At 42.7% G+C, this 144,179-nt stretch overlaps 5 protein-coding genes and 1 pseudogene across 12 annotated transcripts; 3 read left to right on the top strand and 3 right to left on the bottom strand.

Annotated features, from left to right (window-relative positions):
- The first annotated feature begins 3,800 nt into the window (after nucleotides 1-3,800).
- LOC120057471 (olfactory receptor 5AC2-like) lies at nucleotides 3,801-4,739 on the top strand. Its single transcript, XM_039006080.1, has one exon. The coding sequence runs from the start codon at nucleotides 3,801-3,803 to the stop codon at nucleotides 4,737-4,739; it is 939 nt and encodes a 312-aa protein (XP_038862008.1).
- An 11,177-nt stretch (nucleotides 4,740-15,916) lies between these two features.
- Nucleotides 15,917-21,020, top strand: LOC120057470 (putative olfactory receptor 13C6). The gene is made up of 2 exons (XM_039006079.1): nucleotides 15,917-16,591; nucleotides 20,937-21,020. The coding sequence occupies exons 1-2, from the start codon at nucleotides 15,923-15,925 to the stop codon at nucleotides 21,018-21,020; spliced, it is 753 nt and encodes a 250-aa protein (XP_038862007.1). The 5' UTR covers nucleotides 15,917-15,922.
- A 2,113-nt stretch (nucleotides 21,021-23,133) lies between these two features.
- Nucleotides 23,134-27,173, top strand: LOC120057469 (annotated as a pseudogene).
- Nucleotides 27,174-28,115: 942 nt separating this feature from the next.
- LOC120057468 (olfactory receptor 1052-like) lies at nucleotides 28,116-30,068 on the bottom strand. Its single transcript, XM_039006078.1, has 3 exons — nucleotides 29,925-30,068; nucleotides 28,949-29,611; nucleotides 28,116-28,280 (listed from the first exon to the last, which is right to left on the bottom strand). The coding sequence occupies exons 1-3, from the start codon at nucleotides 30,066-30,068 to the stop codon at nucleotides 28,116-28,118; spliced, it is 972 nt and encodes a 323-aa protein (XP_038862006.1).
- Nucleotides 30,069-57,044: 26,976 nt separating this feature from the next.
- Nucleotides 57,045-73,357, bottom strand: LOC120057467 (neuronal acetylcholine receptor subunit alpha-10-like). Its single transcript, XM_039006077.1, has 6 exons — nucleotides 73,308-73,357; nucleotides 62,951-63,143; nucleotides 62,681-62,835; nucleotides 60,830-61,076; nucleotides 58,797-59,082; nucleotides 57,045-57,913 (listed from the first exon to the last, which is right to left on the bottom strand). The coding sequence occupies exons 1-6, from the start codon at nucleotides 73,355-73,357 to the stop codon at nucleotides 57,045-57,047; spliced, it is 1,800 nt and encodes a 599-aa protein (XP_038862005.1).
- Nucleotides 73,358-77,606: 4,249 nt separating this feature from the next.
- Nucleotides 77,607-108,468, bottom strand: LOC120057095 (nuclear pore complex protein Nup98-Nup96-like). Of its 8 annotated transcripts, XM_039005507.1 has the most exons (33): nucleotides 108,249-108,461; nucleotides 107,054-107,160; nucleotides 106,782-106,880; nucleotides 105,805-105,852; nucleotides 103,435-103,620; nucleotides 102,809-102,951; nucleotides 99,685-99,792; nucleotides 99,342-99,528; nucleotides 99,074-99,249; nucleotides 98,853-98,996; nucleotides 98,619-98,754; nucleotides 91,123-91,215; nucleotides 90,733-90,870; nucleotides 89,895-90,216; nucleotides 89,507-89,626; nucleotides 89,225-89,381; nucleotides 88,866-89,058; nucleotides 88,639-88,777; nucleotides 88,167-88,344; nucleotides 87,930-88,085; nucleotides 86,234-86,461; nucleotides 85,999-86,128; nucleotides 85,554-85,801; nucleotides 84,976-85,157; nucleotides 84,066-84,298; nucleotides 83,609-83,869; nucleotides 83,236-83,393; nucleotides 82,794-83,077; nucleotides 82,352-82,573; nucleotides 79,919-80,160; nucleotides 79,677-79,831; nucleotides 79,002-79,113; nucleotides 77,607-78,922 (listed from the first exon to the last, which is right to left on the bottom strand). In XM_039005507.1, the coding sequence occupies exons 2-33, from the start codon at nucleotides 107,130-107,132 to the stop codon at nucleotides 78,744-78,746; spliced, it is 5,436 nt and encodes a 1,811-aa protein (XP_038861435.1). In that variant the 5' UTR covers nucleotides 107,133-107,160; nucleotides 108,249-108,461; the 3' UTR covers nucleotides 77,607-78,743. The 8 variants fall into 8 exon arrangements, with proteins under 8 accessions (XP_038861435.1, XP_038861432.1, XP_038861430.1 ...); XM_039005504.1 differs by having other exon boundaries at nucleotides 79,677-80,160; nucleotides 98,619-98,751; nucleotides 108,249-108,468; XM_039005502.1 differs by having other exon boundaries at nucleotides 79,677-80,160; nucleotides 108,249-108,465.
- Between the last annotated feature and the right edge of the window lie 35,711 nt (nucleotides 108,469-144,179).

Here is a 144,179-nt window from a genome sequence, read left to right as displayed (position 1 = left end):
AATCGTGAATAATGATCAGTGTCTCCTGAAGTCCACAATCAGCTCCTTCATTCTTTTGACGTTGAGGGAGAGGTTATTTTCCTGGCACCACTCCACTAAGCAAGTTTAAGCGGTCCGGTTCAAAGCCTATGAAAGTCCTGTTTTCTACAGTGTGTGTAGTTTGGGAGTGTATATGAATGGTTGTCATCGTGAGCAGAATTCGTGTCTGGCAGTGGATGAGGGAGATTACCCTTGTACCGTCACAACAGAACTCTCCAATGGGTTTTAAAGTTAAGGTTAAATGGCTTTTCTAATTCATTCACAAAGCCCTAAGGATGTTAATTAAAGGGTTATTGGATTACATTACTACATGTCCTAATGTACCGTCCCCCTCATTCTCTTCCATGTATCCTGTCCTATTCCTCACAACTGGAAGGGATGAGTGTATAACAGTATTCCTTTCCCTTTCATGACTCACTCTGAAATGTTTGCCTGGGGTTAAAAAGTTAAAAAAAGTCAGAGGGATTTGGATATTGTGAAATATTTAATACATGTAATGGCGTACTTGTACATATGCAATATTCTTTATGGTACAAGACAAGTGATAAGCATTGGATACATTATTCTTCTTAAGCATGGACCATTACTATTATTTTAGCATTGTCATTCTATACTATATCTACACATCAAATCTTCAACAGCATCAAGTGCACTCAAAGAAAGTGTGCACTTCTCAGGTGTGCACTCATAAAGTACTGTGGTTCTCATGTAGTGACTGGCAGGCCTGAGAAGTACACTTAAAAATACAATTGTCTAATGGATTATTCACATACAGTAAATCGGTAAAAGGACGAAGAGTGGTAAAAGTTATAGTGATATAAAAATGTGGACTTGTTAAACTGTGTGTGTGTGTTTTTATAATAGTCGCCAGGTGGCAGAAGAATTGCTTGGCTCCATTTCACAGATTAAGTTTGTTCCTGTCTCCCCTACAAACACTTTAGACTCACAGAAAACGACTTCTGTATGAAATGAGATCAATTAAGTCTACCTTACAGTGCTGAATATAAACAGCTAGTATACGTACAAAAACCCACACACAGTATCTCCTGTGGTAAACTCTGAATGGTTTAGTTGGGGTAGGATAAAGTTACCATTAGACACTGATCTAAGGTCAGTTTGGGATCCCCCTTAATGGTTAAAGTCAGCATTTGGGAAGGGTAGGATCTGATCTTAGATCTGTGCCTGAGGGTCACTTGTACCTGGAGACTTCTCCCTCTTCTCTCTGCACGTGCTCAGACGGCCTTGCCCATAATGAGGAGGCTCATGAGGAAGACCATGATAAAGAAGAGCCACATGAAGAGTCGGTCCATGACCTTGGCCACCTTCCTCCACTCACCCGTACGTCTCTGAGTGGAACGCTGGTCATGATAGCAGCTGGCGATGTACTCGATGTTCCTGCGGAGCGCCTGGTGCTGACACACACACTGGACGCTCACCATCACCTCCCTCCTACCCCTAGCCTCTGCGCCTCCTAATGATCCTTTCCTTCCTTCTCCTCCTCCTTCCACACAGCCTCTCTCTCCTCCTCCTCTTGCACCTCCTCTCTCTCCTCCTCCACCTTTGCCTCTTTTTTCCTCTGCCCCTCCCATGCACCCAATTTTCCCTCTGAAACGTTTCTCTCTTTCTGCCTCTCCTCCTGCTGCTCCCTCCTCCTCCTCTTCTGCATCTATACTTACAAACAGGTCGTCTTTCCACCTACTGGGCTCAAACATTTGGTATGACCCTTTTTTCACATCCAGTCTATTCCCCTCCTCTTTCTCTTCCGGTGTCTTTACGCCCACCCATCCCACTTCCTCTTCACCCCTCTCTTCCATGCCTCCCCAGGCCTGCCCGTTCACATCCCAGTTAGTACCTCTAGTTTGGGGGTTGCTATTGTGGTCGGGTGGGGGCTCAGGCGGGGCCTGTTTCTTGGGGGTGCCAGTGAAGCAGTTCTCTCCCACCTCGAAGACGAAGCAGATCCGTGCCAGGTAGTGCAGGATGAAGCGGCGGGCCCACTCAGGGACAGGACGCGCCTCCGGACCACAGTGATGGATATTCATGATGAAGATAGTCAGGGCGGTCGATGCGGTGATCATCGTCATGGTAGCAATGTAGTACTTCCCTGTGGAGAAATAGTGATCCGCAATACAGTCTATTCCATGTATAACAACTCAACATTCAAACATAATCATTCAATGTAATGGTGTACATTGGCTAACATAACATCACTGCCTTGCAGGATTCTAGACTGTTAAATAGACAGACACGCATAATTTCTCCAGAGAGAGAAGGCAGGGTATAGGTTATCAAGCTGTGATTGCAGCACATTAAATTAACTGGACAGCCAATATCGACTTGCCTGGCCTCTGTACCATTACATCAACATTATCCTACATACACCAACACAATTTAGTACAGCAGCTCTCTAAGCCAAGCACACACAAATGCTACAACTCAAATCATTCCTGTATTGAAATACAACTGCAAAAATGCCTACACTCTTGTTTAACTCTGCATGCATTTCAAAGTTGATTCAAATGTAATAAGTGCTTTTTGCTCATCCCAATACTATCACAATAAAATATGGAATAATATAGTGAATGTACATAGAAAATATGCTTATTCAGTATTCATAAAGGTCTCCCTGCTGTGTATCACATCTCTACGATTCCAGGCAGTTAAATGGAGCAGCAGAGAGAGGCTGTATGAGGACATTGTGCTGAGCAAGACCCATTCAATATTCACTAAACATTTCTGCCCGAGTTTATGGGAGAAGAAGATCGATAAAAGTCTCTGAGGCGAGCTGGTCAGTCTCTGTTAGTGTTGGAGAAGGAGATAAAATGACCTCAAAAGCAAAGAGAAAACCATATATTCTAATGTGTCTCTTTCTCTCTGATTGCTGTACTCATGGCAAGCTGTTTCTTTCTCCCTTTCTCGTTCTCTTTTTTGTTACTTATAAAACTTTTATCCAAAGCGACTTACAGTCAAGTGTGCATAAATTGTTAAGTATGGTACCACCTCCCATACATTACAATAGCTTCATCCTTGACCCGCCTTTTCTTAGCAAGATAACAACACATTGATTGTCTTTCAACCTGCCCTTAATAATGTCATAGCTTTTCTGTTGGTTATAGATTCAGTCAACACCATAAAACCCACATTGGACTGACTGTAATGGGAGGTACCGTAAACAGACAACAGATGAGTTACAGTACCTGAGAGATGAGACAAACTGAGAGCTTGTTGCTTGGAAACGGTTTGCCTCACAGAGTGCACAGGATGTGCCCCAATGTTAGAGATTCAACACCTAACCTAATAAAAGGTGGTGATGTTATTTGACTGGCCTCAGTTGTGGGGTTGTGTGTCAGACCGGGTGAACAGGACACACAGACAGTCCAACTGTCTCTTTCTTTGTCAATGGTAAGAGATGTTAAAATAGTATTACAGTATGATCAAATAAGGATATTTGATTTATTGGTGCTGTATCTGGTGTGTTGTTGACTGTGTGGTTGACGGATTCATATTGTCGTATTTTCTCTAGGCTCTCCATAGCCTGGAATACACGCTAAATATTGCTACTGTTCACTACTGTTCCTGCTCCAATTGAGAAGGACTTGGAATCAGCAAAAGAATTGCAGGTCCAATTAGCATTACTTCAGAAACAAGCACAAAACCCCAACTGTTTCAGTGAAGGTATGCATGGACGGAATCATTGAGGTGAAACCATAGTGTAACGGAGCACATTTCAGTTGGTATTTCAGTCTCGGCTCTCCGCCCCACAGATGGAGAACCACACATTCAGCATGGACCTTCTCAAGCTAGAGGGGGTTAAAGTCATTTATCAGTCCACCTACCCTGCCTTCATCCTCCTCCTTATCATCTACATCTTCACAATGTTGGCCAACATCGGCCTCACAGTGCTCATCTGCATGGAGAGGAGCCTGCACCAGCCCATGTACATCCTCCTTTGCAACATGTCTTTCAACGATGCTCTCAGTATCACAACCATCATACCTCGAGTGCTGTTCGACATTTTAACACCTAGATCAGACAGATATATTACCTACAATGAGTGTTTCACCCAAGCATTCTTGGGTCACTGGTTTGGTTCAAACTTTCATACGATACTGATGATCATGGCTTTTGACAGGTATGTGGCCATCTGTAATCCTCTGCGATACGCCACCATCATGAACAACAAAATGCTGGTTAAGCTGTGTGTGTTTGCCTGGGTGGTGTCCCTTGTCTTTGTGGCTGTCCTCCTGGACCTCACCCTTCGCTTGTCACGCTGCAGGACGGAAATCATCAACCTTTGGTGTGAACATGCTTCATTATTCAAGCTCTCCTGTGAGAGTGTGCTTATAAACAACATTTATGGACTATTTTTCACCACTATCTTCTTCATCACCTCCATGGGGAGTGTGGCTCTGACATACATTAGAATCACCATGGTGTGTGTGAGGAGTAAGAGCAAGTCACTGAACAGCAAAGCTCTACACACCTGTTTCACACACCTGGCTGTATACCTCATTATGCTGATGACAGGTTTCATCATTGTCTTTCTTCATCGGTACCCACAGTGGTCAGACCACAGGAAACTTGCATCAATTATGTTTTATGTGGTTCCTCCTGCACTGAACCCCATTATCTATGGGCTGCAGTCCAAAGACATTCACAAACTAGTTGTAAATATCTCCCATTGCAAGAAAGTTTCTCCATGAGTTTAACACATTATATTGTTCACATACATACAAACATACGTATTTGTATATATGTACTGTATGTATAAATTAAATCATATGCCAAGAGGAGAGAAACATTTACATTATTACTCATAATTTGTCATTTTCATCCTCAATCCTCGACCTTGGTGGTAGTCAAGCACCAGTGTGGTTTACTGAGGCTAAGGGTGAATAGGAGGAACTGTTCCCTTTGCGTCCTTGACACCAAGTAGGTGAGCTCATACAGGTATCCTGGGTTTCACATTGACAGCATGCTGTGTTGGTGCACCATGTGGAGAACATGTGCTCACGCATCCAACAGCGCCTGTACTTCCTGTATCGACTCAGGGTCTATGGAGTAAACGAGAACATAATGCTTCTCTTCTATAGAACAACCATTGGAGTCGATCCTACGCTACAGCATTTTTACTTGGTTTGGCATCCTGAAAGTGCAGCTCAAAGCCCAAATCCTGAGACTGACCTAGACAGCAGGGAAGCTCATAGGCATGACATATATCTGGCTAGCAGGCTTTAATAATGTAGAACTGCCAACAAGTGACAACCTTTCCATGGCATAACATTTTTTTGTGTGGGTGGGGAGGGGGGTGTATGATGATGTATTCTATGTAGTATGATTATGTATTCTATGTAGAAGCAGCAGCACTTTTTAATTGTCCACAACAAAGTATCTATCCTCTCCTAATCTCCCTATCCTCAACCCCACATCTATATATAAATATATATACAGTGTATGTATAATCGATGTCAGTATAGCAATAATTGAATGTAATATATGAATTATAGCATATCATTTATATTTTTATATTAAAATAAAGGGTCTTTCCAAAATCTGAATGAGTTATTTATTCTATCCCAGCATTGTCACTATTTAGGTTGAGTTGCCCTCTGCTGTTGACTATTGAACAACGCAAAAGTATTCAGGGGTATTCTGTGAATCATTTAGTACCCCATCATCTAATCTTTTCAAATAAACACATGTCAAATATGGGTGTACATGTGAAAGCCACATCGATAGTAATTTCAGGACCAAATCTTGCATGGGATAGCTAGCTGGCTAATTGATGAATGTTGACACATCACACACATGATCATTGTGTAAAGCTATGGCAAGTGGCTCGACGATTATGCTGAAGAGAGGAGTGGACAGTGGTCAGCCCTTCCTAGTGCCACGCTGTAAATGAAAATATTGAGAAAGTATTTGACCCAACTGAATCCAGAAAACACGAGTGGACAGTGGTCAGTCCTGCCTCGCGCCATGAGGTTTATGAAATATTATTGAATTTATAACTGAATCTACATCATCTGAAATTACCACTTTTGATTTGGTAGATGGTAGAAGTAAATAATAGGCAGAATCTATAATATTGAGACCTTGGGACTATAAGGTTCTATCTGGCATTTTGGTCAAAAATTCTATTCACGTAGAATTGCTCTTTAGGTGGTCCTTCACATGTGAGATACTGTATGTCAGATTTTTTTTTCCATCTGCGCAAACATCTTTGAACTTGCTTCTATAAGGTTCTAATACTATAATATAAGGTGATGTACTTATTGAGTCATGAAAGAGGAAGACATCACAAAATAGTTCAGAGATCTGGGACTTGAAAAGTACTAAATATCTCAAAACTATACATTTTCCAGATAGAACCTTATAGTCCCAAGTCCTTGATTATTCATAGCATTGGTTCTGGTCCTCATTTGCAATTGCTCCAATTTTTTCCACCACTTTTTCATAAGAATGGCCATAACTTAAGCTTTTTCTGGTAAAAACAAATAAATACAGGTGTCTTAGAACATATTAAATGAAAGGCCCATTGGAGAGGCATTGCTATTTTTTTTATATCAATATGAAAACCTCCATGGAAGGGGTATTTTCCTAAAATTACAAACTTACAACATGTTACATCCTATAACATCCTATAATGGCGCTGGAGGAGGTGGTTGTTGTTTTACGGGCTTATAACAAATTGTGCTATTGTGGGAGTTTTTTTGCATTATTTGTAGCTTATTTTGTACATAATGTTTCTGCCACCGTCTCTTATGACCCGAAAAGAGCTTCTGGATATCAGAACAGCTATTACTCACCTCGTACAGGACAAAGATTTTTTCTTTAACGAGTCGGGCGCAAAGGATTTACTTCAGACACCGGACAAGGCCCAAATCCCCGCCATTCGCATGAAGAAGAGACAGAGATATAGGGGTCGTAGGTCGGGGTGCCATGTAAGAATCCAACGGCGAGTGGGTAACCCGCCTCTACCATCAATCCTATTAGCCAACGTGCAATCATTGGATAATAAACTGGCTGAGCTCCGATCAAGACTATCGTACCAATGGGACATTAAAAAGTGTAATATCTTATGTTTCACCAAGTCGTAGCTGAACAACGACATGGATAACATACAGCTGGCTGGGTTTTCCGTACATCGACAAGATAGAACAGCTGCCTCCGGTAAGACAATGGGTGGCGGTCTGTGTCTATTTGTTAATAACTGTGCACGAAATCTAACATTAATGAAGACTCAAGGTTTTGCTCACCTGAGGTAGAGTATCTCATGATAAGCTGTAGACCACACTATCTACACTATCGAGCAGCTCACAGATTACTGCACCTGTACATAGCCCATCTATAATTTAGCCCAAACAACTACCTCTAACCCCTACTGTATTTATTTATTTTGCTCCTTTGCACCCCATTATTTCTATCTCTACTTTGCACATTCTTCCACTGCAAGGGAACCATATCAGGCCACCATAGACATACAAATCCCCTAGACCTACAAAAACCCTAGACATACAAAAAAACCTAAACAATACAAAAACTAACGTACCCACCCTAGTCACACCCTGACCTAACCAAAAATGAAAGAAAACAGAGATATCTCAGGTCAGGGCGTGACACTACCATTCCAGTGTTTTACTTGCTATATTGTATTTACTTCGCCACCATGGCCTTTTTTTTGCCTTTTACCTCGCTTATCTCACCTCATTTGCTCACATTGTATATAGACTTATTTTTCTACTGTATTATTGACTGTATGTTTGTTTTACTCCATGTGTAACTCTGTGTTGTTGTATGTGTTGAACTGCTTTGCTTTATCTTGGCCAGGTTGCAACTGTAAATGTGAACTTGTTCTCAACTTGCCTACCTGGTTAAATAAAGGTGAAATATATATTTTTTTAATCTACCAAGAGAGATTTCATCTATATTTTTCATAGCTGTCTATTTACTACCACAAACCGATGCTGGCACTAAGACCGCACACAACTAGCTGTATAAGGCCATAAGCAAACAAGAAATTGTACCAGTGAATCACTCAATAAGGAAGTGGTCAGATGACGCAAATGCTAAGCTACAGGACTCTTTTGCTAGCACAGACTGGAATATGTTCCGGGATTCTTCCGATGGCATTGAGGAGTACAGTCACTGGCTTCATCAATAAGTGCATCGATGACGTCGTCTCCACAGTGACCGCACGTACATACCCAAACCAGAAGCCATGGAATAGAGGCAACTTCCACACTAAGCTAAAGTGTAGAGCTGCCACTTTCAAGGAGCAGGACTCTAACCCGGACGCTTATAAGAAATCCCGCTATGCCCTCCGACAAACCATCAAACAGGCAAAGCGTCAATACAGGACTAAGATTGAATCCTACTATACCGGTTCCAACGCTCGTCGGATATTGCAGGGCTTGCAAACTATTATGGACTACAAAAGGAAGCACAGCTGTGAGCTGCCCGGTGACATGAGCCTACCAAACAAACTAAATTACTTCTCTGCGCGCTTCAAGGTAAGCAACACTGAAGCATGCATGAGAGCACCAGCTGTTCCGGACGACTGTGTGATCATGCTCTCCGTAGCCGATGTGAGTTTTTAAACAGGTCAACATTCACAAGGCGCAGGGCCAGACAGATTACCAGGACGTGTACTCCGAGCATGCGCCGACCAACTGGCAAGTGTCTTCACTGACATTTTCAACCTGTCCCTGACCGAGTCTGTAATACCAACATGTTCCAAGCAGACCCAAGAACACCAAGGTAACCTGCCTAAATGACTACCGACCCGTAGCACTAACGTCTGTAGTCATGAAGTGCTTTGAAAGGCTGGTCATGGCATACATCAACACCATTATCCTAGAAACCCTAGACCAACTCCAATTTGCATACAGCCCCAACAGATCCACAGATTATGTCATCTCTATTGCACTCCACACTGCCTTTTCCCACCTGGACAAAATGAACACCTATGTGAGAATGCTATTCATTGATTACAGGTCAGCGTTCAACACCATAGTGCCCTCCAAGCTCATCACTAAGCTAAGGACCCTGGGACTGAACACCTCTCTCTGCAACTGAATCCTGGACTTCCTGATGGGCCGCCCCCAGGTGGTAAGGGTAGGTAACAACACATCTGCCACGTTGATCCTCAACACGGAGGCCCCTCAGGGGTGCATGCTCAGTCCCCTCCTGTACGTCCTGTTCACTCATGACTGCATGGCCAAGCACGACTCCAACACCATCGTTAACTTTACCGACGTCAAGACAGTTGTAGGCCTGAGCACCGACAATGATGAGACAGCCTATAGGGAGGAGGTCAGAGACCTGGCCGTGTGGTGCCAGGATAACAACCTCTCCCTCAACGTGATCAAGCCACCGTGCTTCCTAGCCACTGTGCTTCTACACCTGCATTGCTTGCTGTTTGGAGTTTTAGGCTGGGTTTCTGTACAGCACTTTGAGATATCAGCTGATATGAGAAGAGATATATAAATACATTTGATTTGATTTGATCAAGACAAAAGGAGATGATCGTGGACTACAGGAAAAGGAGGGCCGAGCACGCCCCCATTCTCATCGACGGGGCCGTAGTGGAGCAGGTTGAGAGCTTCAAGTTCCTTGGTGTCCACATCACCAACGAACTGTCATGGTCCAAATACACCAAGACAGTCGTAAAGAGGGCACAACAAAACCTATTCCCCTTCAGGAGACTGAAAAGATTTGGCATGGGTCCTCAGATCCTCAAAACGTTCTACAGCTGCACCATCGAGAGCATCCTGACTGGTTGCATCACTGCCTGGTATGGCAACTGCTCAGCCACCAACTGCAAGGCACTACAGAGGGTAGTGCGTACGGCCCAGTACATCACAGGGGCCAAGCTTCCTGCCATCCAAGACCTCTATAACAGGCGGTGTCAGAGGAAAGCCCTAAAAATCGCCAAAGACTCCAGCCACCCTAGTCATAGACTGTTCTCTCTGCTACTGTACGGCAAGCGGTACCGGACCGCCAAGTCTAGGTCCATAAGGCTTCTTAACAGCTTCAACCCCCAAGCCATAAGACTCCGGAACAGCTAACCAAATGGCTACCCGGACTATTTGCATTGACCCCTCCTCCCCATTTTTACGCTGCTGCTACTGTCTGTTTATTATCTATGCACAGTCACTTTACCTCAACCTACATGTACATATTACTTTAATTACCTCTACTAACCTGTGCACCCGCACACTGACACTGTACTGATACCCCCTGTATATAGCCTCATTACTGTTATTTTATTGTTGCTCTTTAATTATTAATTATTTTTATATTTTCTTCTCTTTTAATTTGTATTTATTGTTTACTTAATTTTATTTAGTAAATACTTTCTTAACAGTTAACAGTTTTTCTTAAAAATGCATTGTTGGTTAAGGGCTTGTAAGTAAGTATTTCACTGTAAGGTCTACACCTGTTGTAATCCGTGCATGTGACAAATAACATTTTATTTTATGTTATTCATAACTAGGAAGTAGTTTACTGACTTTAGGTATCAGAGACCAGAAAAATATATCAGTTTACTCATCCAGAGGATCAGGGGTGAAAGTAAGGCAGTACTTTCTCGTATGGAGTACATGTCACATGGAATGAAGCTGGAGAGACGAAGCAGGTACGGGGAGTCAAACATTTAATAAAGAACGGACATGGAACGAGACAGGAACAGCGTCAGCATACAAGAAAAGAAAGACACAAAACAATGCATCAGCAGGGAACAGAGCAGGGAAACTGACAAATATAGGTGAGGTAATAAACAGATGATAAGTGAGTCCAGGTGAGTAGAAATATCGCTGAAGCGCGTGACGAGGTGTGCGTAATTGATGGCAGGAGTGCGTGATGCAGGGCAGAGGGCGCCAGGGGAGGGAAGAGCGGGAGCAGATGTGACAGTACAAGCCAAATAAATAGTGCTGGTACCTGTAAAACGTCAGCTTATCACAATAATTAAAACAAAGATGAATAGAAAACTGTAGGCTATTACACCATCATTTATCATTTACGCCTGACAGACGCATGAAACATTAGCAAATGCACTTAAAAACAGGTGGTATAAGCGGTGTGGTTCTACATGAACACAACATTCTTGCCAATGCAAAGATGACTGGCTGGGGTTGAGACGCGTGCGGACAGCATTGGACACGCATCAAACAATTCAGGCTAAAAGTGTGCCTAATGCCAGTCAGCAAATGTCATAAAAAATGTTGGTGTTTTAATTGACGTCTCTTTCCGTTCATCAAATGGCAGGTGCCATGATTTGAATTATTTTAGATTGAACAAATGTGCACAGGTAGCCTACTTTTTGAAGTGATTTGTTTAACAATCATATGAAAACAAAAATTCCTGGTTACAGTTAAATTCTGTCTTTACTATTCAGCTCATTAAAAAAAATCCACATAGGAGGTCCCATACAGGGAAGAAAAGGATATAGTGTACTTGTCATTTTAGTGATCTATTGCTTCAAAAATATGTGATGAACATGAATGAATATATTTGATGATATGATTAGAAAGAATGAAGGGTATTTTCTTTTAATAGTCATTAAATGTCTAACTTTCTATTGAAATAATTGTAACATTCTGTACCAGATAGAACCTTTTTACTAAACCCAGATTGACATTACAGAACTACAAGGTTCAATTTGCAACTCCCTAAAAAATTGGTTTTAAGAATGTCTCAGGATTTGCGCTTTAACTGGCTCACCAAGAAACAAATATAAAAATGATGTTTTTAGACTTAAATGCCTACTTAAAACGTGATATATAAAGCATTGCAAACATCTCAACCAGACGGTTGAGTTGCCCAATTAGGAATTAGTATTAGAATTTGCATAGACTTTTAAAATCATCAAAAATTGACTTAACATTATGTCTGCTTCAGTTACTCATAATGGAAGATACATTTGTGTGCCAAAACATGAAAATTAAAATATACAGTACCAGTCAAAAGTTTGGACACACCTATTCATTCAAGGGTTTTTCTTTATTTTTACTATTTTCTACATTGTAGAATAATAGTGAAGACATCAAAACTATGAAATAACACATATGGTATCATGTAGCAACCAAAAAAAGTGTTAAAGAAATCAAAATATATTTCAGATTTTAGATTCTTCAAAGTAGCCAGCCTTTGCCTTGATGACAGCTTTGCACACTCTTGGCATTCTCTCAACCAGCATCATGAGGTAGTCACCTGGAATGCATTTCAATTAACAGGTGTGCCTTGGTAAAAGTTAATTGTGGAATTTCTTTCCTTTCCTAATGCATTTGATCCAATCAGTTGTGTTGTGACAAGTTAGGGGTGGTATACAGAGATAGCTCTATTTGGTGAAAGACCAAGTTCATATTATGGCAAGAATAAGCAAAGAGAAATGACAGTCCATCATTACTTTAAGACATGAAGGTCAGTCAAGAACTCTGAAAGTTTCTTCTAGTGCAGTCGCAAAAACCATCAAGCGCTATGATGAAATTGGCTCTCATGAGGACCACCACAGGAAAGGAAGAACCAGAGTTACCTCTGCTGCAGAGGATAAGTTCATTAGAGTTACCAGCCTCAGAAATCTGCAATTAACTGCACTTCAGATTGCAGTCCCAGTAACAGACACATCTCAACATTAACTGTTCAGAGGAGACTGCGTGAATCAGGCCAAACTTTTGTCCAAACTTTTGACTGGTATGTATGTAAATGAATGCATTAACTGTTAATAATGGTGCCCATAATACCTGTAAAATTAAATGTACTGAATAATATTGAAGATAACAGGCAAACAGTAAATACTGAAATGAATATGAAAATATTATTCTATTTACACAGACCAAAAAATTCCATAACAATATTTCTCCATTGTCCAAATAACATTCATTTAATGGGCATCTCAACCACCTGGTAGACAACATTTTTCTAGAGTTCCTAAAATGATAAAACAACATTTGAATAATTTCATCATTCCAAAATGATGTTTTAGAGGTCAACAACATTTTACAGTCAAAATTTCCAATTTTATATACAGTGCATTCGGAAAGTATTCAGATCCTTCGATTTTTTCCCACATTTTGTTACGTTACAGCCTTATTCTAAAATTGATTAAATATTTCCCCCCCCTGCATCAATATTAACACAATACCACATAATGACAAAGCAAAAACTGTTTTTTAGAAAGGTTACTAATTTATAAAAATCTAAAATACTGAAATATCACATTTACATAAGTATTCAGACCCTTTACTCAGTACTTTGTTGTAACATCTTTGGCAGCGAATACAACCTCAAATCTTCCTGGGTATGATGCTACAAGCTTGGCACACCTGTATTTGGGGAGTTTCTCCCATTCTTCTCTGCAGATCCTCTCAAGCTCTGTCAGGTTGGATGGGGAGAATTGCTGCACAGTTATTTTCAGGTCTTTCCAGAGATGTTCGATCGAGTTCAAGTCCGGGCTCTGGCTGGGCCACTCAATGACATTCAGAGACTTGTCCCGAAGCCACTCCTGCATTGTCTTGGCTGTCTGCTTAGTGTCGCTCTCCTGTTGGAAGGTGAACCTTCACCCCAGTCTGAGATCCTGAGCACTCTGGAGCAGGTGTTCATCAAGGATCTCTCTGTACTTTGCTCTGTTCATCTTTGCCTCAAACCTGACTAGTCTCCCAGTCCCTGCCACTGAAATACATCCTCACAGCATGAGGCTGCCACCACCATGCTTCACCGTAGGGATGGTGCCATGTTGCCGCCAGAACTGACACTTGGCATTCAGGCCAAAGAGTTCAATCTTGGTTTCATCTGACCAAAGAATCTTGTTTCTCATGTTCTGAGAGTCCTTTAGGTGACTTTTGGCAAACTCCAAGCGGGCTGTCATGTGCCTTTTACTGAGGAGTGGCTTCCGTCTGGCCACTCTACCATATAGGTCTAATTGGTGTAGTGCTGCAGAGAGGTTGTCCTTCTGGAAGGTTCTCCCATCTCCACAGAGGAAGTCTGGAGCGCTGTCAGGGCCCTTCTCCCCTGATTGCTCAGTTTGGCCGGACAGCCAGCTCTAGGAACTGCTTCCAAACTTCATACATTTAAGAATGATGGAGGCCACTGTGTTCTTGGGGACATTCAATGCTGCAGAACATTTTTGGTACCCTTCCCCAGATCTGTGCCTCAACACAATCCTGTCTCTGAGCTCTACGTACAATTCCTTCGACCTCATGGCTTGGCTTTTGCTCTGACTTGCACTGTCAACTGTGGGACTTTATATAGACAGGTGTGTGCCTTTCCAAATCATGTCAAATCAATTGAATTTACCACAGGTGGACTCCAATCAAGGATGATCAATGGAAACAGGATGCACTTGAGCTCAATTTCGAGTCTCATTGCAAAGGGTCCGAATACCTATGTAAATAAGGTATTCCTGTTTTCTGTTTTTAATACATTTGCAGAAAATTCTGAAAACCTGTTTTCGCTTTGTTATTATGGGGTATTGTGTGTAGATTGATGAGGAAATTTATTATTTTATTTTATTTAGTCATTAATATAAACAACATGTGGAAAATGTCAAGGGGTCTGAATACTTTCCGAAGGCACCGTATAATTAATACTGAAAATGTGTGATTAATGAGGTTTGGTTTGCTACGCGTTCACATCCTGCCAGCATGCTCAGCACAACAACAGTTTATGACTGAGGGCTGGCCTCCCCGACCACCATCCACGCCAAAACACTCAAACAAAACTCTAACAACTACCACCCCTGCCAACATGTTTGTCAAATGGTGGAAAGCTGAACCTCGTGAATTTAGTAATAGTGCAAACTTTGGAGAGGTGTGTGACCACTTGGAGACGCCAGTTAGTCCTTTTACGCAAACCTTGTCATTTTTTTGTCTTATGTTGCACCTACCTGACATTTTCCATAAATATTGTTATTATGTTACTGAATGTACAGTATGTCACGCCCTGACCTTAGAGAGCCGTTTTATTTCTCTATTTGGTTAGGTCAGGGTGTGATTTGGGTGGGCATTCTATGTTTTCTATTTCTTTGTTTTTGGCCGAGTGTGGTTCCCAATCAGAGGCAGCTGTCTATCGTTGTCTCTGATTGGGAATCATACTTAGGCAGCCTTTTTCCCACCTATGTTGTGGGTAATTATTTATTTTCTCTGTGTGTTTGTGTGCGCCACGTTTGTTTCTGTTTACCTGTTCTTTTTGTGAAGGTTTCACTACAATTAAAAGAAATGTGGAATTACATGCACGCTGCGCCTTGGCTCATCTATGACAGGGAGTTTGAAGACAGTGAACGTGACAATCCAAAGTATTTTCAGTAAACCTTGTAACCAACCTTGTAACCATGTTTGGGAGTTTGGGTTGGGAGTATTACCATGTTCAGAGTTTTGGATAAAAGGCTGTGATGCTGTTTCAGTCTTGAGGGGTGGAAGATCATCTGACCCTTTTTGTTAGTGTTATACTTCAACAATTTATGTCAGGTACAATCCTTCTTATGTTATCTAATGTGCTTGTTATGATGCTGATGTTTTATATCTGTTAGAGTTGAAAGTGTTATTGTGTCCATTGTATCTACATCTATTCAATTATACAACATTGAATTATAGTCAGTTGTTGTTCTCTTTTGTGAAATATATTATGTTGGTTTGTTTTTGGTCACTTTTTTCACTTTTTCATGAAATCATTTGGTTAAATATATTGACAGTAATTGTTCTAAAACAGTAAATATTTAATGAGAGATATTAATGAGAGGCAAGGTAATAAACAAGGATTATCAAATTGTATTTGTTGCTTGGTAGACCTTTTTTTAAAGTCATAATACCACTGCTATTTATTTGGTATTTATTATTAAATAACTTTATTGCATTCTCCTCCAGGTTGTGACATTCACTCTGGGTGGCAAATGGAGAACCACACCTACCCTAAGAACATGTTCCTCCTGGAGGGGTTAAAGGTCACTCAACAGTCCTCCTACCCTGCCTTCATCCTTCTCCTTATCATCTACATCTTCACGATGGTGTCCAACATCGGCCTCATACTACTGATCTCCATGGAGAGGAGCCTGCACCAGCCCATGTACATCCTCTTCTGCAACCTACCTCTCAATAACGCTCTTGGAGCCACGGTTATCGTCCCTCGTTTGCTGAGTGACATATTCGTGGCAAGCACAGACCGCTACATTAACGACGTTGCGTGTGCCGTCCAAGCATTTTGCGACCACATGTTTGGCACAACATCACATACAATACTGATTATCATGGCCTTTGATAGATATGTGGCCATCTGCAACCCCCTGCGATACGCCACCATCATGACCAAAAGGATGATTGCAAAACTGACTGCTTTTGCCTGGGGGTCTGCCTTTCTGCTTGTGGGGGTCCTCCTGGGCCTCACACTCAGCCTGTCACGATGCAGATCTGAAATCTTCAACCCCTTCTGTGACAATGCCTCGTTATTCAAGCTCTCCTGTGAAAGCATTATTATTAACAATATCTATGGACTCACTTTTACCGTCCTACTCCTGGGGTCCTCCATAGGGAGTGTGACACTAACATACCTTAAAACCTCTACCGCTTCTCTCTCCCGGATACGGGATCCTCCTCATCAAAAAAGCTGACTAGCATAGCCTAGCCTAACGCGACAGGGATATCATATAATATAATTTTCATGAAATCACAAGTCCAATACAGCAAATGAAAGATAAACATCTTGTGAATCCAGCCATCATTTCTGATTTTTAAAATGTTTTACAGCGAAAACATAATATGTATTTCTATTAGCTAACCACAATAGCAAAAGACTCAACCGCATATTTTCACCATTTTTCTACCGCATAGGTAGCTATCACAAAACCGACCAAATAGAGATATAATTAGTCACTAACCAAGAAACAACTTCATCAGATGACAGTCTTATAACATGTTATACAATAAATTTATGTTTTGTTCGAAAATGTGCATATTTGAGGTATAAATCATAGTTTTACATTGCAGCTACCATCAAAAATATCACCAAAGCAGCCAGAATAATTACAGAGAGCAACGTGAAATAACTAAATACTTATCATAAAACATTTATGAAAAATACATGGTGTACAGCAAATGGAAGATAAACATCTTGTGAATCCAGCCAATATTTCAGTTTTTTTAAGTGTTTTACAGCGAAAACACAATATAGCATTATATTAGCTTACCACAATAGCCAAACACACAACCGCATTTATTCATAGATAGCATTCGCAAAAACCAGCAAAATATATAAAATTAATCACTAACCTTGACCAACTTCATCAGATGACAGTCTTATAACATCAGGTTATACAATACACTTATGTTTTGTTCGAAAATGTGCATATTTAGAGCTGCAAACCGTGGTTATACATTGTGAATATGTAGCATCGATTCACCAAATTGCCCGGAGATATTTTGGACACTCACCTAATCTGACCAAAGAACTCATCATAAACTTTACTAAAAAATACATGTTGGACAGCAAATGAAAGATACACTAGTTCTTAATGCAACCGCCGTGTTAGATTTTTTAAATAACTTTACCATAACAAACAGCTTACGTTATAGCGAGACAGCGCCCGCAAAAAGGGCGGATAATAGGACTAAACATTTTCCACAGAAATACGAAATAACATCATAAATTGTTCTTACTTTTGTTGAGCTTCCATCAGAATCTTGTACAAGGAGTCCTTTCTCCAGAATAAATCGTTGTTTGGTTTTAGAATGTCCTTCTCTCCTGTCGAATTCGCTCCACAAGGCTAGCCAATGTTGATGACGTTCCCAATTTCTCTCGACGCAGAGAACGGAAAACTCCAAAAGTCCCATTAAACGTTGAATAAACTGATGAAACTCGGTTGAAAAAACCTACGTTATGATGTTTTTCTAATATCTATCAAATAAAAACAGAGCCGGAGATATTAGCCATGTATACCGAACGCTTATCATAAGACAACATGGAGGCACTTCCCGCACCTAGGTAGAGAAAATAAATTCTGGTCACGTCATTCCAAGAGCTCTTGTTCGACCTCAGATCAAGCTAGACACCCCATTCCACCTTCCACTGCCTGTTTAAATCTAGTGGAAGGCGTATGCAGTGCATGCATATCCATAAATATTAGGCAATTGAATAGGCAGGCCCTGGAACAGAGCATCGTTTTCAGATTTTTCACTTCCTGTCTGGAAGTTTGCTGCAAAATGAGTTCTGTTTTACTCACAGATATAATTCAAACAGTTTTAGGCTACCAGTTGCATTGTTTCGGATATGAAAAGGAGGCCACTGCTGTCTGCTGAATGATCAATATGCCAGATGGGAATGGTCTGAAAGCTTGATTCTAATCAACCATCTGAATAAAATAAAGAACTTATCATCAAAGATATCACATTTATTTTGGGAGATTGCAAAATATAACTTCTACATTCAAGACAGGAGAATTGATTCAGAAGATAATGATCTGGCTCAGAAGATAAAACATTTACTTTAGTTACTTTTTTTCTCAACTTGTTTCTATTATTTTTTAGCATGTCAAGCTAGTTTACAGAGTAGTCATGGATTGTGCAACTTCCATTGTTTAGTTAAAGTGGAACTGGCAGCATTTTATCAACATGAAATCTTTTTATTTTTTTTCTCTGACAAGCGAGCACTTAGATATGGTAATTTTCATGTTTTCATAAATTCGTAGAATGTTTGGGAATTACGTATACTAAAGCATTTGTGAAAATTCTATTCGCCTCATTTTCAATGGAAATATGGGCAGGATCTCTAGTTTTTTTTGTGGGGGCCTTACCGTTAAAACACTTCCGGACAATAGTTTGCATTTAGCTAACTAACTCGCTATCGCTATCACAACTTCCCAAACATGGATTCACGCAAAATGTGCCTTTTATGTTCAGTAAGGGATGCCACAATAACTGACAGAAAAGGAAGCTGTTCATGGAGCAGGAGTGTTTTGACCACCAAACTTTTTAGAGGAGGGAGTGCTGTTGCGGTAAAGCAAGAGGTAGCGGAGCGCCAAGTCTAGGTCCAAAAGGATTCTTAACTTCTTAAAGCATTGTTGGTTAAGGGCTTGCAAGTAAGCATTTCACTGTAAGGTTTATACCTGTTGTATTCAGCGCATGTGACAAATAAAATTTGATTTGATTTATGTTGGTCATATACCACACCCCCACGGGCCTTATTGCTTAAATATATACTGTATTATAGTTTCCTGTTTAATCTGATTCATTTTAATGCTCCTATGTACTGTACCTTTGCCTGTTCCTGATCATTACAGGGATCCACTAGGATCAGGGGTGGGCAAATTCCAGTCCTCGAGGGCCTGATTGGTGTCACAATTTTGCCCCAGCCCCAGCTAACACACCTGACTCCAATAATCACCTAATTATGATCTTCAGTTTAGAATGCAATTTGATTAATCAGCTGTGTTTGCTAGGGATGGAGAAAAAGTCTGACACCAATCAGGCCCTCGAGGAGTGGAGTTGCCCACCCCTGCATGGTGCTGCAATCATACCAAAATGTCTCTAACAGACCAAGAGGGAAGACAACTGTTTATCAAGTGCCACATTGTTTTTCATCATTTGTGCCACTTGAAAACCAAACCCAGAATCAAACTGAAAACACATTTGAAACTCTCCTATTCCTTCATTTCAAAATGTTAAGTATTAAAGAAAATGTCAACAAAGTGGAATTTCATAGTGTTTTTATTAACACCATAATTTGCCAAGTGCAAGATGAGTTACGGTATGCTTAGTTCATGAAGTGCCATATGAAAAGAGCTAAACAATAAAAATATTCATAAATCATAAGGAGTTATCCTTAGGCATTAGATAAACATGTATGAAGAGAGCTGTACAAGGCAAGCCATAAAACAATTATGCAAATATAATCATGTAAATATGCATATGAAGAGAACTGTGCAAGACAAAAAAATCAAGTGTTATGCTTAGATAATAAGGTAGAGCTGACAGAGAGAGCTGTAGAAGGCACAAAATATGAGAACTATTTAAAAACACAAAGTATTAGGCCCTGTGTCACGAATACCACTGAAGGTGGCTCCCCTTCCTGTTCGAGTGGCGCTCGGCGGTCGTCGTCGCCGGTCTACTAGCTGCCACCGATCCCTTTTTCCTTTTCGTTTGTTTTGGTCTAATTGTTTTCACCTGTTCCTTGTTGGGGTTTTGGGATGGGTGTTATTTAAGTTCATTTAGCCCGCTGGTATTTGTGCGGGCTTGTGGTTATTTTTGACGTTTGTGGTGTTTACTGACTTTTGGGTTTTCGCTGTCCGGTATTTTGGTATCAGTTGTTTTGGGTTTGTTGCGCCTGTGTTTTGTGCTTCACCCATGTTTGTACCTGTTACTGTGCTTGAGGACATTAAAGTGTTTTTTCCCGTCTACCTTCCGCTCTCTGCGTCTGACTCCACACCCATCACTCTCCCGGCGTTACACCCTGAGCCTAAATACCACATAGTTTAACATATTTGGAGCACAGAGTTAGTCTGCCTGACTGGAACTCATATACTGTCCTTGGCAGCATATGTATGAAATAGAATGTCTTCAGTTCAGGGATAACATCAGCACTGACATTCACATCAACAATAACAACCTGCCCAGATGGAGCCCAGACAGTAGTCTGCATCTCTCCAGTCCTGTGCAGAACATGCCCATCCGCCTCTGCATGTAGTACCCACAGGCTCCATTAGGTTGCAGCTGAGGAACCCCATCCACCAGCTTCACATCGGTGAGTTTGCCAGAAAACAGTTCAGTCAGAGACTTACTCAGAACAGGACATTTGATTTCTAGAAGTTCTTGAGAGTTTAACACTCCATCTGGGCTTGCAGAAAGCCATGGCTCCTTGACACACTACTGTGCCTCTACTCTCCAGACTAAACCCACAGCTCTCCCATCCATGTGTAGGCCACCTGCTCGTTTTCTTTGCCATATGTGGTTGCTGAGTTCCCATGGAACCTGGGGAAGAGATGCTCCTGCACAAAGTTGTAAGGATTTGTTGAGGTGCGCACAGGAACTTTCTTTGCTGAGCTAGCAGTGATGCAAAGTTTACATGCATACTCACGGGAGGAACTCTGTCCTTTAGTGACCTCCTCCAAGCTGGCACGTTTACACTCCTTCAGCTTAGCAAAAACATAATAAAATGACAAGCATTTCTGACACTGCATGTTGATGATATGTAAACCATTAGGCTGCTGTAGCTATGTGGCTGCTGCTGGAACTTGATGACTGGTTTAGCTTTGATGCACTCGTGCAGAACATTGGCCCCTTCCAAACTCTTCCTAAGTGCGTTGTGGGAGTGGTACACAGGAGTTGAAGGTAGAGATGGAGAAGCAGCTGGGGTGCTGTCAGAGAACTCGTCATTTGGTTTGTGAACTTTAAAACAGATCCCGCTCAACCTTTTGTGAGTGAAATTCCGCTGCGTCCCCGAGTTCCACTGGCATTGCTCATCTGTACAGGACACCCCTGTCAATCATCCATACCCAGCATTGCACCTATTGTTAGAATAGTAAATTACAGTATGGAACACTCGTTAACATGGTGTTCACAGTTGACTAGTTTACACAGTTCCCTTTTAACTAGTAAGTTTAGGTTATGTTGGCCTCCTGGGTGGCGCAGTGGTCTAAGGCACTGTATTGCAGTGCTATCTGTGCCACCAGAGATTCTGGGTTTGATTCCAGGCTCTGTCGCAGCCGGCCGTGACCGGGAGGCACATGGGGTGGCTCACAATTGGCCCAGCGTCGTCCGGGTTAGGGAGGGTTTGGCCGGCAGGGATATCCTTGTCTCATCGTGCACTAGTGACTCCTGTGGCGGGCTGGTGCACGCTGACCAGGTGTATGGTGTTTCCATTGGTGCTTCTGGGTTCGATGGGCATTGTGTCAGGAATCAGTGCTGGTTGTGTTTTGGAGGACGCATGGCTCTCGACCTTTGTCTCTCCCGAGTCCGTATGGGAGTTGCAGCGATGAGACAAGATTGTAACTATTACCAATTGGATACCACGAAATAGGGGGTAAAAAGTTTAGGTTTTATGTTGGTAATTTCCTATTTAATTGTAAAACTCACCTTGATTCTGTACATACCTCATTGCCATTCGAGATTAGACTGATATACTTACCAATGAGCCATTGAAACCAAGAACCATGTCTGCATGTTGTAATAGTTAACGTTGTCAGTTCTGGTCAGTGATATGGTATCATCACAATCAGCTAGCTAGCTAAGTAACGTATCAGTCATAGAAAGGCAAGTTAGGCAAGTTATGATAAATAAAAAGCCAGTGAGCTAGCTACCTTCCATAGTATTGCAGCTGCATGACTGCAAGTCTTCGACCTGCCCTGCAACAGAAGAACATCCTGCAGTCTCCACCATGCCGACAGATGATACAAGAATCCAGGCAGAATGATGGTGTGTTTAGCTCAGACTGGGCTGGACATCTGCTTTGAGGTATACCAGATTGTCATCCTCAAGACAGTGAATAAGCCCGCACCCAACTTTGCCACTGTGGAGGTATTAATATTTATCTGTGCTTTTGTAGCTCCTCATCTCTGTCCCATCCACACTGAGAGACAAGAATAAATCATTAAAGATGTCTTCGTTGGTGATATGTGGCCATTTTTTCATATCGTCCTCCCACTCTTGAATAATCTGAGGATGTGGCATAGACTTGCCATTTGACTTTAAGAGGTTTTTCTTGGTATGATCCCACAACATTTTGACCTAAAAGCAGCCGTGCGTTTGGACAATTAATAGACACTGCAGTAAATAAAACCTGTCTTGTCCAGGAACGGAGTCTACGCAGACCGGTGCACCATAGCCAATCAGAGCTACAGTAGGCCTTCATGCCAACAAGAAATTTGCCACACAGGCCTGCCATTCACTTTGAATTGGAAGGTGTGTTTACAGGAAGTTGCAACAGCACAACTTTAGATCATTCGAATGCATTTGCAAAAAGCGAGATGAGCAAGCAGGGGTAAGGATAAATCCAGAACTTTTACTTTTTTTGAATTGGAAGGTGTGTTTACAGGAAGTTGCAACAGCACAACTTTAGATCATTCGAATGCATTTGCAAAAAGCGAGATGAGAGGAGTCTTTGAAGAACCTGGCGAACATGTTGGATGTGTTCAACCATGGACCTGGAGAAGATGAGGATGTCATCCAGGTACACAATCACAACTGGTGAAGTAAGTCGCGCAGCACATCATTAACCAGGGCCTGGAAAATGGCCGGAGCATTTGTAAATCCAAACGGCATGACACGGTACTCATAATGTCCATTTGGAGTGTTGAACGCTGTCTTCCACTCGTATCCCTGTCTGATGCGCACCACATTGTATGCGTTCCGTAAATCAAATTTTGAAGAAAACGTAGCTCCCTGGAGTCTCTCAAAGGCTGACGACATAAGAGGAAGAAGGTAACGGTTCTTGATGGTAATGTTATTTAAACCCCGGTAATTGATACAGGGACGGAATCCCACATCCCTCTTTCCAACAAAGAAAAAACCCGCTCCTGCAGGTGAAGTGGACAGCCGAATAAAACCAGCCGCCAGCGCCTCCTTAATTTAACTGTTTATGGCTGCAGTCTCTGGACCTGAGAGAGAATACAGCCCTCCTCTCAGAGGAGTGGTGCCGTGCAGGAGGTCGATGGCACAATCGTAGGACCTGTGAGGAGGCAGTTCGCTGGCCCTTCATTTACTGAAGACCTGACCCAGAATCCAGTAATCCCGAGGTACGCGGGAAAGATCAGGCTTGTCATCCCTAGCCGGGGGAACAGGAGAATCATAAGCCTCCAGACGAGCAGGCTGGAAAGATGTAGAGAGAGTTGCTGGTAGGTGGACTGGCATGAAGGATTCTATCACAGAACTCTTCCCAAGGGCCAGTCAATTTGAGGATTATGGATAGAAAGCCACGGATGTCCAAGAACCAGGGGAAGCTCAGGAGAGTCCAACAAATGTAACTGGATAAACTCCACATGGTAATCCAGAACTTGTAGCTGAATAGGCATGGTGAGTTGCTTCACCTTCCCAGACCCAAGGGGTTGAACTTCCAGCTTAGTGAGAGGCAGCCCCTGTTGGCGAGCTAATGTGTGATCCAGAAAACAGGTAGCCCCAGAGTCTATGAAAGCAGGAATGTCCAACTGCCCATTGTCTCACCACAGGTTGGAAGGAAGCAAGGTGCGTACCGTGTCGGCAGCTGAAGACTGTATTTGACTCGCCAGTATTCTCCCGTCTACTGACGAGTCATCCCGTTTCCCGTCAGCTCGGGACAGGAGGCATGGACATGTCCAGACTGACCACAGTAAAGACAACGTTGCTTGTTAATCCTGCACCATCTCTCCAGAGCGGAAACCTGGTGCGTCCCAATTGCATTGGCTCTTCTGAAGTATATGAAGGAGAACCAGAGCCGAATTGAGGACTCTGACGGGGTACAGGACAAGCAGACGCAGCATAAGGCAGTGGAACAAACAAAGAATCGACTCCCTCAGCGGAACCTAAAACAACTCTGATCCCCTCCGTCCTCTCACGACGACGTTCCCGAAGCCGGTTGTCAATCTGGATGGCCAGAATGATAAGCTCATCCAGAGTGTCAGGGTTGTCCCGGGAAGCCGGTTCATCCTTGAGAACCTCGCTGAGTCCGTTCAGAAAGGCTGAGTGAAGTGCCTCTGTATCCAACCGCTTTCAACGGCAAGCGTCCGAAAGTCAATGGTGTAATCTGCTACCCTCCGGCTTCCGTGTCGAAGCATAATGAGTCTTTGAGCAGCGTTCCTGCCACTGATGGGGTGATCAAAAACCCTCTTCATCTCCTGGGTGAAGCTTTGCCAATTAAAACAAATGTCTGATTGCTTCTCTCATATGGCCGTACCCCAGGCCAGAGCCTGTCCTGAGAGCAAGGAGATAACGTATGCCACTCTGGAACGCTCGGTAGGAAACGTTGTTGTCAGCAGCTCGAAGGCCAGTGAGCATTGGAGCAGTAACCCACGACACCTCCCAGGATGCCCCTCATAGCGCTCCTGTGCCGGGAGATGAGGCTCCCAAAGGGAGGAAGACGCTGAGCTGGTAGGGAGAGGAGGATTAGGAACAGCCACAGGTGCAGCAGCCGTTGCTACCGACTGTCCTGTCTGCAGAGCGGACACAAGAGTTCTAAAATCATCCGACAATGTCTGCAGCCGCGCCTCATTGCGACCACTGTTTTTTATTTTTTTATTTAACCTTTATTTAACTAGGCATGTACATGCACATCCAATCACAGTTCCATAGGTGGGTGTGAGCCGACCATAAATGGTGGAATTCAGAGTGTTCCTCGGACGACTGAAAAATCTCTGCTGGGTCCATTGTAGGCTTAGGACTACTGTACCAATAATGCTAGTACAAACTCGAATCCAGGCACAGAGAAACACAGCAAGCAGGGGTAAGGATAAATCCAGAACTTTTACTTAGTCTTTACAGAAACAAGGCAACCGCACAAGAGCACACTAATAAAACATGAGACCTAAGCAAAGATACAGACCAACTGAGGAACCTAAATAACAAGGCAACCAGGTGAACAGAGAAGGCAATTAAACACAGGAAAATCCAATAAGTAATAATCAGGGTAACCTGACAACTAGAAAACAGGGTAAGGGTGCCCTCTAGCAGTAACCTAAGGAAACAACAATCAAATAACACAGAAACTGTGACATTTCTGGCTTGTACCATTGGTTTTGTCTATTTCTTCTGCATCCGTTGGTACCATTAGTCTGTGTGTTTAATGGGGCTGAGCTAGAAACGTGTTTGTGAGACAAGGGCGGATCCTGAAGGGGCCAAGTCTTTTAACAAAAATGTCTGTAGAGTCCGAATGGTTTGAGCTGCAAACAATCAAAAGCTATCTATGAAAAGCTGAGACTCTCATGTGACATGTTGTGCTCTATATGACGTTCACAAGCTACACAATAGTCGTTAGAAGGTAAGGGTGGGGTTCTTCATAGAAGATCATAGGAAATCCCAGGACGTAGTGTCTATAATACTGTAATAAGCTCACATAGTTGCTGTCACAAACTTCACACAGTTGTCACTGACTAGTTGGATATTTATTTCCCACTGAGCAAACAATTTCTGTACTTACAGCATTCATATAAATTCCTTTTTATCAGGTTTTTTAATAATAAAAACATATAAACATGCAGATAAATGAAAGTCAGATGGGTCTCGGGACTGATAAGGTTATGGATTACAAATCATGGATTACAGTTCTTCTATCAAGTTATAAAATCCTGAACTTCCCTTCAATCACTTAAAGGTCACTCAACAGACCTCCTACCCTGACCTAATCCTCTTCCTTATTATCTACATCTTCACCTCGTGGCCAACATCAGCCTCATAGTACTGATTTCCATGGAGAGGAGCCTGCATCATCTCATGTACATCCTTTTCTGAAACTTGTCTCTTAATAACATAGTCGGGGCTACAGCAATGATACCTCGTCTGTTAGGGGACATTTTGACCGCAGCTCCTGAGTGATATATCACCTACATAGAGTGTGTCATTCAGGCTTTCTGTGCTCATGTTTATGCTACGACATCACACACCGTTCTCATGATCATTGCCTTTGACAGGTATGTGGCCATCTGCAACCCACTGCCGTACGCTACCATCATGAACAGCAAAATGGTAATCAGGTTGTCAGTGTCTGCCTGGGGGGTGGCCATAGTCTTAGTGGGGATTCTGCTGGGCATCATATCCGCCTATCACTGTAGGTAGGTCTAACATATTTAACCCGTACTGCGACAGCACCTCCTTTTTCAAGCTCTCCTGCGAGACCGGGTTTATAAATAACATATATGTCTTAACATTTACTGTTATGCTGTTTGTCTCGTCCATAGGCTGCATCAGTCTCGCCTATCTGAAGATTGCCATTGTTTGTCTGAGTAGTAGAACAGCTCTTTAAACAGCAAGGTCCTGACAACCTGTAGCACACGCTTACTGGTCTACCATATTGTGCTGGGATGTGGGTTTACCATTATCATCCTCCATCGCTTCCTAGCCTATGCAGACCTGCGCAAACTGAATAGTGTGCTGGGTAGTGTGGTCCCTACCTGTGTCAACCACATAATATATGGTTTACAGACTAAAGAGATTAAACAGAGGATATTTAGGGTGTTCAAAGAGCCAAGGTAGACGCAGGATTTTGTGTTAAATCTGATGGGAAAATAATATATAATATAATGAGAACTGCAGTGTATGTGTGTGGCGTTCATAAAACAAGGGTGGAGTTTCTTCTCAACCACCACCTGAGGGACCTGTAAGGGTTCTGTTGAATTGGACCCTAACATTAGCTGAGAGCCATTATTTCATTGATGCTATGCATATTCAAAGCATGTTGTAACAATTCAAATATACAGCTGCCCCGGTTTGGGTTAGTACTGATGGAAAAAAATCTTAATTCCTGGCATAATGCAAATCTACTGTAAAATACATAACTAGGAAGAACACTACTGTATGTTTTCAAACTGACATTTATTTTAGGTGGTGCAACGTTTTGGGGGGTGTTCCATTAGTCATTTATAGATTTAATTTCCACGTGCAAACCATCATAGAATATTTTATTGTGCAAAGTTTTATTTTAATTTGTGATGCTTACAGAGAAGGCAGAGGCACAAAACCAAAATCTGTTGGTACACTTTATTTGACAGTGTGCTATTTCCCTGATATTTAGAAATAATATTGCGAGATTGTAATTACACAATAATCACCTAACAATTACTGTTGTTTCTTTGGTATTGATTTAAAAACAAGTATAATCGCATACCATTTAGTACTGTATCTGGTAGTTGTACAATGCGATTGAACAGGACTGTATAGTTGTTATTTCATTTTTGTGGTTCTTATCAATAAACTTAAAACTATTAAACAGTTGTATACAGTTGTGTAACCTACACCATGAACCAAATGGTTAACACGAATATTGTTCGGTTTCGTTTATAAGTACATGATAATGAAACATTTAGCTGTTCTGCCTTACAAACAATAATTGGAATTATTTTGGAATCTCTGAAAATTATTACTCTTTTTAGCCCATACTAATCTATTTTAAAGGAGATTGTATTGAATGTTTTGCTGTCAGGACAGTGTGTTGAGTGTTTTGCGGCCCCGCGGTGAGACGTCTCTGTGTCGGCAGAAGGCCCTCTTGATGGCCGCTCTCAGCTCCTTGTTCCTCAGGCTGTAGATCATCGGGTTCAGGAAAGGAGTCAGAGCCGAGTACAGCACCGACACGATGATACGCACCTACAACAATAACACAACATTAAGACAACCGCAATGCAACAATGATACCCACAACTACAATATAATAAACGAAAAGTTACACATTATTATACAACAATGATACGCACTAACAACATCAACACAACGTTATCTAACCTTATCACAACGTTATTAACAGTATGACCTTGATCATATTCAACCATAAACATATACATAAGATTATTAGGGATGGTTGGATTCCATTTAAATTCCAATCAATTCAGGAAGTACTCTGAAATTCCAATTATCCTCAATGCTTTTCAATTAGGAAAATGGAATTACAATTGGAATTTCGTATACTTTCTTAGTTGACTGAAATTTAAATGGAATTAGACCCCAACTTTGTTATTAGGATTTTCACAGTACTGCCACCATGACACAAATCTACAATGACTGAAGAGCATCAGTATGTTACACACAATTAATACAACAGTGCCATCTCCTGGTGGGAATGCCTTTTGCGTACCATTAGACATCAACAGTGAATGACAAATCAGAGAGGACATGGGTAACCAGAGTAATGGCACAAATATCAGTCAAACTTCAACTGGTGAATGTAAGATTCACAGTGTTGACTGAAGGTGACTGATGGTAGAGTTAAACAGTCAATAGAACAGAGAAAGGGGGAGAAGGAGGATGAAGAGGGTCACCTCTGGAGAGAAGTTTCCCACACGGTAGGAGATGTAGACAAATGAGGCAGAGCTGTAAGAAATGGACACAACCGTCAGGTGGGCGGCACAGGTGCTAAACGCCTTCAGTCGCTCTGCGGCGCCCATTTTAGCTATCTTCACACCGATGAGGATGTAGGAAGTGAGGATGAGCACACCCGTGGTGAGCAGCGCTACGAGGGCAAAAGACAGTGACACGATGCTGTCCACCTGAGTGTCCCCACACACCAGCAGCCTCACTGAGGACGGGTCGCACCAGCAGTGGCGCACCACATTGGGTCCACAGTATGAACGCTGCAATGCCATGCTAGTGTTTGGGAAGGTGCAGATGGCGCCGAAGGTCCACGCCCCAATGATGAGTAGCAGGCAGATGGGGCGGGTCATCACAGCGGCATAGCGGAGAGGATTACAGATGGCCACATAGCGGTCATAGGCCATAGTGGTCAGCAGGGCGCGGCCAGTAACAGACATGTGGATGAAACAGTACATCTGGAGGAAGCAGCCGGGGACGGACACAGTCTTGACCTCAGTCAGGAAGCCTGACAACATGTTGGGGATGGTGACCGTTGTGTAAATCATGTCCACGATGGACAGGTTGTGGAGGAAGAAGTACATGGGGGAGCCCAGCTTCGGGTCGGTCCGGACCTTTAGGACGAGATAAAGAAAGCAGTTAGACAGTGATGTCATAGATAGGCCCAGCAGAGAGTTTTTCCTGACAACATGTCTCGACCAGGGGAAACTCTGGGCCCAAGCCATAAATCTCAAGAGTACAAAACTCCTGACTCCTGAGGAGTATAGTGTAGTCTACGGGCACTTAGAGCAAATTCTAAGTGAGAGGACCTGAACAAAACATTTTGATTACTTACACTAACTACACCTCATGGTCTCTCTTATAACATAATCTCTATCTAATGTTATTGTGATCTGGTTCTGGCTGTGCGTGTACAATGTACAGTACCAGGTAGATGATCATGATGTTTCCACCTAGGATGATGATGTAGGCCAGCAGGAAGATGATAAACAGGACCATCTTCTTCTCCCCCATACTGGCCAGGCCCTGGATGATGAAGAAGGTGACAGGGGTGGACTGGGTGCTGTTCATACCTCTGGGCCAGTGGGCCTGATAGGATCTCAGACAAACCTGGTGCAGACAGAGAGATACATTGATACCTTGTAGCCTACAGATAGAAGAAGCTCATTCTTAACAAACATGGCTTAGTACAGTTATATTCATGTTTCGAAAGTATCTACAATAATCCATGGTGTAACTATAATTTCTATGAAAAGTGTTGCCTATAGAAGCAAAAAATATAACTCTTATTATTTCAGATTCTCAACCTGGGTGGTGTCAGAGTGGGGAAATCTGTGATATATTCAATGTGATATAACACAAACATGTATAATAATTCAAAGCAAGTGGCTCTCAATTATGTTTCGTTACAGGCCCAATGCAGTCAAAATTCTGTTTTCCTGTGTTTTGTATCATATTGTACAACAGCTGATAAAACGCAGACTGTACAAGTGTGAAGAAATTTGATCAGTGTTATTTCCTGATAGTTGCTAGTTGAAAATACAATCTACACAAGACCTTCTAATCGGGAGGTTTTGTATGGGTGGAGATTTGTATGGATCGAGGCAGTATAATGCCTCGATCTATACAACTGGGAACTTGGAACTCCAACTTCCATCTTCAAGTTTGAAACCGGCATCTTTCTAGCCCTCTGACTTTGCCACCTGGAGATCACTGACATCATGATTTTACCTTGTTTTTGAGTTCCCAGTTGTCCTGAAAGTAACATTATTAAAGGTCAGCTTTAATATTGCAGATAGATTGTAACTTCCATCAATGTAATTGTCTGCATCATTTCTAATCCCCCAAATATATTTTTTTGTAAATATATATAATAATATATATAATATATATACACATACATACATAGCCACATATGCACAAATATATATATATATATATATATATATAGTAACATTTGTTAATATAGACCAATAACAAACTTTTTGCCAATAACAGATTACCGTTCAGATGACATATTCATCCCCCTCCCCACTCAGACCACTACCAGACAGTCCTAGAAAAATTATTGCTTGAGAAATTGTTTTTTGCTGAAAAGCTATTTTTGTTTCTTTTTGACCATTTTTATGGAAAAATATTACAGTAAGGTACTTATTTGTTAGCCAGAAATGATTTGATATTGAAATAAAAATGCCTGCATTCGGCCTTTAACAATTCCAGCCAAAAGATTGAACACTGAATTCAAAATGTGTTAGTGAATGCAAATATTGTGCACTAATCTGTTGAAATCTGATTACTATAGCATAAAAGTTTGTAAACAAAACACACATTTACACTTAACGCTCATTTATAAATAATATCTCTATGAGTTATCTATACAAATTCACATAGTGTGTTTCCTACGGACATATTTTCAGACAAATCCACAAATCCAACTGTTAAAAAACAAAATCTAAATGATAATTTTGCAGTATTGGAGGGTTAACCTCTTACCTGAGTGAGTGCAGGTCACACTCAGTGATCTTGAAGCTGAGCAGCTTCTTAAATACAATTATTTTACCAGCATCCCATAGTCCCTGTTTTTCCACAGGACGATGTGAGAGGCCGAAGGGACTTGTTATTTATCTAGTTTGTACGTCTACACTACATTCATTAAGAACTTTCCCTGGATTAATTAAACAAGAGAACTCCAATGCAATGTATGTTTACATTAAACTCCAGGTAAATTGCATCATTACAGAATATTAATCATAAAAAGTAATTTAGCTACTGTATTTAACTGTAATTGGTGGTGTTTGTGTGTATGTGTTTACTTCTCTTGTGAGTAATTATGTATGGCCTCATTAGCTGCAAACAGATGTTAAATTTGGATTTTGTTACTGGTGGAACTGTCCGTAAAATCATGTTTAACAACTCTTTTTGTGCACTGTCTTCTATTCCTACGGTGGATGAACAAAGGCCAGAATTCAACTGTAACACATGGCATTGTACTTGTGACTCTGAGAATATACATGTTTTACTTATGGAACAGAAACAGATAACTAAACAACTGGACATAAGCAGAAGAAAAAAAGGCCTCAAGGCAAATTTCAAATGACGTCCTCCACATTCAGTGTACACGTTTTGGGCCTCATTTGTTCTCTTGTCAAAAGTTAGGAATAAGGGCTCATTTGAGACACAGACCTTCAGATAAAACAACAGGTTTACCTCTCCCACAGCCTTGTACAATATCAACATTAGAATACCCTGCTGTAAGGTCCTCTTCCTTTATGTTCTCTGGTTTATCAGAGTTCTTAAATGTACAGTGCCTTTCGAAAGTATTCACCCCCTTGGCATTTTTACCAATTTTGTGGCCTTAAAATCTGTTTTAATTCCAGGTTGTTTGTATCATTTGATTCACACAACATGCCTATCACTTTGAAGATGCAAAATATTTTTTATTGTGAAACAAACAAGAAATAAGACAAAAAAACTGAAAACCTGAGCGTGCATAACTATTCACCCCCTTAAAGTCAATACTTTGTAGAGCCACCTTTTGCAGCGATTACAGCTGCAAGACTCTTGGGATATGCCTCTATAAGCTTGCACATCTATCCACTGGGATTTTTGCCCATTCTTGAAGGCAAAACTGCTCCAGCTCCATCAAGTTGGATGGGTTCCTGCTGGTGTACAGCAATCTTTAAGTCATACCACAGATTCTCAATTGGATTGAGGTCTGGGCTTTAACTAGGCCATTCAAAGACATTTAAATGTTTCCCCTTAAACCACTTGAGTGTTGCTTTAGCAGTATGCTTAAGGTCATTGTCCTGCTGGAAGGTGAACCTCCATCCCAGTCTCAAATCTCTGGAAGACAAACAGGTTTCCCTCAAGAATTTCCCTGTATTTAGTGCCATCCATCATTCCTTCAATTCTGAAGGATGGTGTTCTCGGGGTGATGAGAGGTGTTGGGTTTGTGCCAGACATAGTGTTTCCTTGATAGACAAAAAGCTCAATTTTAGTCTCATCTGACCAAAGTACCTTCTTCCATATGTTTGGGGAGTCTGAGTTTGCTTATTTATTTAAGCAATGGCTTTTTTTCTGGCCACTCTTCCATAAAGCCCAGCTCTGTGGAATGTACGGCTTAAAGTGGTCATATGGACAGATACTCCAATCTCCGCTGGGGAGCTTTGCAGGTCCTTCATGGTTATCTTTGGTCTCTTTGTTGCCTCTCTGATTAATGCCCTCCTTGTCTGGTCCGTGAGTTTTGGTTGGCGGCCCTCTCTTGGCAGGTTTGTTGTCGTGCGATATTCTTATCTCATGATGTCAAGAAAAGAGGCACTGAGTTTGAAGGTAGGCCTTGAAGGACATACACAGGTACACCTCCAATTGACTCAAATTATGTCAATTAGCCTATCAGAATCTTCTAGAGCCATGACATCATTTTCTGGAATGTTCCAAGCTGTTGGAAAAATGACTTGTGTCATGCATAAAGTAGATGTTCTAACTGACTTGCCAAACTATAGTTTGTTAACATGAAATTTGTGGAGTGGTTGAAAACGAGGTTTAATTACTCCAACCTGTGTATGTAAACTTCCGACTTCAACTGTATCACATATTCTTACCCACATTTTCTCTCTCAGTGGTGGTCACTGGCCTCCATGGCTGCTACTTGAGCTGGAAAACAAAATGAATGACATGGATCAGTATGTGAATCTTCATCATGACTAAATAGGTTGCAAAATTACTTCAAATCCCCAACAGGGTATTCATTGCCTGTTGTCTCTCTCTCTACAGCTCCCCAACCTGCTACTCCATGTTCCTCAGCTCCCCTCTCTGTTCAACCACCACGTCTCTCAGCACTCTCAGTTCAGCCCAGATGTCAGCAGAGGTCTGACCTTTCATCTGTTTGTTAGTTGTCTCCTCAGACTCCGTTACTTGACCCCACTCTCTGTCCGCTGTAGCCCTGTGGAGTGATGTCAGACCCCTCCACTCTCTCACTGAGCCCATGTCCCGAACAGACAGAACAGCAAAACTAGCAGACCTACAGCACCCATCATTGTGAAACTAATCCTGTTCAGAAATGTACTCTCTGTAGCTGCATCTGTGTCCTTATATTCATAGGTGACCAATACATGAGAATCTAACACTTGTCTTCATTGGAATACAGTGCCTTGCAATATTATTCACTCCCTTGGCGTTTTTCCTATGTTGTTGTATTGCAACCTGTAATTTACATAGATTTTTATTTGGATTTCATGTATTGGACATACACAAACCAGTCCAAATTGGTGAAGTGAAATTAGAAAAATTCCTTGCTTGAAAAAATTCAAAAAATATAAATATGGAAAAGTGGTAAGATCTGGTGCAACCAATTACCTTCAGAAGTCACATAATTCGTTAAATAAAGTCCACCTGTGTGCAATCTAAGTGTCACATGATCTGTCACATGATCTCAGTATATATACACCTGCTCCGAAAGGCCCCAGAGTCTGCAACACCACTATGCAAGGGGCACAGGGACAATGTTGTGGAGAAGTACAAATCAGGGTTGAGTTATAAAAAATATCTGACACTTTGAACATCCCATGGAGCACCATTAAATCCATTATTTAAAAATGGAAAGAATATGGCACCACAACAAACCTGCCAAGAGAGGGCCTCCCACCAAAACTCATGGACCAGGCAAGGACGGCATTAATCAGAGAGGCAACAAAGAGACCAAAGATAATCCTGAAGGACCTGCAAAGCACAGCGGAAATTGGAGTATCTGTTCACAGGACCACTTTAAGCCGTACACTCCACAGAGCTGGGCTTTATGGAAGAGTGGCCAGAAAAAACACACTGCTTAAATAAATAAATAAGCAAACACGTTTGCCGAAAGACATTTGGGAGACTCCCCAAACATTGTGAAGAAGGTACTCTGGTCAGATGAGACTAAAATTGAGCTTTTTGTCCATCAAGGAAAACGCTATGCCTGGCACAAACCCAACACCTCTCATCACCCTGAGTACACCATCCCCACAGTGAAGCATGGTGGTGGCAGCATCATGCTGTGGGGATGTTTTTCGTCAGCAGGGACTGGAAAACTGGTCAGAATTGAAGGAATGATGGATGGCACTAAATACAGGGAAATTCTTGAGGGAAACCTGTTTCAGTCTTCCAGACATTTGAGACTGGGACGGAGGTTCACCTTCCAGCAGGACAATGACCCTAAGCATACCGCTAAAGCAACACTCAAGTGGTTTAAGGGGAAGCATTTAACCTGTTTGGGCTACAGGGGCAGTATTGAGTAGCCGGATAAAAGGTGCCCATTTCAAACGGCCTCGTACTCAATTCCTGCTCGTACAATATGCATATTATTATTACTATTGGATAGAAAACACTCTCTAGTTTCTAAAACCGTTTGAATTATATCTGTGAGTAAAACAGAACTCATTTTGCAGCAAACATCCTGACATGAAGTGGAAAATCTGAAATCGATGCTCTGTTCTAGGGCCTGCCTATAAATGTCCTTGATATATATCAGTATACATGCACTTCATACGTCTTCCACTAGATGTCGACAGGCAGTGAGAGAAGAAATTGAGTGTATAACTTGATCTGGGGTCGAATAAATGCTCTTTGTATGACGTGTCACCAGTTTCCTGTTTTCTGGAGAGCGCGTGAAGGGACCTGGTTTTGCCTTCTGTACAGCTGTCGTTATAGACGACTAATATCTCCGGCTTTGATTTTATTTGATACATGTGACAATATCATCGTAAAGTATGTTTTTTCAATATAGTTTTATTAGATTATTGAAATTTTTCCGGGACGTTAGGCGTGTTGCGTTGTCTGCGTTTGTTCACGAAGGAGAGCTTAGCGCCACTTTGCTAGCTTTCCGTGCTAATTGACTGGAGAAGAGGACATTCTAAATCCAAACAACGATTGTTCCGAACAAAGGACCCCTTGTACAACATTCTGATGAAAGATCATCAAAAGTAGGACCCATTTTATGATGTTATTTCATATATCTGTCGAACATGTTGTACTAGTAGTTTGCGGCCAGGTTTTGGGCACGCTCTCGCCATAACGTAAACTGCATATCGTAATGAAGTTATTTTTAGAATTCTAACACGGCGATTGCATTAAGAACTAGTGTATCTATCATTTCCTATACAACATGTATTTTTTAGTTATGTTTATGAATAGTTATTTGGTCAGAATATGTGAGTGCCAGAAAAATATCCGGACGTTGTGGGAAAAAGATGCTACGTTAGCACAATGTATAACCACTGATTTCAGCTCTAAATATGCACATTTTCGAACAAAACATAAGTGTATGTATAACCTGATGTTATAGGACTGTCATCTGATGAAGCTTATCAAGGTTAGTCAAAAATTATATATCTTTTGCTGGTTTGTTACGATCGCTAACTTTTGTTTCTGGCTATTGTGGTAAGCTAATATAATGCTATATTGTGTTTTCGCTGTAAAACACTTAAGAAATCGGAAATATTGGCTAGAATCACAAGATGCCTGTCTTTCATTTGCTGTACACCATTTATTTTTCAGAAATGTTTTATGATGAGTATTTAGGTATTTGACGTTGGTGTCTAATTACTCTGGCTGCTTCGGTGCCATTTCTGACGGTAGCTGTGATGGTAGCTGCAATGTAAAACTGATTTATAGCTCAAATATGCAAATTTTACGAACAAAACAGATTTATTGAATAACATGTTATAAGACTGTCATCTGATGAAGTTGTTTCTTGGTTAGTTTGGTTGGTTCTTGGTTAGTTAGGTTGGTTTTGTGCATGCTACCTGTGCTGTGAAAAATGTCTGTCCTTTTTTGTATTTGGTGGTGAGCTAACATAAATATACGTGGTGTTTTCGCTGTAAAACATTTTAAAAATCGGACATGTTGGCTGGATTCACAAGATGTTTATCTTTCAAATGCTGTATTGGACTTGTTAATGTGTGAAAGTTAAATATTTCAAAAAAATATATTTTGAATTTCGCGCCCTGCACTTGAAGTGGCTGTTGTCATATTGTGCCCGGCTTCGGGCTTGCAGACAGAAGAAGTTAAATGTCTTGGAATGGCCTAGTCAAAGCTCAGACCTCAATCCAAGTGAGGATCTGTGGTATGACTTAAAGAATGCTGTACACCAGCGAAACCCATCCAACTTGAAGGAGCTGGAGCAGTTTTGCCTTGAAGAATGGGAAAAAATCCCAGTGGCTAGATGTGCCAAACTTATAGAGGCATACCCCAAGCGACTTGCAGCTGTAATTGCTGCAAGAAAGGTGGCTCTACAAAGTATTGACTTTGGGGGAGTGAATAGTTATGCACACTCAAGTTCAGTTTTTTGTCTGATTTCTTTTTTTTCTTTATTGAATATTCAAAACAATACAATATACCTGCAGTGAAAACGCTCAATAACTACATCATACCAGTCATCCAACAGATTGTCACATTCTGACCTTAGTTTATTTTTTATGTCTCTATTTTGGTTTGGTCAGGGCGTGAGTTGGGGTGGGCATTCTATGTTTTGTTCTAGGTTTTGTATTTTTGTGTTTGGCCTGGTATGGTTCCCAATCAGAGGCAGCTGTTAATCATTGTCTCTGATTGAGAACCATACTTAGGTAGCCTGTTTTCCCACTTTGAGTTGTGGGTGATTGTTTTCTGTTTTGTGTGTATACCTTACAGAACTGTTTCGCTTCGTTCTCTCTCTTTGTTGTTTTTGTCATTTCAGTGTTCAGTTTATTTTATAACATTAAAAATGAGCACTTACCACACTGCACCTTGGTCCTCTTCTCCTTCTCCCGATGACGTTCGTTACAGAATCACCCACCAAGAAAGGACCAAGCAGTGTGGTATAGAGAGGCAGCGATATCTGGAGAAATGGATATGGGAGGAGATATTGGACGGCAAGGGACCCTGGGCACAGGCTGGGGAATATCGCCGCCCCAAAGAAGAACTGGAGGCAGCTAAAGCTGAGCGGCGGCAATATGAGGTAAGGCAGCGCAACAGGCACGAGAGGCAGCCCCAAAACGGGGATATTGGTAGAGTCAGGCGATAGACCTGAGCCAACTCCCGTGCTTACCGAAAGCAGCGCGTTACTGGTCAGGCACCGTGTTATGCGGTGAAGCGCATGGTGTCGCCAGTACGCACCCATAGCCCGGAGCGCTATAGGCCAGCAAGTGCCATGCGAGAGTGGGCATCCAGCTAGGGCGTATTGTGCCAGCTCAGCGTGTTTGGTCTCCGGTACGCCGTTTCAGCCCAGGGTATCCTGCGCCGGCTCTGCGTGCTGTGTCTCCGGGGTGCTGGGAGGGTGCAGTGCGCCCTATGCCTGCGCTCAAACCGTGCCGGGCGAATGTGGGCATTGAGCCTAAGGGAGAGGTGCGAGTGGTATGCACCAGATCTCCAGTGCTCCCCCACAGCCCGGTTCAACCTGTGTCTGCACTCTGGAGGGTCCGGGCTAAAGTGGTCATCCAGCCTGGAGGAGTGATGCCAAGGCTGCGCACCAGAGCTCCAGTGCTCCCCCACAGCCCGGTCCATCCGGTGCCTCCTCCACGCACCAGGCCTCCTGTAGGTCTCCCCAGCCTGGTGGGTCCTGTGGCAGCCCCACGCACCAATTTCGATACCGACTCTGTCACATGTGCTTTTCGATACCTTCCTCCACGGATTATCAGAGGAAATAAAAGATGAGCTAGCTGCTCGGGAATAACCGGTTGACCTCGATTCCCTCATCACTCTCACTATTAGGATTGATGGACGTCTACAGGAATGCAGGAGTGAGAGGAGGTCTGGCCTAGGTCACACTCGTTCATCCGCTGTGGCTCGCTCACCTCGAGGGAATCCGGAAGTCCCTGAAGACTGTTTTTCCGAGACAATCCGAAGCCACCCGAGCTCCCTTGCGAATCATCGACAATGGGTGAGTCGGATACACCGGAACCTGTGCAACTGGGAAGAGCTAGATTATCGCCTAGGGAACGTTCACATAGGCTAAGCTCCAACAGTTGTCTATATTGTGGTGCTGCAGGCATTTCATAGCTACCTGCCCTGTGAAGATACCTAAACCATTAGTAGGTACAAGTACACTGGTGAGCCAGACTGGGAATCCTCTAATTCCTTATACCCACCCCCCTTTTGCTGTTATCCTGCTGTGGAGAGACCAGTCAGTCTTTCCGGGTGCTCATTGACTCTGGGGCTGATGAGAGTTTCATGGACACTACCCTGGTATTGGAACTAGGTATTCCCACTCAACTCCTCTCTGTTCCCATGGATGCCAGAGCACTGGATGGCCGTTCCATTGGTAGAGTCATACACAGCACACTTCCCATTAATCTGTGGATATCTGGTAATCATAATGAGTCAATACAGCTTCTCCTCATTGAGTCTCCTCACATCCCTGTTTTGGGATTTTCTTGGCTCCAGAAGCACAATCCCGTTATTGACTGGACCATGGATTCAATCCTGGCTTGAAGCCCATTCTGCCATTCACACTGTCTAAAGTTGGCCCAGCCTTCCCCGGAACGTCTGCCTCCAGGGTTAAGTACGGCCTCGGATCTCTCTGCCATTCCCGCAGAGTATCAGGACCTCCGGGAGGTTTTCAGTAAGCTCGTGCTATCTCCCTTCCTCCACATCGTCCTTACGATTGTGCTATTGAACTCCTCCCGGGCACCACAACCGCCTCGAGGCCGGCTATATTCCCTGTCTGGCCCTGAGACCAAGGCCATGGAGGAGTACATTAGGAACTCTCTGGCTGCTGGGAGCATTCACCCATCTGCCTCTCCTGCCGGCACAGGGTTCTTTGTGGGAAAGACGGACAAGACCCTGCGTCCTTGTATTGATTACCGGGGCCTCAATGACATCACGCTCAATAATTGGTACCCGCTACAACTCTTCTCGACGAACCTCTCCAGGGTTGCAACCATCTTTTCTAAACTGGACCTCTGGAATGCCTACCACCTTGTTCGGATACGCGAAGGAGATTAGTAGAAGACGGCTTTCAACACAGCAAGTGGATACTATGAGTAGCTGGTCATGCCGTTTGGACTCCCTAACGCTCCTGCTGTCTTCCAGGCCCTGGTCAACGATGTGCTCCGGCACATGTTGAACCGGTTGGTTTTTGTTTACCTCAATGACATCCTGCTTTTCTCCCGTTCCGCCCAGGAACACGTTCTCCATGTTTTACAAGTCCTTCAGCGCCTCCTGGAGAACCAGTTGTTTGTAAAAGCGGAGAAGTGCGAGTTCCACCGCTCCACAATCTCTTTTCTGGGATGCATCATCACTGAAGGGAATGTTCAGATGGATCCGGAAAAAATGAGAGCGGTGGTGGATTGGCCCAAACCCACATCTAGGGTGCAGCTATAACGGTTTCTGGGGTTTGCTCATTTTTGCCGCCATTTCATTTGGGGCTACAGCAACCTGGCGGCTACCCTCTCTGCACTCGCCTCTCCCAAGGTACTGTTCACATGGTCCCAGCAGTGAACAAGGCTTTTGTGGATCTGAAGCAACGATTCACCACTGCTCCCATCCTCATCCATCCAGATCTAACCCGTCAGTTTGTGGTGGAGGTTGACGCTGCCAACAAGGGAGTCGGGGCCGTGCTTTCCCAGCGATCCATCCAGGACCAAAGCTTCATACCTGTGCATTCATGTCCCATCGTCTCAACTTGGCAGAGAGGAACTATGACGTTGGCAACCGGGAACTCCTAGCGGTTAAGATGGCTCTGGAGGAGTGGAGGCATTGGCTGGAAGGGGTGGAACATCCATTTTTGGTTTGGACTGACCATAAGAATTTAGAATATCTCCGCACTGCCAAGCACCTTAAAACCTCTCTGGGATAGGCGGGACGCTTGCGTCCCACTTGGCCAATAGCCAGGGAAAATGCAGAGCGCCATTTTTTTTTTTAATTATATAAAATCAAACTTTCATTAAATCACACATGTAAGATACCAAATTAAAGCTTCACTCGTTATGAATCCAGCCAACATGTCAGATTTCAAAAAGGCTTTTCGGCGAAAGCATAAGATGCTATTATCTGATGATAGCACAACAGTAAACAAAGAGAGTGTAGCATATTTCAACCCTGCAGGCGCAACACAAAACGCAGAAATAAAATATAAATCATGCCTTACCTTTGATGAGCTTCTTTTGTTGGCACTCCAATATGTCCCATAAACATCACAAATGTTCCTTTTGTTCGATTAATTCCGTCCATATATATCCAAAATGTCCATTTATTTGGCGCGTTTGATCCAGAAAAAAACAGCTTCCAATTTGCGCAACGTCACTACAAGATATCTCAAAAATTACCTCTAAACTTTGCCAAAACATTTCAAACTACTTTTGTAATACAACTTTAGGTATTTTTAAACATTAATAATCGATCAAATTGAAGACGGGTCTCTGTTTTCAATACAGGAGGACAACAAACTAACGCTACTTTTCTAGTCTTGCGCAACTCTCAAACAGTACACATAACGATACACTGATTCCAGATGGCCGTACTTCTTCATTGCACAAAGGAATAACCTCAACCAATTTCCAAAGAATGGTGACATCCAGTGGAAGCGGTAGGAACTGCAAACAAGTTGATTAGAAATCTAGTATCCCAATGAAAACTCATTGAACAGACAGTGACCTCAAAAAAAAAATCAGAATGGTTAGTCCTCGGGGTTTTGCCTGCTACATAAGTTCTGTTATACACAGACACGATTCAAACAGTTTTAGAAACTTCAGAGTGTTTTCTATCCAAATCTACAAATAATATGCATATCTTATATTCTGGGGATGAGTAGAAGGAAGTTGAAATTGGGCATGCTATTTATCCAAAAGTGAAAATGCTTCCCCCTATCCTAGAGAAGTTAACTCAAGGCAAGCCCGTTGGGCCATGTTATTTGCAGGTTTATTTTCACCATCTCCTACCGCCCAGGGTCCAAAAATCTTTTCCCGCCTGTACAGTTCCTCTGCCACACCCTCAGAATCAGAGACCATCCTCCCTGCCTCATGTTTGGCAGCTTCGGTTGTCTGGGGTATTGAGGCTCTGGTCCGCAAAGCAAAACGTTCCCAGCCGGGGGGCCGGCTAACCAGATGTTCGTTCCTGATTCGGCCCAGCCTCAAGTCCTGGAATGGGCTTACTCCTCCAGGCTTACCTGTCATCCTGGTGCTCGTCATACCCTGGCATTCCTCCGACAACGCTTCTGGTGGCCCACCATGGCTCCTGATGTCTCGGCCTTCGTCGCCGCATGCATGGTGTGTGCTCAAAGCAAGACTCCTCAGCAAGCTCCGTCTGGCCTCCTTCAGCCACTTCCTTTTCCTCATCGCCCCGGATCCCATATTTCCCTGGATTTTGTCACTGTTTCCTCCGTCAGATGGCAACAACACCATCCTGACGGTGGTTGACAGGTTCTCCAAGGCCACCCATTTTGTCCCTCTTCCTAAGTTACCTTCAGCCAAGGAGACGGTCCAGCTCATGGTGCAGCACGTCTTCCGAATCCATGGACTCCCGGTCGACATTGTCTCAGATCGGGATCTTCAGTTTTCGTCCCAATTCTGGAAGGCGATCTGCACCCTTATCGGGTCATCGGCCAGCCTGTCCTCCGGTTTTCATCCCCAATCCAACGGCCAGTCGGAGTGAGCCAATCAAGACATGGAGACGGCACTCCGGTGTCTCGTTGCCAGTAACCCCACCATCTGGAGTCAGCATCTGGTCTGGGTGGAATATGCCAGGAACACTCTCCCCTGCTCGGCCAATGGACTCTCCCCTTTCGAATTTTCCATGGGGTATCAGCCTCTGCTCTTCCCAGAGCAAGAAGTTGAGGTCAACATACTTTCAGCCCAGATGTTCGTCTGCCAATGTCAGCGTACCTGGAACAGAGCTCGGGCGGCTCTTCTCAAGACCACTTCCAGGTATTGTCAAAAAGCGGATCACCACCGGACTCAGGCTCCCCGCTATCATATTGGGCAGAGGGTATGATTGGTCACTCGGGACCTACCCCTCCGGGTAGAATCCCGCGAACTTTCCCCCCCGTTTCATTGGTCCTTTCCCCATTTTTAGAGTCCTTAGTCACACTGCTGTCCGCCTTCTGATGCCCCGTACCCTCCGCGTTCACCCTACTTTTCATGTGTCCAGGATTAAGCCCTCTGTCTTCTGTTTCTAGGCCCATCCCTCCCCCCGTGTCAGATGGCCAGCCAGCGTATACGGTGAGACGCCTCCTGAGGGTTCGACCACGGGGCAGGGGTCGCTTATTTTCCCCGGTGTATTTATCACTGTGTTTCCCGTCTCTCTGTGCCAGTTCGTCTTGTAAAGTCAACCAGTGTGTTTTTCCCGTGCTCCTGCTTTTCTTATCTCTCTTTTGCTAGTCCTCCCGGTTTTGACCCTTGCCTGCCCTGACTGAACCCACCTGCCTGACCATACTGCCTGCCCTGACCTCGAGCCTGCCTGCCACTCTGTATCTCCTGGACTCTGACCTTGTTATGATCTTTCTGCCTGCCCACAACCATTCACTTGCCTGCCCCTTGGATACTAATAAATATCAGAGACTCGAACCATCTGCCTCCCATGTCTGCATCTGGGTCTCGCCCTGTACCCTTATAGTTTTAGTCAGTTTGTTATATACTGGAATTATAAGCTTAAGGCTTAATTTGCATTCTTGTCCAAAGATGTTTTATTTCCAAAAAATTTATTTCACCTTTATTTAGCCAGGTAGGCTAGTTGAGAACAAGTTCTCATTTGCAACTGCGACCTGGCCAAGATAAAGCATAGCAATTCGACACATACAACAACACAGAGTTACACATGGAATAAACAAAACATACAGTCAATAATACAGTAGAACAAAGAAAACAAAAAGTCTATATACAGTGAGTGCAAATGAGGTAAGATAAGGGAGTTAAGGCAATAAATAGGCCATGGTGGCGAAGTAATTACAATATAGCAATTAAACACTGGAATGGTAGATGTGCAGAAGATGAATGTGCAAGTAGAGATATTGGGGTGCAAAGGAACAAGATAAATAAATAAATACAGTATGGGGATGAGGTAGGTAGATGGATGGGCTGTTTACAGATTGGCTATGTACAGATGCAGTGATCTGTGAGCTGCTCTGACAGCTGGTGCTTAAAGCTAGTGAGGGAGATATGAGTCTCCAGCTTCAGAAATTTTTGCAGTTCGTTCCAGTCATTGGCAGCAGAGAACTGGAAGGAAAGACGACCAAAGGAGGAATTGGCTTTGGGGGTGACCAGTGAGATATACCTGCTGGAGCGCGTGCTACGAGTGGGTGCTGCTATGGTGACCAGTGAGCTGAGATAAGGCGAGGCTTTACCTAGCAGAGACTTGTAGATAACCTGTAGCCAGTGGATTTGGCGACGAGTATGAAGCGAGGGCCAACCAACGAGAGCATACAGGTCGCAATGGTGGGTAGTATATGGGGCTTTGGTGACAAAACGGATGGCACTCTGATAGACTGCATCCAGTTTGTTGAGTAGAGTGTTGGAGGCTATTTTATAGATGACATCACCGAAGTCGAGGATCGGTAGGATGGTCAGTTTTACGAGGGTATGTTTGGCAGCATGAGTGAAGGATGCTTTGTTGCGATATAAGAAGTCGATTCTAGATTTAATTTTGGATTGGAGATGCTTAATGTGAGTCTGGATGGAGAGTTACAATCTAACCAAACACCTACTGTAGGTATTTGTAGTTGTCCACGTATTCTAAGTCAGAGCCGTCCAGAGTAGTGATGTTGGACGGGCGAGCAGGTGTGGGCAGTGATCGGTTGAATAGCATGCATTTAGTTTTACTTGCGTTTAAGAGCAGTTGGAGGCCACGGAAGGAGAGGTGTATGGCATTGAAGCTCTTCTGGAGGTTAGTTAACTTTTTATGGCTGCAGGGGCAGTATTGAGTAGCTCTGGTTAAAGGTGCCCATTTCAAACGGCCTCGTACTCAATTCTTGCTCGTACAATATGCATATTATTATTACTATTGGATAGAAAACACTCTCTAGTTTCTATAACCGTTGGAATTATGTCTGAGTGAAACAGAACTCATTCTACAGCACTTTTCCTGACAGGGAGTGAGATTTCAGAAATCTTGGCCCCTGGTCCCAGGTCAGTTTTAAGGTCCCTGTAAATGCTATGAGGATACAAACACTGCCTACGCCTTCCTCTAGATATCAGTAAGAGGTGACAATTTGAATGGAGTCGATTGCGCAATCAGGGCCTGTATAAAAGAGCACAAGGCGGAAGTAGCTTTCTTTTCTTCCTGCGCCTGACGCACGATGGACGTCGGACTGGCTCTCTTTCCAAGCTTTGGTTTAGCCACTTCTAAATCGCCGGTCATGTTTTTACTCGTTATAGGTGTTAAAAACATCATAAGGTAGTTAATTTAAAACGTTTTATAGCAATTTATATCCGTTTAGTGCGATTTTGAGGCATTTCTTTGTGATGCACTTTGAACGGCTGGGCACGTTTCCAGTACATGCCGAACGTTAGTGGCCATTTCGACAGGGCAAGAGGACATCTTTCGACCAAAAGACGATTAGACCGGAGAAAGGATACATTGCCCAAGATTCTGATGGAAGATCAGCTCATAGTAAGAAATATTTAAGATGATAAATCGTTGTTCTGTAGAAAAATGTTAAACGCATATTCCGCCATTTTTTTTGGTATAGCTTCGCTTGGCGAACCCTGTATTGCACAGTAAGGATAATTTTAGAAATGTAATTCAGCGATTGCATTAAGAACTAATTTGTCTTTCGATAGCTGTCCAACTTATATTTTTTTAGTCAAGTTTATGAATAGTTATTCATTAGACAAGATCACTGTCAAAGATGGCGCCCGACATTTTCAGGCCAGTTTTGCTACTATTCTCATTGTATAACCACGTTTTTTTGTGGCTAAATATGCACATTTTCGAACAAACTCTATATGTATGTTGTAATATGATGTTACAGGAGTGTCATCGGAAGAATTCTGAGAAGGTTAGTGAAAAATTAATATATTTTGGCGATGATAACGTTATCGCTCTCTTTGGCTTGAATCAATGCTCGGGTAACGTTTGCACATGTGGTATGCTAATATAACGATGTATTGTGTTTTCGCTGTAAAACACTTAGAAAATCTGAAATGTTGTCTGAATTCACAAGATCTGTGTCTTTCCATTGCTATGCGCTGTGTATTTTTAAGAAATGTTTTATGATGAGTAAATTGGTAATACACGTTGCTCTCTGTAGTAATTCTAGTCGCTTTGGTGAGATTTGTGATGGTGGCTGCAATGGCAAACTATGATTTATACCTGAAATATGCACATTTTTCTAACAAAACCTATGCTATACAATAAATATGTTATCAGACTGGCATCTGATTAAGTTTTTTCTTGGTTAGTGGCTATTTATATCTTTATTTGGTCGAATTTGTGATAGCACCTGATGGAGTAAGAAACTGATGGAGTTAGAAAAGTGGTGTCTTTTGCTAACGTGGTTAGCTAATAGATTTACATATTTTGTCTTCCCTGTAAAACATTTTAAAAATCGGACATGTTGGCTTGATTCACAAGATGTGTACCTTTCATATGCTGTATTGGACTTGAAAGTTAAATATTTAAAAAAAATATTTTTTTGAATTTCGCGCCCTGCACTTTGAGCTGGATGTTGTCATAGGTGTACCGACCTCGGGCTTGCAGCCATAAGAAGTTAACACAGTGTCCAAAGATGGGCCAGAGTATACAGAATGGTGTCGTCTGCGTAGAGGTGTATCAGAGAATCACCAGCATCAAGAGCAACATCATTGATGTATACAGAGAAGAGAGTCGGCCCAAGGATTGAACCCTGTGGCACCCCCATAGAGACTGCCAGAGGTCCGGACAACGGGCCCTCCGATTTGACACACTGAACTCTATCAGAGAAGTAGTTGGTAAACCAGGCGAGGCAATCATTTGAGAAACCAAGGCTGTCGAGGCTGCCAATAAGAATGTAGTGATTGACAGAGTCGAAAGCCTTGGCCAGGTCGATGAATACGGCTGCACAGTAATGTCTCTCACAGATGCAGGTTTAGTGAGCGAGAGAAGGGGTGCCAGAGATACAGAGAGAGGGGAGTTTGCCATACCCCAATTAACCTGTGGCAGCATGCAGTGTGTGCGTTCATGTGTTTGCTTTGTGAATGTGATAGTGAGGTCATAAGGGTTCATGATAGTTAGTGGGGTTTTAATTAGTAGGAAAAGTGTGTTTGTTGACATTGCCCTATTAGTCTTCACTTCAGAGAATGTTCAATGCAGACACCTGGGGCCATCACCTCTCTTAATGAGCTATTACATCAAACAGACTCACGCACGTACACACACACACGTACACCCTAAGGACTCCACACGCTACATGCTGCCCCAGGTTAACTCTCAAACACTTGTGTGTAACACTTAAGCTCGATTCCTCCCTGACCTTTGGCAGCCACATCAAACAACTGTGTAAAGTGCCATTCAATACCTGAAGAACATTGCCAGACTTCGTCCAACCCTCACTCAGTCTGATGCAGAGAATCTTGTCCATGCTTTTATCTCCTCAAGGCTGGACTATTGCCTATTCCCGAAAGATTGGAAAGCTGCCACGGTCATCCCCCTCTTCAAAGGGGGAGACAGTCTATACCCAAACTGTTATAGACCTATATCTATCCTACCCTGCCTTTCTAAAGTCTTCGAAAGCCAAGTTAACAAACAGATCACCGACCATTTCGAATCCCACCGTACCTTCTCCACAATGCAATCTGGTTTCCGAGCGGGTCATGGGTGCACCTCAGCCACGCTCAAGGTCCTAAAAGATATCATAACTGCCATTGATAAAAGACAGTACTGTGCAGCCGTCTTCATCGACCTGGCCAAGGCTTTCGACTCTGTCAATCACCACATTCTTATCGGCAGACTCAACAGCCTTGGTTTCTCAAATGACTGCCTCGCCTGGTTCACCAACTACTTCTTAGAGTTGTCCGGACCTCTGGCAGTCTCTATGGGGGTGCCACAGGGTTCAATTCTCGGACCGACTCTTTTCTCTGTATACAACAATGATGTCACTCTTGCTGCTGGTGATTCTCTGATCCACCTCTACGCAGACGACACCATTCTGTATGCTTCTGGCCCTTCTCTGGACACCATGTTAACAAACCTCCAGACAAGCTTCAATGCCATACAACACTCCTTCCGTGGCCTCCAACTGCTCTTTAATGCAAGTAAAATTAAATGCATGCTCTTCAACCGATCGCTGCCCGCCCACTCTTCTAGCATCACTACTCTGGACGGTTCTGACTTAGAATATGTGGACAACTACAAATACCTAGGTGTCTGGTTAGACTGTAAACTCTCCTTCCAGACTCACATTAAGCATCTCCAACCCAAAATTAAATCTAGAATGGGCTTCCTATATCGCAACAAAGCATCCTTCACTCATGCTGCCAAACATACCCTCGTAAAACTGACCATCCTACCGATCCTCCACAATGTCATTTACAAAATAGCCTCCAACACTCTACTCAGCAAATTGGATGTAGTCTATCCCAGTGCCATCCGTTTTGTCACCAAAGCCCCATATACTACCCACCACTGCAACCTGTATACTCTTGTTGGCTGGCCCTCGCTTCATACTCGTCGCCAAACCCACTGGCTCCAGGTCATCTGTAAGTCTTTGCTAGGTAAAGCCCCGCCTTATCTCAGCTCACTGGTCACCATAGCAGCACACACCCGTAGCACGCGCTCCAGCAGGTATATTTCACTGGTCCTCCCCAAGCCAACTCCTCCTTTGGCCGCCTTTCCTTCCAGTTCTCTGCTGCCAATGGCTGGAACGAATTGCAAAAATCACTGAAGCTGGAGTCTTATATCCCTCACTAACTTTAAGCATCAGCTGTCAAAGCAGCTTACAGATCATTGCACCTGTACACAGCCCATCTGTAAATAGCCCACCCAACTACCTCATCCCCATATTGTTATCTTAAATTTTTGCTCCTTTGCACCCCAGGATCTCTACTTGCACATTCATATTCTGCCCATCTATCACTCCAGTGTTTAATTGCCAAATTTTTTATATTTTTCCACTATTGCCTATTTATCGCATTACCTCCCTAATATTACTACATTTGAACGCTGTCACGACTTCCGCCGAAGTCGGTCCATCTCCTTGTTCGTGCGGCGTTCGGCGGTTGACATCACCTGTTTTCTAGCTACTGCCGATCCACTTTTAATTTTCCATTTGTTTTGTCTTTGTTTCACACACCTGTTGTCAATCCCACAATAACTTGTTAATTATTTAACCCTCTGTTCCCCACATGGTTTTTGTGAGTGATTGTTTATTGTATTTCGGTCCGTTTGTGTGTGCTCAAGATGTTACTTTGTATAGTTGTCTTTTTTGAGTAAAGCACGTTTATTTACTCGTATCTGCTGTCCTGCGCCTGACTCTCTCACCAGCTACACACAGGACTCTTTACACACGCAATCTATATAGATTTTTATATTGTGCTATTGACTGTACGTTTGTTTATCCCATGTGTAACTGTTGTTTTTGTCGCACAGCTTTGCTTTATCTTGGCCAGGTCGGAGTTGGAAATGAGAACTTGTTCTCAAATGATCTACCTGGTTAAATAAAGGTGAAATAAAAAATTTAAAAATAATAAATTGCAACACACTCTTCCTAGGGATCCCTGGCAGGAGTCTCCAGAATCTCCAATACATCCAGAAGAGCCTTGCCAGGATCTTGATGAGAGTGCGGAAACACCATCACATCTCTGCACTGTCTCCCAATCTCATTCTGGATTGAATTCAAAAACCCTCCTGCTGACTTTCCAGTGTATTCATCGCAATGCCCTTCCTTATCTCAAAGAACTGCTATCCCTCCATAACTCCACCCTCAGATCAAGCGATAGCCTGCTCCTCCACGCCCCCAGGACCAAGCGCCGCTCCTTGGGGTATCGACTGCCCCCAGCCTCTGGAATGCCCTCCTGGACCACCTGAAGGCACCACAAACTCTGGGCTCCTTTAAAACGGCTTAAAGACATTTCTCTTTAGGAAGGTTGTCTGTTGTTATCTGTGCTCCTTGGTGTGCTTGTACTTTATAGTGTCAGCTGTGTTATTTGTGTCAGTTGCCCTATCTAGTTGTGTCCACAAATAAAATAAAATGCATTATGCACTTTTGAGATGATTCTGTATAATGAAAAGTGCTTTACAAATGTAATAAATCATTATAATTCACAGTACATCCACCGACACGAAGACAAACTGTATTTTGAAATAGGCAAACAAACACAAGCATGATGTTATTCTGTAATTCCCTGCTACAGAAGAGTGTGTTGTTGGTAACAAGGTTTATAATGACTGTTGATATGAGCTTGGAGGTGATGAGACACCCACAGGACTCATTAGGACTCTATCTGGAGGAGGGAGGGGGTGTCACGAGGGGGCAGTGTGTGTGTGTGTGGGGGGGGGGGGGGGGGGGGGGGGTCATTAAAGAGTGACTGCCCCTATAAACCAACTAATCCCTTTGTGGCATCGATATGAGTCAGAAACATTTATTCTAGTGTGAAAATTGACTACAAAGTGTAAATAGGATAATTTGCGTCATGAAGTCAGTCTTGTCTAAAACGGAGTTTGGAACCTCTGTGCTTCACAACGAGTAAATGAAAGTTGGGTTTGGATTACAATTATGTCAACAAATCAAGCCCCCTTTTGCCAGTAACAGTAATGGCAACATTGCCATCTCTGACAGAAGTTGTTTCCTACTAATTATTTGCTTACTTTAGTAATGTCATCGTATTTCCATGCCACTCTAAGTTAGTGGAATTCAGAACTAAACAGTCCATAGCCTCTGAGGTGCAACCCATGTCTAGGGCACAAATACAGAAGGTAACCCACTTCATTCATTTGATATCCCAATTGTGAAACTGACATTATTTGTTGCTTATTTTCTATTACCAGGGCGTAAACTGGCCTGGTGGATTCAGCCTGATCGCTGTGTTCTCCATTCTATTTCACTTCACATTTTATGATATCTGAAGTGAAATAGAAAGGTGAACACAGCGATCAAGTTGGTTCCATTATACAGCACCTCGCATGTGACTCGTAATAAGACAAAGCAATTAGCCTATTCAAAATGTTTATCTGACTACATAAAGATAATTTAAAAATACAAGCAAGCATTCGGAAACTAGTGACGTTGACTAGAAAATAATTGGTCTGAGATATAAAAGGTAGATATTTAATTAACATTGTACACAAACAAGACATACAGCTTACGCTACAAGCAATACAATATTCTGAGTATATTTATTTTACTAGGCAAGTCAGTTAAGAACAAATTCTTATTTTCAATGACAGCCTAGGAAGAGTGGGTTAACTGCCTTGTTCAGGGGCAGAATGACAGCCTTGTCGGCTCAGGGCTTTGAACTTGCAACCTTTCGGTTACTAGCCCAATGCTCTCACCACAGTCTACCCTGCCACCCCAAAGTGTAAATATAGATCCTAAAGTTAACTAACAGGACAAAGCATGAACAAAGAGATGATTACTAGGCCAGAGGCCTATAAGCATAGGAAATGAGAATTGATAATACAACCTTCCTCAATGGACTAGATACAGGATAACAGAGAGAACAAAGGCAGTTAATTCTAACATCTGAAGGTGTAACCTTTCAACCCAAAACCAACAGCCATTGGCCAATCAAACAATACCAAGTTTACAGTGTAATCTGACCACCAAGGCCCACTCTCCACAGGGTGTCACAGCATCTAAAAACGTGTGATGGGGATGACACCAATGTAAATAAGACATAATTCATGAGAAGATAATAAAACCCCTTTCCATAATGTAATTCAGAGTTCACCCTGTACAGATACAAGTAACCACAGAGATAATACATCCACATATATAGCATCAGAGTTATCCTCAGTGAACAACTTCAGATAGAATAATGCTATATTATCCATGTTTGGTATCTATCACTCATTCAATAGTTAGTCCTCTGAATACTGTAACAGAAATGTTTTGGGCCCCTCAGAGGGGGAAGGGCTTACTAGTCCTTGTGTTCCTGGACCATTTTCCATGCAACTCCAGGTGACAGATCACATAAATTACAGTCTACTGTTTGTCTGTGACCAACCAGTATCTTTGATGAGGGGCCGGGAGCTGATCTATGCCCATCAATGGGGCTCTGGCAAAGACCTCACCTCCAGCCTCACCACTTGCCTGCTCATCAACGGTTGTCGATGGGGAGAACAGAACTAGGTAGGTTTAAGTCTGACCTGTTCAAACTTCAACATTGTACCCGTTTGTGTGTCGGATATTAACTATTCTAACTGCCATTGGTATAGAAAAGTGACTATGTTTGTATGTGTTCACAGAAACATGTATGGAGACTTGCAAGATGATGTGATGAAGTCCAGACTGACAGACAGGCTTGATAGTGGTGTCTCTGAATGGAGAGAAACCCGGCATTACATTTTTACTAGACACAACTTTTCCCTGTATTGTCTTTTATAAATCATTGAATGGTATCAGTCAATATGGGGAGGGAGAAACCATTTGTATTCTGCACCAGGATCAGGGTATACCAAACATTACACTGAGTATACCAAAATATTAGGAAGGTGTTCCTAATTTATGTTGCACCCCCCCTTTGCCCTCAGAACAGCCTTAATTCGTCAAGGCATGGACTCTACAAGGTGCCGTAAGCATTCCACAGTGATGCTGGATCCATGTTGACTCTAATGCTTCCCACGTGTGTGTCATGTTGGCTGTCTGTCCTTTCGGTGGTGGACCATTGTTGATACACACGGGAAACTGAGCGTGAAAAACTCAGCAGTGTTGCAGTTATTTACACAAACTGGTGCGCCTGAACCCTACTGCCATACCGCGTTCAAAGGCTTGTAAATATTTTGTCTTGACCATTCACCCTCTGAATGGAACACATACACAATCCATGTCTCAATTGTCTCAATTCCTTCTTTAACCTGTCTCCGCCCATTCATCTAAACTGATTGAAGTTGATTTAATAACTGACATCAATAAGGGATCACAGCTTTCACCTGGATTCAGCTGGTCAGTCTGTCATAGAAAGAGCAGGTTTTCTTAATGTTTCGTATACTCAGTGTTTACGGGACACCACACAGAAATGTATGACCACTCTGACATGTTTGCCAAGGTAGCCCCATTACCACCAGACAAAATGTTGATAGGCACAGTATCTGTATCAGCTGGGAATGACAATGAAAGATGAAATGTGATGGGTAAAGGTGGTAAAACAGTTGCGTAGGGCTGGTTCATGATATACCACTATCTATTGGCCATGGCGTTTCTCTGTGCTCTGTAAACAACTGTTCCCTCTTATAAAACATATCACTGTAGTAAGTAGCTCAGTGTTTTTAAAGGTTATGGCCATAAAACTCACTAATCCAATGGATGGAATTTAAAAGCTGCCAAAACATCCACTCTCATTATTGTCCCAATGGTTATTTGACATCATCAGCTCAAATACCAGCAGAATCATTCAGGAGTTCAAAATGTTGAGGATACATACAGGTAACTGCCAAAATAATGAAAACACTTGAGTGACTGATGGATACAAAGTATATTGACAGCTGGTGTTTCTAAACAGGTGTGGTTTCAGAGTTAATTAAGCAATTAACATCCCATCATGTTTAAGCTCATATGTAAAAATGCTGGGCAGGCCGTTATTTTGGAAACCATGGCTATGCCCCTATAGAATAACAATGCCCCCATCCACAGGGCATGAGCGGTCACTGAATGGTTTGATGACTATGAAAATTATGTTAACCATATGCCATGGCCATCTCTGTCACCAGATCTAAACCCAATTGAACACTTACGGGAGATTCTGGAGTGTAACGTTCGTCGTCTGGAGGAGAAGAAGAGGACCAAGATGCAGCGTGGTATGTGTCCATAATGTTTTAATAATACAACTGAACACTGAAACAAAACAATAAACCGACAAACGAACAGTCCCGAAAGGTGAAACACAAAAACACTAAACAGGAAATAACCACCCACAAAACACAACAGAAAACAGGCTACCTAAATATGGTTCCCAATCAGAGACAATGACTAACACCTGCCTCTGATTGAGAACCATATCAGGCCAAACGAGAAACACAACATAGAAACACAAAACATAGATAACCCACCCAACTCACGTCCTGACCAACTAAAACAAAGAAATAACACAAGAACTAGGGTCAGAACGTGACATGGAGCGGTGCCTCAGACAGCGTTTTCCACCACCATCAACAAAACCCCCAAACTTATGACATTTCTTGTGGAACAATGGTGTTTCATTCCTCCAATAGAGTTTCAGACACTTGTAGAATCTACACCAAGGTGCATTGAAGCTGTTTTGGCTCGTGGTGACCCAAAGCCCTATTAAGACACTTTATGTTGGTGTTTCCTTTATTTTGGCAGTTACAGTGAGCTCCAAAATTATTGAGACAGTAACGTATACACCGGGAGTCAGGTGCAGAAGGTGAGTCAAATCAAATGTTATTGGTCACATACGCATGGTTAGCAGATGTTAATGCGTGTGTAGTGAAATGCTTGTGCTTCTAGTTCCGACCATGCAATAATATCTAACAAGTAATCTAACAATTTCACAACAACTACCTTATACACACAAGTGTAAAGGAATGAATAAGAATATGTACATATAAATATATGGATGAGCGATGGCCGAACGGTATAGGCAGGATGCAGTAGATGGTATAGAGTACAGTATGTACATATGAGAAGAGTAATGTAGGGTATGTAAACATTATATAAAGTGGCATTGTTTAAAGTGACTAGTGATACATTTATTACATACCATTTTTAATTATTAACTTCTTTGATATAGGGAAAAGCATTTTCACTTTTGGATGAATTGCATGCCCATAGTGAACTGCCTCCTACTCTGTCCCAGATGCTAATATATGCATATTATTATTACTATTGGATAGAAAACTGTTTGAGTGATATCTGTGAGTATAATAAAAATACAATTCTGAGACTGGTCGATGTTAAAGTCATCGCCTATTCAATTCCCTGTAATATATGGATCTGTTTGCACTTCCTACGCCTTCCACTAGATGTCAACAGTCTGTAGAACGCTGAATGAAGCCTCTAGTGTGATGTGGGGCCGGATGGGAGGTGTTTGAGTCATTGGTCTGGCAGATTGCCAGTTCTTTGTCATGCGCTTTCCTCATGATATCGCCATGCGTTCCATTACTTATAGAGAATGAAAAGAATTCTCCGGTTGGAACCTTATTGGGTATAAATGATAACAACATCCTGAAGATTGATTCTCTACTAAATTTGACCAGTTTATTCGACTTGTAATATAACTTTTTTAAGTTTTCGTCCGACGTTTGCCTGCATCTGCGCGAGCGTTTGGACACGTTTACTACACATGCTAGCAAAAGTAGCTAATTGGACATAAGTAATGGACATTATCGAACAAAACAACGATTTATTGTGGAACTGGGATTCCTGGGAGTGCATTCTGATGAAGATCATCAAAGGTAAGTGAATATTTATAATACTATTTCTGGCTTCTATTGACTCCACAACATGGCGGATGTTTGGGCTCTGAGCGCTGTACTCAGATTATAGCATGGTGTGCTTTTTCCGTAAAGTTTTTTGAAATCTGACACAGCGGTTGCATTAAGGAGAAGTTTATCTAAAGTTCCATGTATAATACTTGTTTCTTTTATCAATGTTTATTATGAGTATTTCTGTAAATTGATGTGGCTCTCTGCAAAATCACAGGATGTTTTGGAGGCAAAACATTACTCAACATAACGCGCCAATGTAACCTAAGATTTTTGGATATAAATATGAACTTTATCGAACAAAACATACATCTATTGTGTAACATGAAGTCCTATGAGTGTCATCTGATGAAGATCATCAAAGGTTAGTGATAAAATTCTATCTCTATTTCTGTTTTTTGTGACTCCTCTCTTTGGCTGTAAAAATGGCTGTGTTTTTCTGTGACTAGGTACTGACCTAAAATAATTGTTTGGTGTGCTTATGTCGTAAAGCCTTTCTGAATTCGGACACTGTGGCTGGATTACAAACAAGTTTATCTTTAAAATGGTGTGAAATACTTGTATGTTTGAGGAATTTAAAATATGAGATTTCTGTTGTTTGAATTTGGCGCCCTGCACTTTCACTGGCTGTTGTCAAGTCGATCCCGTTAACGGGATCTCAGCCATAAGAAGATAACAGTATTCCTTTCCCTTTCATGACTCACTCTGAAACATTTGCCTGGGGTTACAAAGTGAAAATAGTCAGAGGGATTTGGATATTATTAAATATTTAATACATTTAATGGCGTACTTGTACATATGCAATATTCTTTATGGTACAAGACAAGTAATAAGCATTGGATACATTATTCTTCTTAAGCATGGACCATTACTATTATTTTAGTATTGTCATTCTATACTATATCTACACATCAAATCTTCAACAGTGTCAAGTGCACTCAAAGAAAGTGTGCACTTCTCAGGTGTGCACTCAAAGTACTGTGGTTCTCATGTAGTGACTGGCAGGCCTGAGAAGTACACTTAAAAATACAATTGTCTAATGGATTATTCACATACAGTAAATCGGTAAAAGGACGAAGAGTGGTAAAAGTTATAGTGATATAAAAATGTGCACTTGTTAAACTGTGTGTGTGTGTGTGTGTTTATAACAGTTGCCAGGTGGCAGAAGAATTGCTTTGCTTTCACAGATTAAGTTTGTTCCTGTCTCCCCTACAAACACTTTAGACTCACAGAAAACGACTTCTGTATGAAATGAGATCAATTAAGTCTACCTCACAGTGCTGAATATAAACAGCTAGTATACGTACAAAAACCCACACACAGTATCTCCCGTGGTAAACTCTGAATGGTTTAGTTGGCCTACTGCCCCTCGGAGTAGGATAAAGTTACCATTAGACACTGATCTAAGGTCAGTTTGGGATCCCCCTTAATGGTTAAGGTCAGCATTTGGGAAGGGTAGGATCTGATCTTAGATCTGTGCCTGAGGGTCACTTGTACCTGGAGTCTTCTCCCTCTTCTCTCTGCAAGTACTCAGACGGCCTTGCCTATAATGAGGAAGCTCATGAGGAAGACCATGATAAAGAAGAGCCACATGAAGAGTCGGTCCATGACCTTGGCCACCTTCCTCCACTCACCCGTACGTCTCTGAGTGGAACGCTGGTCATGATAGCAGCTGGCGATGTACTCGATGTTCCTGCGGAGCGCCTGGTGCTGACACACACACTGGACGCTCACCATCACCTCCCTCCTACCCCTAGCCTCTGCGCCTCCTAATGATCCTTTCCTTCTTTCTCCTCCTCCTTCCACACAGCCTCTCTCTCCTCCTCCTCTTGCACCTCCTCTCTCTCCTCCTCCACCTTTGCCTCTTTTTTCCTCTGCCCCTCCCATGCACCCAATTTTCCCTCTGAAATGTTTCTCTCTTTCTGCCTCTCCTCCTGCTGCTCCCTCCTCCTCCTCTTCTGCATCTATACTTACAAACAGGTCGTCTTTCCACCTACTGGGCTCAAACATTTGGTATGACCCTTTTTTCACATCCAGTCTATTCCCCTCCTCTTTCTCTTCCGGTGTCTTTACGCCCACCCATCCCACTTCCTCTTCACCCCTCTCTTCCATGCCTCCCCAGGCCTGCCCGTTCACATCCCAGTTAGTACCTCTAGTTTGGGGGTTGCTATTGTGGTCGGGTGGGGGCTCAGGCGGGGCCTGTTTCTTGGGGGTGCCAGTGAAGCAGTTCTCTCCCACCTCGAAGACGAAGCAGATCCGTGCCAGGTAGTGCAGGATGAAGCGGCGGGCCCACTCAGGGACAGGACGCGCCTCCGGACCACAGTGATGGATATTCATGATGAAGATAGTCAGGGCGGTCGATGCGGTGATCATCGTCATGGTAGCAATGTAGTACTTCCCTGTGGAGAAATAGTGATCCGCAATACAGTCTATTCCATGTATAACAACTCAACATTCAAACATAATCATTCAATGTAATGGTGTACATTGGCTAACATAACATCACTGCCTTGCAGGATTCTAGACAGTGTTAAATAGACAGACACGCATAATTGCTCCAGAGAGAGAAGGCAGGGTATAGGTTATCAAGCTGTGATTGCAGCACATTAAATTATCTGGACAGTCAATATCGACTTGCCTGGCCTCTGTACCATTACATCAACATTATCCTACATACACCAACACAATTTAGTACAGCAGCTCTCTAAGCCAAGCACACACAAATGCTACAACTCAAATCATTCCTGTATTGAAATACAACTGCAAAAATGCCTACACTCTTGTTTAACTCTGCATGCATTTCAAAGTTGATTCAAATGTAATAAGTGCTTTTTGCTCATCCCAATACTATCACAATAAAATATGGAATAATATAGTGAATGTACATAGAAAATATGCTTATTCAGTATTCATAAAGGTCTCCCTGCTGTGTATCACATCTCTACTATTCCAGGCAGTTAAATGGAGCAGCAGAGAGAGGCTGTATGAGGACATTGTGCTGAGCAAGACCCATTCAATATTCACTAAACATTTCTGCCCGAGTTTATGGGAGAAGAAGATCTATAAAAGTCTCTGAGGCGAGCTGGTCAGTCTCTGTTAGTGTTGGAGAAGGAGATAAAATGACCTCAAAAGCCCAGAGAAAAGCATATATTCTAATGTGTCTCTTTCTCTCTGATTGCTGGCAAGCTGTTTCTCTCTCCCTTTCTCATTCTCTTTTTCTCCCTCCCTCCTCCATATCTTCCCCCCCCCTCTCTCTCTTTCTAACACCCCCAAGCCCCTCACCTATGAGTGGTACGTTCTCCGAGGGTGGCATGCTCTCTGCCACCAGCAGCTGGAACACGGTCAGGGCCAGCAGCACAGTGACCCCCAGGGATACTTTCTCCCCAGAGTCAGCCGGCAGGTAGAAGCCCAGAGGGGCCAGGAAGGAGATCATCATACAGGGGATGAGTAGGTTGAAGATGTAGAAGGAGGCTCTGCGTTTCAGGTGCAGGGTGTAGGTGATGTCTGGATAGGGGTCTGAGCAGCAGCCATACAGGATCACATTCTTCTTGGCTGGCATACCCAGAACCTGTTGTTAGGATAGCATGGAAAAGAATAGAAATGCGTGCCCTGGGGTAGTCTAGGGGTCTACGAACACACGTACACTGTATACACCAAAGTATGTGGATTCAGCTACTTCAGCAACACCCATTGCTGACAGGTATATAAAATCGAGCACACAGCCATGCAATCTCCATAGGGAAACATTGGCAGTAGAATGTCCTTACTGATAGCTCAGTTACTTTCAATGTGGCAGACCTTTCCAACAAGTCAGTTTGTTAAATTTCTGCCTTGCTAGAGCTGCCCCAGTCAACTGTAAGTGCTGTTATTGTGAAGTGGAAAGGTCTAGGAGAAACAACGGCTCAGCCGCGAAGTGGTAGGCAACACAAGCTCACAGAACGGGACTGCCGAGTGCTAAAGCGTGTAGCTCATAATAAAAACATTTCTGGCCTCGGTTGCAGCACTCACTACCAAGTTCCAAACTGCCTCTGGAAACTGTTTGTCGGGAGCTTCATGAAATGAGTTTCCATGGCCAAGCAGCCACATACAAGCCTAAGATCACCATGCGCAATGCCAAGCGTCTGCTGGAGTGGTGTAAAGTTCACCACCATTGGACTTTGGAGTAGTGGAAACACTGAATCACGCTTCAATATCTGGCAGTCCGACTGATGAATCTGGGTTTGGCGGATGACAGTAGAACACTACATTCCCGAATGCATATTGCCAACTGTAAAGTTCAGTGGAGGAGGAATACTTGTCTGGTGCTGTTTTTCATGGGCTAGGCTCCTTAGTTCCAGTGAAGGGAAATCTTGACACTACAGCATAAAATTACATTCTAGACCATTCTTTGCTTCCAGCTTTGTGGCAACAGTTTGGTGAAGGCCCTTTCCTGTTTCAGCATGACAATGCCACCGTGTACAAAGCAAGGTCCATACAGAAATAGTTAGCTGAGATCGGTGTGGAAGAACTTGACTGGCATGTACATACTCTTGGATCTCGTCACGGTATCTCTGTACATTCAAATTGCTATCAATAAAATGCAATTGTGTTCATTGTCCATAGCTTATGCCTGCCACTATGGGGCACTCTGTTCACAATGTTGACATCAGCAAACCGCTCGCCCACATGACACCATACACGTGGTCTATGTTTGTGAGGCCGGTTGGACGTACTGCCACATAGTCTAAAATGATATTGGAGGTGGCTTATGGTAGAGAAATTAACATTAAATTCTCTGGCAACAGCTCTGGTGGACATTCCTGCAGTCAGCATGGCAATTGCATGATCCCTAAAAACTTGAGACATCTGTGGCATTGTGTTGTGTGACAAAATGTTTTAGAGCGGCCTTTTATTGTCCCCAGTACAAGGTGCACATGTGTAATGATCATGCCATTTAATCTGCTTCTTGATATGCCACACCTGTCAGGTGGATGGATTATCTTGGCAAAGAAGAAATGCTCACTAACAGGGATGTAAACAAATTTGTGCACAAAATTAAACATAATTTGTGCAGAGATAAAAAGCTTTTTGTGTGTATGGAAAATGTTTTATTTCAGCTCATGAAACCTGGGACCAACACTTTACATGTTGCAATTATAGTTTTGTTCAGTGTAAAAAAAACATCAAGATAAGACAGTCTTACAAATGCAAAAGTGTTTTCAATCAATAAAGTGCAAAAAGGGAATAAAGATCAGGCTTTGCCTGTATAAACAGCAGCAAAAGCATTGGTATAAATAAAGGATAGAAAAGTGGCAAAATAAACTAATCAATCTGACCTCCCACTCTACGTTGGCCACAAAGTCGGCCAGGTCAGCGCTGTCCAGGGCGTTGACCAGGTCCATCTGGTTGCCGTTGTGTGTCCAGGAGCCGAAGGTTAGGCGACACTGCTGGGCATCAAACGGGAAGAAGGACACGTCCACGGAGCACGAGCTCTTACTGATGGCTGGCTGGTCCCACATGATCTGTCCGTCGTTACGGATCACCACGTTGGTCTCCATAGAGCTGGAGAACTGGTCATCAGCACTGAGAGGGGGGGGGAATGGAGAGTGTATGGGTAAGAGGTGAGAGGGAGGGAAGGGAGAAGGAGGAGTAGGGAGTTTGGAAAGAGGGGGGAGTGTATATGGGGGAGAAATAGCAAAGGGATGATGGGAGGAGGAGAGACGGAGGGAGGGAGAAGAGGCAGGGGAAAGAGTGTGTGAGGAATTCATTGGCGAACAAAGAAGGCAATTAAAACCATAGAAAATGATTTCTTATCTACAATTGATATTAAAGAAAAAAAGAAAAGATATACTTACTGTCAAGTGACTAAAGACTCTTTAGAGGTGTGACTGGGAAAAGACAGAGGGCAGAAATGTAGGGAAGGAAGATGGGCATGGAGTGTCTAATACCTTAATGACAGACAGACAGACAGACAGACAGACAGACAGACAGACAGACAGACAGACAGACAGACAGACAGACAGACAGACAGACAGACAGACAGACAGACAGACAGACAGACAGACAGACAGACAGACAGACAGACAGACAGACACAGACAGACAGACAGACAGACAGACAGACAGACAGACAGACAGACAGACAGACGGAGTGGTTAAAGAGGCAGATGAGAGGGTTAATGACAGTTAATGACAGGAAACCTGAATGACTCACAGAGAGATAAAGGATGTCATGATGGTCAGGCAGGATGATTGAAAGGTGATGTTCGAGGCGCAAAGAGAGTGGGGAGGGCAGGAGTGGAGCCCTCCTCTCATAGCCAACTCCTACACTCAACACTCTCACTACATTTCTGACCTTGATCACAGGGACTGGAATGAACATAGAACTTTAATAGTCACCACCCTCAAAGTTGGAATTTTCTCAGGAACCATATTTTAGGAACTTAATCTGCATTCTGTGGCATCCCCCTGCTACCAACCTTCCTCCAACAGGGATTCAAAATGTAAACAGGTAGAGTGTTAGCTCAAGAAGGGGATTATTGTGAGTTTCATGTAACACACAACCCTCACACCTGTCCAGATATAATCTCTGGAAAAAATGATATAGAACATGTTCAAGTCAAGCCCATCCTAAAGGGATTACTGATTCAGTTGTGTGTTGTAATTACAACAAATAGAGATTAAAACATAACAAAATAAAGGGAGAATAAGATACTGTGAAATAATAAATAGAAGGACTATTCCACTAATACTGTATTTCCCAATGCAAAACCCTGTGCACAGCAGTACGTCTAGATCCAGGTGCTAGTTTTGGCAAGAACAACTAGTATCCATAAACAAGCGTAAAAACCGCATACTAGAAAAGACAGGCGACCAGCCTTGTCTTTAGTTCTATTTATTTTTCATTTCAGGTTGACATTGCCATAAATTATAACTAGTGCCAGGAAACCGTACTGTCTACGTGAGCTAACCAGGAAGAACCCCTGACACTAGTGAAAAAACTACTGCTCCAATACACTGTGATGAGCATCAGAAGCACACCTGTTGCCTTGACACCCCCTGAGTAACAGCATCTAGGGTGTCCAGCTCGTGTCCATAGCAGAGGAGGGTGAGGAAAAGGAGTGTGAGGAAGAGGACACCAAACCCGTGCAGGAAGAACCGATGTGTCTCAATACCAGCCAGACCTACTTGTTATATAGGACAATATCAGGCCTCCACACATAACTACTAGGTATGCGGATGGTATCGAGACCATCGTAGTCCTCCTTCTTCCAAGTGAGGTAGGCGTCCGTCCACACCATCCGGATCCACAGGTACGTGGTCAGGATCTGGTTACGCTCATCCTGCAGGCAAAACAGTATCAGTGGAGGCCTATACAGAGGATAAGTAGTGCATGTGGGGTCATCGTGGTGACCTTGTGTATGTATGCATTTGTATATATGTTTTTGTGTGTGTTACCATGTCAATGATCTGTGAGAGGGTGATCTGCAGTGTGACGTTGATGATGTGGTCTGTGTCCTCCACCGGTCTCAGAGCGTTGGTGTAGTTAGCGAACAAATCAGTCAACAACTTCTGAGCATATCTCCCATGAGCACCCAGACACACTGTCAGAGAGAGAGAGAGAGTGAGTTGTAAGCACAGTAAGTAAAGCCTAGCAGAACTTAAGGAACCACATTAAATCCACATCACTCACAACCTTCATTATTATTCTAATTCAAGCCTCAGTTCCTCAAAGGAATGGGGCAAATTGACTCAACAGCATCCCAGCTTGATTAACCTAAGTGGTACCTTGTAATCCACTAAATGATTCCAAAGCTAGCCTACATGTATGTCTGGTCCTCCATGCATGACTCACTACAACCATTACATTTGATAATGTTACAGTAACTTTGGTTAGCCTCCTTCCAAAACTGAACAAGACATTTTCCATACACTCAAAAAGCTTACTTCTCTCAAATGTTGTGCACTAATTTGTTTACATCCCTGTTAGTGAGCATTTCTCCTTTTCCAGGATGTTCCATCCAGCTGACAGGCGTGGCATACCTTGTGCTGGGGACAATAAAATGCCACTCTAAAATGTGCAGGTTTGTCACACAACACAATGCCACAGATGTCAAACATTTTGAGGGAGTGTGCAATTGGCATGCTGACTGCAGGAATGTCCACCAGAGCTGTTGCCAGAGAATTGAATGTTCATTTCTCTACCACAAGCCACCTCCGACGTCGTTTTAGAGAATTTGTCAGTACGTCCAACCGGCCTCACAACCGCAGACCACGCCCCTACCTTTTGTTAAGGTATATGTGACCAACAGATGCATATCTGTATTCCCAGTCATGTGAAATCCATAGATTAGGCCTTAATGGATTTATTTCAATTGACCGATTTCCTTATATGAACTGTAACTCAGTAAAATCTTTTAAATAGTTTCATGTTGCGTTGATATTTTTGTTCAGTGTATATGTAGGAACGTTAATTATTAATTCATTGACGGAAGTGGTGGGAGAATCCTGCAGTCTCTCAAGCCTTTGTTGGAAGAGTTGCTGTTGGGTTTGGGACAGCTTATTGAGGCCCAGTTATATTTGGAATTGGTTTGGCAACAAACAAACAAACAAATAAACAATACAATTGCAATCTCATGTGAATTTAATTAGAAATTCAATTTGACAGATAGACACAGAGAGACAGACAGGCAGAGAGAGAGAGATAGAATAAGAAAGAAAGAGACAGAGACAGACAAACAGAGGATGAGAGAGAGAGAGTATTGAGGGAAATGGATGGAGACAGAAAGGGGAAATATTGGAGTGATAAACATGGAGTAGTAAATTAGGAGTGACTTTAGGGTAAGATGAGGAAAGACAGAGAGAAAGGTATGGAGGGAAGGAGGTAATTACTGAACGCTCTGGAGAGAAATGATGGAGAGACGTTGGAGAAGGGAGGAGAGGGGAGGAGATAAGCAGGTAGGTAATTATAAACAGTAAATGAGATAGTGTGTCCATCTAGAGCTGCTAAATGCCTGTCCATTCACTTCCTACTGCAGACAGCAAAGTGCAGCACAGCCACGCTCTATCTGGCACTACACCACCGATAGCAAAACATTTTCGACACACTCTTTGTCTCTACACAACGGGGAACCCAGCCAAGATCTGCCCAGTGACGTGAGCCTACCAGACGAGCTAAATGCCTTCTATGCTCCCTTCGAGGCAAGCAACACTGAACCATGTGTGCGAGCACCAGCTATTCCAGACGACTGTGTGATCACGCTCTCTGTAGCCGATGTGAGTAAGACCTTTAAACAGGTTAGCATTCACAAGGCCACAGAGTCAGATGGATTACAAGGACGTGTACTCGGAGCATGCGCTGACCAGCTGGCAAGTGTCTTCACTGACATTTTCAACCTCTCTCTGACCAAGTCTGGAATACCTACATATTTCAAGCAAACCACCATAGTCCCTGTGCCTAAGAACAACAAGGTAACCTGTCTAAATGACTACCGCCCCATAGCACTCACATTTGTAGCCTTGAAAGGCTGGTCATGGCTCACATCAACACCATCGTCCCAAAAACACTGGACCCACTCCAATTTGCATACCGCCCTAAAAGATCCACAGATGACGCAATCTCTATTGCAGTCAACACTGCCCTTTCCCACCTGGACAAAAGGAACACCTACGCGAGAATGCTGTTCATTGACAACCACTCAGCATTCAACACCATAGTGCCCTCCAAGCTCATCACTAAGCCAAGGACCCTGGGACTGAACACCTCCCTCTGCAAATAGATCCTGGACGTCCTGATGGGCTGCCCCCAGTTGGTGAGGGTAGACAACAACACATCACCTACGCTGACCCTCAACAGGGGGGCCCCTCAGGGGTGCATGCTCAGTCCCCTCCTGTACTCCCTGTTCACCCACGAATGCGTGGCCGCTCACGACTCCAACACCATCATTACGTTTGCCGATGACACACAGACACACTTTACGCATGCTGCTGCTACTTCGTTTATATATTCTGACTGCCTTGTCACTTTTACCCCTACCCACGTACTGCATTACCTCAACTACCTCGTACCCCTGCCCATTGACTTGGTACTGGTACTCCTTGTATATAGCCTCATTGTTTTTGTGTTAATCTTTCCTTTATCAAATTTGTCTTACTTTTTAACCCTGCACTGTTGGGAATGGGCTCGTAAGTTAGCATTTCACTGTTGTATTCGGCGCATGTGACCAATAACATTTTATTTGATACACCTACTACTGCCAAAGATTGTACAGGCACTTATTCTCAAACAATGCATGCGTGTGTTTGTGTGAGAGAGAGAAATTCGAAAAACAGGCAAATCCCAGCTAGCACATAACATTGAGAACTGTGTTTCTTAGCACTTGGTGAGTGTGGTTGTCCTATGGATATTTTGTATACAACCCTCCCACAATTTTATGGGAATGGTGCAGGATATCTGCTTGGCTTTGGAACAGTATCCTCATAAGGAACTTGGGGGAAAAAAAATCTTGGTATTTCATTACTTTACATTTAATTGAGTAGTTAAGAGAATGTTAGTAACATTCTTCTGTGGGAATTTTAATAAATCAAATCAAATCACAATAAAAAGAAAGTGTTTGATGATGGTTAATGCCGAAGCAAATTAATTTTCCTCTGTCCTGTCTGTGCTTGGAGTTCAAAACAGTTAACCCAAACTAGCAGTGCTTTTAAAAGTCTTATTGAAAGATGTTCTCAGAACGTTATTTTATTACCTTCAAATAACCTATAATTTCCATTTTCAGAACGTTAATAAAACTTCCCAGGAGAATGTTCAGGGAACCATACTAAAATGCTCTCAGAACCTCCCTACAACCTAAAAATGTATGTTTCCAGAACAAGAGACATTTTCACTTCAGTTTTACTGGTCAGGAAACGTATGGCCTCGTTCCCAGCACCAATGAGAAACCAAAAACGTACGTTGCCACAACTTCCTAGGAACCAAATGTGCTAGCTGGGATGGTTAATGTTATTACAGCTGGTGTGGGCATGAGGGCATTGCTAGCGTGATTATCCATCTGCATTGTACACTGTACATGTGTACGTGTCATAGATGGAAAGCAGATGCCTAGTCAGTTGCACAACTGAATGGATTCACCCAAATTATGTCTTCAGCATTTAACCCAACCCCTCTGAATCAGCATCATCGGTGCCCGAGGAGTAGTTGTAGTGGGGATTAACTGCCTTGCTCAAGGGCAGAACAGCAGATTTTTCCACCTTGCCGGCTCAGGGATTTGAACCAACTACCTTTCAGTTATTGACCCAACGCTCTTAAGCGCCAGGCTACCTGACAAGGTTTAATATCCTCTACATACAACATGGATCGCATGTCAACCAACGAGAGGACTTGGCTAAAGTACCAACCACATCTGTCAACCAGGGTATCACTGTAAGTCTACCCCTTTTATCACATAGCGTTCATCCCATAACCTCAATGCCTGACACCTAGCCCATGACTAGACCAACAACTCTGGGTTCTAGTTGTAGTTAGGTTCCACAGTTTTCCCATCTCACATTACACAGTTAAAGCTGCAATATGTAACTTTTTGGGCAACCTGACCCAATTCACATAGAAATGTGGTGTTATAAATATGTCATTGTGAATGAAAGCAAGTCTAAGAAGTGGTAGATCTGTTCTATGTGCGCTATTTCAATGCTTCCCATTCTTAAGTTTTACTTTCTGTTTCGTACATCAGCTTCAAACTGCTGACAATACATTATTTTTGTTAATGGAAAATATATTTCACAACGGTTTAGATGGTACAATGAATCTCTACACTATACTAGCTTGTTCTGTCACATAAAATGAAATCCCGTTAACCTTCTGTCTGTACAGTTGCTGAAACACTATACAAGGGATTTACTGTCCTTGATCAAGTTGCCTTAACATCAATCCAACTTATCCATCAACAGCAGTGACAAAGATGAAGTATTTATTGGCACCATGCTGTGTCATTTCCAATAGTCTACATCTACACATTTAGAAAAAAGGGTTATTTGGCTGTCCCCATACCTGGTTCCAGGTAGAATCCTTTTTGGTTCCATGTAGAACTCTTTTGGGTTCCATTTAGAACTCTTTGTGTAAAGGGTTCTACATGTAACTCAAAAGGGTTCTACCAAGAACCAAAAATGGTTCTTCAAAGGGTTCTCCTATGTGGACAGCCGAATAACCCTTTTAGGTTCTAGATAGCACCTTTATTTCTAAGAGTGTAGTCTAAAAGTACAGGAGGGACATCATGGCTCCTTTGCAGTGCTTTAAGGACTTGAGTAGCTACTCCATCATTTCCCTAATCCGTATAATGTGGTATTTGTAGCCATAAGGCATCATACCTCGGTGAGTAGCTCCTTCAGTATGCTAATTCACAGCTTTTTATTTAAATTAATAGATTGTATTTATGCATAGGAATTGAAGACAGTGTCACCTATAAGTCAAAAATAGTTAGAGCCTCTCGTGCTATGTGGCGGAGAGAACATTTTGCAATTTTACAAAACTTTTCATACAATTCTACTTATTTTGCCATGGTGCAGAGACAAATAATTAGCATTTTTACAGCTAATTTCCTGCAAATCTCTTTGCAGTTGTTTGTCGAAAAATGTTTGCAGTTGAAAAGCTAATTTCCTGCAATAAAAAAACCCTGCCATAACTTATGCCATGTTAACAATGACTAACGAAATCAATGAGGGCCCCCTGGAGGTCAAGGCCCCTGGGCACGTGCCCTGCGTGCCTTGTCGGTATACAGCCATGATTACTACAAGTTTAGATAGCTGGCTAGACTAACTACCAATCTACAAATTGTTAGCTGACATGGCTTATTGAGTTACTGTCAGTAGGAAGGTTTCCATTGACCCAGATCTATTTCACAAAAGCAATGTTGCAACAAAAATACATTGCAACATTTGAGCTCCCGAGTGGCGCAGCGGTCTAAGGCACTGCATCTCAGGTCTTGAGGTGCCACTACAGACACCCTGGTTCAAATCCAAGCTGTATCACAACCGGCCGTGATTGGGAGTACCATAGGGTGGCGCACAATTGGTTTGGCCGGTGTAGGCAGTCATTGTAACTAAGAATTTGTTCTTCACTGACTTGCCTAGTTAAATAAAAGAGAAATAGAAATAGCAGCTATAGGAGAAATGTTCTAAAGATCGACAAAAATGTTATCTGTTCATCAGGGGTAGATTTTTCTTTTGTCAAACTTTCATTATTGCGACAAATAATGGAAACAGTGTTTTTTGGTTAAATTATGATTGCAGAGTAATTTTGAAGGTACCTCGTGGAACGTGATGTCATTGTGTAACATTAAAGCTCCACTCCACAATTCTAAATGCCTAGGCTAAATTTAAAAAAAATACTGTTTCCTTACAGGACAAGTATTGTGCTTACTTTAAAGAACACCTGAAATGCTTCGCCTTGCTTTTCTGGTTGGCTGGATGCAAGTTTCACCATCCAATTATTACAGATCTACAGGAGTGCAAGTTTTACCATGACATGATTAATCCTGCTCATGCCCTTCACTCAACTCGCTCTCCTCTAGCAACTGGAAACACACACACACTCACACAGACACAAACACATGCACACACACACACAAGAACTTTGGGATCAACTAATGGTAGTTTCAGAAGCCTGGACCTCATTTACTATGGCTCTGGGTCATCACTATCTGGACATAATTAACAAGCTTTCTAACCACAAATCATTTTTTAGATCACTATCACTAACCATAACTTTAAACGTTACCCCTAACCATAGTACGTAACATACACTACATGACCAAAAGTATGTGGACACCTGCTCATCGAACATCTCATTCCAAAATCATGGGCATTAATATGGAGATGGTCCCCCATTTGCTGCTATAACAGCCTCCACTCTTCTGGGAAGGCTTTCCACTAGATGTTGAAACATAGCTGCGGGGACTTGCTTACATTCAGCCACAAGAGCATTAGTGAGGTTGGGCACTGGTGATTAGGCCTGGCTCGCAGTCGGCGTTCCAATTCATCCCAAAGGTGTTCGATGGAGTTGAGGTCAGGGCTCTGTGCAGGCCAGTCAAGTTCTTCCACACTGATCTAGACAAACCATTTATGAATGGACCTTGCTTTGTACACAGCGGCATTGTCATGCTGAAACAGCAAAGGGCCTTCCCCAAACTGTTGCCACAAAGTTGGAAGCACAGAATCGTCTAGAATGTCATTGTATGCTGTAGTATTAAGCTTTCCCTTCACTGGAACTAAGGGGCCTAGCCCAAACCATGAAAAACAGCCTCAGACCATTAATCCTCCTCCACCAAACTTTACAGTTGGCACTGTGTATTGGGGCAAGCAGTGTTCCCTTGGAATTGCACATGGTGATCTTAGGCGTGTGAGCGACTGCTCGGCAATGGAAACCCAACAAACAGTTCTTGGGCTGACGTTGCTTCCAGTGTCAGTTTGGAACTCGGTAGTGAGTTTTGCAACCGAGGACAGGCAATTTCTTTATGAGCTACACGCTTCAGTCCCATTCTGTGAGCTTGTGTTGCCTACCACTTCGTGGCTGAGTTGTTGTTACTCCTAGATGTTTCCACTTCACAATAACAGCACTAACAGTTGACCGGGGCAACTCTAGCAGGGCAGAAATTTGATGAACTGACTTGTTGGAAAGGTAGCATCCTATTTCAGTGCCACGTTGAAAGTCACTGAGCTCTTCAGTAAGGCCATTCTACTGCCAATGTATATGGAGATTGCATGGCTGTGTGCTCCATTTTAAACACCTGGCAGCAACGAGTGTGGCTGAAATAGCCGAATCCACTAATTTGAAGGGGTGTCCACATACTTTTGTACATACAGTGGATTCGGAAAGTCATCAGACCCCTTGACTTTTTCCACTTTGTTACGTTACAGCCTTATTCTAAAATTGATGAGGAAAAAATGTATTCAATCTACACACAATACCTCATAATAACAAAGCGAAAAGTTGATATATATATATTAAAATAAATACCTTATTTACATAAGTATTCAGACCTTTTGCTATAAGACTTGAAATGAAGCTCAGGTGCATCCTGTTTCCATTGATCATCCTTGAGATGTTTCTACAACTTGATTGGAGTTCACCTGTGATGAATCCAGTTGATTGGACATGATTTGGAAAGGCACACACCTGTCTATATATGGTCCCACAGTTGACAGTGCATGTCAGAGGCACAGATCTGGGAAAGGGTACCAAACAATTTCTGAAGCATTGAAGGTCCCCAAGAACACAGTGGCCTCCATCATTCTTAAATGGAAGAAGTTTGGAATCACCAAGACTCCTCCTAGAGCTGGCCAGCTGGCTAAACTGAGCAATCAGGGGAGGAAGGGCCTTGGTCAGAGAGGTAACTAGAACCCGATGGTCACTCTGACAGAGCTCCAGAGTTCCTCTGTGGAGATGGGAGAACCTTCCAGAAGGACAACCATCTCTGCAGCACTCCACCAATCAGGCCTTTACGGTAGAGTGGCCAGACGGAAGCCACTCCTCAGTAAAATGCACATGACATATCGCTTGGAGTTTTCCAAAAGGCACCTAAAGGACAAGATTCTCTGGTCTGCTGAAACCAAGATTGAACTTTTTGCCCTAAATTCCAAGCGTCACATCTGGAGGAAACCTGGCACCATCCCTACGGTGAAGCATGGTGGTAACAGCTTCATGCTGCGGGGATGTTTTTCAGCGGCATGGACTTGGAGACTCGTCAGGATCGAGAAAAAGATGTATGGAGCAAAGTACAGAGAGATCCTTGATGAAAACCTGCTCCTGAGCACTCAGCACCTCAGACTGGGCTGGAGGTTCACCTTCCAACAGGACAACGACCCTAAGCACACAGCCAAGGTAACGCAGGAGTGGCTTCGGAACAAGTCTCTGAATGTCCTTGAGTGGCCCAGCCAGAGCCCAGACTTGAACCCAATTGAACATCTCTGGAAAGACCTGAAAATAGCTGTGCAGCGACGCTCCCCATCCAACCTGACAGAGCTTGAGAGGATCTGCAGAGAAGAATGTGAGAAACTCCCCAAATACAGGTGTGCCGAGCTTGCGTCATACCCCAAAAAACTTGAGGCTGTCATCGCTGCCAAAGGTGTTTCAACAAAGTACTGAGCAAATGTCATATTTCCGTTTTTTTTTTAAACAAGTTTGTAACAATTTCTAAAAACGTTTTTTGCTTTCACATTATGGGGTATTGTGTGTAGATTGCTGAGGGAAAACATTTATTTAATACATTTTAGAATAAGGCTGTAATGTATCAAAATGTGGAAAAGGTCAAGGGCTCTAAATACTTTGTGAATGCACTCTGTCCTACACCAAATCGTCTTATCTATTATCAATGATATGATCATTTGTACTACCAATATGGTTACCATTATTTATTATGATAATTTATTATTATTACTATTACTTTCATTGATGTTATTACTACAATTAATATTATCCTCATTATTGATATTATCATGATTCATATTATGGTTACTAACACTATTAATTGCATTACTTCTGATACTACTTATTATTATTGGTACGAGGTATGACCAGAAACACGGACTACATTGAATCTCATGCTATAACGTCAAATTATATCTGTTTGCTTAAATGCTTAATTTCAACTGACTGCTGCTAATTAGATTTTTGTATGAAGTGCCTATATTAGTACGTGTATTATCTATCTAATTTGAAAGGAATTCAGGCATTCAGTCATTTATTTCTATAATTGTACAAAAGTGATATATTACAACTGAGGTGAAAGGGTAGGAAATGCTTACTGCTGCTAACCTGATTTTGTGCTGTAAGTGTAACGCTCGTCTGAAGAAGAGGACCAAAGCGCAGCGTGGTACATGTTCATGATAATTTATTCAAACTGAACACTGAAACAAAACAGAACAAAACAGTTCTGTCTGGTACAGACACAAAACAGAAAACAACTACCCACAAACACAGGTGGGAAAAGGCTGCCTAAGTATGATTCCCAATCAGAGACAACGATAGACAGCTGCCTCTGATTGGGACCCACATTCGGCCAAAAACAAAGAAATATAACACATAGAATGCCCACCCTAATCAGTAAGTGTCACACCACAAGGGAAGGGTTCCAATTTCTTATGGGCCCTAGAATCTATGTGACGAAAAAATGCTACCCAAGGGAAGTGGTAGCACCGTTGGAGGTCATTTTATTCATGATTTTAAATAGCCTTTGGCTTGGTAATGTCTTGATGTACAGTTCGAACAAAACAATTTATAAAGACAATGCTGGAAAAAAATACGTGCAACGGATCAAATACAACTACAATAAATACAATATTATGTGGAAATGGGAGGAGACCAATGCATTTGGGGTACTACAAGAAACAAAGAGAATAACACCAGTTAGGAAGAGTTCTCAATACTTACAGTATACATTTAAATGGCTGGCGGAATAAAAATTTAAATGGCCTTAATAGCCCCATAAGAAGGAAAAAAATATTGTTAAAACTGGAGGTGATATCACCTTTCTCCAAGAAACACATTTATCTAAAGAGGAACATAGAAAACTAGAACAACTGGCATCAGAACAGGTGTTTTCCTCTTCCTACTGTTCAGCAAGAAGAGGGGTAGCAATAATGATAACAAAACAAACAAATTATAACCCCTTTCACTCAGAACGAACCCTTGCAAAGACAGAAGATACATACTAGTAAAGGGAAGGATTGAGGGCACGGAAATAACATTATTAAATGTATATAACCCACCCGAACTAGGACCCAAATTCATATCCCCCCAAAAGATTTGGCCTACACATTATACCTTGCCATACACTTGTCATGCACTGCCCTCTCCTGCTGTGACTCCATCATAGTCCGAACTACAAATGTATTGGGGATACATGGGACGGACTATGATGACTCCATGCATCCCCAAAACATTTGTAGTTCAGTTTAAATTCTGTAATGCTAGTATATCAGTCTATCAACCATCGATGAGTGAAAGAGACTCCGTTACTGAATTATCACTAATCAATTATTTGTAGGAAACCAAACCACAGTCGTTCTCCCAGCATGTACTTTTTTTTTTCTTGGTAAAACTGTTTAGGCCTATACTAAATAAGAATCGGAATCATGGAATATAATGAAATCCTTTTAGATTTTATTATGTTATGTTATATTCTATTCTGTGAATCTTTGAGCATTTTCCAGACAAATTGCCAGCAATAAAGTGCAGAATATGTCCAAACTGATGCGCATAGCGTTCTCTAAGCATGAGCGAGGCCACTCTCCAATTTGATATACAATATGAAGGACTCTTTGGATTTACACTTTATCCATTTATAAAGCCATAGTATTTTCTTTACATGCGTGCTCCTTTAATCCATTTTCATAATTTGACCAAGCGTCTTGCTGTAGGTTACCATAGAGGTTCTTCAAAATACAAACTTTTGGTATGCTAATCCTTCTTAAGACCTCCCTAAACAACTAATGTACCTAGGCATACAAAGCCGTTTTACTGTTTTTAAAATATAAGGATATATTAAATAATATTTATTTGTACAGCTGTGGACAGGTCGAGGATATTGAGACAGTAGCATATTATGCCCAGTCTTAACTCGTTGGATAACAAATATAGGCTGTAATAATGTGTAAATCTATTGACTATAAAAGTGTGCTGTTTTCTGTTGATTTACTGTATACAGCTTGTATCTTAAGGAAGGTCCAAGGCAGGTGGATTAATTTGCATACAGGGAAGGACCAGGGAATCTGGTCACAATACGGACACTATGGGAATATAAGAGACATTTTATTACCATAGTTATCGAATCATCTTGATCGGATGACCACAAGCACATGTTAATGCAAGGTGTAACCACGGCTCCTGTTTCCCCTTTATTCATCTATCTTTTGTCTCCTGTCAGTATCTGCAGGACCAGGCATGAGTCTGGGTTAGAGGTCACAGGGATGACAGCATTAACCCGTTGACTGCTGGCAGATATCACGTGTCCAGACAACAGAGTTTGTAGGTGTAACGGTGTAATCTGTCATTCTCTCATCTGCTCTGATCTATTTGTGTGTGTGTGTGTGTGTGTATTTGCTCTTTCAGCTCAGTGGTCACGTCAGAACACACGAGCTGTGGGTTTGAGACCCAGATGGTGGGGATTATCAAGGGATGACATGAAGAGCAAGAGAGAGAGGAATTATGAGAGGAACAGCTTGCCATGAGTACAATCAATCAAATTTATAAAGCCCTTTTATATCAGCAGTTGTCCCAATGTTTATAAAGAAACCCAGCCTAAACCCCCAAAGAGCAACCAATGCAGATGTAGAAGCATGGGCACATCAATCAGGTATTAATGCACAAACACACCATCATCTCCACAGCTTTGTGAAGAGTGACACCAGCAATAACATTAATAATAGCTTCAGGCACTATGACATGGTAGACCATCAAGTACATCACATCATATCAACACCTAAGTTATCATCCTGAAATCACCAACCAAGAGTACATAGTGACAGTCCATGGATGCATGCATGTAATATCCACAGTCCACCTTTGCCCCTTAATACATCGTTGAAGGGTTGTTCATTCAGCATCCAATGTGAAAGTATAATCTGCCACATTTTCAATGTTAGGTCAGTTAGGTCACTATATTGTAGTTGGCATTTTAGAACACTCGGGGAATAAAACGAAATGGCCTACTGTTAAGCTACGGACTGCCAAAGTGAGAAAAACTGCCCTCAAATTCTTCCATCGATAAGCAATCAGAACCTCGTCTCTAATGCAATATATGTTGTAAAATGTTTAAGCAAAAAAAGAGCACGTACCTGGAAGAAAACTAAAACAGAGGAAGAATAGCCACGTAGAAAAGACGCTCCATAGATGCATGGTGCTAAACAGGCACAATATGCCGCTTTATGTTTGACACAGCGGGCAGAAGAGCAAAATAGTCCCCTACAGCAGAGAGAATTTACCGTATTTGCGGAGTTCAGCGTAGGCCTGAAACACGCTGCGAAGAGACAGCTGCGCACAGGGCTGGTTTTGGAAGAACTGCCGCTGTATCCAGGAACCTAGTCTTCCTACCGCGCTGTGGTGCGCGCCCCACATAGTGCAAAAGGAGGCATGGCGCGCCGCGCGATTTTATATACACTGCCTTTATAAAGTATTCACACCCCAGAACTTTATCCACATTTTGTTTAAAGCCTGAATTTAAAATGAATTAAATTGAGAGAAACATTTTGTTACCGGCCTACACAGAATACCCGATAATGTCAAAGTGGAATGATGTTTTTCGATTTTTAAAAAACAAATTAATAGAGTTAATGAGTATTCAACGCCTTTATTATACGAACCTAAATAATTACAGGAGTTAAAATGTGCTTAAGTCACATACGTTCCAGTGCCCTTCTTTGGGAGTCATCTATTGGTAGATGTAAAAATAAAAGCAGACATTGAATATTCCTTTGAGCATGGTTAAGTTTTTACACTTTGGATGGTGTATCAATACACCCAGTCACTACAAAATTACAGGCGTCCATCCTAACTCAGTTGCCAAAGAGAAGGGAAACCACTCAGGGATTTCACCATGAAACCAATGGTGACTTAAGAGTTTAATGGGTGTGATATGATAAAACTGCAGATGGATGAACACCATTGTAGTTACTACGCAATACTAACATAATTGACAGAGTGAAAGGAAAGAAGCCTGTAGAGCAGGGGTGTCAAACTCATTCCACGGAGGGCCTAGTGTCTGCAGGTTTTTGGTTTTTCCTTTCAATAAAGCCCTAGACAACCAGGTGTGGGGAGTTCCTAACTAATTAGTGATGTTAATTCATCAATCAAGTACAAGGGAGGAGCGAAAACCCGCAGACACTCGGCCCCCCGTGGAATGAGTTTGACACCTGTGCTGTAGAGCATGTCATTCCACGGAGGGCTGAATGTCTGCGGGTTTTCGCTCTTCCCTTGTACTTGATTGATGAATTAAGGTCACTAATTAGTAAGGAACTCTCCTCACCTGGTTGTTTAGACCTTAATTGAAAGGAAAAAACAAAAACCAACAGACACTAGGCCCTCCATGGAATTAGTTTGAGACCCCTGATGTAGAGAATAAAAATATTCCAAAACATTCATCCTGTTTGCAACAAGGCACTACAGTAATACTGCAAAAAATGCAGCAAAGCAATTTACTTTTTGTCCTGAATACAAAAGTGTTATGTTTGGGGCAAATACAATACATTACCGAGTTCCATTTTTTTTCAAGAATAGTGGTGGCTGCATCATGTTATGTGTATGCTTGTAGTTAAGGACTGGGGAGTTTTTCCATGATGAAAAGTAATGGAGCTAAGCACAGGCAAAATCCTAGAGGAAAACCTTGTTCCATCTGCTTTTCACCAGACACATCTTTCAGCAGGACAATAACCTAAAACACAAGGCCATATCTAGTTCTCACTGTCATTATGGGGTATTGTGTGTAATGGGTGAGAAACAATTTCATCCATTTTGAACTCAGGCTTTAACAATAAATTGTGGACTAAGTCATTGGGTACAAATACTTTCTGAAGGCACTGTAATAATGTACAGAATGAATGGTAGGTTACATGCAATACTGTAAATCCATTTGAAACAAACTTTAAAGCTATAACACGGGGCACCAAAGAAGAGTCCAACTGGCACTGACTCCATAACTTCTGTAACATAGGAGGAAAACACACCATTAGGTTTTTAAAGATGCATCTGATGTGAATAATTGAACAGAGAAGGCAGGCCACTTGTCCGATTTCAATGTAATGGTACCTAAAGCTGCTTGTACCGTGGACACGTCAGGTGGCAGGTACTTAACACATCCGTCCATCCATCGACACACATGGTCCCACTCAGCAACCCTGTTCATTGTAACACAATGTAAGCAAGGCACTTCATCTGGAGAAAGGAGCCCTTTAAAAATGCATTAGGCCTTTTAAAAACAGAGAGTAAATGCAAATTCTGTCCGATACAGAAGACGAACAGCCTAGAGAAGAATGGCGGTAGACTAAAAATAAACCTAGTGAGGGATTCAAGATCTGACACAGAGTGCATGAGTAAAGGTATAGTATTGCACAAAATTGTTGAATACAATTCAGGACAAAATAGAATGCATTTTATTCAGACTAATAAAAATGTTATCACCATCACAATCGTGCACAAAGCAACGGCAGCAACAGAAGTCCGGAGACCCTCCTCGTAAAAGGCACTGTGTGCGAGGGGAGCGGTCTTCCACCCAAAATATACTGCGACAGCAGCACAACAATCAATAAGTACATTTCTCTTGAAAAATCTAAATACAGAAAACTAGAGAGTAAGGGGAACAAAAGGATGATAGAGGGTGTGTGACTGAAGGTAACACCAAGGACTTGTAAATGATATTTAAAATATCATTCAAACTCCTTGCAGACCAGAGAAATTGGATTGGCTCATTAAAAACAAACTATTGTTGGATCACTGATTACAAAAACCAGCTCTGGTAGTCCCCCATAAAATAGAAATCTGAAACATATATTTGTGATGAAGTGCTAGTTAGATTCCATTCCAATACACTACATACTCTAGGTTTCAGACAATATACAACAAAAAAGCTACAAAAATATAAGTTTATCCATTCTCAATTTACATTTTCTCTATGTCTTTTGGTATCCAAAATCAAGAATTGTTCATTTCAAGCCTGCAATTTGTACAATATTACATGAGTCTTCTCCATTTTCAGCTGGATAGATCTTCCCTATGTATTCACATATTGACAGTTCATCCCTGACAGCTCCCTAACCAATCTTACTATAATGACCTTTAAGTTTCCACGTTGATGTAAAACAAGTCAAACAAACAGTTTGCAGAAAGCATTTATACTGGCGGTACACACACCAGCCAATGAGATTGTCCCTTTAAACAGGGTCAAAAGTTGGTGAGTATTAGGAGGGTTGAGCAGTTCAATATTTAAACACATCTTACAAACTAAGTACAACAGAACTAAACAAAAACAAAACAACTTGCAAGTCATTCATTTCCACACACACACAGAGGAATGCTTCATCCAATAATCTTGTGCCATTTTCTTCAGGAGAAACCAAAGTCCCAAAGGAGCACACTTCAAGTCCATCGCTGCATTCTCAACCAAACCCCAGTAGTTCTAAACTGTCCCAGATAGTCCCCTCCTACCCCCACTGTTCTCATTGGCTTCCAACAAACTACCTCAGTTGCTATTGGGCAGGGGGCAGATCATTAGCTGACAATGAGCTGTCTCAGATATGATTGGGTGAGACTGCGGAGCTCCTCGAGAGCATAGTCCTCGGGCATGGGCAGACGGCCGATGTTGGACGCAAGCTGGGACAAGGGGATCTCACCACCCTGCTGCAGACTCAACACCACACGCAGGATATTAGCCACACACTTGGCCATCTCTGGAGACAGGAGAGAGAACAGGGTTAGATATAGGAACACACACACAACACTAAAGCAGACAGAGCTCGATCTCCTCACCTGATTGGGCGAGGCGGTCCTTGGCGGTGGAGCAAGGGAGGAGCTCTATCCTGCTGCAGAGTGACGTCACCTCAGTGTGTAGACACTCCAGCTCGTAACCAGTACTGTCCATCTGAACACACACACAGAGAGAGAGAGAATGACTCAGTAATATACCATTCCAACTGATAAACAGCAATGTTAATCTGAGTACACAGTAGAAACACTCTCCCATTAACATGCCCAAAGACACCTAAATGTGCAAGTGCTTCAGCTCATAGCCACTATTGTCCATCTGTATATGACAGAGACAAATAATCAGGAGATTAGCAGTATAAATAATTGGCTAACATAATTAACAGTAATGGAGTCAACATAATGAAGACGACAGACAAGTGGAGCTAGCTGATGCGCTGTGGGACTAGCTTTCAAATGTCTGGACATGTGCTGATTATTTAGCAAATTTCAAGGTGAATTTTAGGTTAATTGAGCTGGGATATTGTGGTGACGACTTTTTCCTGTGTCTTTTGGGAATCATGACGGCACATGGCTACAGCTAGCTCAACTGATTTATGACAATATAACTGACAAATTCCAATTTGGGGGTTAGAAATCTTTAGGGCGCAGACAAAATCCCCCAAACTCACAGTATGGTATGCATGTCTGTTGTAGTCTAGTCTAGACAGACACGCGTACCTGTTGTATGGCGTGTAGGGTCTGTATGACTCCGATGTAGTCCAGGTAGACTCTGCCAGCCGTGTCCCAGTCCTGGATCACAGAACTGCGCTCAGGAACTGCAAGCCCCTCCAGGAACTCCAAGAGGTACTCATGGTTATCATTAATGATGCAATCTACAGGGGAAATTGCACAGAGACAGGGGAACAGGGTTAGAGGTTGTCTGGGTGTGTGTGCGCGCGCGTGAGTGTTTACATGCACACCTGAGGCAAGGTGCTGTATGACCAGACTGTGGCAGAGGTTCCAGTGTCCTGCTCTGTACAGGTGAAGGGCCTCTCCGTGTCTGTCTGTGTCTCTTCTGGCTCTGGTAGCTTTGGCCTGGTGGAGCCACTGTTCTGGGATCAGTAGTCTCTCTGTGAGAAAGTGCTCTTTCTTGGCAGACTCCTCCGTCTCCAGTAGGGGGCAGTGCAGCTGCAGCATCTCCCTCACCGCCAACTCACGCAGCCTGGACAGAGGAGAAAGACATGTAAAGTCTTATGAAATTAACTAGCTAACATGTTTCAAGTTTTCCAACAGTGCTTGCTCACGTAATGTGTAAGCTTTCCTGAGACATGTTTACTTCCTTTAGCTCACCGAGCACAGAGGGCTAACACATTGCGCAGACGAGTCGGGTTTGAACTTTGAACCCAGCTGGTCACAGTAGCACTTGTGAGATTATGATGAATCCTTGTCAGCCCATCCAGGTTATCTGCTGAGAGCACTGACCCTCAAATACTCCTCTCACTCATCAACTTAACCTTCCTCATGACTATGTGCCAGGTAGCCTGGCGGGTAGGATTATTGGGCCAACAACCGAAAGGTTGCTTGACCAAACCCCTGAGCTGACAAGGTAAAAATGTGTCATTCTACCCCCGAGCAAGGCAGTTAACCCACTGTTCCCTGGGCACCGAAGATGTGGATGTCGATTAAGGCAGCCCCCAGCACCTCTGATTCAGAGGGGTTGGGTTAAATGCAGAAGACACATTTCAGTTGCACAACTATCTAGGTATACCCCTTTTCCTAATAAGCAAACCACGTGTGTCTGTATGAGTGTAATACATTATATATACCTAGATATTGTTTCCACTTCACAGTAACAGCTTAGTTGACGAGTGCAGAAATTTGACAAACTGACTTGTTGGAAAGGTGGCAATCCTATGATGGTGCCACGTTGAACATCAGAGTTCTTCAGTAAGGCCTTTCTACTACCAATGTCTCTATGGAGATTGCATGGCTGTGTGCTCCATTTTATACACCTGTCAGCAATTTCCACCTTTTGTCTATTCCATTTGCACAACAGCATGTAAAATTTATTGTCAATCAGTGTTGCTTCCTAAGTGGACAGTTTGATTTCACAGAAGTGTGATTGACTTGGAGTTACATTGTGTTGTTTAAGTGTTCCCTTTATTTTTTTGAGCAGTGTATATATATACACACACACACAAATGTATGCAGACACCCCTTCAAATTAGTGGATTCAGCTATTTCAGCCACACCCGTTGCTGACAGGTGTATAAAATGGAGCACACAGCCATGCAATCTCCATAGAGACATTGGTAGTAGAAAGGCCTTACTGAAGAACTCTGATGTTCAACGTGGCACCATCATAGGATTGCCACCTTTCCAACAAGTCAGTTTGTCAAATTTCTGCACTCGTCAACTAAGCTGTTATTGTGAAGTGGAAACATCTGGGGGCAACAACGGCACAGCTGCGAAGTGGTAGGCCATACAACCTCAAAACGGGACCGCTGAAGCGCATAAAAATCGTCCGTCCTTGGTTGCAACGCTCACTACAGAGTTCCCAAACTGCCTCTGGAAGCAACGTCAGCACAAGAACTGTTAGTCGGGAGCGTCATGAAATGGGTTTCCATGGGAACTTGTTCTCAACTAGCTTACCTGGTTAAATAAAAATAAAATGGACGATCAGCCGCACACAAGCCTAAGATTACCATGCGTAATGCCAAGGGTCGGCTGGAGTGGTGTAAAGCTCGCCACCATTGGACTCCGGAGCAGTGGAAAACGTGCTCTCTGGAGTGATAAACACACTCAACATTTGGAAGTCCGACGGACGAATCTGGGTCTGGCGGATGCCAGGAGAACGCTACCTGCCCCAATGCATAGCGTCAACTGTAAAGTTTAGGGGAGGAGGACTAATGGTCTGGGGCTGTTTTTCATGGTTTGAGCTAGGTCTCTTAGTTACAGTGAAGGGAAAGCTTAATGCTACAGCATACAATGACATTCTAGACAATTCTGTGCTTCCAACTTTGTTTAGGGAAGGCCCTTTCCTGTTTCAGCATGACAATGCCAAAATGCACAAAGCGAGGTCCATACAGAAATGAGATCGGTGTGGAAGAACTTGACTGGCCTGCACAGAGCTCTGACCTCAACCTCATTGAACACGTTGGGATGAATTGGAATGCAGACTGCGAGCCAGGCCTAATCGCCTAACATCAGTGCCCGACCTCACTAATGCTCGTGGCTGAATGGAAGCAAGTCCCCACATCAATGTTCCAACATCTAGTAGAAAGCCTTCCCAGAAGAGTGGAGGCTGTTATAGCAGCAAAGGGGGGACCAACTCCATATTAATGCCCATGATTTTGGAATGAACTGTTCGACGATCAGGTGTCCACATACTTTTGGTAATGTAGTGTACGTACGTGTTGTCAGGTATGTGCAGCAGTACGTAGATGGCCATGTCCCAGAGGCCAGCACTCTCCAGCTGGGCAGCATAGCTGGTGTGTATGAGGCCCTGTCGGGCGGGGCTGAGGTGTGTGTAGTGCAGCGCCTGCAGGACCGACCACAGGTGCCAGCTCAGACGGTAGTCAAGACACTCCCACGTCACCGCCAGGGGGTCCAACAACTGCTGCAGGCTGTAGTGCCTGGGAGGGAGAGGGAGCCATCACTTAAACCCGACTCTAGAGGTAGTTTACTGTTATTCTGTTAAATCTGCTTGATAATGATAATGTAGGATTAGTTCTAGTCAGAGAAACCTACAGCCCCACTCCACCCCTTAGTAAAGCAAAAAAATATATTTTGAGAAACATATACAGTGCATTGTGGGAAGTATGTAGGCGCAGTGTGTTGTGGGTAGTGTAGTACCTGTCGCTGTAGAGTTTGAGCAGGTGGAAGCAGATATCGTAAAGCGGCCGTTTAGACTCTTCCTCCTCCATGTCCGGCTGGTCTGATTGGTCGAGGTAGGGGGGAAGGGGGGCGCAGGCATACTTCTGACCCTCAGCAGAGCCCTGGAAGGCAGCCTCGTACTTGGCCAGGGCTTCAGCAATGGAGGCGGTGGGAGGCAGCATGTACCACAGGTGGACCGCCATACAACGCCTCCAGTCCAGTTCTGAACACACATTCACCTCACAGTCTGTAGACTGCCACACCTAGAGAGACCAGTACATACAGCTCAGAAAACATTTATCATTCATGTATTTTCCAACAAATTATGTGGATTACACACACATTATGTGGATTACACACACATGACAATCCAGTTAATGGCGGTCTGAACACAACAACAGCTGGACACACAGTTACTTACAGGTTTCCCAGCGAGAAGGGCAAAGATCCGTAGCCTCTCCTCAGGCAGGAAAGAGTCTGTCTGCATCCTGTTCCAGTCTCCAAGCTGCAGTGCCAGCAGCTCCCGGCCGTACTGAGAGCCCACCGCCTGGGACAGCAGCAGGGAGAGACGGTGGTCCCCTACACACAGGTTTAAGACAACTTAATGCGATCCTACAACCTGTCCCAACGGTTTCGTAAGACACCACTTGTATGCAGCAGGGTTTAGCTTCCTACCCCTCCCCTCCTCCATCCATCCATTCCCTCGTCTTCCTGATCTCCCTTCCTTCCTCAACATCCCCTCAATTTCCAATCCCCCCTACCTCTGTCACCCCTCCAATCCCCCCTCTCCTCACCACTCTTCTGAGCCAGCCTGCAGGCATCACTGATCCGGTGTCCAGTCAGGTAGCTAAAGATGGCCTCCACGTTTCCTCCCCCCTTGTTCAGGCCCACTTCCTGCTCGATCCTCTGGGTGGCACTGTGGGACAGCCAAGCTGAGAAGCTCCTTCTCCTCTCCATCTGCTGCAGGTAGCCACTGGTACCAGGCACTGCTGAACACCGTCGGCCCCACAGGGCCTCACACAGAGTCCACACCTGAGCCCAGTGACCCAGGACTGCTACAGGGAGATGGACATAAAGAGGATAGCATTAGCAAGCATATATTTTTTATATATCTGAACACATCGAGATCACCATGGGAGAGGATTAAAACAGAAATATACAGGGGTGATGTCAGAATAATAGGGAAGTTTTGGAATTGGACCAATAATGAATGTGCACCATCTACCATTGTGTGTGTGTTGCATCTCTTACCATCTCCAGCACCAGCCTCCTGGTTGAGGTCAGTAATCCACTCTGCGTACTCGTGCAGGGCGGCCACACCGCTCTGGGGCTGGATGAAGGGGCAGGGCCCCTCTGTACTGATGCTGCTGTGCTTCAGGCTGATCTCCAGGGGCCGCTGGTACACCGCTTGGCTCTCCTCACTGTCCCGCAGCTCCAGACCAACCACCTGCTCGATCACCACCTTGAATGGACTGTCTGACAGTCTGTACAGTGAAAGACAGAAGGATGGGGAGAAAGATGGATTTGGAGGAGAGGAACGAGGAATGTTTAGGCTTTAGTTTCGATCTCTAAACAAACCTCAAACAGTCCTTTCATACAGGTCTGGATCCCATTTCCACACTCCTACTGTGTAGATTTTTTATTTATTTTATTTAACCCTTATTTTACTAGTAAGTTGACAGACCAAATTCTCATTTACAGCAACAACCTGGGGAATGGTTACAGGGGAAAGAAGAGCCTAATTGGAAGCTGGGGATGATAGGTGACCATGATGGTACGAGGGCCAGATTGGGAATCTAGCTAGGACACCCAGGTTAACAATACTCTTACGATAAGTGCCATGGGATCTTTAGTGTCCACAGAGTCAGGACACTCGTTTAACGTCCCATCTGAAAGACGGCACCCTACACAGGGCAATGACCCCCATCACTGCCCTGTGGCATTGGGATATTTTTTTAAGACCAGAGGAAAGAGTGCCTCCTATTGGCCCTCCAACACCTCTTCCAGCAGCATCTGGTCTCACAGTCAGGGACCGACCAGGACCAACCCTGCTTAGCTTCAGAGGCAAGCCAGCAGTGGGGTGCAGGGAGGTATGCTGCTGGTCAAGTGGTCTGATGACAGTGGTCTGGTGTGTGTGTGTGTGTGTGTGTGTATTGCTTACCGTCTACTCTTGGCAGGTTTGGGCAGGAATCCAAAGCCTGTAGCTCCTGTGTCTCCGTGGTCCTGCTCCTTGTCCCCGGCCCCACTTAGCCCGTCTCCACAGTGGACCAGAGTCCAGCCAGGACCCCAGCCCACCCGAAATGACCGGCCCGTGAACAAAGCCACATCCATCAGAAGACGGCCCTGGATGGATGGGAATGGATTACAACAACCCATACTTTACAGCCCTATTCACACATAATAAACAGTGGAATCATTCAAATTATCCAGCAAATCTCAATGTTCTTGATGTAAAGTTTCATTGCTTTGCCCCGTGTACATCTGAATGTATCCTTGTGTAAATCAGTCTACTGTACCTGATATTTCAACTCTTAACGATTATAATTGTATCATGAAGTGTCTAGCAAAAATTCCAGTAACTTTCCCCAAATTTTCCAGAAATCCTGGTTGGAGGATTCCAGATTTCCTACTTAGTCCCTCTTAAACCTGTTAATCTTCCAACCAGGAGTTTTGGAAAAACCTGTGAATTTGGGGAAAGTTCCAGGAAATGTAACACATTAGAAGTATAGCTATCAATACCTTCCCCAGTGTGACTGAGTTCTCTGGGTCCACAGGTCCCCCCAGGCGCCGAGCCCCTACTGTCCGTACAGTGGCCTCGGCCGGTGGGGCTGGCAAAAAAAAAGAGGGCCAGGGGGAGACCCGCGAAGGCTCAGGCACCGCCGGCGACACCCGAGACAGCCTGCCGGGAAGGCCCCCACCAAAGGGCACGTCAGGGAGCTGAAAGAAGAGACCGGCACTGCTGAAACGAGTCTGCAGGAGACCACCGACTGGAGAGAGAACGCAAGGGTGGGGGGAAGAAGAGCTCAATGAACACAATCCAAGTAAACCACCTTTAATTCATCCAATAGTAAAGCTTCCTTCAGAAGGACTGCTATATTAGCATTTTAGGCCTGTTAGGGTCTGTAAGTAAAGGATGGCGACTGTGGGTATAATTCAGTGTTTGGGCTGTGTGTCTGACACTTACTGGAGGGCCTGCCCTGCGTGCCAGGCAGGTGGATGTGAGGAGAGGCCACGTCTAGAGAACTTGTCATCCCTCCCTGCTCCTGGAACATGTCACCATCATCGTCCTCAGCAAACAGCGATGCCTTCATAATCTGAGAAAAGGGAAGCACAAGCTACCGTCATGAAGCGAGTGAGGGAAAACACACCACCCACACCATTAAACAAGTGGCGCATGAGGGTGTACAGTAGTATATTACCTGTAGTGTGTGAGGGTTGATCCCCAGCGAGGAGGCAATCTGACTGGACGCTGAGACAGAGTCGTGTTCCGTATGGGTCACATTCCCCAGCCGACTTCCCTTCTCCCCTATGCCACTCTCCCCTTCCTCCTCCCCCAACATGCTCTCCCCTGGGGCATCCTGGGTAATGTCGGCCATATCACTGTCCACCTCCAATACGCGATTCAGCAGCTCCAGCACTGCTGTGGACTGTACACACAGCGGGTCGACAAACGACACAGCAGGGAAAGTGCCGCCAAACACCAAGAAGAGACAGACACACAAATAAAATCAGTTTAGTGTAATCAGCTTACGTAAGTAAATGTAAAATGTCAGTATCTGTATTCAGAGCAGTTGGTTCCAGGTCAGTGAGCTCCACTGGTCAGAGCAGATGGTACAGGTGTGTGGACGAAGACCACATATGGTGGACATCACTCTCAATAAGCATTATTTTCTTCTCTACATACACAAGTCTGACAGACCAGCAGAATGTGTCATCTTTAATCCGTTTATTTCATAGCATTATCAGATATCACAGATGAATATAGGAGCAGGTTTTACGTAAGATAAGTCGTAGCTTGAGTCAATAATACCCCAAGAGTAGTAGTTGTAGTTTCTTAAACCCTCAACCAGACAGAAGACCTAATCCTGAATATATTCTGCAGGACTGGCAGAGTTGCCCAAGAACCGCAAGTTATCACACATCACACATCTTTGGTACATTTTTTAAAGCTTGTTTGGCAAAAAAGATAAAACATAAGCAACTATGAATCTGTGAAGAGATTTTTCAGGTTTAACATCTCTGCATTAATACTGGATTTTAATGAGGTACAACCATGGTAATGTGATGTTTTCTGAAGTTACCGTAATCAGTATTAAACCGTTTGTAAATGTTGACTTTAAATACCTAGCAGATGAAACTGACAGTTGGTTAAAAAAATATTTTACAATACAGATTTAATTTAAGAAAAATAAAAAAAATACTTCAGAGTTAAACATTTCCTTAAGTTAGTTTGATTTATTTTTATCCAAAAACCTCATTCAACACTTAGCCCTTAAAACATCTTATTTTCAATCCATTAATTACTTCATGCCTTTGCTAGTGATCCAGGCTGATGTTAAGCTCAGGATATTTAAGATTTAGAGCACAGATGAAGGTGTGCATTTTGAATCGGTTGTGAGGGGCAGAACTTAACCACTAACCAGGACTGACAGACTTGTGCAATCCACCCTGCCCACCTCCTGTCTGTGATTGGTGAGTTGTGGCACCTCAGGTACCGGTGAACATGGGCGGAGAGGAGAACTCAGACCTCCCCACACCACTGATATATAGAACATGGAACATGTGGATGTTTCCCATCTCATCATGTGATGTCAGATTGATGTTTAAGAGCCTTATTGGGGTGCAGAGACCAACATCATCCAGGGCTATCAAACGTAAAACCTTTTTCATAGAAACCTATTGAATACAAGCCATAACAGGAGTGGTGAAACAGAGATATAGGCAGAAGACCCAACACACTGCATGTGGTAGTAATGGTAGTGGAAAGGAAACACTGCTTCTGTTCAGATCATCGGGTATATTTAGGTTGTATATTGATTAAGGCCATCCAAGTGATGTAGAGAGCAGTGAGTATGACTGTCAGTGTGGGTGGGCGCACTGTGCTGCTCAGTCTACCTGAGCCTGTGGCGCCACCTGCTGCTGGGAGGGAGGCAGCTGCTGCAGCCCTGGTGGAAGTCTTGTTGCCGTCTTCAGCTTCTTGGGGTCCACTTTGAGAGGGACTTCCTTATCCTCGTCAGAGTCCTGCAGGCCGTACTTAGAGAAATGAGCCACCTGCAGACACAGGGAGAGAAGAGTCAGACATGGAAGGGAGAAATTGATTCACAGACGCTGTGTGCGTCATGGCATGCTTACCTCAAACACCCAGGACCCAGTCTCGGAGCGGTACTCGAGGAAGCGGGCGCCCTGTTTGCGTGAGGCGTTCTCCAAGCGGCCCTCGTAGTTAATCTCAGACAGACGCTCAGGGCTCTTTATTTGAGTACAGGTGGTCTTATCATTAGGCCACACCCCATCCAGAGTCACCTCTGCTCGCCTGGGAGAGGGGATGAGTGAGTGAGAAAGAGGGGAGAGGGAGAAAGAGATAAGAATATGGGGTTAGTAAAGAGTTGCGGTAAAGGATGAGAGAAAGGGAGAGGAAATAAGGAGAACATTAACTTGAGTTATGCCTCAGCTGTGATCACTATCAGAGTATATGTCAAATCAGTTTGACGTCTGTGATGGCATTACAAGGAAACTGATAACGACAATGTCCCCACTGTGAAGGGGAGGAAGAGCCCCTGTCCCAGGGGAGGAAGAGCCCCCTGGAAGAGCCCCTCCTGTCACTGACCTGTTGAGCCCCTCCCCCTCAGGGGGCTTGTTCTTGTCGTCGAGGTAGACGATGACCTCTTTACGTCTGAAGTGGACAATCTCATCCAGGTTCAGCCCCGTCACGTTCACCTCACCATGGAAGAACACGGAGCCGTAACCTGAGAGCCAATCAGAGAGCAGAGCAGTGAGCTACCGACCAATATTTTTTTAAAGAGCAGTATCCACCCGACCAATCCAGAGTCTTACCTTTTCTGCCCACGGTGAAGTTTTCCACCACACACACCCCGTTTTCATCCACCATTTTGGCCAGCTCTTCCATGGCAGGGATGGTGTAGTAGCCCACACGGCCCAGAACGATACCTGCAGGGTGGGGGGGGCCCTCCTCCACTCGCTCCTCCTGTATGGAGTCATCTCCCAGCGATATGTCCTCGCTGCTCACCTGAAATCAGAGGAGGCAGGTTCAGAACAGTCATGTCAAAAATGTCTAAAGTAGTGCACTATCTGAGGAGCGTGCCCCAAAAAATAAGTGCCCTTTATGGGGAATCAGGTGTCATTTGAGACAACCATATTCACTGTTTGTCTACTCCTTTTTACTATCAGCTCACCTGCAGCCCGTTCCTGCCCCCAGCCCCCATCCTATGGGCATTGAGCTCTGAGATGGTGTCCTGCAGGCTGGGCTTGGCGTAGAACTTGATCTCCAGGTCGTCCTCGGCTCCTCCCTCCACCACCTCCCTCACATCATCATCCTCGTCCACACTGGCACTGTAGGGGAGAGACATGGTCAGCAACCAACACTCCACAGATACATATTTGAAATGTTAACTCTGTGTGTGTGTGTGTGTGTGTGTGTGTGTGTGTGTGTGTGTGTGTGTGTGTGTGTGTCTGACCCGAGTCCGTTGAGGGGGTACTCTGGTGGAGAGGACAGGTCGTCGGAGTCTCTGTTGAGTGGGCTGCTGTACAGGCTGCTGCCATTCAGGTTCTTCAGCACCAGCTTCTTGATGCTCTTCCTAGTTTATAACACCACAGAGAAACACAGATCAGACAACATACACAGATGTACTAACATACACATCAGGTACCATACACCAACATCAGTCAGCAGACAGACAGAAGCATATAGATGCAGCTTGTTACATACAAGAGGTGAAAAGCTATTGAAAACCAAGTTCTAGTATCCGCTTAGAAAAACATAACAGAAAACAGCTGAATTCAGTAAATCAGTGGAAACAGAAACATGTGAACTAGTTAGAAGCAAATTTCCACAGAGACACCTACCTGGGCATGAAGGCTCCGTTGGTGAGAGAAGGCTCGTCGTCATCCAACCCATCAAACAGCTGGGACTTGGAAGAGCCCGATGATGTCAGAGCTTTGGGCCGCACACGTGTCGCAGGTCGCGGTGTCAGTTTGTAGTGAGTTGGCGTGGTCAACGCCTTCTGGGCCACTGGATTGGTGGGCTTCAGACGCTCCTCCTTCTTCTTGGGATCAGAGAGGGGGTTTCTGAAGAGGGGGGAGTCTCCGAAGGGGGAGTAGGCCAGAGCATTGATCTGCTGCTGCAGCACTGCCTGCTGGGCCGCCACCGCGTTAGGGTCCGTCACCGCTGAGTAGAGACAAGTGAAACAGGCATAAGAATTAGGAAGTTCACACCACATCGTGTAATGTTATCCAGACAGTTTCTTCAGTACACTAAAAGAGTAATACAATTGGTACTAGAGCAGTGGTTTTCAAAGTCGGGCTGGCGGGGAAACTGCAGTGAGGAGATTAAGAGTACAGATTATTGTACGGGACAATATACAAACGTTTGAGAAAAAAACATTTGAAAATATACAATTGTATTAAGTAAATATATTCATTGGTTTCTTTTCATTTTGATAAGAGATAAAAATGCACTGAATTTAAGCTTATTTGTTGATGTAAAAATCTAAATTAACTGATTTTAAGGTTGTGTCATTAGATTTGGGGTGTGGTGGGGTGGCAATAAATTATTGGGGGGGGAATAGGGTCCCGGCTGAAAAAGTTTGAATACCACTGTACTAGAGGAAAGGGCGAGGGATGTGCTTTCACATTCAGCTTCAGACTGGATAGATAGGTGGTGATAGACGGAAGTGGTATTTACCAACGGGCTGTTGTGGCGCTCCGAAGCCCAGAGTGCTGTTTCCTGTGCTGAATCCCTGCACTCCAAAACCTCCCATTGTTCCCAGAGTGGAACCCAGCGTCTTGTTATTCCCAAACAGAGACATCTGGCCAGTGCCTACTGTTGACAAACACAGAACACACACGCTCAGAGAAACACACAGACTAATGACTGACATAATGAAGACTCAGATAAAACACATCCAAAAAGGCAAGTCTTTGTTTTTGCTATTTTTTACATGATGGATATTTGATGCATTTGTGGTTTATTTATTATCTTCCATACGATACATGAGAAGTTAACATTATATTTCACTACCAAATGTATGCCAGGCCTATGGTGCTCTGGAAGTGTCATCTGTTCCATTCATACCTGCTCCAAAGCTGGCTCCCAGCCCGGTCCCTAGTCCTCCTGCTGCAGTCTTGTTCCCAAAAAGGCTTCCGCCAGCAGCAGTGGGTCCAAAACCTTCACACAACACAGAGAGAAGAACAACATGGTTACTGACATAGCCAATAATATCATCTATAAGTAGGGCTGGGCGATATGGCCAAAATATCATATCACAATATTTTTCATGTTTTTACCGTATAACGGACTCATATTTTTTAACAATGAAAGTTCTAAATATTCTTTATGAGTAGTAATTAGAAGGTGATTTCAATGGCTCTCTCCAGTCCGGCTGTTTTATAAAGTTCAATCCAACTTCAAACATGTTCATGAATTTCTGCATTTTTGTTATTTCCACACTGTGCCACGCAGAGCAGCGTGCTGTGCAAAACATCTAGGGGAAAAAAACTGTTGGAAAATAGAATGATTGATTGAATTCTAGTTGGAATATAGTGGGCAGCACCTTGAATACATTGTTGTTTGACATGACAACGAATGAATAAGCCAGGGAGGAATTATTGACAGGGTAGGAACCAAAGTGTTGGTCAGTGTTTCCAGGGGAGCCTAATTAGATGTTATATTACACATTCTTACCACATGTAGCGAGATAGCTAGCTAGCTAACATTCATGCTTTGCCTATATCTCTCAGATTTAAAAGATACCATTGCAAAAACAATGCTCATCTATGCCTACACCAGTACCAGGCTGTATTTGCTAGCTACATTTGCTCTGACATTTTGCAAGTTAGCTAGCCAGCTAACTAGCAATTAGTGGGTAACACAATTTATTTTGGCCAGAACTTGCTAAGAAAAGACAAACAAGCAATAGTTTGCAGACAAGATACAAACTAATAGGGATGGGAATGGCTGTTGATGGCTGTTCGAGTACTATCTTTAACCATAGAAAAAAATATATATACTGTAAAATTACTTGGTGGAATGTGCTTTGTGCCCAAATGGGCAAGTGATTATTTATTTTTTTATGTCTCAAAGACGTTAATTTCCATTTGTACACGTGCATTTACAGGGTAAAAAAAATGAAAAGCTAAGTAACAGTCCTTCTCCTCAAATTCCCTTTCCCCTCTAAGGCTCACTCAATTGCATTCCAATCGCTCCCCACAAGCTTCCGTTAGTGCTACAGAAATAAATGCCTATAAAAACATAACTGACAAGATACACAAGCTACATTCTTTGCCAAATGATGCTAGTTTTATTACAAATTCAAAATGGAATAGTTGATTGAAGTAGGGAAAAACTGTATGTGTGTTCCAACAACGAGCTAATTTTGGAATAATTGCATCCCATCTTTTCTCCGCTTAGACTACTTTGCGAACTTCTAGTGCCATTTAGAATTAGTTAGCCTAGGCTATAACCCCTAAACATAGGTTCCACGCTGAAAATATGTAAAATAAAAAAGTGAAGTTCACAAGAGCGGAATGCAGGCCAGAGAGACTAGATAATAATTCCACCAAAGCAGTGTAAAATATCCAGTCAGAAAATATTGTATCTCTTTCACTATGTTGGATGCATGGCCTAGACACATCCAGTTGTACAACTGACTAGGTATCCCCCTTTCTCCCGATTAAACAAGGAATATAACAGAGTTCCATCTAGAGGTCGACCGATTAATCGGAATGGCCGATTACAAGTTTTCATACGTTTTTTTTTTACACCTTTATTTAACTAGGCAAGTCAGTTAAGAACAAATTCTTATTTTCAATGACAGCCTAGGAACGGTGGGTTAACTGCCTTGTTCAGGGGCATAACAACATATTTTTACCTTGTCAGCTCGGGGATTCAATCTTGCAACCTTACGGTTAACTAGTCCAACGCTCTAACCACCTGCCTTACATTGCACTCCACGAGGAGTTGTGCGAATGCAGTAAGAAGCCATGGTAAGTTGCTAGCTAGCATTAAACTTATCTTATAAAAAACAATCAATCATAATCACTAGTTAACTACACATGGTTGATGATATTACTAGTTTATCTAGCGTGTCCTGCGTTACATATAATCGATGCAGTCGCGAAACAGGACTGTCGTTGCGCCAACGTGTACCTAACCATAAACATCAATGCCTTTCTTAAAATCAATACACAAGTATATATTTTTAAACCTGCATATTTAGTTAATATTGCCTGCTCACATGAATTTATTTTAACTAGGGAAATTGTGTCACTTCTCTTGCAACAGAGTAAGGGTATATGCAGCAGTTTGGGCCGCCTGGCTCGTTGCAAACTGTGTGAAGACAATTTCTTCCTAACAAAGACAGCCAACTTCGCCAAACGGGGGATGATTTAACAAAAGCGCATTGCGAAAAAAGCACAATCGTTGCACGACTGTACCTAACCATAAACATCAATGCCTTAAAATCAATACAAAAGTATATATTTTTTAACCTGCATATTTAGCTAAAAGAAATCCAGGTTAGCAGGCAATATTAACCAGGTGAAATTGTCACTTCTCTTGCGTTCATTGCAGGCAGAGTCAGGGTATATGCAACAGTTTGGGCCGCCTGGCTCGTTGCGAACTAATTTGCCAGAATTTTACGTAATTATGACATAACATTGAAGGTTGTGAAATGTGACAGGAATATTTAGACTTATGGATGCCACCCGTTAGATAAAATACGGAATGGTTCCGTATTTCACTGAAAGAATAAACGTTTTGTCTTCGAGATGATAGTTTCCGGATTCGACCATATTAATGACCTATGGCTCGTATTTCTGTGTGTTATTATGTTATAATTAAGTCTATGATTTGATAGAGCAGTCTGACAGTGATGGTAGGCACCAGCAGGCTCGTAAGCATTCAAACAGCACTTTCGTGCGTTTTGCGGGCAGCTCGTCGCTGTGCTTCAAGCATTGCGCTGTTTATGACTTCAAGCCTATCAACTCCCGAGATTAGGCTGGTGTAACCAATGTGAAATGGCTAGCTAGTTAGCGGGGTGCGCGCTAATAGCATTTCAAACGTCACTCGCTCTGAGACTTGGAGTAGTTGTTTCCCTTGCTCTGCATGGGTAACGCTGCTTCGAGGGTGGCTGTTGTCGATGTGTTCCTGGTTCGAGCCCAGGTAGGAGCGAGGAGAGGGACGGAAGCTATACTGTTACACTGGCAATACTAAAGGGCCTATAAGAACATCCAATAGTCAAAAGGTATATGAAATACAAATCGTATAGAAGAAATAGTCCTATAATTCCTATAATAACTACAACCTAAAACTTCTTACCTGGGAATATTGAAGACTCATGTTAAGGAACCACCAGCTTTCATATGTTCTCATGTTCTGAGCAAGGAACTTAAACTTTAGCTTTCTTACATGGCACATATTGCACTTTTACTTTCTTCTCCAAAACTTTTGTTTTTGCATTATTTAAACCAAATTGAACATGTTTCATTATTTATTTGAGGCTAAATTGATTTTATTGATGTATTATATTAAGTTAAAATAAGTGTTCATTCAGTATTGTTGTAATTGTCATTATTACAAATAAAAAAATACATTAAAAAAAAAATATATATATATTATTAAAAAAATTTTTATTTAAATCGGCCGATTAAACGGTATCTGCTTTTTTTGTCCTCCAATAATTGGCATCGGCGTTGAAAAATCATAATCGGTCGACCTCTAGTTCCGTCTCAACAAATTACTTGAATAGCCTAAAAACGTAAGGTAGCAAGGGGACTAATAATGAGAACAAACAATATCAATAGCTGACAGAAAAATAATGACAACCTTACTAAGAAAGAAATTATTTATGTGAACCATAAAATTAAAAAACTCCATTAGAGGTTGAAAACCAAATGGCCAATAACCTACCCTCCTACTAGGCCTATCATAAAAGCTTTAAGGCTAGTTAAAGTTATGAACAGTAGCTTATTTCTCAAATAGTCTGGCCTACGAAAGGTGTTGTCCTAAAGTTGTGAACTTCAAAAATAACAATGAAAGTATAAGCTATTCTCAATCACAGCTTAGAGATATGGCATAAACAATACATTTATTTATTTTGAGACAAATAAAGCAATTATTCAATGCTGAAGAATGTATGCACACACTACTGTAAGTCGCTCTGAATAAGAGCGTCTGCTAAATGTCAACATTTTTAATGTAAAAAAGTCTTAAGACTGTCTTTTTTTTTTTTTTTTTTTTTTTAACTTAAGACTTCATCTACCCAGCCCATGATGTAGGCCTATAATCGAGCTCACTACGGTAAGACTCCCGAGTGTCGCAGTGGTCTAAGACACTGCAGTACCTGGTTCGAATCCAGGCTGCATCACATCCGGCCGTGATTGGGAATCCCATAGTGCAGTGCACAATTGACCCAGTGTCGTCCGGGTTTGTAAATAAGAATTTGTTCTTAACTGACTTGCCTAGTTAAATAAAATAAAAATAAAGACAGCCCGTTCCTCAGATAGTCACTGCTCCATCATGTGCCTGCCACACAGATAGAAACAGACACGTACACAAACCTGTCCTGCTCCTCCACCGAAAGGAATATAAAAATAAAAGATTTGCCATTACCTCATGGTTGTCATGATTGCTTCAGTTGAATTTGATTTTGCGCTATAACTAAACTATCGTAGCGGGGTTATTAAATATATATTATTACTTTTAAATAATTTTTGGGGGTATAAAAGTTATGGGAAGATCACAACAGGTCAAAGGTTACATCACCCAACCCTAATGCCATAGGCTTCCACAAGCAGTTACTGCCTTTTTGAAGATTGTGTTCCACGATATAACCAGTTGATATTATGGTTAAATAAATTTTTAAATGCACTTGTTTTTTTTACACTATATTAAAAGAAATGGAGAAATTTAGCCATTAGGATTTGTTATGTGTAATGGTTATGATAAATTAGACATTGTTGGCATATAGATAGTGCCTTCAGAAAGTACACACACATTTTGTTCTGTTACTGCCAGAATTTAAAATTGATTACATTTAGATTTTGTTTGGCACTGGCCTACACACAAAAGCCCATAACGTCAAAGTGGAATTGTGTTTCATTTTTTTCATACAAATTATTATTTATTTTTTTAATGAAAAGCTGAAATGTCTTGAGTCAATAAGTACTCACCCCTTTGTTATAGCAAGCCTAAATAAGTTCTCTTTAGGACTACCTCATCTTTGTACCCCACACATATAGATAATTGTAAGGTCCCTCAGTCGATTAGTGAATGTCAAACACAGATTCAACCAAAGTTCAGGGAGGTTTTCCAATGCCTCGTAAAGGGCACCTATTGGTAGATGGATACAAATAAAAAAGGCAGACATTGAATATCCCCTTGAGCATGGTGAAGTTATTAATTACAATTCATTATTTCACCCAGTCACAACAAAGATCTATGCGTTCTTCCTAACTCGGTTGCCGGAGAAGAAGGAAACCAGCAGGGATTTCACAGAGGGAAAAGAAGGAAGCATGTACAGATTAAAAATATTCCAAAATATGCATTGTTTGTAACAAGGAACTAAAGTAATATTGCAAAAAATGTGGCAAAGCAATTCACTTTTCATTCTTAAAAACTTCTTAGGGCTAGACGTCCTGCTAGCGGGACAACTTCCAGTGAAACTGAAGGGCGCGCAAATCAAATAAATAATCATAAAAATTATGGATATTAAACATTTAGGTACATACAAGTGTCTTATATCGGTTGAAAGCTTAAATTCTTGTTAATCCAACTCCACTGTCCGATTTACAGTAGCCATTACAACGAAAGCATGCCATGCGATTGTTTGAGGACGACGCCCCACATCAATATTTTTCCACCGGCACAGGTTTCATAAATTCACAAATAGCGATTAAATATTCACTTACTTTTTGAAAATCTTCCTCTGATTTGTCATCCAAAAGGGTCCCAGCTATAACATGTAGCGTCATTTTGTTAGATAAAATCCTTCTTTATATCCCAAAAAGTCAATTTAGTTGGCGCCATCGATTTGAGTAATCCACTCGTTCAACATGCAGATAAAGGAATCTGAAAATCTACCGCTAAACTTTGTTAAAACAAGTCCAAATACATTTCTATTGACTCCTCAGATACCCTAAAATGTAATCAAACTATAATATTTCTTCCGGAAAAAAGTACGTTCAATAGGAAACCGATATTAGCAGGTGGGTCTTGTCTTCATCATGTGCCCAAACACGAATTTACAAGAGCGTGTCCTTCTACTAAAACTATTTCTTATTTGTTTTGGAAGTTACAAGCCTGAAACCTTGAACATAGACTGCTGACACCCTGTGGACGCCATAGGAATTGCATCCTGTGAGCTAGAATTCATTATGCCCCTATACTTTCCATTGTAAGAGCATGGGATCTCAAAAGAAAAAAAATTCCGGTTGGTTTTCTTTGGATTTTCTCCTACCATTTCTATTGTGTTATAGTCTCCTACATTATTTTAACATTTATACAAACATCTAAGTATTTTCTTTCCAATGGTACCAATTATATGCATATCCTGGCTTCAGGGCCTGAGCAACAGGCAGTTTACTTTGGGCATGTCAGTCAGGCGGAAATTGAGAAAAAAGGACCCTAGCCCTAACAAGTTTTAAAACATTTCAAATCACCATCCCTATAAAGGAAGTGAAATTATAGAACACTTGTAGAAAGCAGAATCTTTGTCACCAACATCTTTCTGCATCTACAGTGCTGTGAAAAGGTATTTGCCCCCTTTCTAATTCTCTACTTATGCATATTTTGAATACTGAATGTTATCTGATCTTCAACCAAAACCTAATATCAGATTTTTTTTAAATAAACTTGACTGAACAAATAACATTCAACTTATTTCATAATCAAAGTTATGAAACACCCAACACCCCTGTGTGAAAAAGTAATTGCCACCTGACACTCAACTGGTTGTTGTGCCACCTTTAACTGCAATGACTCCAATCAAATGCTTTCCTGTAGTTGTTGATCAGTCTCTCAGATCGCTGTGGAGGAATTTTGGCCAACCCTTCCATGCGCAACTGCTTTAACTCAGCAACATTTGTGGGTTTTCAAGCATGAACTGCTCGTTTAAAGTCCTAACAACGTCACAGTGGGGTTTAGGTCTGGACTTTGACTAGGCCATTCCAAAACTTCAAAATGTGTTGCGGTTTCTTTTTTACTGTGGAATGCAGTGTTTGGTTCCACCAAGCATAATGGGACTCATGTCGTCAAAAAAGTGATATTTTTGACTCATCTGTCCATAGAACATGGTGTGGGAAACGGCATGCAGTAGCAGGAAGGAGAAAGACGACAAGTAGCAAACGGAGTAAACTATAGAAGTGGACATTACACGTGCCAGAGTTGCAGATCACATTTAACAAACCAAACATTTAAATACCGTTATAGAATTTAAAAACCCAAACCTATCAATGCATCATACCTGTACATCGTAAAACACGGTATACCACCCTGCCCTACAGACGGTTTATTAGCATGTACTAGCCTTCGTCACACAGGTGCATACAAATAAGGGCAGATTATCAACTCACCAAAGTTGGATGTGTTGGTAGCTGTTCCGAGAGTGAGGGCAGGTTTGTTGCCGAAGAGGCCGGTGCCCGTGCCAAACGACGGGGCGCTGGTAGTGGTGACACCAAACCCTGCCGTTTTATTACCAAACAAGCCCTGCTAGGGATAGGAGCACAGACAGACACCATATTAATATACATCCATCATACTGTACCGAACAACTTTGTAAAGGCATTATCAGTTGAGTCAATTAATACCTGTGTGCCGATGTTGCCGAAAGCGGTGCTGGTTTGTCCAAAGAGTCCGGCGCCTGTCCCAAAGCCCGTAGCTGGTGCAGTCTGAGCGGTATTTCCAAACAACCCCCCTGCCTGGGATGCTGCCGTGGCCCCAAACAGACCCCCCTGGGATGGAGAAAGAGTTACTTTACTGGAATGGTACTATGTTAGGCATGTGTTAACATGTGTGTGTAGGCTCTCACCATGGTGCTGGTTTGTTGGGGCTGGCCCATGGTGCTGGTGTTGCCGAAGGAGAAGCCTGTGTTGGGGGTGGTTGTGGCCTGGCCGAAGGGCTTGAACAGGCTGACTGCCTGCTGGGCCTGCTGGGGCTGCTGCTGCCCAAACAGACTGCCTGTGGCTGCACCAAACCCACCCGCACCTGAGGACAGAGGGAAGGAGGTGAGAGGGAGTTACAACATTCCGATAGAATTTATGGTATTTATATTTTCTATAGGGCTCGGTGTGACTTACTAGTTCCGAAGGTGGTTTTGGCCTGGCCAAAGGAGAAGCCTGTGTTAGTGGCTGAGGAGCCAAACAGCCCTGTAGCCCCTGTACTGGGGGTGGCTGCGGCTGCAGCCCCAAAGATACCCCCTGTTGGTGCAGCCATAGGGTTAGTGGGTCCCTTCCTCCCTGCCTGGTAGTCCTCAAACCTCAGCTCCTACACAGAGGCAACACACCACAAAGGAGAGAGGGGGTGAGAGGCCTGGATGTATCTCAATACTCTGAAGTGGATCCCTCTCATCTCTTTCCCTTCCATTTTCCCTGATCTGAAAGATAGAGGACAGGTGAAAGTAAATGCCTAACAATGACCCACCTCCAGTGATTTGTTCTCATACTCCTTCATGGCCGTGATGCACTGGTGCTTGGTGTTGATGCTTGCCGTCACACCCCCTTTCACCATGGTGTCACTTCCTGTTGGAGGCTGGACGACAGCAGAGGAGATTCAATGGGGTACAAACTCTACTGTATTAGAGCAGGTTGAACTGATTACTTGTACACATAGCAGAGAAAACTGACCTCGGAATTAGGATTACAGTAAAGAGTTGCATAGACATACAGCATTAAGTACAGTACATTCCAGATGAAACAACATTTCGTACACGACACATGGCAAAGAGTACTAGTACAGTAGTTTGGCTCAGGTGTAGTTGGCTAGCCTAGGTCACAGGGATGCAAACTAGTGAGGGCCCAAAAAGGAGAGAATAATTATTTTTGCACAGAAACACTGGAAAAATCTGTAAACTGCAAAACATTTAGCCTATTTTCAGAATGAGATTGTCATAATACCAACATTTTACTAACGATGTGATACCAGGCCAAGTATCACGATACTGAGTGGTAGTGGCTGTGGTCAATGGAGCAGTCTCCGACCGCAAATTTTAGAGGCCCTCTTGGCCGCAGACTGTTGCTGTTTTAAAGCTAACTTCCTGCAATGCTACACATGTTGCCATGGCTTATGCAGTGTTCTTATGCTAGGTGAGTGACTCAAAACAAAAAATACATTTTTGGAATTTTTGATTCTCCCCGACTGTCCGTTTTCATTTTGGTGATTGTAAATTGTGGTGGATGAATCAGAATTAGTTGGGTAACATAAGTAATTAAGATGTCATATCTGCATAATATTCTTATGTGATATACTTTTTGTTAGAATGCATTTCTAATATAATCTAGTGTTGGCAGATGCATTTCTTCCCTCAGCTGGGGCTTAGTCACTTGGGGCCCAGAGAGGGGAGAGGTCAGGCTTGTCTTTTACATGTCTCTGGTGCTATGCAGAATATCAGAAAGGGAAGAGGACAGGATGGAACATTGTTTTCATATGTAAATGTATCTGTTAAACCATGTGAAGGGATAGCGTGATTAAGGGTGAACCAATACTTGCCCCACAATGTCTGTGCGCAAGTCACTCCCTCCTTTGGTATTGGGGGAGGTGTATGGCAGTGTCTGGAACCATCATATGTCCTCTGATGTTGCACTTATCCTGGGATAGTGTATGACCTAGAGGCTCACTCCCCTCAGTGAGCATGTCCAGGAGTGGGGTCAAGAGGGGGTTTACTTGAGATTGGAGTATCTAGAGTTGACAATTGATTTATGCCATTGGATGAGATGGTGTTTTTGTGCTATGAATTACCAGGAACGGGATTAGAACATCGATTTAGGGACCAAACTGAACGATAATTTATAGCGAATGTTATCTGGCTAAGGGATACTCCTTTTTCAATTATAAAGTCCCTTTGTGAAGTGTTCCTAATATCTGTGATTCGTCATGTAGGTTGAGAGGGGTGTATCTTGGCTATAAAGGATCTTTGTACTTTTGTTTTGTCACTTTCAATGGTTCATTAGAAATGGCGCATCATTGAAAGTCAAGTGCTATCTTATGTTTAAAGATGTAGTTTAAGTATAACTGACTGGTGTGTGAAGTTTGTTTCTCCTCATTTGGTAATGTAGAAAATAGCCCCCAAAGTTCTCAAAGATTATCTTTATTTTAAGAACTATATATAAAAACACTGAAAACTTTACACCATCATATTTTTGAGAGGCGGAAACACTGCACCTTTCACTGCATAATAGAAAAGGCTACTGCAGAAAATACCCGATTTGCATATATCCAAAGGCCTACCTGTGTGCAGGAGGAATGTTATAATGAATATACACAGAGTACAAAACATTAGAAACACCTTCCTAATATTGAGTTGCACCCTCTTTTGCCCTCAATTCATTGGGACAGACTCTACAAGGTGTTGAAAGCATTCCACAGGGATTCCGGCCCATGTTAACTCCAATGCTTCCCACAGTTCTGTCAAGTTGGCTGGATGTCCTTTGGGTGGTGGACCATTCTTGATACACACGGGAAAAGGTTGAGCGTGGAAAAACCCAGCAGCATTGCAGTTTTTGGCAGAAACCAGTGCGCCTGGCACCTACTACCATAGTAGTAGTAGTAGTAGTAGTAGTAGGTGCCAGGCAAACCGTTCAAAGGCAGTTAAATCTTTTGTCTTGACAATTCACCCTCTGACTGGCACACATACACAATCCATGACTCAAGCTTAAAAATCCTTCCTCAACCAATCTCCTCCCTTCATCTACACTGATTGAAATGGAATTAACAAGAGACATCAATAAGGGATCATAGCTTTCAACTGGTCAGTCTCATGGAAAGAGCAGGTGTTCTTAATGTTTCCTATACTCAGTGTAATTGCATAAATGATCTGCATTGTCATTGTGGCAGTAAGGGGAACCATATTTAGCCAACTCTTCAGACAACTTTACAGCCTACACAAGCTCCCTCCCACACAAGCTTACTCCCTCTCACACCTCCCATAAGTTAAGCAGAAACCAGAATTTTAAGAACACCAGAAAAAAATATTTGATTCAGATTTAACTTACAATTACATTGATTAGGCATATGCATCCTACCTTTAAAGCATCTCTTTGAGAAGGCTATCCATCCCTTTTTTTCCTGTGCCATCCAAACGTGTGCATAGTCAAGGGTGTTAGCTAGCCATGACTAAACAAGGCCGTTTGTTATCAAACCAAAAACTTGCAGCCCACGAGTAGCTTAAACTGGCCCGTTACATGGTTTATAAAATTATATAACACCTGCGCCCAGTCGCGGTAGAATGGGGTTTGGGCTATAAACTTGAGGATTTCAGTTACGTAAAGGCACAAGGTTGACTGTGTTTCCTCTATTAACACAAACCCCATCACTGTCTGCACACCCCAGCATCACGGCGAAATAACATTTTAAAACTGATGGAGATGCAGACAGAACGGACAGAGAGAAGCAGCAGAGTAGGCTAATGGCTGGTTAGGGGATGCGGCTGGCTGCCCACAGCTGTCACATGTGAATTTGGATAAAGCAAGCATCACTGAATGGGGGACACATTCTGCGTCTGCGCACCTTGTCAGTGCCCCCCCACCCACCAAACTCAGGCCAAACTCACGTTGAACTTGACAGTGGTGCCTGGCTGGGAAGCCTGCTGGGTAAACCCTGATGCTCCGAACAGGGAGGTAGACGCCCCTCCGAAAGGGTTGGAGTTGGTCGCCCCAAACAGCCCCCCACTGCTGGCCGTGCTCGTACCGAACGCTAAAAAAATTAAATACACATCATTACGATCTCAAAGCACTTAAAAAGCATAACACAAACAAGCAATACATCATCATGAGGAGCCTAGCTATAAAAATACATTCATATATTAAAAGAAAATAAACAAAGGTATTACACATCATGATCTCATTATACACCAGCAGAGAATCACAATTACTAGAATAGACCAGAGCTCTCTATTTACTACTATTTGGTCGGCTAAATAGAAGGCTCTGGAATGGCCATCGGAGTGTCAGCACAAAATAATCAAAATCCAAAACAAGTTCTATTTGCCATTGTTGCACGCATGGAACTATGAGAAAGGCACAGAACTCACAACACATATAGAACACCTAATATGACCATTGTCCCACCGGCCACATCATTTACTTGAATGGGAATGCCTATTGGTACTACTGATTCTAATTATTTGGTAAACCGGTTTAAAAGACCAATGCTAGACAATAAAAAAAAGAGACTGACTGCCAAATGAGGCTGGTTTGGCAGCGCCGAAGGCATTGCTCTGCTGGGAGAAGAGTCCTCCGCCGCCGCCCGTGTTGGTGCTGCCGAACAGGCTGGTGGAGGTGCCGCTGGACACGCCAAAGCCAAAGCCGCTACTGGTGGATGACGTCACGGGCTGGCTGAAGGTACTGGAACCAAAAAGGCCACCTGGGGAGGGACATACAAACCAAACTAGCTCACACACAGGTCCCTTTGGCTTATTGTAGGAGTGCACAACTCAAATTCTTGTAGTAACCTGGGCCAATGGTTTGGTTTCATGTTCACCAAGGATCCTCTAGAACTGTAGTTGTGCATTGGTGATCAAAACCAGTACAGACCTTTGGGTTCGGCGCAACTACTTTACAGGAGCTCCGATCATTTCATTCATCACAAGGAGATGACGTCACAAAACATGCAGCCCTTCATCCCTCTCTCCACAGCTCCATTTTCTTCCTCTCACTCAGCACAAACAGTCCACTCACTCTCACATACAGTTGAAGTCGGAAGTTTACATAAACTTAGGTTGGAGTCATTAAAACTAGCTTTTCAACCACTCCACAAATTTCTTGTTAACAAACTATAGTTTTGGCAAGTCGGTTAGGACATCTACTGTGTGCATGACAAGTAATTTTTTCAACAATTGTTTACAGACAGATTATTTCACTGTATCAAAATTCCAGTGGGTCAGAAGTTTACATACACTAAGTTGACTGTGCCTTTAAACAGCTCGGAAAATTCCAGAAAAGGATGTCATGGCTTTAGAAACTTCTGATAGGCTAATTGACATCCTTTCAGTCAATTGAAGGTGTACCTGTGGATGCATTTCAAGACCTACCTTCAAACTCAGTGCCTAGTTTGCTTGACATCATGGGAAAATCAAAAGAAATCAGCCAAGACCTCAAAAAAAAAAAGCATGTAGACCTCCACAAGTCTGGTTCATCCTTGGGAGTAATTTCCAAACGCCTAAAGGTACAACGTTCATCTGTACAAACAATAGTACGCAAGTATAAACACCATGGGACCACGCAGCCGTCATACCGCTCAGGAAGGAGACGCGTTCTGTCTCCTAGACATGAACATACTTTGGTGCGAAAAGTGCAAATCAATCCCAGAACAGCAGCAAAGGACCTTGTGAAGATTCTGGAGGATACAGGTAGAAAAGTACCTGTATCCACAGTAAAACGAGTCCTATATCGACATAACCTGAAAGGCCGCTCAGCAAGGAAGAAGCCACTGCTCCAAAACCGCCATAAAAAAGCCAGACTACGGTTTGCAACTGCACATGGGGACAAAGAGCTTACTTTTTGGAGAAATGTCCTCTGGTCTGATGAAACAAAAATAGAACTGTTTGGCCATAATGACAATTGTTTGGTTTGGAGGAAAAAGAGGGAGGCTTGCAAGCCGAAGAACACCATCCCAACCGTGAAGCACGGGGGTGGCAGCATCATGTTATGGGTGTGCTTTGCTGCAGGAGGGACTGGTGCAATTCACAAAATAGATGGCACCATAAGGCAGGACAATTATGTGGATATTTTGAAGCAACATCTCAAGACATCAGTCAGGAAGTTAAAGCTTGGTCTCAAATTGGTCTTCCAAATGGACAATAACCCCAAGCATACTTCCAAAGTTGTGGCAAAATGGCTTAATGACAACAAAGTCAAGGTATTGGAGATGCCATCACAAAGCCCTGACCTCAATCCTATAGAAAATGTGTGGGCAGAACTGAAAAAGCATGTGCGAGCAAGGAGGCCTACAAACCTGACTCAGTTACACCAGCTCTGTCAGGAGGAATGGGCCAAAATTCACCCAACTTATTGTGGGAAGCTTGTGGAAGGCTACCCGAAACATTTGACCCAAGTTAAACAATTTAAAGGCAATGCTACCAAATACTAATTGGGTGTATGTAAACTTCTGACCCACTGGGAATGTGATGAAAGAAATAAAAGCTGAAATAAATCACTCTCAACTATTATTCTGACATTTCACATTCTTAAAATAAAGTGATGATCTTAACTGACCTAAGACAGGGAATTTTTAAGAGGATTAAATGTCAGGAATTGTGAAAAACAGAGTTTAAATGTATTTGGCTAAGGTGTATGTAAACTTCCGACTTCAACTGTATGACAATAGGGCCATACACAGTGCCACCTGTCTACATGATCACACTCCCTTTAAGAGAAGAATACAGACTGTGGCTTTGCTCCAAACACTACATATTGCATATACTTTGTATGCACGGAAGCCCCCTTTCAAGAGTATAACAACGACTGTGAGTGTCCAGCCTTTTAAGAGCGGCGTGTCCCGCCTGTTTAAGAGCGGGTTGTGTGTGCGCGCGCGGCAACCAATGCTTACCTCCTCTACCTGCACCAGTGTGGATTTGCTGAGGATTGGCTGTCACCACTTTTGAGAGAATAGAGCATTACAGGGTGGGGTTAGACAGACACACACACACGCACACACACATATACAATCAACCACCACATGTCAGTAGCAGCATCACGGCGGGCACAGATAACACTCACCATCGTATATTGAATAATGGAAAAATGTATAGAGCACATAGTCAGCTCTCGGTCTACTGCGAGTGGCAGTGTGATCATGCAGGTTCACGGTTCAGGTAGACGTCACAGTACAAAAGCTAGTTTTAAACATGCCCAACATCGTACTTTATCAGTGCCATCACATCAAAACATATAAAACCTCCTGAATCTTTTGTTAATACACCAGTGGGAAATGTAACAACGGAATCTGTAACTTTGCTGTGGTTATGCAAGTTATACAATTAAGCAATAAGGCACGAGGGGGTGCGGTATACGGTCAATATACGACGGCTCAGGGCTGTTCTTAGGCACAACGCCCTTAGCAGTGGTTTATTGGCCATATACCACAAACCCCCTAAGGTGCCTTATTGCTATTATAAACGCAATTAGAAATGTTTTGTCATACCCGTGGTATACCACAGCTTTCAACCAATCAGCATTCAGGGCTCCAACCATCCAATTTATAAAATACCTTATACCACAGACACCTTTCTTCTGTGGCTTTTCATTCTAATGAAGAACATGGTCACCCTAAACACTCAGATGTCACCCATGTTAACCCCTAAACCACTGCAATGGAGAACAATGGCCTGCTCCTAAACCCAGAATGTAGTGGCAGAAACCACACTGCTATTGGGCCTAAGCTGAGATTGTAATGAAACAAAGTCTAAAGGAAAGCAGCTATGGCCCCTGTACTACAGGATGTTGAGCAGAAACGATATTCGCCAGGTCTAGGTGGGTACTGAGGGATTAACGTGTTAAAGTCAGGCTCAGGGAGATGTGGCAAACCTGGTTTATTCTGCGTTGCCCCAAAGAGTCCTCCAGTGCTGTTGGTCGCCCCAAACGCTGAGGCTCCGAAGCCACCTGTTGCCGCCCCAAAGCTAGTGTCTGCAAACACAGGGTCAACACCACCCCTCTTATAATCCACAACAAGTTTGATTTGAGAGTGAATCCCAAGGCGAAGACATTGATGAGACAAGCGTGAAACCATAAGGGTACTCAAGTTGCCAGGGCATACATTAAAGCTAACTGTACACCATGCACCCACTGTTGTTACTTACTTTGTTGCCCAAATGTGGATGAAGTCCCAAATCCTCCAGTCCCTCCCCCAAAGGGAGCACCAAACGACTTGTTGAACATCTTCCCCTGCTAGTAGGACTGCATATGTCTGCTCAGCATGACAGATAGAACAACTTAAGTTGACATCCCCAGACACACAGAATTGACAAACAGATTTGATAGTTAGAGAGCAATTACAATAATCACACATGTTCCAAGTTACCAATACCTAGATCGATATAGCTAGCTTTCTATGTATGATTTTTGGGCGTTGGAAAAAAATATATGGGTCACAGTCAATATCTTTTAGGTATTCTCGTAGCCATGCAAGCAGTTGATAACTCTGGCGGGAACGCAGTAACTTGTTTACTTCAGGGTGTTAATGACGTTCACATTCCAAAAGAGGCTTCAGGCTACGAGACAGCTGATTGGGCTCAGCATCGGGTGTTTAACCTGTCTTCTATGGCATTTATGACACGTTTGCCAACAACAACAAAATATCAACTTTAGCTAGTTGCTATTTGGAACTGAGAGAAGCGGTGTAACTTAGTTCATTCGTTCTGGTGTGAGGTTTCCAGAATAGTTAACTAACCACCGTACACACATGTTCAATTCATACCACCTGCCAGTCTCGCTTCTATATTTTCCAGAGGCAAGATCAAAAGTCAATTTCGAAAGCTTTATAACAATTTAGGTAACTAACGTTAGATATATCTAACATAGCGTCTACCAGTCGGCTGGTTTGCTAACTAACGACTGACTGAAAGCCAGTTAGGCGACAGAAGAATATGTTATCACGCTGTGGCCTGCCTGGCAGACATCGTTAGGTAACGTTAGCTATCTAATCTACCTAGCTAGCGCACTACTAGCAACACATACTGATATTATTAGTAACCTTAACAGTCGACGTTAGTCAATTAGCTAACTACTGTAGCTAAATTAAACACAACTCCAATGGTCAAACATTGCATGAAATGAAATTATAGATCACACTAACACCGTACCCGTCGCACAAGATAAAACCAGATGTGACCAGTTTAGCCTGCTAACGTTCATTGTAAACATCCGCAAATGTCGCTGTTGAGTCAGAACCACAACACTGCTAACACGACTAGTTGTGATGCTAATTGTGATGTTGTGCTAACACGTTAGCTGACATGGTTGAAAAAGGGACGGCAGGACAATGTTAAAACTCACCGTAAATAAGACTATGGTCTATCCGGTCACAATATGGGTGAAAATAAGGTCGAAGTCTCTAAACGGGGATAGCTAACTAGCAATGCTAGTTTCCGTAACTAATCTCGTCGCACAACCAGGCAATCTGCGGTAAGGAGGCCAAAATGCGTCATGCTTTGAACATTTCGATGTGCGCCAACGTTATTTTCCTTCTTCTTCTTATTATTATAATTTTTCTCTTTATTGGCAGACCACTCACACGGTGTATTACCGCCACCTACGGTACGGGGTTGTAAACAATATCACCAAAACAAAACGTTTTGGATGAACAAATCATACTAATTACCAAAAACAAAAAAACACTAACCAAATTCACGCTACTACCCTGAATTTCCAACAAAAACGGTATTATTCAGATCTCTACACAGGCTCAGGAACCTGGTGTAACGGATGTGAAATGGCTAGCTAGTTAGCGGGTACGCGCTAGTAGCGTTTCAATCAGTTACGTCACTTGCTCTGAAACCTAGATGTAGTGTTGCCCCTTGCTCTGCAAGGGCCGCGGCTTTTGTGGAGCGATGGGTAACGACGCTTCGTGGGTGTCAGTTGTTGATGTGTGCAGAGGGTCCCTGGTTCGCGCCCGTGTCGGGGCGAGGGGACGGTTTAAAGTTATACTGTTACACTGGGAGGAGGGAAGTTCATCATTCAGTAGTACCTGTTACATTTCGGCTGTAAAGTTCCGCCTCCTACAGTGGGGGAAAGAAACATGATTCCCCAAAATGGAACAAAACACCCCTCAAAATAAAATATAAAAAAATAACTACCAAAAAGTAAATAAAGAATCTAAACTAAATCAAACAAGTTTTCCTTTAAAAACTAAAACAGATCTAATCCCTACACAGACTCAAGGGGAACCTGGGAGGGCGGGTCTTCCGGGGCCAGTACCCCTTGCAAATCTTCAGATTTAAAATCCTTAAATCCCAAAAACGTTTCTGCCGTAGCCACAATAATGTCCCGTTTCTTAGACTTCTTTGAGACTTGTGCTGTACAGTTTATAACTGTGGCAATGAACGCCACAAAATCCAACTTTTTAACACACGGGGTATCTTTTGACTGGCAGTAAACATTTACTACACAATAGCGTTTTTCATAGCGAAGAGAAAGGGCAGCAGGCGAGGGAGAGTGAGGATCGGGGAAGGCAGAGAGACCGTCAGAACCGTGCCCATACTGTAGGCTATACTGTATCTTGGTATTCTATATCTAGCAATGCCTCGTATATTCACCTAAAGTATATATTAAGATATCAATTAGTATGGCAAAGCTATTCTTCATAGTGTCAGTGAATTGGAGTTGAACATCGCCAAATACATCAGTTTAATTAAGCCTAAATGCAATAAAAAAGTACTGCCTATAGCTTAGGCTATTTAGTGAAACCCAGGCTGGCTGTTGATGTCCTAGGTCAGGGCTCTCCAGCCCTGTTCCTGGAGAGGTACCAACCTTCCTGTAGCTTTTTGCTCCAACCACAGTTGTAACTAACCTGATTCAGTTAATCAACCAGCTAATTATCGAATCAGATGCGCTAGATTAGGGTTGGAGTGAAAACCTACAGGATGGTAGCTCTCCAAGAGAGCCTGTCCTGGGCAATAGATCGCAAAGCTGCATCCTCGCTAAACTTTTTGGAAATGGCAAGTTCGGTTTCTCACCAAGGTAAAATTAGTTTCAGGTCGGATGTTCGCCTGTAGTTTTCCTTACGTCCACCAACAGCAGTTAGGGACCATCAACATAGTGACAAATCACATTTTTCAAATTTCAATAGTTCTTTAACCATTACTCCTAAAACTTTAAAAACTGGTTGTAGCTAACCCGATGGCATAGACATATATTGCGCACACCTTTTTTTCATCAATATACATCTGGCACTATTTTAAATGATGTATTTACATTTTGAATTTCAATAGCTCTTTGGTCATATGACCTACTGACTTCAAACAAGGTTCAGAATGTACAGTCATTGGGCCTACACATTGCACAATCTTTAGTTTGTCCATTTTAATCTCACACGTTTTTACATGAATTTTTCAAACTTTCAGATTTCAATAGCTCCTTGGTCATGTGACCTACTGACTTCAAACAAGGTTCAGAATGTCCACTGACTACCCTTTAGTTTGTCCATTTTCATCTCACTCGATTTTACATGAATTTTTCAAACTTTCAAACTTCAATAGCTCTTTGGTCATGTGACCTACTGACCTCAAACAAGGTTCAGTATGTCCACTCAGTAGGCCTACACATTGCACACCATTTAGTTTGTCCATTTTCATTTCACTCTTTTTTACATTAATCTTCTAAATGTAAACTTCAATAGCACCTTGGTCATGTGACCTACTGGACTCAAACAAACTTTAGAATGTCCACGGACTAGCCTTATATATTGCAGACTTTTGTTTGTGTACTGTAAAATCACACGGTGTAACGTACATTTTTCATAGTTTTACATTTCAATAGCTCCTTGGTCATGCCAATTACACACCTATGAAGCGTGCAGTGGATATACACCCATATTGCATAACCTCTCCTCTAGTCATGTATCTTCTATATTGTTGTACATTCATATTAGTTTGACAATTAGGGGTTCAGTCCAGTGTTATGTATACCGTTTTCTTTAATATTTATCTTTAATAATTGGTAGTTCTAAGTATTTATTTTCCCAGTTTTTTATTTTTCCACAGCGGTACACAATAGGAGAGAGACATATAATATATCCTTTCATCGTTAATATCAACCATAAAGGAAAAGGGCAAAGTACGAGAGTCATGTTATTATGGTATGGATCAAGGACGGGAAAGGAGTTCTAACAGAGGTGCTTGAAGGAAGGCGTACAGGTAGGCCTCATGAAAAACAATGTTTCATATGCTCTTTTTAATCACAGTAATAGGCAATGATTTGTCAGTCAGAGTGAGCTTGATAACGTGAAATAATCCTTTTCATAGCATCACTTTCATGTACTGTACATTAAGACAAATCCTTCTACTGTGAGTATTAGCATGCAGTTTACATGACTTGATATTTGAGTGCATTCACAACAAGTAACCTGCAGACAACTTACAAAATGCAATAGTGCATTTGAGGGTTCCTTTTTCTGATGACAATAGTTATTTGATGCATGGCCTACTATTTCTAACTGGAACAATAAATTCCTACGTCTTTTGTGTAACACCAAAATGTATAACATTCACACCACAACTACACGTTGAAACTACATTTTTTTTCCCGTGCAGTGATCAACTTACATTCTGATAGCTTTTTGTATTTCTGAGTCACGTAAAGGTATTGACATAGTGATTAATTAACTTTTAATGTCATTACAGAAAACATACAACAACAAAATGATCGAGTGAACAACACATTAGAAACAGAGGATGTCATGAAAATGGCAAATAAAGATGACAATGGAAAGGGAAATATTGATGATGACCAGAAATTCAGTCAACACCAACTAGATCACTACTCCAGAGACAGAGGGACAGAAAGTGAGTGATGCTAAAAGAATGACCAGACCAGGGGCAAAGTCATTTTCCACTTCTATTAAGATGGACAGGTGGAAGAAAATAAAGCCCTTACCAGGTACCTCAAATCTACAACAGCCATGGACAGATGTGCTTTATTCTGAATTTAATAAGGTCAATCCATGCTGCACCTTGGCATTCAAATACCAGCATATCAAAGCTAGTCACAGCCGGATAAAAGCCTCACCTTACTTCTTTCTGTGCCTCGGCCACCTGCACCTTTCAGTCGTGTAAAGCGAAATACATGTTTAGACGACAAAAAATACCTACCAAATATAGCAAATATGTCAACATCATGGTATTCAGATTTGGTGAGATGACACACCAACGAAGTGAGAGAAGATGTAGGCCTGTAAGATATAATCGCAGAGGTGCAGTAGCAAAGGCAGCACAAAAAGGTGTCAGCAACTACCACTACAGACAGTTAGAAAACACACGTACAGAAGAGATTTTGTCAGGCAACATTATAAGAAGCCTTTCAAAAGATATTCTCAAAGTGATTGGGGCTGAAATTAGAAAGGGCACAAGGCTGCATGATGACATGATGCTAGAGCTCATGCTTGCACAAAAGTTTTGAAGGAGTGTGCCACAACTTCAGCTACTACATATGGATAAATGCTGCACCTCCAAGTCGAGCCGTTTGGCATTCACTTGTACACAGAAGAGTGTTTGAAGATCCTAGTTGAACATCTGAGAAAGCGCAGTCCAGTGACTCTTCATATTGATACCATTGGTGGGGTTGTGTCTAAGATTAGCAATGACAGTAAAAGAGTTCTGTACTATGCTCTGGTTCTGCCCGGAATGGGCAAGGATAAACCCCCCCCCCCCCCCCATCCGAGATGATTAGTGTTCAGCACTCCATCCCAACATTAATCTTTTGGTTAATGGAGACATTACGCAAGGTCTCACAAATGACAAGCTGCAAGGTGAGACAGGTGGAGGCTGATTTCAGCTGGGTGCTGATTGGAAGTGTATTTCTCTCATTTAACAAAGAGAGCATCACTTCTTATCTAAACAGAGCCCACAGCATAGTTTCCTTGGAGGAAAAAGAAGATTGCGAAGACTTCACAGTGCTCCATCTGTGCTCTGCCCACATCCTTAAGGCTGTCGTACAGGGATTTGGGAAGAAAACAAATGACAAAGGGCTCAAAGGGTATGCAACTTTTTGCTTTTTCCTTGTTGCTCAACAGCACCTCTTTCTTCAAGGCACTTAATGTCTTTAGACACGTGTGTGCTTTTCAAATCACAACATAAAAGTAATCTTGTGGATGAATCACAAAAGCATTTAGATGAGAGTATTATGAAGTCAGAGAAGGTGAAAGTGGAGGACGTGATGAGAGATGACAGTTATGAAGAAAGTGCAATGTCAGAAAAAAAAAAAATGTGGACAATGTGGTTGCTGTTGTGAGGTCTACAGACAAAAAGTCCTCTTTCCTTCTCCATCATTCAGAGTGTAAAACGCTGCAGCCCCACAAATGGCTTGTGGGTGAGGTAATGACAATTGTCGTAACATGACAATAAGCATTTTTTCAATCACAATTCTAAACATATCGTGGGGGAAAAAATCATGCAGTATGAAGGATGAAAATAGATGTACATTAGATGTGCACCTAACCAAGTCTAAGGACATGTAATATCATTATGTAGTTACCTGGAATTGGAGTTGAATGTTTCTGATGACGTACACTTGAATATTTATGGCCCTTATTCTGTCACATTAAAGTAAATAGTGAAGATGTGTCATCACGTAAACACAGTATTGTCAGCAATAACACACAATTTTGACTACATAACACCTTATGTATGATACTTAATCTCCCTAACAAGGCATATATACTGCATGTGACAATGACCCATTAAATTGCACGTAGACAGAATATAAATGTAATTACGTTTGTTTTAAATCTCGATAAACAATCCTTCTAACTAACCAATATTCTCTGAAATGTCTATGTATTTTAGTTTATGCTTAATTATTTGTATAATGTTCTTCACATTCAAAGCATTTGTGGTTTCACTTTCTCTCCTTATACAGACAATCGAATGGTACTTTCAAGCAACCACAAAAAGCTGCGGTCATGGGACAAAGATTTACATCTTAAATCACTACTCAGCCCAAGTCATTCTAAATGGAGAAAGAAGTTTAGTGCGCAAGCAAAGTCTTCCCAAGGTACTAATACAATCTGGTAGTGGAATGTTAAAGGATTAACTATTGATACATTTTTTGGGGCTTAGTGACAAGCATGTGAAATGATTTATTTCAGGTGAACTTCAGTAACTACAATGCTGTCATGAGTTTCTTAAATGTGAACCAGAACCACTGTAAGTTCATTGTGAGTTAAATCCTTTTTCCAAAATTGATTTAGGAACATTTTTGTGAAGAAGTATGAGGGTTGTGATATGGGTGATTGTTAGTGGAATTAAATCATTCCTCTAATGTACTCATTAATTAAATTCAATCTGTCTATTTATAAGAATTTGTAAGATACTTATTAACATAAAATAGACAGGATACAGTCTTATTAAAATTAGATAATAGGGTTTATTCTCGGAGCAAGCTCCCATTTGATCATAAACACAGGTTTATATACAAGATATGACATCATAGGTTACAGAATTAAGTCTCATTGTCCTGACAAATAGAAAACAGGTTCAAAAGTTCATTCCAACTTCACAGGGCACTCACATGACACATATATAATCATTTATCCTGAAGGCTCACTATAATTGATTACCACTTTAGCAGACAACTCAAGATAATGGAAGACCTAAAAAGTTTATCTAAACACCTCAGGGCTAAGTTGGGTCAGTTCAACCATAGTTTAACGACCCTTTCTGCTTATTTTATGACCCACAACACAAATCTCTTTTCACCAGGCATGCAGAGTTCAATTTGTTATAGTTTTATCTAAAGCTAGAATTTGTTTTAACTATTTATTAACAAAATTCCTAACAATCCACCCTAAATAACAAAACAATTCATAGCTACATATCAAATATCATATAGAAACATAAATGTTATACAAGAATAAAACCACATAAATACATGTATTTACACTCCATCAACATCAATGATTGTTCTAACCTTCATCAGAAACATAACTCTATATTTAGGATTTTCGTTACAATCTTCATTAAAGAAACAGTCTATACATTGAAACTTGTAACCGTCTAAATTCTCTAAACGTCAAATACAGTTTCATCCAATCTCGGTTCCTCATAATTAAAAGATCCGGAATCGTTCTCCACTAGATCCGGCCCCATACATTCATCCTTCCACTGGTCAGAGCTTAGAATTGATCCGTACTTCATCATCTGTTGTGTCATCGATTTCTCCAGAATCCTGGAAATGAGAACTTTCACACACGGAATCAAACCACATCCGCACAAAACTAATACAGTCACACAGGTGAAGGTAGCCCATAACACAGTAATCATGACATTTTTCCATTTCCCAAACATACTGTCAAACCAATTAGTCAGAAAAGTATCCACCCCTGAGGTCACTGCCAACTCGTGAGCTAGGGTGGTTAAACCTGCCAAGGCCTTGGTCACTGATCCATCCGGAGCTGTGTTACTTGGGATAAACGTACAGCACATCGACCTGAATAACACACAAACCCCACCCTTTTCTGCCTATAACATATCTAACGCGATTCTATTCTATTCTGCCAAGCCATTCATTACATCTCTGGTATAATTGATCTAGTCCACATTCTTATTGAGAGTGGACCACTAGAAAATACTTGACTCTAATCCTGCTAAGATCTAATTCCTCGCTTTGAATTGGATCTGAGTAAGGGTAAAGAGCATGCCTAACTGCACTAGTGCATAACTACCGTTCCAATTGGTAGGCAGATTAGGTCACAGCTTCATACCTCCACACTCTAAACCTTTTCATCTGCCAGTCAGGTCCCTCATTGTCTTCTCGGTTGTAACATTCTCAGTCCTATTGCATGTACTGACTCCCCCTACTTCCCATCCGTGTGTTATGTAGCGATCCATAAAATCCTGTCACTTGTGAAAGAGAAAATCTGGATGTAATCGGCACCTGGGGACACATATCACAGATCAATGCAACTGTCATAGTTCAGCTTCCTGCCCTCTTGAACCGCTTTATCATACAGGCCATTTCATGGGTGTAGCAATTCCATCAAATGGAAAGGAAATGGTTATGAACTGAGGTTTTGCTGAGGCATGCCTAACCATAGGTTAGAATCCCATAACAGTTTCCACCTCAATCACTTCCTTAAAATCTTTCATCTGAACCATCCACATCGGCCCTTGGCTCTGGACAACTCTACGGTTAGTATCTGCTTTGTCTGGGGCTCTGCTTGTATTCTGGCTGACTATCATCTGCTCTAACTTCTCGTATTCGGAATGGCACTAGGTTGTCAACTGAAACCCTTACTTTCACTACTCTTCACCTTCCATACTGGGTATGTAGATTTATGTAGCCCTCATGATGTGAGCTATAACCTGTTTCCATGAACTACACAGGGACTTTCATAGATGTCTTCCACAATGGCTGCTCTTAGTCCTAAACTGCCAAGGAGTCAGAGGCCCCATTTGGTCTACATAGAACTCCACTGAGACTTCCTTCCCAATCCCACTCTCACTTCCTGTTTATCCAAATCAAGTGATCTCTTATGCTTGGTTAATACAAAATCCTCATTGTCTAACTATGTGTCAATATTACCCTCTGGCCTTCTTGGGGTTCATGGTGTATCAGAAATATGGCTCCCACAACCAGACAGCTCAGGATGGACCGCTCACCTATAAAGCCCCACACTCTCCCAGAGAAAACATCATCAGCAAGAAGCCAGACACACTTTCACTTCTATGAACAAACACAGGAATGGAATGACGGGAAAAGGAAATCTTCATCCGAGAGATGGCCCCCAGAATTCTGTTAATTCCAATTCTCCTCTCGGACACTGTGCTTGTTCGACAGTGTCAATGTGTCTTACCCTCCCGCAGTGTGATATGAATCCGGGTAGCTCTTTCAGCTAGCTGTTACCAGGAGTCTTGGTATGGTCCCCCCAACAGGCCTCAGGGACTGGATTGAGTGACTTCACCTGTAATTCACCTGTAGTGCATAAAATCTTGGACATACAGGTTTGGTTAAACAAACAACCTTTTCATGTAATCAACAATACTTCTTTCTATTTCTGCTTGTTTAGCTAGATTTTTTTTTATTAGTTTATCATCCAATAGGCCACATCCTATCCTAGACCACAATTTGCCACATCCTATCCTAGACCACAACTTACCTATCCCCCCTTTGTTACCTGGCTCTGCCAGGTAATAACCTTGCCTAACCTAACCAATGACTTAGGTAAAATTAGTTTAAATTATCCTTATGTCTGACATTATCATGTAGGAACGCCCCTTTCATTCGCCGCATGTCCAATTCTCCCTTGGGCGTCCATTCATATCTATCCTTTTCCAATTCTCTGTCAAGTGACTTATCTACTTTAAAAGGTATCTGTGCTGCTTATATATATGTTCTTAAATATATATATATTTATTGATTTAAACCGTATCCCTCTTCTCACCTATCTTATTTCACAGCCTACCTTGCTCATGTCCTGGTTCCCCCCTCTCCACTCTGCTCTCAAACCTTCAAGATCTCAACAGTGCGTGGCAGACCCCTCTGTCTGCCTTTTTCTCATAATAGTCAATAACAACTATGTGTTCCATCCAAATATCAACTAAGTGTCTCACTGTTTTGGCTTTATGTAACGGCGTTCCTCCTCCTCTTCATCCGAAAAGGAGGTTTAGGGATTTGAGGACCAAAATGCAGCGTTGGAGTTAGACATAATATTTATTCACAAGAACCAGACGAAGACGGAAAACTCTTGAACAAATTACAAAACAACAAACGAAGTAGACAGACCTGGACTACGAACTTACACGTAACGAAGAACGAACGAACAAGTACTGACTACAAACAAAACAAACTCACGATACAGTCCCGTATGGTGCAACAAACACTGACACAGGAAACAACCACCCACAACAATCAATGTGAAAACACCTACCTTAATATGATTCTCAATCAGAGGAGATGAAAACCACCTGCCTCTAATTGAGAACCATATTAGGTACCCATTAAACCAACATAGAAACAGAAAACATAGACTGCCCACCCAAACTCACGTCCTGACCAACTAACACATACAAAACTAACAGAAAACAGGTCAGGAACGTGACATAACCCCCCCCCCCTCAAGGTGCGAACTCCGGGCGCACCAGCACAAAGTCTAGGGGAGGGTCTGGGTGGGCATCTAACCACGGTGGTGGCTCAGGCTCTGGGCGAGGTCCCCACCCCACCATAGTCAATCCCAGCTTACGTCTCCCCCTCAGAATGACCACCCTCATCTTACACCCACTTAATTTAACTGGTAACCTTAAGATAAGGGGCAGCACCGGGATAAGGTAGCTCAGGACAGAGATATAGCTCAAGACAGAGAGGTAGGTCAGGATAGAGAGGTAGCTCAGGATAGAGGGGCAACTCCGGACTGAAGGGCAGCTCCGGACAGAGAGACAGCTCTGGACTGAGGGGCAGTTCTGGATAACTGGCAGCTCTGGGCTGAGGGGCAGCTCATGGCTGGCTGACGGCTCTGTACGCTCATGGCTGGCTGACGGCTCTGGACGCTCATGGCTGGCTGACGGCTCTGGACGCTCATGGCTGGCTGACGGCTCTGGACGCTCATGGCTGGCTGACGGCTCTGGACGCTCATGGCTGGCTGACGGCTCTGGACGCTCATGGCTGGCTGGCGGCTCTGGACGCTCATGGCTCGCTGGCGGCTCTGGACGCTCATGGCTCGCTGGCGGCTCTGGCTGCTCATGGCTCGCTGGCGGCTCTGGCAGATCCTGGCTCGCTGGCGGCTCTGGCTGCTCATGGCTCGCTGGCGGCTCTGGCAGATCCTGGCTCGCTGGCGGCTCTGGCAGATCCTGTCTGGTTGGCGGCTCTGGCAGATCCTGTCTGGTTGGCGGCTCTGGCAGATCCTGTCTGGTTGGCGGCTCTGGCAGATCCTGTCTGGTTGGCGGCTCTGGCAGATCCTGTCTGGTTGGCGGCTCTGGCAGATCCTGTCTGGTTGGCGGCTCTAATGGCTCGGGACAGACGGATGGCTCAGACGGCACTGGGCAGACGGATGGCTCAGATGGCGCTGGGGAGACGGATGGCTCAGATGGCGCTGGGGAGACGGATGGCTCAGATGGCGCTGGGGAGACGGATGGCTCAGATGGCGCTGGGGAGACGGATGGCTCAGATGGCGCTGGGGAGACGGATGGCTCAGATGGCGCTGGGGAGACGGATGGCTCAGACGGCGTTGGGCAGACTACAGACTCTAGCCGACTGAGGCGCACTGTAGGCCTGGTGCCGGAACTGGAGGCACCGGACTGGAGACACGCACTTCAAGGCTAGTGCGGGGAGCAGGGACAGGGCACACTGACCTCTCGAAGCGCACTATAGGCCTGGTGCGTGGTATCGGAACTGGTGGTACCGGGCTGAGGGCACGCACATCATGACGAGTACGGGGAGAAGGAACAGTGTGTACAGGGCTCTGGAGACGCACAGGTGGCTTAGTGCGTGGTGCCGGAACTGGAGGCACTGGGCTGGAGACACGCACCATAGGGAGAGTGCGTGGAGGAGGAACAGGGCTCTGGAAACGCACTGGAAGCCTGGTGCGTGGAGTAGGCACTGGTGGTACTGGGCTGGGGCGGGGAGGTGGCTCCGGAAATACCGGACCGTGCAGGCGTACTGGCTCCCTTGAGCACTGAGCCTGCCCAACCTTACCTGGTTGAATGCTCCCCGTCGCCCGACCAGTGCGGGGAGGTGGAATAACCCACACCGGGCTATGTAGGCGAACCGGGGACACCATGCGTAAGGCTGGTGCCATGTAAGCCGGCCCGAGGAGACGTACTGGTGGCCAGATATGTAGGGCCGGCTTCATGACATCCGGCTCAACGCTCAATCTAGCCCTACCAGTGCGGGGAGGTGGAATAACCCGCACCGGGCTATGCACACGTACAGGAGACACCGTGCGCTCTACTGCGTAACACGGTGTCTGCCCGTACTCCCGCTCTCCACGGTTAGCCTGGGAAGTGGGCGCAGGTCTCCTACCTGCCCTTGGCCCACTACCTCTTAGCCCCCCCCCAAGAAATTTTTGGGTAGTACTCACGGGCTTTTCGGGCTTCCGTGCTAGATGCGTCCCCTCATAACGCCGGTTCCTCTCTCCGGTTTCCTCCGCTCTCCGAGCTGCCTCCAGCTGTTCCCATGGGAGGCGATCCTTTCCAGCCAGGATCTCCTCCCATGTGTAGCAACCCTTACCGTCCAAAACATCCTCCCATGTCCATTCCTCCTTCTTGCGCTGTCCCTTCCTCCCGTTACACCGCTGCTTGATCCTTTGTTGGTGGGTGGTTCTGTAACGGCGTTCCTCCTCCTCTTCATCCGAAAAGGAGGAGTAGGGATTTGAGGACCAAAATGCAGCGTTGGAGTTAGACATAATATTTATTCACAAGAACCAGACGAAGACGGAAAACTCTTGAACAAATTACAAAACAACAAACGAAGTAGACAGACCTGGACTACGAACTTACACGTAACGAAGAACGAACGAACAAGTACTGACTACAAACAAAACGAACTCACGATACAGTCCCGTATGGTGCAACAAACACTGACACAGGAAACAACCACCCACAACAATCAATGTGAAAACACCTACCTTAATATGATTCTCAATCAGAGGACATGAAAACCACCTGCCTCTAATTGAGAACCATATCAGGTACCCATTAAACCAACATAGAAACAGAAAACATAGACTTCCCACCCAAACTCACGTCCTGACCAACTAACACATACAAAACTAACAGAAAACAGGTCAGGAACGTGACACTTTATCTAAAATCATGGATTTAAAAAAACAACATGTCTTATAGTGTCAATCTCTAAAGTCCTTACATAACCTTAATCAACCTATCAATAATCCTAAATCATCACATATGCCATATACCCCTGTCAATTTTAATACTATTTAAATAAAAATCTTCTAATGGCCAAAACAAATGGTAACCATATGAAATCCTTTCTTTACTAATAAGCTCTCTCCCCCAGGAGTCCACTGTTTTTTTTATTAAATAATAACATTGGTTAACCTTAAACTCAGTCTCATTAATATATGTTTTACAGTGTGGATACCTTATCCACAGTAAATTACCACTCCTAAGAACTAAAACTTATTTCTTCTCATAAATAATTTTAATGCTTATGTATTTTCCTGCCCTATTGGCTTAAAATATCTCCTGTCCAAACCTCAATGTATCATATCTTCCCTCATTTATTATTGATGACAAAGGGGATTTTTCCAGTTGTAATACCAAATCAATAATAGTCAATTAATTTACCTCAAAACTAGTATCTCAAATGACCACAAATGCATTATCTTCATGGCCCTCCCCTGAAGCTGATCAGACTTCAAGAGACAGCCATGATAAAGGTCAAAGGTTATACCACCCCTGTATAGTCATGTTCCTAGACATTTCAAAGAACCCTTTATCCTTAAAATCAAAAAATTCACTTGTGTAATTAAAACTCAGAAGATAAAAACTCATAAAACTCCATATGTGAGCATGCCCCTTTAAAATACCTTTGCACTAAAACAAAACAGTCCTAACAAATGTTTTATGTGTGTATATTTGCAACCCTTAATGAAAAAACAAAAAACCTTTCAGGCCCTTTCCAATTTGGTCGTTTATGGCCTCAATCTCACTCCTCAATCTCAAGATAATAGTCCCAGGCAACATCCAAGGAGACAATAAAACTCCCACTCTCCCAGGAAAAACACAAAACGCCTAACTAGCATTCACTATGCTACATCGATTCAGAAACTCAAAAGTGAACTATTAACCAAACCTAATGATAATTCCTCTTTACCTCAAATCATTAATCATAAGTTTTAAACAACGTCAATGTATATCCTACTTAAGTGAACATGTTAGCCTTAGATGCAATTAACCTGATATTTATTATCTAACCGTATTACTTTTTTCCTCTGTCGCAAATGTCTTACATTTCTCAGTGTAAGAAATCAGTAATTTAATCCCAGGTATTTAATAAAAATGTAAACGTATTTTCCCATGGCTCCTTCAACTTACATATTTTAGATAACTTCCATCCGTCCCGGAAGAAGGAATCCTACTTAAACACACCAGAATACAATGTTTATAATCAATAACCATCAGAATCCATTATCACTATGTTTTACGATTCAGACATTCAGATCTCCCTTTCTCACAGCCTAATATAGTCCAATAAACACCATAAATCAATGATGCCCACCTAGCGAATCTGTTGCTAGTTTTTAGCATCTTTCCTAACTACCCTGACGATTTACAGCTACTTTTAAAAATGTATCTGGAAATGTTTATCAACTTCTGAAAAGTGACTCAAAACCATAATGGACGCAGTTTCCTTCTAAATGACACAAACACTTTTCTCTGCCACACCCCAGTACCAACATCATTGCCGTGGCGACAAAAGTGCCTTGTGAGTGATGTCATCAACAGGCGCTCAACCCAGACCCAAGCCGCAACGACTTTCAATGAATTGTAAATAATTGTTGGCTGTCTGCAGCAACAGTAGTACGGGTTCGATAAACCAAACCTAATTTATCACATCTGTTGAATCAGAACTTACAACATCTCTCAATCAAAATTGTACTGACAGAAGTACAGAAAAGAGTGTACCTGAACAACGGTCAAACCAATTTAAATAACGTTATTGTTTATCAAACGTAATGATGCAGTTTTACGTTATTCCATAACGAACCTCTAACAACTTACTCTGAAAATTAGTAGCCTACACAGCAACTAACTCTCTTCCTTACTCACACCTAAATCACTGTCAACTTTACATATTCTATTCCTTTTTCCCAATGGGCAAAAATATATATAACCCCTCTCATTTCCACTTTTTTCCTTGCCCCTATCGTAAGCTTAAAAACCAAACTTTATAACTTCCTCTTCTCTTTGCTCTTCACACTTATGAAATGTATCCTATTTCTTTAAAAATAACACACGCAGCGCCAAAATTATAACATATGTCAGTCAATCTATAAGAATGAAAACATTTCGGTAATCACTTTCTATCGCCATTATCTCTCCGCTATGGTTTAGAATTTCTTTAATTTAGGCAACTGTCTCTTCCTTGATTCAGCATTTTAATTACGACTATATTCCCAATACATTATTCAAACATATAATTTAGGCAACAGACATCGTCTTGCATCGAAATTCGCTTCGTTATTATTTTAAGTGGAACGAATTAGTCTATTAATTTAACCTATACAATCTATTAAAACGTTCAGTTTATATCTTATACAAACACTAACAACTATAACTTTCTAGGCAACCCATATAATTAGTTTAATTACAATCAAAAACTCTGATTCTAGTCAAAGCATTTACCGGGAACCGAACCCGAGACTCTCGCGTTCCAGGCGAGAATTCTACCACTGCTCCACTAAAGCCATGTAAATAACAAAACATTATCCGTATTTAAACCCACTTTACATTTATCTGTATTCTTGGTGACAACACAGAGACTACAAAAATAGCCCTAATTTAAAAGCTACAAGCCTTATTCCGGCTATATTTCCCCCATGCCAAATTAATAGATTAGCAGTCAAACAATAAAATCAACATTTATAGACTAGGAAACAGATCTCGTGCCTTTTAATAAATGTAGATTATGTTTACTCATGTAACATATTTCTTCCAGCACCGCCATCAAGAACTCAACTCTTTTTCTCCCGATAGCCGCGCTTCTTCTCATCCTCACCACACTCCTTATGTATCTGTTTGATAAGCAATTCTAGTTTTTCAACATTCAGCCATCAAATCCATAATGCTTACTCCAGTTTGGACAGAATTCTAAATTCTAAATTCATTTTATCTTTCAGTTCCATAAAACGCTGGTCTCCCGTTAATACCGGGACCTCCTTGGAGGATTTACTACCCATGTTTGAATTACAATCTTTGCCTTACTAGTAGTTAAGGTATTTATCACCTATCTATGTCTTTCTATTTATTTTTTTATTTCTCTATGTGTGTGTTACCACTTCCTACCGCTCTCACAATCTATGTGAATATATTTCTATGTTATGTGCGTTTTACCGTTACCTAGTTATAATCTATGTGTATGAATTTATATGATTCTCTTCCCTGGAAACTTTATCTATAGCGTTGTTATTGATCGGACGTTAGATCTCACTTTAAACTATCAGTTATTAGCCAGGGGACTTACTTCCCTGGTCAAACTCTGGTTGTATTTATCCAATCTCACTTCGCTACATTAAGTTTCCCTCCCACCCTTTTGGATATTCCCTTTCAGTATTGAATAGGATCAGTTATTCCGTTCGCCTAGGATTACCCTGCCTTCTCACCAAACCGAATTTATCCTCACCTGTTTTAATATCCCTATCCGCTATATTTCATAGTCAGACTACGTCCCCCAGACAGATAGACTATTTAGGTTAAAACTTTATTTAGGTATGTCTTTTGAATTAATGGCTGTCCTATTTGTACAAAACGACCGTGCTATCTAACAACACTTACTATATCCTCCTTAAATAACCCACGGCTTGCAAGGCCCGGATCATTTAAGGCCAATATTTTTTTTTCGGTCATGCACCCACCATAGGTCTTTTCGGACCTATAACTCCCTTCCTTGTATTTCGGTCATACAAGTAACCCACAATATGTTTGGAATATCCGAAGCTACTATTATTGATAAATGCTAAACACGTTTAGAATTTAAAATCAAAGATAACTTACATCATACCCCCCACATTCGAGAATAAAGACTATTTACCTTCGTCTTGCAGACTGGAAAAAGCAATGCCGGTTTGATTCCGTCACCGTCTCTGTCGACCTCAGATATATATATACACTGGCCTGTTTTTTAACCTCAATTCAGAGGCCAGGACTTTAAATAGCGGGTCTTGACCCGCCCGTGCACGGTTTTCGGCTAATATCTTCGGATGACAGAGGCAAAGTTTGGAAATCCACTCGAAGGACCAATTGTTAGTGGAATTAAATCATTCCTCTAATGTACTCATTAATTAAATTCAATCTGTCTATTTATAAGAATTTGTAAGATACTTATTAACATAAAATAGACAGGATACAGTCTTATTAAAATTAGATAATAGGGTTTATTCTCGGAGCAAGCTCCCATTTGATCATAAACACAGGTTTATATACAAGATATGACATCATAGGTTACAGAATTAAGTCTCATTGTCCTGACAAATAGAAAACAGGTTCAAAAGTTCATTCCAACTTCACAGGGCACTCACATGACACATATATAATCATTTATCCTGAAGGCTCACTATAATTGATTACCACTTTAGCAGACAACTCAAGATAATGGAAGACCTAAAAAGTTTATCTAAACACCTCAGGGCTAAGTTGGGTCAGTTCAACCATAGTTTAACGACCCTTTCTGCTTATTTTATGACCCACAACACAAATCTCTTTTCACCAGGCATGCAGAGTTCAATTTGTTATAGTTTTATCTAAAGCTAGAATTTGTTTTAACTATTTATTAACAAAATTCCTAACAGTGATTTAATAGTAAAATCATTTAAGGGATCAATACATGTCTATATTGCTTCCCCAGTATCTGCATGAACCATCAGGCCAAGTGTTTTTGGTTGACCCTGCTGGACAGAAAGAGAAGGAGGAATCGGAACACGCTGCATTCAAATTCAGGTCTTAGTTATTCCATTGTACTGGATCTAATACATATTAGCATTTTACATACATTCATAAGTGTAATAGTTTTTTATGACATACTGTGAAAAAATCTTGGCTGCTGGCTCTGTCAGACATGCGCAGAGCAGACTGAAAGGGGAAGGGTAGCTCTTGACTTGAACCACAGGGGTTCTCTGTAAAGAGAGAGTAATCCAAAAGGCACAGACACACCCCTTGACTTTCAATTGGCACCCTTGACCTGTATGTATTCACTCCTGATTGGCTCTGTGGTGCTTAGTCAATGGGAACGCCATTGCCGGCCCCATCATAATGTCACGAATCCCGCCGAAGATGGTGCCTCTTCCTGTTCGGGCGGTCGTCGTCGCCGGCCTACTAGCTGCCAACGATCCCCTTTTCTGCTTCAGTTAGTTTTGTCTGATTAGTTTCATCTGTTTCTTGTTTGGGTTTTGTTTTGGGCTATTTAAACCCGGTAGGCCCGCCGGCTTTTGTGCGGGCTTGTTTTTCTGTTCATAGTGTGTGGATTATTGTGGATTCCGTTTTCCTGGACAGTTTCGTCCTATTTGTTGGACTGTGTATTTTATGCACCCTTGTGTTTGGCGGGACCGTTACTCTGTTCTTGGAATAAAGATCCACGTTTTGAACTACCCTGCTCTCTGCGCCTGACTCCTCTACCCACTACTCCTAGAAGCCATTACACATAAAGTTTTTACACAGTCTGGCAGTGTGACTAAAGTGCCAGAGGTATGAAGAGACATCCTCCTTTGTATTTATGGGAACAAATATTTCCAAACACTTTGGATCCTATTCTTGGACAGTTAGAAGACACAATGCGTAAATGCAAAAATAAATAAAAAATACTAATTACTGTCCATAAGTAACCTGAACCTTGTGAGTCTGTGGGTGTTTGGGCCAATAAAGTGCCAACTCAATTCTACCACTGACTAGTCTCTCATGCCCCTATGAACGGGGACACAGGGCAATAGTTTTTCATCTAAACCAGACCTTTTTTTTACTGGAGTACACTAACCCCTAATCGGGGCTCTTTTCTTGACACACAGTAGCAGTTTACCAGATAAGAAGTCAAGAAGATCAAAAAGTAGATGTTGTAAGACTGTATTACATCCTGTGCTGGCCCCATTGTCATATCCATTATGGATTCTGAGTGGTAAAATCATAGCTGAAAAATTACTCTAACACACAAAGTGTGTTTGTCAAAATAATATCTGAAAATGTCAGTTGTTGAACATAATACTTCTACTTGCAATAGCAATTTATGAGGAATATTCCATGTATCAACACTACATGTAGGACAGACATAAGACATTCCCACATAGAGTATGTATGATACATGACTAGAGGTTATGCAATAGGGCTGTATATCAACTGCACGCTTCTTAGGTGTGTAATTGACATGACCAAGGAGCTATTGAAATGTAAAACTATGAAAAACGTATGTTACACCGCGTGATTTTACAGTACACAAACAAGAGTGTGCAATATATACGGCTTATCCATGGACATTCTAAAGTTTGTTTGAGTCCAGTAGGTCACATGACCAAGGTGCTATTGAAGTTTACATTTAGAAAATTAATGTAAAAAAGAGTGAAATGAAAATGGACAAACTAAATGGTGTGCAATGTGTAGGCCTACTGAGTGGACATACTGAACCTTGTTTGAGGTCAGTAGGTCACATGACCAAAGAGCTATTGAAGTTTGAAAGTTTGAAAAATTCATGTATAATCGAGTGAGATGAAAATGGACAAACTAAGGGTGTGCAATGTGTAAGCGCACTGAGAGGACATTCTGAACTTTGTTCATGTAAAAAAAAAATCATGTAAAAACGTGTGAGATGAAAATGAACAAACCAAATGCTGTGCAATATAGAAGGGTAGTCAGTGGACATTCTGAACCTTGTTTGAGTCTAGTAGGTCACATGACCAAGGAACTATTAAAATTTGAATGTAAAAAAAGTTTGTACTTGAACTAATTCAACTAGGAATACAAAATGCTGCTCACATTTCCACATGCTTATTCACTTTGGAAAGCGAATTATGAAAATAAGACCTCTGCAATGTTGTGTGCAATTTTTCCAACATCATGACACTTATTTGGAGTCTGTGGCTCAAGTGGTTTGAAAGCTATTTAGGTTTGAAAGCGTGAATATCCATTGAATATCCAACTGAAAACTGTCTTTACCTCGGTCACTTACCGATCCATATACACAAGTGCAAATAGGTTCAATAGCTCAAATCAGCAGGATGTGGGGCATTGTTATTAGGAGGACGTCCAACATGGATGGATCGCAAAAATAATTATTATGATCACACTTAATCGATTTAAATATTATGTGGAGACCTATACATTTGGCCGCCAAGCACGATTTCAGTGTAGCTAGCCTATTATCGTCTAGACATGACGTTGAAATATCTTCACGCCTACAAAAACTTCCTGGGTTCCGTCATAAGTCAATTCAATTTGAAAAAATTAAGAATTACAGTGTGCTGTTTGGAAAAACGAATCCTGTGTGATACCAACGTCTCTTGTAATACCCATTCCGACTAGGGCTATAAAATGGCTAAGAATAGGTTTATCAGCATAGTGCGCCACATCATCCCATGGGATCCGGCAAGGCTGCACACAGTAGAACTATCACTGAAATATTCTAGTTCCCACAAATCACCCTCTTTCGATTTTCAAACAAAACAAGCCTTTTTTTTGGCAAATGTGCAGCATTATGCTCATGTCAGTCCTCAAGAACGCAAATATAGTCTTCCTAGTAGGACTGCAATAATGCGAAGGTGTGTATGGGCCCTCGAGTTGCGCAGCGGTCTAAGGCACTGCATCTTAGTGCTAGAGGTGTCACTGCAGACACCCTGGTTCAAATCCAGGTTGTATCACAACCGGCTGTGATTGGGCACCCAATACCTTGCCTAGTTAAATAAAGTTGAAATTAAAAAAACGGTAGCCTAACATCAATCATTGTTTAGTACTCTGAAAATGTTTAAAAAAACATTAACTTGATTGACCATGCTGTAGGTCATGTAACTGTTTGTTACAGGCACTATGCTTTGTGGGCTTGACAGATGTTGTTCTCCGGTTTTGTGATGAAACAGGTGTGGTTGAATTTATTCTGCCAATGTCTTCTTATTGTCTCAGCCTTAGGCCTATATATCATGGTGGCAAGGCATATGAACTAACAGGTTAAAGAGCAAACGCAATTATTACAAGACAGGTTGTAATATGGCTATTTTCTTCCCTGGCATGGCTTCCCCAGTGATTTTACTCATGCACTGCTACTGGTTGTTCATCCTTGTACCAATCATAATCTGAGCAGCACTGCACCACTGCAAAAAAAGACTAGGCCTACCTGGAACACCACCCATTGGGATTTTAATGGTAAAACATTGTAACTTTACCTATAGCCTGGACATTTGTCTAGGCTTATGGCTAAATCCAAACAATGTTAATGCATGTACTGGTCTTCAAGTGCCTCATTAAAATGTATGTATGCTGAGCGAACAGCTGTGCAAACCACATTCCAAAATGTATTTAAAGTTATGAATTAATGATGTGTGCCTACGGCTGTGGCCGTCATGACATTTTGTCCACAGGTGTATTGTCATGCAAAAGCCTGCCAGTCTCACTTAATTTACCGTTAATTAACATAAACACATCTCCAGGCCTCCACACATACAAACCGTTTTTTTTTTAAGTCTAAAAAAGCTATTTAGTATACACCATCACAATAATCCACTTTTTATTTTAGGCGGGTCAAAAGAAACATTATGAAATTAAGAAAATGTACTTAAGAAGAACAGAATATGAGGTGGCCTACTGTATGTTATCTGGCTATGCGCCATGCTGTAGGTTTGTTAATTTAGCAGACAAGATCTGTACCATTGTTTCATATTATTTTATAGTAAGAAGAATATCATTGACCTTAGGTGAATAAAATAGAAAGGATATTTTTCCCATTGCAGTGCAAGTGCGCGCTCATATGAAGTGGCTATGTTGAGCATAAAGGGGATCATTTGAAACAGGTCCTATACGCTAGATTTAGTTATTTGTTAACTTTAGTTCTGAATTCTAAGTTACAAATCTTAGAATTTCTTAGAAATCAAAACATATATGGGCTGCATGATGCCACAGGCTATTGATGATTTGAGAAAGTCTAAAAAAAAGCTTGCCTCAGGCTGTACACTCTCTTCTCTCATCAAATCATCATATTTTCACTCATCAGACTATTCTCAAATTAATCTTGTCTTTACTAATATGTAAAATTGGTTTAGATTTATAATGGTCCATTTATCAAATGGGCAGGAACAGGGGCAGGGGAAAAAATACATGTCATCTGTATGCACTCGAATAGCTGATGGAGGCCACTTTCCCGCCAGCTCGTTTTTTCTCACTCATGCCAGGTAGGCTACTCCGGTTATTTCACTCCACACATCAACCATTGTTTGAGGAGCATGCAGCCTATTGCTGCACCACAGATCATATTCCGCCATTGGTTCTCCTTCCGTGTTCCTGCAGCTACCCAGAGCTTAATTTGGGATACCAAATTAAATATATTCGGGAACATCGATAGTAACATATTAAATAACTAAACATATTAAATTGTTGACCGACCATCTCTCTGCGCACTTGAGAAAGGAATGAAGGAGAGAGGGGAGGAGACAGAAACGCAAGGTGGTGAGATATTCTGTAGCAAATGCAAATGTACTATAATTGTAGGCTAACTCTGTAAGCCGCCCTGAACAATCAATGAACCAACAGTATCACCGAGGCCTACACATTCTCTCCAAGACTCATGGATAAAGTAATCAAGTCTATCCAGTATGCATAATAATACAGTCCACAGTCAAAGACAATTACTAGAATTTGTTGAATTTTGGAGTATAGTGTACCAAAGGACCAATAATGTACCAAAGACATCTTAAATCTGTTTTTTTATGTTTTTCAGCCATTTGTAATATGCAGTAGACTAAGTATTGTATAACAGCTCAATCATATTTGAATTACGTTTTTGGGGGGGGATTGGGCTCATATAAAGGCCTATGCATATGGGTTTTTTGAATTAATCATCACCTTAGAAAGCGCTGTCCATTTTGTTGTGTTAGGCTTTGAAACAACAGCCACAGAAGCCATGTTTTCCACTCAGTTTGAACCTGTTGTTGAACTTCTTTCTTCAAATTGGTCAAGCACAGTGAGGTAAGTTGTAAAAGAACATACTGTTTTGATGATAAGTGTTTGATGTGGTTTTCGATTTCATTTGCATTGATGTCAGAGTGGTTAGAGGGACAATACTAGGTCATTAGCGACCTGATGATTGTTAGAGTGTTTAGTACTACCAACACCTGTCCAGAGTGCACAAGAGGGGATTACCGTGACTCAAAGGTCAGGTGGAAGTTTACTGTGGTCATGACTCATGACTGCCGGTGTGGTGGTAATACGGTCACCACAGCAGACCTAGGTGTGCCCACTGGGATGCGGAAACTCCAAATCAAACGAACCTGTTTTTGGAGTGGCAAGTTTGTAGTGATAAGATGCCCACAGGGAATTAGAATAAGCAGACCATTATTGACACAAAATTACACAAAGGGATCTTGTCCCTCAATCTTAATTGGCGCTCCAGTCCACAGTGTTATAGACCGGCACAGTGGGCGCTTCATAATACCTATAAAACCTAGCGCTAAAACCCGGTAATGGTTCCAATTGTTTTTTCCCTATTCATTTTTGCGTTTGGAACTTTAGAACTACTTCATATAAGGTCTGTGTTTTAGGCTTACCCTGCTGTGATGTTTTGATAGCCATGTAATTCTCTCTTGCATTTTATCATGGGTAAAGTGGAAATTTACATATTTGATGTTTAAGTTATTTCTTACCCCTTTTGTTGTGTGGAGCTTCCTTTTCTGGTAAATGCAGGATGGGAGAGACACCACTTCCAGCAGATCTTCTTCCTGTGGGTGGCGTTGATCATGCACTGCTTCTCGTGGGGTGAGCCTGATGTTTCGCATGTCACACCTGATGACTAATACATGGGGAAAAGGGGGACATAAAGTCAAAATTTCGATGCATCTACAAATTCAATGTTTTACACAATATTGTATCATATTTGATGAGTTACTGACCTGTTCGTCCACAGGCTCGATGTGCTGTAGTCTCCACAACTGGACACTCGCGCTCTGATCACACTGCCACAGGATGTCCATGCACCAGATGGTCTGAGGGATGCACTCCTGTTAGACTGGAAAACAAAGAGACATTTGGTCAGTGGTGGGTCTTTTACAATCCTGTATCAAATAAAAATGTATTTGTCACATGCGCTGAATACAACCTTACCGTGAAATGCTTACTTACAAGCCCTTAACCAACCATGCCATGTAGAGTAAGAAAATATTTGCTAAATAAATTAAAGTTAAAAAAAGTAACACAATAAAATAACAATAATGAGGCTATATACAGGGGGTACCGGTACCGAGTCAATGTGTGGGGGCACAGGTTAGTTGAGGTAATTGAGGTAATATGTACATTTAGGTAGGGGTGAAGTGACTATGCATAGATAAAACAGTGAGTAGCAGCAGCGTAAAAAAAGGGTGTCAATGCAAATAGTCAGGGTAGCCATTTGATTAACTGTTCAGCAGTCTTATGGCTTAGGGGTAGAAGCTGTTAAGGAGCCTTTTGGACCTAGACTTGGCGCTCTGGTACCGCTTCCCGTGTGGTAGCAGAGAGAACACTATGACTTGGGTGGCTAGAGTCTGACAATTTTTAGAGCCTGACAATTTTTAGAGCCTTCCTCTGGCACTGCCTGGTATAGAGGTCCTGGATGGCAGGAAACTACCCTCTCCAGCGCCCTGCGGTCGGATGTCGAGCTGGTGCCATACCAGGCGGTGATGCAATCAGTCAGGATGCTCTCAATGGTGCAGCTGTAGGACCTTTTGAGGATCTGAGGACCCATTCCAAATCTTTTCAGTCTCCTGAGGGGGAATAGGCATTGTCGTGCCCTCTTTACAACTGTCTTGGTGTGTTTGGACCATGATAGTTTGTTGGTGATGTGGACACCAAGGAACTTCAAGCTCTCAACCCGCTCCCACTACAGGACTTAGCTTAGTGATGAGCTTTGTGGGTACTATGGTGTTGAACATTGAGCTGTAGTCCATGAACAGCATTCTCATGTAGGTGTTTCTTTTGTCCAGGTGGGAAAGGGCAGAGTGGAGTGCAGTAGATATTGCGTCATCTGTGGATCTGTTGGGTCGGTATATGAATTGAAGTGGGTTAGGGGAGGGTTTGGCCGGCAGGGATTACTTTGTCCTATGGTGCTCTAGCGACTCCTGTGGCGGGTCGGGCGCATGCATGTTGACATGGTCGCCAGGTGTACGGTGTTTCCTCCGAGACATTGGTGTGGCTGGCTTCCGGGTTAAGCGGGCATAGTGTCAAGAAGCAGTGCGTCTTGGTTGGGTCGTGTTTTGGAGGACGCATGGCTCTCGACCTTCGCGTGTCCCGAATCCGTACAGAAGTTGCAGCGATGAGACAAGACTGTAACTACCAATTGGATACCACTACATTTTGGAGAAAAAAGGGTAAAATAATTTTAAATAAAAAAAAGTTAATTTGTGGAATGTATTTTCTTCTTAATGCGTTTGATCCAATCAGTTGTGTTGTGAGAAGGTAGGGGTGGTATACAGAAGATAGCCCTATTTGGTAAAAGACCAAGTCCATATTATGGCAAGAACAGCTCAAATAAAGAAAAAGAAATGACAGTTCATCATTACTTTAAGACATGAAGGTCAGTCAATGCAGAAAATGTCAAGAACTTTGAAGGTTTCTTCAAGTGCAGTCAGAAAAACCATCAAGCGCTATGATGAAACTGTCTCTCATGAGGACCGCCACAGGAAAGGAAGACCCTGAGTTACCTCTGCTGCAGAGGAAAAGTTCATTAGAGATACCAGCCTCAGAAATTGCAGCCCAATCAAATGCTTCACAGAGTTCAAGTAACAGACACATCTCAATAGCAACTGTTCAGAGGAGACTGCGTGAATCAGGCCTTCATGGTCGAATTGCTGCAAAGAAACCCCTACTAAAGGACACCAATAAGAAGAAGAGACTTGCTTGGGCCAAGAAACACGAGCAATGGACATTAGACCGGTGGAAATCTGTCCTTTGGTCTGATGAGTCCACCGCCGTGTCTTTGTGAGACGCAGAGTAGGTGAACGGATTATCTCCACATGTGTGGTTCCCACCATGACGCATGGAGGAGGAGGTGTGTTGGTGTGGTGGTGCTTTGTTGGTGACACTGTCGGTGATGCATTTAAAATTCAAGGCACACTTAACCAGCATGGCTACCACAGCCATCCCATCTGGTTTGCACTTAGTGGGATAATCATTTGTTTTTCAACAGGACAATGACCCAACACACCTCCAGGCTGTGTAAGGGATATTTGATCAAGAAGAAGAGTGATGGAGTGCTGCATCAGATGACCTGGCCTCCACAATCACCCACCCTCAACCCAATTGAGATGGTTTGGGATGAGTTGGACCACAGAGTGAAGGAAAAGCAGCCAACAAGTGCTCAGCATATGTGGGAATTCTTTCAAGACTGTTGGAAAAGCATTCCTCATGAAGCTGGTTGAGAGAATGTGAAGAGTGTGCAAAGCTGTCATCACGGCAAAGTGTCCACTTTGAAGAATCTCAAATATAACATTTTTTTGGGGTTACTACATGATTCCATATGTGTTATTTCATAGTTTTGATGTCTTCACTATTATTCTACAATGTAGAAAATAGTAAAAATAAAGAAAAACCCTAAAATGAGTAGGTGTGTCTTTTTGACTGGCACTGTATATCTATCTATCATGGTTTACAAGACCCCTGTCTGATTCACGCTGAGTGGACTGATCCACTGTGGAGGCCTTGGGGATGGCACAGTCCATCAGTGTAAGACATGTGCTACTGAAATTGGATATGGTTATTTTACATAAGAACAATAGTGCAACACTAATAAAAATAATATTATTTTATAACAAATGTGCTTTCTCCCTCAGATAGCGGTCGCTGTTCACAGTTCTGAAACACATCAGTCCGCTGTTAACTTGGTGCCTTTTCTTAGACCATGTTGCTATGTGCATAATAGCAAAGTTAACCAGCATATTGGTGTTGAGAACAATGCTGCGGAGGCAGCAGTAGAATGAGGAGATGAGAAAACAGCCCTTGCATACATGTGTCATGTAAAGAGAGCAAGGGTTGAGGGAATAGGGAATATTCTTCGGTAACAGAACTTTTCAGTCAGAAATAGCTGTAATTATGTTGCAGCTTCAGCAACATGGACAGCACAATAAACACTTTTGTCATTTGTGCTCCCTCTCTGGCCTCTAGGTCACCAGGCTGCTCGTTATGGCACACAACTGTCACCATCGTTATGCGCAGCTGCGCATCATCAGACTCACCTGGACTCCATCACCTGATTACCTTCCCTATATATCTCACTCCCTTTGGTTCCTTCCCCAGGTGTTATTATTTCTGTTCCAGTGTCATGCCTGTGCGTTGTTTGTGTTTCTTGTTTTGTATTTAGTTGTGTTTATTTATTAAAACACTCACTCCCTGAACTTGCTTCCTGACTCTCAACGCACTTGTTTCAACTTTGATGTTCTGTGGTGGTCGCTGCAGCAGGGAGGAGAGAGTGACAATGGGTGCTAGTCAGTCACTTGCTATCTTTTTTTTTTTAAACAGCAAGTCTGAGCCCGGCACAATGAAAGAAATTGCTGGTCGGACTCCCTCTAGAAATTTGTGTCTTAATTATTTATTCAAACCGCGTGCTTAAAGCATCAGACAAGCTCACTGAATATAGTACATAGGATGTGTCAATATACAGTATGGAAAAATAAAAAATATTGACCAATCGATTGGTCAAAAGAACAGACTCTTGGCCGACCAAGATTTATTTTAGTCGGAGACAGCCCTACTTCAGTGTTGCTTGCCTCGAAGCGTGCATAGAAGTAATTTAGCTCATCTGGTAGGCTGACGTTACTGGGAAGCTCGCGGCTGGGCTTCCCTTTGTAAAGCGCAATCGTTTGCAAGCCCTGCCACATCTAACAAGCATCAGAGCCATTGTAGTAGGATTCAATCTTAGTCCTGTATTGATGCTTTTCCTGTTTGATGGTTTGTCAGAGGGCAAAGCGGGATTTCTTATAAGCTCCGGATTAGTGTCCCGCTCCTTAAAAGTGACAGCACTAGCACTTGTACAGCTCGTTGAGTGCGGTGTTAGTGCCAGCATCGGTTTGTGGTGTTAAATAGACAGCTACAAAAAATATACATGAAAACTCTCTTTGTAAATAATGTGGTCTACAGCTTATCGTGAGATACTCTACCTCAGATGAGCAAAACCTCGAGACTTCTGTCACGCCCTGACCTTAGTTCCTTTTTTATGTCTCTATTTTGGTTTGGTCAGGGCGTGAGTTGGGGTGGGCATTCTATGTTTTGTGTTCTATGTTTTCTATTTCTGTGTGTTTGGCCGGGTGTGGTTCTCAATCAGAGGCAGCTGTCTATCGTTGTCTCTGATTGAGAACCATACTTAGGTAGCCTTTTCCCACCTGTGTTTTGTGGGTAGTTGTTTTCTGTCTCTGTACCAGACAGGACTGTTTCGTTTGTTCCGCCTTTGTTATTTTTTGTTCTAGTGTTCAGTGTTATTAAAAATCATGAACACGTACCATGCTGCACCTTGGTCCTCTCCTTCTTCCTCAGACGAACATCGTTACAACTTCCTTAATATTACAGATTGTGCACCAGCTGTTATTGACAAATAAACACAGACCACCACCCCTCGTCTTACCGGAAGTAGCTGTTCTGTCTTGCCGATGCACGGAAAACCCAGCCAACTATATATTATCCATGTTGTTGTTCAGCCACGACTCGGTGAAACATAAAATATTAGTTTTTAATGTCCCATTTGTAGGATAGTCTCGAATCGAGATAATCCAGTTTATTCTCCAATTATTGCACGTTGGCCAGAAGGATGAATGTTAGAGGCGGGTTACCCACTCGCCGACGAATTCTCACAAGGCAACCGGATCTGCGGCCCCTGTATCAGTGTGGATTGACGGAATTTGGGCCGGGTCCAGGAGCAGCTGTAAATCCTTTGCGTCCGACTCATTAAATAAAAACTCTTTGTCCAGGTTGAGGCGAGTAATCGCTGTTCTGATATCCAGAAGTTATTTTCATTCATAAGAGACGGTGGCAGAATTTCTCTTTACAGAAGAAGTTACAAACAATATGAAAATCTGGACAAAAAATGCATTGTTTGTCATAACACAACCCCACCTTGGACAATGTGACAGGTGGTCCATCAACGCCCATTCCTCATGCCTCATTGTTTGTTCTTGTTTCCCAATCAACAGCTACTTACCTGATGAGTGGGTTTTTGGAGGTTTACACAGCAAGTACACAGCAAGTCTGCACCAGTACATTATTATGACAACACAGATAAGGTGGGATGAATCTCAGGAACATGGATCCTTCGCAACATGGATCCTGTTTCTCGCTATTTCACTCTCTGTGAACCTTCCATGGTTCAGGAATGGAGGAATGTTCACAGGGACTCCTGCAGGCATCGAGCTCTGGATCAAGAAGCCTTTGTCTGCCAAAATCATGTCTCCAGACGTGAAGATCTTCTCAAACCCCGACTTCTTGGCAATGGCTTTGTCCGACACAGATCCTAGATACAGATCACTGCAGTATGTTATCACTGCATTAGGTGAAACTCCCAGGAGTAGCTTGAAGGAGTGCATTGAACGGTACACAGAATAGGTTTGCTTCTGCAGATCCATCGGACTTGGAGTAGCAACTTCTATATCAGTACAGTCAGCAGTTTCTGCTCGACCCCTGAAAAGACGCAGGCAAACACGTTTGGTTCTTCACCTGACTTGAAACAATCTTCATGATGCTAATGAAAAAAAGCTTGTGGATCACGTGAATGAAAGGGATGGTAACATTGCTGACAGTGCTTGCACTACAACAGAATTGTTGAGCCAGATGCAAGTTGGTTTGTAGTTCTGATGCAACTTCATAAGCACCATAAACACTTGATCCTCAAATGACAGCATCTCGACCCTTCACTTGGCAAAGTAAACAACGCAGTCCTTGTAACGTTCCAAGTAATCAACAACAATGTTGAACATGTCTTTGACTGGAAGTCCTGTTTCCATCCTAAGTACTTTATCAGACAGCTGTGATGCTGAATACCTGTTGCAGGTATACAGCTGATTCTCCTGTAGAACCTTCAACTGCGCTAATCTTTCCTCAAAATGCACCTCAGTGATAATATTCTGCAATTGTACAGACAGCAGCCTCCTACATACTTCAGTGGCTGAGAGGCCTTGAACTTCATTGTCTGCCATGGTGGCTGTGTTTGGATCTTCCTCTTCTGCCATGGTGGATGTGTCTGGATCTTCATCTTCTGCCATGGTGGATGAGTCTGGATCTTCCTCTTTTGCCATGGTGGATGAGTCTGGATCTTCCTCTTTTGCCATGGTGGATGTGTCTGGATCTTCCTCTTCTGCCATGGTGGATGTGTCTGGATCTTCCTCTTCTGCCATGGTGGATGTGTCTGGATCTTCCTCTTCTGCCATGGTGGATGAGTCTGGATCTTCCTCTTCTGTCATGGTGGATGAGCTACCTTTTCTGGTAAATACAGAGACATTTTTCTTTCCCAACGGAAAAAGGCAGCTGCAGACCCGAGTGTTGTCACTGGGTTTCCGGTTCGCCCATCTGAAAGAAGAAAACAAGTTACTTTTACTAGCTATTTAGGTTGATTACTGAAATGGTAACATCTATAATTAAATAACCCACAGACTTGACTGTAGTAATGGTAAAATATACTGGGCTTTAGTCTATCTGCACATCTAAAATCCTACTGTGGATGGGACATTTCTGCTGGGATGAAGGAATTATCTGGAATACTCAACTAGATGATCAGCACAGTCTAGGGTACTATTTGCCCGAAGAGGTGAAATATTGTGATGAGCTATACGACTGTACTTCTGATTCTAATTCTCAAGAGGAAAGTTAAAACCCTCAGCCATAAGGTCACTGATGAGGACCAACAGTGATAGATAGTTAACATTAGCTCACTGTTCATGTAGTCAGACTTTTCTAAGTGGTGACATGCTAGCTAACCAACTATCCTTGCCATGGTGCCGGCCTAACGTTAGCGAGCAAGTCTGACGACATGAACAGTGAGTTAACGTGAACTAGCTAGCTAAATATCCCTTCCCAGGTGGACTAACGTTAGCTAGCATGTCACCACTTGTAAAAGCAGCTGGCTAGTTCACTAAAGACTCAATAAAAAGGTTACAACAGTCATTGTTAGCCTATGCTGTTTTTTTTAAGGAAGGTAACGTGCGCTGTACATGTAACTACAGTCGGTGGGTATCTAGCTAATTTTCATAAGCACCTTTGGCCTAACCAAAACTGCTCGTTAGCAGCTAGCAAACAGGGCTTACCTTATCACACGGCTCCAGCAATGCCTCTCGATTACAGAGGTCGAAAAAGCGATAATAAAAAATAAGGTAATTTGAAAAATCTAAACAAGTATACACAAGAGAAACACAATATCAATTAATTACCCGAGAAACTAAAAAGGCTATAATATCTACTTGATAGGTTACATGCTACTTGTCAATGAGTTTGCATTGAGAAATGTGCCTTGAGGGATTAAAAAAATAAAACAAAAAATATTTCACCTTTATTTAACCAGGTTGGCCAGTTCAGAACATGATAAAGCAAAGCAGTGCGACAAAAACAACAACACAGAGTTACACATGGGATAAACAAACGTACAGTCAATAACACAATAGAAAAAAGACAAATCTATATACAGTGTGGGCAAATGTAGTAAGATGAGTGAGGTAAGGCAATAAATAGGACATAGTGGCAAAATAATTACAATTTAGCATTAACACTGGAGAGATGTGCAGATGATGATGTGCAAGTAGAGATACTGGGGTGGAAAAGAGCAAAAATAAATAACAATATGGGGATGAGGTAGTTGGGTGGGCTATTTACAGATGGGCTGTGTACAGGTGCAGTGATCGGTAAGCTGCTCTGACAGCTGATCCTTAAAGTTAGTGAGGGAGATGTAAGTCTCCAGCTTCAGAGATTTTTGCAATTCGTTCCAGTCATTGGCAGTGGAGAACTGGAAGAAAAGGCGGCCAAAGGAGGAGTTGGCTTTGGGGATGACCAGTGAGCTGAGATAAGGCGGGGCTTTACCTAGCAAAGACTTATAGATGACCTGGAGCCAGTGGGTTTGGCGACGAATATGAAGCGAGGGCCAGCCAACGAGAGCATACAGGTCGCAGTGGTGGGTAGTATATGGGGCATTGGTGACAAAACGGATGGCACTGTGATAGACTGCATCCAATTTGCTGAGTAGAGTGTTGGAGGCTATTTTGTAAATGACATCGCCAAAGTCAAGGATCGGTAGGATGGTCAGTTTTATGAGGGTATGTTAAGCAGCATGAGTGAAGGAGGCTTGGTATGCAAAATAGGAAGTCGATTCTAGATTTAATTTTGGATTGGAGATGTTTAATGTGAGTCTGGAAGGAGAGTTTATAGTCTAACCAGACACCTAGGTATTTGTAGTTGTCCACATATTCTAAGTCAGAACCATCCAGAGTAGTGATGCTAGTCGGGCGGGCGGGTGCGGGCAGCGATCGGTTGAAAAGCATGCATTTAGTTTTACTAGCATTAAAGAGCAGTTGGAGGCCATGGAAGGAGTGTTGTATGGCATTGAAGCTCGTCTGGAGGTTTGTTAACACAGTGTCCAAAGAAGGGCCAGAAGTATACAGAATGGTGTTGTCTGCGTAGAGGTGGATCAGAGATTCACCAGCAGCAAGAGCGACATCATTGATATATACAGAGAAAAGCGTCGGCCCGAGAATTGAACCCTGTGGCACCCCCATAGGGACTGCCAGAGGTCCGTACAACAGGCCCTCCGATTTGACACACTGAACTCTATCTGAGAAGTAGTTGGTGAACCAGGCGATGCAGTCATTTGAGAAACCAAGGCTGTTGAGTCTGCCGATAGGAATGCAGTGATTGACAGAGTCGAAAGCCTTGGCCAGGTCGATGAAGACGGCTGCACAGTAATGTCTTTTATCGATGGCAGTTATGATATCATTTAAGACCTGAGACCTGAGATGCACCCATGACCAGCTCGGAAACCAGATTGCATAGCGGAGAAGGTACGATGGGATTCGAAATGGTTGGTGATCTGTTTGTTAACTTGGCTTTCGAAGACTTTAGAAAGGCAGGGCAGGATGGATATAGGTCTATAACAGTTTGGGTGAAGAGTGTCTCCCCCTTTGAAGAGGTGGATGACCGTGGCAGCTTTCCAATCTTTAGGGATCTCAGATGATACAAAAGAGAGGTTGAACAGGCTAGTAATAGGGGTTGCAACAATTGTGGTGGATAATTTTAGAAACAGAGGGTCCAGATTGTCTAGCCCAGCTGATTTGTAGGGGTCCAGATTGTGCAGCTCTTTCAGAACATCAGCTATCTGGATTTTGGTGAAGGAGAAGCGGTGGGGGGCTTGGGCAAGGTGCTCACATTTTTCATGGACTTTACAGTGTCCCAAAACTTGTTGGAATTTGTGCTACAGGGTGCAAATTTCTGTTTGAAAAAGCTAGCCCTTGCTTTCCTAACTGACTGTTTATATTGGTTCCTAACTTCCCTGAAAAGTTGCATATCTCTGGGGCTATTTGATGCTAATGCTGTACACCACAGGATGTTTTTGTGCTGGTCAAGGGCAATCAGGTCTGGAGTGAACCAAGGGCTGTATCTGTTCTTAGTTCTACATTTTTTGAATGGGGCATGCTTATTTAAGATGGTGAGGAAAGCATTTTTAAAGAATAACCTGGCATCCTCTACTGACAGGATGAGGTCAATATCCTTCCAGGATATCCGGGCCAGGCCGATTAGAAAGGCCTGCTCGCTGAAGTGTTTTCGGGAGTGTTTGACAGTGATGAGGGGTGGTCGTTTCACCGCGGACCCATTACGGACGCAGGCAATGAGGCTGTGATCACTGAGATCTTGGTTGAAGACAGCAGCGGTGTATTTAGAGGGCAGGTTGGTCAGGATGATATCTATGAGGGTGCCCGTGTGTAGGGATTTAGGGTTGTACCTGGTAGGTTCCTTGATAATTTGTGTGAGATTGAGGGCATCTAGCTTAGATTGTAGGACGGCCGGGATGTTAAGCATGTCACAGTTTAGGTCACCTAACAGTACGAACTCTGAAGATAAATGGGGGGCAATCAATTCGCATATGGAGTCCAGGGCACAACTGGGGGCTGAGGGGGTCCATAGCAAGTGGCAACAGTGAGATACTTATTTCTGGAAAGGTGGATTTTTAAAAGTAGAAGCTTTAACTGTTTGGGTACAGACCTGGATAGCATGACAGAACTCTGCAGACTATCTCTGCAGTAGATTGCAACCCCGCCCCCTTTGGCAGTTATATCTTGGCAGAAAATGTTGGGGATGGAAATTTCTGAATTTTTGGTGGCCTTCCTAAGTCAGGAATCAGACACGGCTAGGACATCAGGTTGGCAGAGTGTGCTAAAGCAGTGAATAAAACATACGTAGGAGGCTTCTGATGTTAACATGCATGAAACCAAGGCTTTTACGGTTACAGAAGTCAACAAATGAGAGTGCCTGGAGAATAGGTGTGGTACTGGGGTCTACAGGGCCTGGGTTAATCTCTAGATCACCAGAGGACAGAGGAGGAGTAGGATAAGGGTACGGCTTCAGGCTAGAAGAACTGGTCGTCTAGTGCATTGGGAACAGAGAATAAAAGGAGCAGATTACTGGCCGTGGTAGAATAGATTCAGGGCATAATGTACAGACAAGGGTATGGTAGGATGTGAGTACAGTGAAGGTAAACCTAGGCATTGAGTGACGATGAGAGAGGTTTTGTCTCTGGTGGGACCAGTTAAGCCAGGTGAGGTCTCTGCATGTGTGGGGGGTGGGGAAAAAGAGCTATCTAAGTTAAGGTGAGCGGGACTGAGGGATCTACAGTGAAATAAAACAATAAAAACTAGCCGAGACAGCAGTAGACAAGGCATATTGACATTAGAGAGAGGCATATTGACATTAGAGAGAGGCATAAAGCAGTTACAGGTGTTGATCGGGAGAGCTAAAACAACAATGGGTAAATGGCGATGAATGGGCAGAGCGAGTCAGTTAGGTACATACAGGACCTGAGTTCGACGCTGGGGCCGACAGATAAACAAAATGAGGTACCGTGTTATTGAAACAGTCCAGGAGGCATCAGCTGTGTAGCCGAGTGATCATAGGGTCCAAAGAACAGCAATAGATCAGTTAGGGAGCCGTTCAGTCGTCAGTACTACGCTAGGCGAGTGGGAGACATGGAGCTTAGAAAGCTAGCGGGCCGGGGCGAGAAGATGGGTCTTCGGCGACATCGCAACGGAAAAGCTCGTTGAGACCACATCGGGTGACCACGTCGCAGACCAGTCGTGATGGATCGGTGGGGCTCCGTGTCGATAACGAAGGGTCCAGGCCAATTGGCAAAAGAGGTATTGTAGCCCTAGAATTAGCTGGTATATGGGCTTAGCTCGTGGCTAGCTCAACGCTAACTGGTGCTTGCTTCGGGACAGAGGCATTAGCTAACAGTAGCCACTCAATAGCAGCTAGATAGCTGCGATGATCCAGTGTAATGATCCAGAGCGGCAGAAATCCGGTGATGTGGTAGAGAGAAGCATTCCGATATGCTCTGGGTTGATATCACGCTGTGCAGACTGGCATGTATTGTCCGAGCTAAAGCTGGCAGTGTTTTAGCTAAAAGGTGAAGACCGCTAGCCGTGGCTAACAAAGACTAGTAGCTAGTTAGCTGGCTAGCTCCTAACGGAGGTTCCAGTTATAAGGAATAAAAATAGCAGATCCGTACCACATTGGGTGAGGCGGGTTGCAGGAAAGTATATTTAGTTCGTAGATAGAAAGTGAGATTAAAATGTATATGAGAAAAAATTAAAAAACGTCTATTACACGGGATAAGACAAAGACAAACACAACAAACAACCGACTGCTACACCATCTTGGATGACGTCAAAGTTTGCTACAAGATGTGTAGTTCTGACAGAATGATCTGTATCTGTATGATAGCCACATTAACGGCTAATTAGCATTTCGTTTTTGGGGGATAGTTACAGGCGAATATATGTATAAAAGTTACATTGACCGAGAGAGATTTCCACAGCTATCAAAACATCGTGCCAGGGTAAGCCTACACGAAACACAGACCTTATATGACTTTGGTCGCCAGCTGTACAGTGTTTCCTCAGACACATTGGTGCGGCTGGCTTCTGGGTTAAGCGAGCAGTGTGTCAAAAAGCAGTGCGGCTTGGCAGTGTCATGTTTTGGAGGACACATGGCTCTCGACCTTCACCTCCCCCGAGTCCATATGGGAGTTGCAGCGATGGGACAATTGGGGAGAAAAAGGCGTAAAAAGTACAAAAAAAATTAAAATACTCTTTGCCATGGAGATGTGTCACGTTGAATGAGGCAATTGGTGGTCACATCAGATACTGACTGGTTT

Source organism: Salvelinus namaycush, chromosome 12 (assembly GCF_016432855.1).
Source record: "Salvelinus namaycush isolate Seneca chromosome 12, SaNama_1.0, whole genome shotgun sequence".
Lineage (NCBI taxonomy): Eukaryota > Metazoa > Chordata > Actinopteri > Salmoniformes > Salmonidae > Salvelinus > Salvelinus namaycush.
The sequence above is the reverse complement of the archived record's forward strand: the minus strand, read 5'-3'. Positions and strand labels throughout refer to the sequence as shown.

What these genes read in the sequence shown, in the direction of transcription:
- LOC120057095 (XM_039005502.1), bottom strand. Translation starts at nt 107,132, where the DNA reads ATGTTCAACAAGTCGTTTGGTGCTCCCTTTGGGGGAGGGACTGGAGGA. An exon ending in CACTGGTGCAGGTAGAGGAG is followed by an intron (nt 103,621 to 105,804) that starts GTAAGCATTGGT and finishes GTCCCTCCCCAG; the next exon opens with GTGGCCTTTTTGGTTCCAGT. An exon ending in TACCCCCTCAACGGACTCGG is followed by an intron (nt 89,382 to 89,506) that starts GTCAGACACACA and finishes TCTCCCCTACAG; the next exon opens with TGCCAGTGTGGACGAGGATG.
- LOC120057471 (XM_039006080.1), top strand. Translation starts at nt 3,801, where the DNA reads ATGGAGAACCACACATTCAGCATGGACCTTCTCAAGCTAGAGGGGGTT.
- LOC120057468 (XM_039006078.1), bottom strand. Translation starts at nt 30,068, where the DNA reads ATGAACAGCACCCAGTCCACCCCTGTCACCTTCTTCATCATCCAGGGC. An exon ending in ACATCATGATCATCTACCTG is followed by an intron (nt 29,612 to 29,924) that starts GTACTGTACATT and finishes CTCGTCCTAAAG; the next exon opens with GTCCGGACCGACCCGAAGCT. An exon ending in TGGGAAACTTCTCTCCAGAG is followed by an intron (nt 28,281 to 28,948) that starts GTGACCCTCTTC and finishes TTATTGTTGTAG; the next exon opens with GTGCGTATCATCGTGTCGGT.
- LOC120057470 (XM_039006079.1), top strand. Translation starts at nt 15,923, where the DNA reads ATGGAGAACCACACCTACCCTAAGAACATGTTCCTCCTGGAGGGGTTA. An exon ending in CATACCTTAAAACCTCTACC is followed by an intron (nt 16,592 to 20,936) that starts GCTTCTCTCTCC and finishes ATCCATGTGTAG; the next exon opens with GCCACCTGCTCGTTTTCTTT.
- LOC120057467 (XM_039006077.1), bottom strand. Translation starts at nt 73,357, where the DNA reads ATGATGGAGTCACAGCAGGAGAGGGCAGTGCATGACAAGTGTATGGCA. An exon ending in GATATTGTCCTATATAACAA is followed by an intron (nt 61,077 to 62,680) that starts GTAGGTCTGGCT and finishes CCCCCCTCTCAG; the next exon opens with TGCTGATGACCAGTTCTCCA. An exon ending in GGAGAACGTACCACTCATAG is followed by an intron (nt 57,914 to 58,796) that starts GTGAGGGGCTTG and finishes ATTTCTCCACAG; the next exon opens with GGAAGTACTACATTGCTACC.